Genomic DNA, 123,029 nt, shown 5'->3' on the forward strand with positions numbered 1-123,029 from the left:
TCCTGAGACCATTCATGTGTGGGGTTGCTTGTCAGCCAAGGGAGTGGGCTCACTCACAATTTTGCCTAAGAACACATCCATGAATAAAGAATGGTACCAACACTTCTCCCAACCATCCAGGAACAGTTTGGTGACGAACAATGTCTTTTCCAGCATGATGGAACACCTTGCCATAAGGCAAAAGTGATAACTAAGTGGAAAAGACATCGGGGAACAAAACATCGATATTTTGGGTCCATGGCCAGAAAACTCCCCAGACCTTAATCCCATTGAGAACTTGTGGTCAATCCTCAAGAGGCGAATGAACAAACAAAAACCCACAAATTCTGACAAACCCCAAGCATTGATTATGCAAGAATGGGTTGCCAAACTTCAGGATGTAGCCCAGAAGTTAATTGACAGCATGCCAGGGCGGATTGTAGAGGTCTTGAAAACGAAGGGTCAACACTGCAAATATTGACTCTTGTATCAACTTCATGTAATTGTCAATAAAAGCCTTTGACACTTATGACATGCTTGTAATTATACTTCAATTATACTGTATTGTGGGAGAAAAATTATATATTTGCCTTATTTGTTAGATATGTAACAATTTTTTACTTAACAAACAGTAAGATATTTCTGTCCTGCTAATGCTGAGTTTTATGGTCTCCACTCTAGCATCCTGCAACTAGTCTGGGTGTTGAGGACATGGGTTCTACTAGAGATAGTTTAAAGCTGATAATTGATTGATGTCTCGGTGATAAGAAACAAAACAGCCACATTCCATTCTATGATTAGTGGTGCATGTGAGACATATGTCTTTGGTCTGATTGAGCCATAGACAAGATATGGTGTATGTTTAGCTGGGATAGAGAGCAGTAGAACAAAGGCTTCAATGATCCTTAGACATCCTGGCATCTGGGAAATTAGGCCGGGGTCGGGGGTTAAGATAACGCCAGGGGCAATTAAAGACAGGATGAGCCCAAAGTGGCTCATGGTGCCCCCCAAACTATCTGGGAAGGGTGGAGCCAGCCGTGGTTGAAGCATTTTTAGGTTTGGTATATAAAGACACTGTATTCTCTGCATGATTCAAGCACTCGGTCCGACATTCAAGACTGCTGGGCTGATGGCTTCATTATTGCAATAATGAATCTATATTAAATAAAGATGATTGTTTGAAGAAATGACCAAGTCTCTCTAAGTACTGAATTTCCATGACAATATGTAAGTATGAGTGTGTGAGGGTGTGTATGTATGTAAGTATGAGTGTGTGAGTGAGGGTGTGTCTGAGTGAGTGTATGTATGTAAGTATGAGTGTGTGAGTGAGGGTGTGTCTGAATGAGTGTATGTATGTATGTAAGTATGAATGTGTGGTGTGAGGGTGTGTATGTAAGTATGAGTGTGTGAGTGAGGGTGTGTCTGAGTTAGTGTATGTATGTATGTAAGTATGAATGTGTGGTGTGAGGGTGTGTATGTAAGTATGAGTGTCTGAGTGAGTGTATGTATGTAAGTATGAGTGTGTGGTGAAGGTGTGTCTGAGTGAGTGTATGTATGTAAGTATGAGTGTGTGGTGTGAGGAAGAGCTACAGTGAAGATGTTTGTGTCTGAGTGGATAGTCTGTGGGAGAGGGAGAGCAGTAGTTCTTTACCATTTAAAGAGCGACTGACCCTAATATCCAACGAATCACTTTGAAAACGGTCTATGTGGCATCGATATGAGTGTCAAAATTGACTAGAAAGTGTAAATACGATAATTTTGGTCATAAAGTCAGTCTTATCTAAAACGGAGTTTGGAAGCTCAGTGGGTCACAACACGTTCAAAGGTCACAGCCATTTGAGACTGAAAAGCTCAATATGGATTGATCAACTATGGTTAGCATGCCCTGCCAAATGACTCTATCATGATGAATAGATGGCTGGAGTTCGTTGGTCCCCAGTGGTGGTGAGTATACCGGTAGCTAGACCATAGACTGAGGGTTATGTATATTTTGTTAATTATTATGACTATCATTGCTAGCAAAGCTGACGTCAGGTAGCTAGCTAATGTTAGCCTACCTCAATACAACTCGGATTTGGCTTGGAAATATGATAACGTTTAAAAAAGACGAATAATAAAAAGGCAAATAAAACCTTTTGTCATGATTGTGATGTCGCTAGATTGACTTTAGATGCAGTATATCCTTAGCCAGCTAACTAAGATCGAGGGGCCAGACCACCATATTTTAGCTAGCTAACATTAGCATTGCTAGCTATTTTAGACAAACTTTGCCATCTCTCTAAAGTAAATTTTAAGACATAATATGGCAAAGTTGTTTCCTATTAATTATTTGCCTACTTTAGCATCTATTTCCATGCCACTCTAAGTTAGTGTAATTTAGACAAAACAGTCACACATTAGCCTCTGAGGCGTAACCCATTTCTTGGGAACAAATAAATATTGGATTTTATACTGTTTTGTTAATTTAACCTTCATTTAACGAAGCAAGTCAGTTAAGAACAAATTCTTATTCCCAATGACGGCCTACCAGAGTGACAGATTTTTTTACCTTGTCAGCTCGGGGATTCGATCCAGCAACCTTTCGGTTACTGGCCCAATGCTCTTAACCACTAGGCTACCTGCCGCCCCAAAATGCAGCTATGGTGGTACTAGCTAACTCATGTCTGACTACAACAGTGTACTAACTAGCAGCAACAAACTCAAACCAACCCAGGGCCATAGCAATACATGTCACAGTTGGTTGCATAGTGTAAAGGCATCACCAGCCTGAATCTAATCCAATCTGGAGCCAGTCAGTCTACATCTGTAAAGCATAGAATTACCTTCCAAACAGGATTAGGTTATTTCTCGAGCTGTGTTTATAATTGAGGGATGATGACAAATGTTGACCCTGTTTTTCTCTTAGACAAAGTGCCCAGTTGGGTGCCAGACTTATCCCCTGGTCAGGAACAGATGCCAGGGCTTACCTCCTCCCAGCTGCCCATTGCACTGAGGCTAGGTAACACTGTCACCACCGATAAATCCATGATAATTGAGAATTTCAATAAGCATTTTTCTACGGCTGGCCATGGTTTCCTCCTGGCCACCCCTGCAGCTACTTGCCCTGCAGCTACATGCCCAAGCCTCCACAGCTTCTCCTTCACCCAAATCCAGATAGCAGATGTTCTGAAAGAGCCACTGTTGAAACCCCTATTACCAGTCTGTTCAACCTCTCTTTCATATCGCCCAGATTCCCCTCTTCAAAGGGGGTGACACTCTAGACCCAAACTGTTACAGACCTATATCCATCTTGCCCTGCCTTTCTAAAGTCTTTGAAAGCCAAGTTAACAAACAGATCACTGACCATTTAGAATATCACCGTACCTTCTCCTCAGTGCAATCCAGCTTCCGAGCTGGTCATGGGTGCACCTCAGCCACGCTCTAAGGTCCTAAACGATTTCATAACCGCCATCGATAAGAGACATTACTGTGCAGCCGTATTCATCGACCTGGCTAAGGCTTTCGACTCTGTCAATCACAACATTCTTATTGGCAGACTCAACAGCCTTGGTTTCTTAGATGATTGCCTCGCTTGGTTCACCAACTACTTCTCCGATAGAGTTCAGTATGTCAAATCGGAGGGCCTGTTGTCCGGACCTCTGGCAGTCTCCATGGGAGTGCCACAGGGTTCAATTCTCAGGCCGACTCTCTTCTCTGTATACATCAATGATGTCGTTCTCGCTGCTGGTGATTCTTTGATCCACCTTTACGCAGACGACACCCTTCTGTATACCTCTGGCCCTTTGTTGGACACTGTGTTAACAAACCTCCAGATGAGCTTCAATGCCATACAACTCTCCTTCCTTGGCCTCCAAATGCTCTTAAATGCAAGTAAAACTAAATGCATGCTCTTCAACCGATCGCTGCCCGCACCTGCCCGCCTGTCCAGCATCACCACTCTGGACAGTTCTGACTTAGATTATGTGGACAACTGCAAATACCTAGGTGTCTGGTTAGACTGTAAACTCTCCTTCCAGACTCACATTAAACATCTCCAATCCTAAAATTAAATCTAGAATCGGCTTCCCATTTCACAAGAAAGCATCCTTCACTCATGCTGCCAAACATGCCCTCGTAAAACTGACCATCCTACCGATCCTCGACTTCGGTGATGTCATTTACAAAATAGCCTCCAACACTCTACTCAACAAATTGGATGCAGTCTATCACAGTGCCATCCATTTTGTCACCAAAGCACCATATACTGTACTACCCACCACTGTGACCTCTCATTTGCTGGCCCTCGCTTCATACTCTTCGCCAAACCCACTGGCTCCAGGTCATCTACAAGTCTCTGAAAGGTAAAGCCCCGCCTTATCTCAGCTCACTGGTCACCATAGTAGCACCCACCCGTAGCACGCGCTCCAGCAGGTATATCTCACTGGTCACCCCCAAAGCCAATTCTTCCTTTGGCCGCCTCTCCTTCCAGTTCTCTGCTGCCAATGACTGGAACGAACTGCAAAAATCTCTGGAGCTGGAGACTCTTACCTCCCTCACTAGCTTTAAGCACCAGCTGTCAGAGCAGCTCACAGATCACTGCACCTGTACGTAGCTCATCTGTAAATAGCCCATCCAATCTACCTCATCCCCATACTATATTTATTTATTTATCTTGTTCCTTTGCACCCCCGTATCTCAACTTGCACATTCATCCTTCGCACATCATACCATTCCAGTGTTTAATTGCTATATTGTAATTACTTTGCTACCATGGCCACAGTTGTGGGTAAACAGAGTACAGGAGGGGGCTAATCACACACCCCTGAGGGGCCCCTGTGTTGAGGGTCAGCATGGCGGAGGTGTTGTCTACTCTCACCACCTACAGTGCCTTGCGAAAGTATTCGGCCCCCTTGAACTTTGCGACCTTTTGCCACATTTCAGGCTTCAAACATAAAGATATAAAACTGTATTTTTCTGTGAAGAATCAACAACAAGTGGGACACAATCATGAAGTGGAACGACATTTATTGGATATTTCAAACTTTTTTAACAAATCAAAAACTGAAAAATTGGGCGTGCAAAATTATTCAGCCCCTTTACTTTCAGTGCAGCAAACTCTCTCCAGAAGTTCAGTGTGGATCTCTGAATGATCCAATGTTGACCTAAATGACTAATGATGATAAATACAATCCACCTGTGTGTAATCAAGTCTCCGTATAAATGCACCTGCACTGTGATAGTCTCAGAGGTCCGTTAAAAGCGCAGAGAGCATCATGAAGAACAAGGAACACACCAGGCAGGTCCGAGATACTGTTGTGAAGAAGTTTAAAGCCGGATTTGGATACAAAAAGATTTCCCAAGCTTTAAACATCCCAAGGAGCACTGTGCAAGCGATAATATTGAAATGGAAGGAGTATCAGACCACTGCAAATCTACCAAGACCTGGCCGTCCCTCTAAACTTTCAGCTCATACAAGGAGAAGACTGATCAGAGATGCAGCCAAGAGGCCCATGATCACTCTGGATGAACTGCAGAGATCTACAGCTGAGGGGGGAGACTCTGTCCATAGGACAACAATCAGTCGTATATTGCACAAATCTGGCCTTTATGGAAGAGTGGCAAGAAGAAAGCCATTTCTTAAAGATATCCATAAAAAGTGTTGTTTAAAGTTTGCCACAAGCCACCTGGGAGACACACCAAACATGTGGAAGAAGGTGCTCTGGTCAGATGAAACCAAAATTGAACTTTTTGGCAACAATGCAAAACGTTATGTTTGGCGTAAAAGCAACACAGCTCATCACCCTGAACACACCATCCCCACTGTCAAACATGGTGGTGGCAGCATCATGGTTTGGGCCTGCTTTTCTTCAGCAGGGACAGGGAAGATGGTTAAAATTGATGGGAAGATGGATGGAGCCAAATACAGGACCATTCTGGAAGAAAACCTGATGGAGTCTGCAAAAGACCTGAGACTGGGACGGAGATTTGTCTTCCAACAAGACAATGATCCAAAACATAAAGCAAAATCTACAATGGAATGGTTCAAAAATAAACATATCCAGGTGTTAGAATGGCCAAGTCAAAGTCCAGACCTGAATCCAATCGAGAATCTGTGGAAAGAACTGAAAACTGCTGTTCACAAATGCTCTCCATCCAACCTCACTGAGCTTGAGCTGTTTTACAAGGAGGAATGGGAAAAAATGTCAGTCTCTCGATGTGCAAAACTGATGGAGACATACCCCAAGCGACTTACAGCTGTAATCGCAGCAAAAGATGGCGCTACAAAGTATTAACTTAAAGGGGCTGAATAATTTTGCACGCCCAATTTTTCCGTTTTTGATTTGTTAAAAAAGTTTGAAATATCCAATAAATGTCGTTCCACTTCATGATTGTGTCCCACTTATTGTTGATTCTCCACAAAAAAATACAGTTTTATATCTTTATGTTTGAAGCCTGAAATGTGGCAAAAGGTCGCAAAGTTCAAGGGGGCCGAATACTTTCGCAAGGCACTGTAGGTTTGGCCCATTAGGAGGTCCAGGATCCATTTGCAGAGGGAGGTGTTCAGTCCCAGGGTCCCAAGCTTGGTGATGAGCTTGGAAGGGACTATGGTGAGCTGTAAGTCAATGAATAGCATTCTCACATAGGTGTTCCTTTTGTCCAGGTGGGAATGGGAAGTGTTTCCGGGATGATGGTGTTGATGTGAGTCATGACCAGCCTTTCAAAGCACTTCATGGCTTATGTATTATTATTATTAAATAATGTCGTAAGGAGAAAAATGTATTTAGTCCATTTTAGAATAAAACTGTAAAGTAACAAAAGGCACTGCCTTCGGAAAGTATTCAGATCCTTTGACTTTTTCCACATTTTGTTAAATTCAGCCTTATTCGAAAATGGATTAAATAAAAAAATGTCCTCAGCAATCTACACACAACATCCCATGACGACAAAACATGTTTTTTTGAATTTTTTGCAAATGTATTAAAAATAAAAAACGGTAATAGCTAATTTATATAAGTATTCAGACCCTTTGCTATGAGACTTGAAATTGAGCTCAGGTGCATCCTGTTTCCATTGATTGGAGTCCACCTGTGGTAAATTCAATTGATTGGACATGATTTGGAAAGGCACACACCTGTCTATATACGGTCCCACATTTGACCACATTTGCATGTCAGAGCAAAAACCAAGCCATGAGGTTGAAGGAATTGTCCATAGATCGCCGAGACAGGATTGTATCAAGGCACAGATCTGGGGAAGGGTACCAAAACATTCCTGCAGCATTGAAGGTCCCCAAGAACACAGTGGCTAACATATTTCTTAAATAGAAGAAGTTTGGAAACCCCAAGACTCTTCCTAGAGCTGGCCACCCAGCCAAACTGAGCAATCAGGGGAAAAGGGCCTTGGTCAGGCAGGTGACCAAGAACCCAGTGGTCACTCTGACAGAGCTTGAGAGTTCCTCTGTGGAGATGGGATAACCTTGCAGAAGGACAAGCATCTCTGCAGCACTCCACCAATCAGGCCTTTATGGTACAGTGGCCAGATGGAAGCCACTCCTCAGGAAAAGGCACACGACAGCCCGCTTGGAGTTTGCCAAATGGTACTTAAAGGACTTTCAGACCATGAGAAATAAGTTTCTGACAAGAAGCACATGGCTAAGCTCTTTAATCACCACTTTATTAAATCAGGATTCCTATATGACTCAGCCATGCCTCCTTGTCCGTCCAACATTTCCTCATCCTCCACCCATCCTTCTCCCTCTTTTTCCCCTGCCCCGAAACAAATGTTATCCCTGCAGGCAGTCACTGAGTCGAAGGGGCTAAAGGAGCTCCTTAAAGTTGACCCCAAAAAAACATCTTGGGTCAGATGGTTTAGACACTTTCTTCTTTAAGGTTGCTGCCCCTACCATCGCCAAGTCTATCTCAAACCTTTTAACCTGTCTTTCCTTTGTAGGTTCCCATTGCTTGGAAGGCAGCTACGGTTCATCCTTTATTTAAAGGGGGAGAGCAAGCTGATCCTAACTGTTATAGGCCTATTTCTATTTTGTCCTGTTTATCAAACGTTTTGGAAAAACTAAATTGACTGGTTTTCTTGATGTCTATAGTATTCTCTCGGGTATGCAATCTGGTTTCCGCTCAGGTTATGGATGTGTCACTGCAACCGTAAAGGTCCTGAATGATGTCACCATTGCCCTTGATTCTAAGCAATATTGAGCTGTTATTTTTATTGACTTGGCCAAAGCTTTTGATACAGTAGACCATTCCATTCTTGTGGGCCGGCTAAAGAGTATTGGTGTATCTAAGGGGTCTTTGGGCTGCTTTGCTAACTACCTATCAAAGAGTGCAGTGTATAAAGTCAGAAAATCTGCTGTCTCAGCCACTGCCTGTCACCAAGGGAGTACCCCAAGGCTTGATCCTAGGCCCCACACTCTTCTCAATTTACATCAACAACATAGCTCAGACAGTAGGAAGCTCTCTCATCTATTTATATGCAGATGACACAGTCTTACACTCAGCTGGCCCCTCCCCGGAGTTGATGTGTGTTGATGCTAATATTATGTACAATATATAATTATGTTTCCATATGATAACAATAGCCTAATATATTCCATATGCTGTAAACTATTGTCTTTTAACAGTTTCACTCAATTCATTCTAATCAACCTAATAATTATGACACACCCCTCACTACTGTCATTGGTTGCACTAATTGCACTGTTTGTCTACAAAACCTGGTTCAAGCATTCATGGCATTAGTGTTTTACCGAGTAGATTACTGGGACTGTATTAGTATGGACTGTGCAACTGTTTGTTTTTATAGCTTACAGTTCATTCGCTGTTGGTCAGCACCTCTACACTAAATAATTGTCGTTGTGTGTACACCAGCTAATGCTTTTCATTAGTCATGACAATGCAACAGAGATACAGGTAAATCATTTAATTGTAATAATTTAATCAAAGAGGAAAGTCATTCCATAAACCCTGGTAGAAGGATGTGATTCAAAAACATCAGGCTACGCTTCCTACTTAATTTTTAAAGACCTTACAGTATCTTCATTATTTAAAAGTACAGTTGATTCCTGATAAGTGCGCATTGTATGCAAAGTGCAAAAAACCTCATTAGTGCATTGTAGCTCAATCGTCCCATTTCAAATACAGCCTGGATAGATACAGGTTATGTGCATGTTCCGGTTAGCTCTCACATATGACTGTCCAAAGACATTGGATTTATCAGGAGTTCACTGTACTTCACGTTACTCCATCTTTTGTACATGTTTCTCATTCCTCCCCTTTAGCACCCATCTATACATGTACTATTCTCAAACAGGAAGTAGAGGACTGAAAGAACAAGCAGAAAACAGTACAGCAAGGGGCTGACAACACTGCCTCCTTGTGGACTATATGGAGCAGTACAGGCAGGGCAAGGGGCAGCTTTATGCTTCAGTAGGCTACATACTGGTTATATCTGGTAACATGGAGCAGTGCAGGCAGGGCGAGGGGCAGCCTCCTTTTTCAAGTGTTAATGTCATGTCCACAAGTACAGTAAAATGCCTTTATTGCTAGCCTCAAACCTAACAATGCAGTAATCAATATGTGTCACTAAAAAACGGTTCATGCTTCTGTTGGCTACATATGGGTTGGTCAAACTTCTAACACATGGAAATATCAGTGGTTAACACAGGGTTGACTGAAAATAAGCTGTATTCTCTACTTACAAAACTAATTCTGAACTTTACTAAAGGCTTCTAATAAACCCTGATGCACCCTCAGAGAGCCTCCCATGCTGTTTACAACCCCACCATGTGCAGGTATGTTTCCTTCATTCAACCATGTTTTCTGGTGATGACCTCAGTCATCATTGGGCTTTGAGTTTCCTGTGGTTGTGGTGGCATGATCCATACTCACGACATCTGGTCTTGTTTGTAGAGTAAAGCCTACAGGGGGTGGGGGGCAGATAGAGAAGTAAATGAATGAGATCACATGTTTTGTTAACTGTCAGAAACCAAACCCCTGCTCATCCAGGTCAATAGATCACAGAAGGGCTCAGAATGATGAAAAGTTAAATAATCTAATAACGAGTGACTATAGGGCTATATCCCAAATGGTGCCCTATTCTCTAAAGTGCACTACTTTGGACCAGAGCCATATGGGAATAGGGTGCCATTTGGGACGTAGTCTAGAGTATTTCAGGGTCACTGACGATAGCTGAACTGTGTCCCACCCACCTCCTCTGGTAAAGGTAGAGGATAAACAAAATCTCATCCCTGAAGCAGCCCAGCTGGTGGGATGGGTGTGTGCTGAAGACACAGGCAAAGGCATCGTTGACGAATGTATTGACTGCCTAAAGAGAAGGCACAAGAAGGCTTAATTCTCACTCTGAATGCACCCCCAATGAAACCCTATTCCCTATAGTGCACTACTTTTGACCAGGGCCCATAGGATGCACTATGGAATAGAGGGCCATTTGGGATGCATGCACAGTGTCAATGTGAAGAAGAACAGACAACTTGATGACACTTTAGACGGACTTTAGGTAAGCAGCTGCTTATCGCTCCAACAACAACAATGAATTATACTATAAAACAGTTACTACTCACTTTATACATCAATACGTTCCATTGCAAATGGCCCACGGACTTCAACTGAAGAAGAACAAGAGGAAGAAAAGAAAGTGAAGTGAAGATTTGTGTCAAAATAGAACATTTTACTCAGGGCTCATTATGCTCTAAATTAGGACAAAGTAAGACAAACCTTGAAGTTAATGAACAGCTGAGGAGCCATAGAGAGGAATCCAAAAGCATAAATCCCTGCAGGGGGAAGCCCAGTTTCAGTTGGAATTATTGATATTACCCACTAATACAAGATGTAGGATCTTAATTTGACCTTTATTGTCAAAGCAAAATAATGCTGCAGCAACATGAGTTGAATGTTTAGTCCATGTTGCTTGATTGGTGGTTAAGCTATTAGCTGGCCAAAAGTAGGCTATATGTAATGTGCAATAACGTTGCACATATCGGCGTGTGTTAGTGTGGGTATTCAGCGAATTTATGTCAATGGGAACCTTGTGAACCAGCCTGATCTCTCGGTAGGGCACATTCTGTTTCACTTCACAGTACAACAAATAGTGAGTGCATCGTTCAGTCTGCTTGACCAGGCTAGTGTTAAAGATCTATATCAAATATTGTATTTGTGTGATCAATTGATATTAAATTCAAAATATAACCTCCAAGGAGGGTTGATAGAGTATGTGTAAACTTACCACTGACAAGGCTGTTGATTAACCATGAATAGTAGCTGTCAAAATAAAATGTGAATATTAGATACGTTGATGATCAATGTCCTCATCAAACCTATTTAGTTATATTTTAAATGTAATTAAAATCCAGACTTGTCTTACTTTTTATACCTCAGGTATACCAGAGAGAAGATGGCTCCACTAATAGACAGAGGGTACACTAAATAAGACAGGCATTTCATTGCCTAGAAAATGGAGAACTGCATTAGAAAATACTTGTCTGCTTGATTTATGGTATTAGTGTTAAGAGGAACCAAACACACCACTAATTCAGCACTTACCTGTGTGTCATGTTGTATAGTCTTTCTCTCTGACTCATCAAATTTACCAACCTGAAGACAACCAGTTTCAAGGAATAATCCTGAATTTATACTACTGTTTGTTTTTAAACACTAAAAGATACATTTATTTCCAATAACAGATTCTTAATTAAATCAACATATACTCATTGGCCCTCCATGCACACAACGTGAATAAACTATTTCTATATTTGTTTGTAATACGTACATGAACTATAGACCTAGAGGTTCTCCACTGTAGCTGTATTTTGGAAACCTTTTTGACCTTCCACACCTATAGGTAGAGGGAGAAGAAGGAATTCATGAGACCTGGTATGGTCACACAGAACCTTCTGCCATCCACAGCTATGGTTGGCAAAAAGCATTGATTATTTCTATTGATGTTCTAAATCCTTTCCAAACTGCTGATTCATGGCAGATACCTCAATTGTGGTTCCTATTCCAACAGGAATGAGACCTAGCAAGCTGCTTTGTTCCTCCAGCATTTTCAGGAGAATCACTATGGTGCTAAAGCATCTCCACAGCACTGGAACAGAACAGCATAGAGAAACAGATAGAGCTTGGTTAGTTACTGTATTATTGACTGTATGTTTGTTTTACTCCATGTGTAATTCTGTGTTGTTGTATGTGTCGAACTGCTTTGCTTTATCTTGGCCAGGTCGCAGTTGTAAATGAGAACTTGTTCTCAACTTGCCAACCTGGTTAAATAAAGGTGAAATAAAATAAAATAAAATAAAAAAAGTTCTGAGGTAGATGGGAGTAGATCAGTAGATTCGTGTGCTGCTGGAGGTAGTGTTTGTGGGCGGATGGTGGGTTTATCCAGAGGCCTGCCATGGATAACTATCTGTAGTACTGATACCCAAATCTACACAAACTGTCCCAAATGGTACCCTATTCCCTATGTAGTGCACTACCATGGTCAAAAGTAGTGTACTATAGAGGGAATAGGGTGCAATTTGGAACGTATTTCAAGCCTGACACCTCATCTTCCCTAACTCAATTAGGAAATTGGCATGAAACCTTGGATGCATAAATAAGAACATGAAATGCATTATAATACAGATGTATTTTACTCCTCCCTCACTCTCACCTGTTTTACGAGACATGCCCACCATGTTTTTCTTCTTCCTCCAAAAGCTTATGTCATTTTTAAAGGCCAGGAATTCAAATATGAACTGAAAAATTAGACATAGAAAACTGTAGATGGCTGACATGATTTGAAATGATCTTTGTGATAGAAGTCATGAACTCTCATAGGAAAATCACTTACATGGAATGCGGTCACCAAGGTAGTCAATGCTAACAGGTACAAGTTGTTGTCCACAAGAACACCTTTGATTTCATCTATATTCACCTCAGTGAACCCTGTAATAAATGAAGCAAAAAAAAGTCATTTTACAGGAAGTTGACAAACGTATGTTGTTATCTCAGTAGTTTAAAAGGAGGGCTAAAGTAATAAACTAACCAAAACGTTTCAGTGAAAACATTACATCCTGCATGTGGATCCAGAGACGGAATTGCCTCAGCGATAGGCCTTCGTAGGATATTGTAAGAGGTAGTTTGGTTGTGGAGCCGTTAATCTCCTACAAACACATGCTGTAAAAACAAGTATCCTCCAAGCCCTCTTTGTGAGGCATGTTTTAATGTTCTTGAAAGTAGTATTTATAACTGTAATATAATTTACAAGAAGAGTAACATCTCACCATCATGTCCTTTACCCTGACGCTGAGTTCATCAATATGTAAAAGTGGGAGATATACCATCCTGTTCTCATCCTGAAATCTAAAACACGAGACAAAATATCTGAAATACAAAACATGCATATTTCTCACCATCTCTGTAGCTAGCTCTGCATAATGTGAGTGATGCTGTGCTATATAAGTGTACTGTAGGCCTTATAGTGCACACCCACTCCCCAAATAAACACACTCACACAATACAAACATTTTATATGAGACTTACACTCTCATGTAGCGCCGGACATCACTTGGCAAGGTCCATCTGTTGAAGGTGAAGTCCTCTGACATCATGTTTAGGGTTAGACGGGACCTCCAGTGAGAGATGGGTCTGTCTACTACTCGAGGAGCAGTGGCAGCATGTTTCTGAGAAAAGGCAAGACCAGGAGAAGCCATGAAGGCGATGATCAAATGGGTCAACCAAACAGAGCCGTTACAGCTGATCTTTTGCCAGTCCAGACTGAAACATAGAGGAATCGTTTTGTTGTCTTACTTTGAGGACCTCTTTAGCAGAGCTGACATTTTTTCGGGACATCATGTAGGTGCTGAGCTGGGCAACATGATGGACCTGCCGGTTATCCTGCAAGGGAGACACTCCAAACTTGTGTACATAAACCAATGTGTGCAGAGTCCCGTTGTTACGTGTTGCCAACGGCAGGGATACATTCACCACCCTTTAAATCAAGAAAAGCAATGGTGACAGGTGAGAGATATAGGCTTCTGTCCCAAATGACACCATAGTGTCTATATAGTGCACTACTTTAGACCAGGGACCATAGGGAATACAGTGTCATTAGGGATGCAGCCCATAACCTTATCTTTATACTCCACTAAAAGTGACATGCTATTTTTACGCCACATGACTGCAGATTTAAATGGGACTTCGGCCTACCTTTCAAATTTAGAATGTATGTCAAAGTCATCTATCTTGATGATGAGGTTGAGTTCACTGTGGTCAGGCCTCAAACTGGAGAAAATGCTGAGCTGTTAAAATAAATCAGACTTCGCATTGATTCAATTCAATGTATCTTTATGGGCTCTGAAAGACACTTCTTGTGCACCATGGTCACTAATTAAATTGTGATGCATGAATTCTCTGACCAAATACAATAGCTAAAAATTATTAATTGCACTAAAAACCTACCCTAAATCTAGGGTTTCACTGCAGTATGTGTAAGATCAAGGCCACTATTTACCTGGAGACGAGGTCTTTCTGCAAGATAGGAAGAAATGCAGTCTCCTTTACCTCTCTCACAAGGCTTGGTGTACACAAAGCCATAAATCACCCAGCAGGTGTGTGACATATACACGACGAACACTCCTAGTAATATCTTTGTCATATAAGTCCTTTTGAATAGGTCCTTTGAACTCGTCGGCTTTGAATAGCACGAAGGGAACATACTGGTATGAAATGTAAAAATAAAAAACGACCAAAACGAATGGTGGACATTGACAGCTAAAGCTAGGAGTATAGGACCACAAAAGTGCGTCAATGATATCAGAAAATATACAATTTATCAAATCAGGCGCATCATGCCGCTCCGCATCTTCTAACCCAGAACTGTATCCAGGCAGCACGCGGAGACGCCTATTCGGTGATGGTGGTGATGCTGCGTCTCCTCGGTCTACGTCACGTCAAATACTGGGTGACGAATGGGTGCCCACAGTGGTACCCACAATGTGAAAACACAGCCCTCAATGTGATGTATATTTTCAGCATAGGGAAATTACATTTCGTGGATAAATTGGAAAATGTGTAGGGTGTTTTGTTTCTTCCCGAACATTTACGGAAATCTCAAGTAAGGTTTTCTTTCGTTGAACAACTTCATTGGTTGAAATTGATTCATCCTCTCGAGTTCAGGGTCATGCACGAGCACGTGTTACTGTAACACCAAAACACCCCATTGCCTGCTGGTTGTAGTTGCTCTGAGCCAGCTGTCCCTGTGTTTAGGAGGAATAACGTATCTTGGATTTAGCAATACCAGATGCAAGCCTATTGTTATTTTACTCACATATGGCACTTTTTTGCGACAGGTTGAGAAGTTCGTTCGGGAAGCACGAGCTAGTCTCCTGCTAGCGGCATAGAAGTTTGTTCGCTAACGTTAGCAGTTAGCTAACTTACTAGCTAGCGCCTTGTTTGCGTGCTAACTAGCTAAATAAAGGGGATACCTAGTTAGTTTTACAACTGCATGCATTCAACTGAAATGTGTCTTCTGAATTTAACCCAACCCCTCTGAATCAAAGAGGGGCTGCCTTAATCGACATCTACGTCTTCGGCGCCCGGGAAACAGTGGGTTAACTGCCTTGCTCAGGGTCAGAACGACAGCTTTTTGTCAGCTCGGGGATTTGATCCAGCATTTTACCCGACTTTGGACTGAAACGGTTGTATGATTTTGCAGAACAGTGCTGATAAGTTTACTAGCTACCTAGCCTACGTTAGTGATTCTGTTCCGGATGCAAGTGGAATAACCAGTAATGCAACTGATCAGCTGGCTAGACCAACAAAGTTGCTAAATAACTAAGGACACTTTGCTAAAATGCAGTGGTGCTGAACAAAGCAATGGAAGCTTGTTTCAAGTCGTTCACCATGGGTGGTCTTCGGAGATCTCTGGACATTAAATTCAGGGTCCTCGCCGGCTTTTTGACCTGCAGAACAGTGAGTTGTTCCAGATCACCTATAAAATGCCAACTCTCCAAGCATCAGCCGGTGACGAGGGGGAAAGCAACACTGTTGCGATCATGTCCGTCTGGTAGGCGATGTAACATTTTTACTGTTATGGCTAGACCTAGCTGCACAAGGCTACTCCCGCCTCCAGTAGTTGATTTAGGGGTGTTGGGGAGACTACATACATGTATTTGTTTAAGAGACATCTGGATACTGTGTATCAGGATTGTGTGGTCATTTACACAGGTGGTTCAAAAGATCCAAGGACAGGATGTACTGGGTCAGCATTTGTAGTGCAGGGATGTGGGGTGGAAGTCAGGAAACGTATTACAGATCATCTGGCTGTGGAGCTGATGGCCATACTGTTGGCCTTCCAGTGGCTGGAGGAAGTCAAGCCAGACATAGTAGTTATTTGCTCTGATTCATGTGCAGTGTTAATGAGTCTCCAGTCCTTTAGCTCATGTAGCAGACAATACCTGCTTTCCAAAGTGCTACAAACCCATGGCAGGAATAGACAGATTAGTATACAGATAAGATTGACTTGGGTCCCAGCCCATGTAGGGGTGGAGGGGAACGAGGCAGTTGATGTACTGGTGAAACCAGCACTTAGTAGTGTTGATGTTGTCGTTTCAATGAGCCATGCAGTGGCAAAAAGCCTGATGTGGACAGTGAAGGTGCAGAGATGGCAGGAGCAGTGGAATAGAGATACTATGGGCCGGCATTTATTTCAAGTACAGAGGAAAGTTGGGGAGGGCGCCAGGAAAGAACAGAAGAGAGGAGGCTATTCTTACAAGATTAAGAGTGGGACACAACCAGTTGAATATGTCCTTAAATGTGACAACAAAGCATCCAACATGAAAGTGTGGTTATTGCCAGGAAACAGAGACTGTGGAGCATGTATTGCTACACTGTGGGTAGTATCAGAGGGAAAGAGAGAGGCTGAGATCTAATATGAGGGAGAAGGGGAAACAGGAAGTTAGTTTAGAGTATATTAAGTAGAACGTCATTAGATATAGTCTCAAATATTTAATATTTTTTTAAGAGCAACGGGGCTGGCAGGTAGGATTTAGTTTCTCCCCGTCTCTGGCCCACACTCCAGTACAGTAGGTCATGCACCATAAGATTGGATGCCAACTGCTGATAAACCCCCCTGAAAAGGAAGATCTAGCTGCAACACAAATGTTGTTGTTGGCTAATGGATTATTAATGTTGTTTAATTGGCAGCATATTTCATTCGCCATAGAGGAACTGAGGCATCCCTCTCCAGTGTGGCTCCTGCTTTTGTTATGGTAAGTGGCAAGTTTTAGTTGTGTCAATCATATCCAATTTTAAATTGTTATTCTAGTCTCTCCTGAATGTTATGTCTGTCAGCAGTATATCGGACATGATCAAATGTTTATCAACATTGACAATGCCAACATTCTATTAAAAAAAAGGTTGCTTCTGCAAAATGCAAGAAGAGAGAGAACCAATGTGTCAGTTCTTTGTGACTACCTATATTGTTCACCTGAGGGAGTGTGTGGAATGTATCTAGAAGTTCTACAGAAATATACTGGCAGTAGCTACAACTGTGCTCTTCTGTCATAGATGAAATTTGACAAAGATGGAAATGTAACCACATTTGGTAAGTATTGGAACATCTATTGTCCTCATTAGCTTGCCCATTATTAGCTTTTCTTTAGTTTTCTGTTCTCACAAGGACTACATCGAAATGCAATTGTTTATTGTACTTTGTTACTGACAAGGTATTTGCCCTTCCTATACATTTTGAGTGTGACTTCTGACCCCTGGTCTGATTCCTATCGCAGAGAAGAAGAAGATGGAGCTGTATCATGAGCTGAGTCTGCAGGCCAGAGACCTCAGGTTCCAACACCTCACCAGCATCACCGCTAGGAACAACAACATCATCATTCGCATGGAGGTAGCTACATATTGTTTTTGTTTCGTGTTACAGAGTTATGCTGAAGGTACTGTTAGCTAAACTGCTGCATTTGTCACCTGTCGTGACAGCTAGCCTCAAATTATCCTCTAACTTTTAGAGAATCCTATGATTAAAAAAACAAGTAGAAAATCGCACACTAGAAAAGACAGGTGACCGAACTTGACTCGTTTTTGCACCTGAACCGAGTCTGTTCTTGTGTCTTCAGGCCTTGAAGGCAGTAGTGACCCCCAATAGCCTGTTGGTGTTGGATTTCCGAGGTCTGGGATTGGAGAGATGGCTGGTCCTGGAGTTGGCTCCACAGTTGAATGGGGATCATGGAGCTCTGGCCACTCATTCACTGCCATTTGAGTTCAGAGCCCTTGAAGCTATTCTGCAGCACAGGGTAAGACACACGCTACGCAATCACTCATTTACTATTCATTTATCACAACAATTGTTCACACTTTATTTGGATAGTCCCATATTGATGATCTACTCATGGTCATACTATCTGTTGATAAGGAACTGTTGCTAGGGTAAGGGTTGAGTTCAGAGTTCGGATCAATCAATTACATTTATTCACAAAGCTCTTTTTTACATCAGCAGATGTCACAAAGTGCTATACAGAAACCCAGCCTAAAACCACAAACAGCAAGCAATGCAGATGTAGAAACACTGTGGCTAGGAACAACTCCCTAGAAAGGCGGGAACCTAGGAAGAAACCTAGAGAGGAACCAGCCTCTGAGGGGTGGCCAGTCCTCTTCTGGCTGTGCCGGGTGGAGATTAAAAGAGTACGTGGCCATTAAGGCCAGATTGTTCTTCAAGATGTTCAAATGTTCATAGATGACCAGCAGGCTCAAATAATGATCAGTGGTTGAAGAGGGTGCAACAGGTCAGTACCTCAGGATAAGGGTTAGTGGATAGTTACTCGATATGTTGTTGACAGTTATTGAACATCTACAAACCATCTACTTGGGACTATCCAAATAAAGTGTCACCTGGTATTTGTTTACGCAAGTATGTGTCTGTTTGTTTTGTGTATAGGTAAACACCCTTCAGGCTCGACTGAATGAGGTTCACCCTGTCATCCTGGACATTCTAGAGTCACTTGTGGATCCTAAACTACTCTCTGCAGATCGCAGCAAACTGCATATACTTCTTCAGAACAGCAAGAAGTGAGTGGAAAAGCAATGCCAGTCACATCATGATAAGGAGCGTTGCTGCTTTTGCATGTAACGTTTGGTTCATCTTATCAAGGCAGATCCTCTATTATGGGCTTTGGGCCAGTAACTGAAAGGTTTCTGGTTCGAATCCGAGCCGACTATGTGAAATATCTGTCAATGTGCCCTTGAGCGAGGCACTTAACCCTAATTGCTCCTGTAAGTCACTCTGGATATGAGCATCAGCTAAATGACTTAAATGTATTGTAGGTGTAGAACAGATGAACACCTATGGTTATAGTTGGGCCAGGGCTATTGTATGGATCTAGAAATCCTGCACTAGAAGGCGTGGCTGGTTTAGCTCTGTGTCGTCAATCTCATTCCCTTTCTCCATCCTGATTCGGGAGACTTCCAACCGGGATTTTGGGGAAAGTTAACAGAATTTTTCAATCCTAACTGTTTTCTGCCCAGCCTGTCAGAGCTGGAGACAGACATCAAGGTCTTCAAGGACAGTCTGCTGAAGATCCTAGACGAAGAGGAGATGATCGAGGAGCTTTGTGTCACCAAATGGACGGATCCACGTGTGTTGTAAGTGAAATTTCAACATGCAGATTTTGTAGGCACATGGTACTTCATGAGATTATTTGTGTTCATTGTACACGTTTTTCATTATGGTGGGAGTGAGCGGACAACGGGAGGGTTGTTGGCGTCAATACGTCAGGGGTCACACTTGATATAAACCTCCTGAACTGCTCATTGGGCACGGCACTGTGGCTGCTCTGTGGTCCAGCCTTTTAAACCTAGTCTGTGAGTGTGTCTGAGGGGTTGGTACAGCAGGAGACACATTTCTCTCGTATAGATGAATGTCTTTTTTTTTCTTAAGAGTTGTTGGATGAAAGCTTTATTGGTCTCTCTTGTTGTTGTGTGTGTCTCTGGAGGCAGTGAGGAGAGCAGTCTGGGCATTGATCATGCTGAGGAGATGGAGCTTCTCCTGGAGAACTACTTCATGCAGGCAGAGGAGCTGGGCAACACGACCAGGGAGCTCAAGGGCCTGATAGACGACTCCGAGAGTGTTATCTTCATCAACCTGGACAGGTACTGACAACTAAACCCTGTCTGTGTCCTTGTTTCCTAATATAGTGCAGTACGTTTGACCAGGGCCCATAGGCCTCAAAAGTAGTCCACTATGTAGGGAATAGGGCAGGGGTTCTCCAACCTTTTGGGCCCGGGGACCCCTTTTGTGATAGAAAATTCATCAGGGACCCCCTCATCAGAACACAACTCGAGTGAGATAAAAACAAATAGCATACAAAAAGGTTTTCTATGACTTCAGCAGGTCATGGCCAGACGAACCAAGTCTGGGGCCCTGGGAAGGAACATTTTTAAAGGCCCGTCTCTTGACATCAGAGACAACATTTTGCAGTTTTCAAGCCAATAGTGTAATAGTCATGCTGCGTCGCCAGTTATGCATCTCTGGTATAGTGTAATAGTCATGCTGCGTCACCAGTTATCCATCTCTGGTATAGTGTAATAGTCATGCTGCGTCACCAGTTATCCATCTCTGGTATAGTGTAATAGTCATGCTACGTCACCAGTTATGCATCTCTGGTATAGTGTAATAGTCATGCTGCGTCACCAGTTATCCATCTCTGGTATAGTGTAATAGTCATGCTGCGTCACCAGTTATCCATCTCTGGTATAGTGTAATAGTCATGCTGCGTCACCAGTTATCCATCTCTGGTATAGTGTAATAGTCATGCTGCGTCACCAGTTATCCATCTCTGGTATAGTGTAATAGTCATGCTGCGTCACCAGTTATGCATCTCTGGTATAGTGTAATAGTCATGCTGCGTCACCAGTTATCCATCTCTGGTATAGTGTAATAGTCATGCTGCGTCACCAGTTATGCATCTCTGGTATAGTGTAATAGTCATGCTGCGTCACCAGTTATGCATCTCTGGTATAGTGTAATAGTCATGCTGCGTCGCCAGTTATGCATCTCTGGTATAGTGTAATAGTCATGCTGCGTCACCAGTTATGCATCTCTGGTATAGTGTAATAGTCATGCTGCTTCACCAGTTATGCATCTCTGGTATAGTGTAATAGTCATGCTGCGTCCATACAAAATATGCTGGCAGAATTATCTAGCTAGACAAAAATAAATCAGTTTTAAGTGTATTGCTGATTTAACTGGCTTTTGGTAGACTTCATTTGTCCTGATGTTGTTTTCTGTTCTAAGCTGCGTTTAATGCTATCAGGAGAACTAGCCTGTTTTTCCAACTGCTGAACATGGCATTTTCCTTTTCTCCTGTTGTTAATTGGCTTAACCAGCTCTCTGTTAGTCATGCATAGTTTGTCACCATCCCATTTCCGTCTGTCCCCATGGGCCATGGCCCACCCAGTCACCGGAACGTGATGATGCGTCTGAACCTGCAGCTCACCATGGGGACCTTCTCACTCTCCCTATTTGGCCTGATGGGCGTCGCCTTCGGGATGAACTTGGAATCCACGTTTGAGGAGGTTAATGATATGTGTTGATGATAAAGCTTTAATCTTAGAAATTACACGTGAGACACTTTAACAATGAGTTTGTTAACCTGGCAACACATGCTCATTGTAAACTAGCCAGCTGCAGCAATGTAATATTGCTAAATGGCAGATGAACCTGAGGTGAAGGATGACTGGCTCAGTGTGTGGTCCATAGAGATATAACGCTAGATCGAACAGAGTTTTATCTATGGTGTCGTGTTTGTTCCCCCAGGACCCCAAGGTGTTCTGGCTGGTGACAGGCTTCATGTTCCTGGGTAGTGGACTAATCTGGAGGAGACTGCTCTCGTTCCTGGGTCGACACCTTGAGCCTACCGTCCCCCCACAGGTAATTTAATAGTTAATTATTATTTATTTGGATATAAATGTGTATCATCTAATATGTAACGTGTATAACTCACTAATGGTCAATACCAGCCCCTGTCTGACATCTTGACCATGCTTAAACTCAGTGTTTCGTCTTGAGATCATTTCCATGACTTGTGTTGTTATAAAAAGCCTCTTTGTCCTCCCCAGATCCCAACAGTTTGGAAGAGAAACCAAATCAACTCAAAAGAAGGAGAGGTGAAGAGTGGACTGAGATGATACTTCCTTGTTGCACCACCTCTCTGCTGAGGAATCTGAACTGTTTGACTGTTTTCATACTACAGGGAGATTTTCCACTCGTTTATTGCAGAGGAATGTTTTTTTTCTCTTCATAATCTCAATATCAGTTTTTTTTGCAATTGGTTTAAGACTGTTGTAAGCAGTGTTAATGTATTTATTAACATCCTGGATATATTGTTATGATGAAGAACACTGTATACCTCCATCTGTATTCAAGGATACTGCACCAATTCTTACTGTCCAAAAACATGGTCCCACTGTTCACCAAAACCACTGTTCAAATAGTTTTGACTGACTATACAGCTAATAAATAAAGACATTGAGTACTGAGCAGTCTCAAACTTTGAAAGAACTAAAACCCAAGGACCTTTCCTGTTTCATGACAATGCAGCTATTCACAAAGCGAGGTCCATATAGAAATGGTTTGTCGACATCGGTGTGGAAGAACTTGACTGGCCTGCACAGAGCCCTGACCTCAACGCCCATCGAACATCTTTGGAATTAATTGGAACGCCGACTGCAAGCCAGGACTAATTGCCCAACATCAGTGCCCGGCCTCACTAATGGAAGCACGTCCCCGCAGCAATGTTCTAACATCTAAACTCAGCAGAAAAAGACACGTCCTCTCACTGTCAACTGAGTTTCTTTTCAGCAAATTTAACGTGTAAATATTTGTATAAACATGAAATTCCAAGTTCCACAGACATGTGACTAACAGAAATGGAATGTGTCCCTGAATAAGTGGGGGGTCAAAATCAAAAGTAAGTCAATATCTGGTGTGGCCACCAGCTGCATTAAGTACGGCAGGGCATCCCCATGGACTGCACCAGATTTGCCAGTTCTTGATGTGAGATGTTACCCCTCTCCTCTTTCACCAAGGCACCTACAAGTTCCTGGGCATTTCTGGGGGGAATGGCCCTAGCCCTCACCCTGCGATCCAACAGGTCCCAGATGTGCTCATTGGGATTGAGATCCGGGCTTTAGAACACTGACAGTCCTGTCTTGCAGGAAATCACGCACAGAATGAGCAGTATGGCTGGTGGCATTGTCATGCTAGAGGGTCATGTCAGGATGAGCCCGCAGGAAGGGTACCACATGAGGGAGGAGGATGTCTTCCCTGTAACGCCAATGACAACAAGCTTAGTCCGATGATGCTGTGACACACCGCCCCAGACCACGACGGACCCTCCACCTCCAAATCGATCTCGCTCCAGATTACAGGCCTTGGTGTAACGCTCATTCCTTTGATGATAAATGCAAATCTGACCATCATCCCTGGTGAGACAAAACAGCGACTCGTCAGTGAAGAGCACTTTTTCACAGTCCTGTCTGGTCCAGCGACGGGACAGACTGAGCACTGATGGAGGAATTTTGTGTTCCTGGTGTAATTCGGGCAGTTTTTTCTTTAGTTTAGTAGAAATCCTTCTCAGAAGAGTGGAGGTTGTTATAGATGCAAAGGAGTGCCAACTCCATATTAATATCCATGATTTTGGAATGAGATGTTTGAAGAGCTTTACTTTTGGTCATGTAGTGTAACTCAAGTTTTCATCCTCAGGTCCAACATAACTATTGTGCCATTCACATACAGTAATGTAGTATGTATTTATTAGTTGTATCATTCACAAAGTGGTCACTGCCATGCTGTTTGTCATTACAAATTAAATAAAAATATAGGACAAGACAATTCACTACAAGAGAGACCTAAGACGACAACATAGCATTGCAGCAACACATATAAATAAGGAACATCTCTCTAATGTGATATCATACCCCTTCATCATTAACAGTCGAATGGAGGGTAAAATAGCCAATATGTCCATATGTGAAATATTTAATAATTCATAAAATAAATTATTACATGTGGGATATTGGTAGGCCTTTTGTGTCTACACTAGAGGTGCGCGGGTCAGCTGTTTGTTCACCCGCAAGCAATTGCAAATAACCCATCTGCAACCGCAGGATTATATGTTATAAAGTGAGAATCTGGGGTCCACACCCAACCCGCATACAGTGCCTTGCGAAAGTATTCGGCCCCCTTGAACTTTGCGACCTTTTGCCACATTTCAGGCTTCAAACATAAAGATATAAAACTGTATTTTTTGTGAAGAATCAACAACTGGTGGGACACAATCATGAAGTGGAACGACATTTATTGGATATTTCAAACTTTTTTAACAAATCAAAAACTGAAAAATTGGGCGTGCAAAATTATTCAGCCCCCTTAAGTTAATACTTTGTAGCGCCACCTTTTGCTGCGATTACAGCTGTAAGTCGCTTGGGGTATGTCTCTATCAGTTTTGCACATCGAGAGACTGACATTTTTTCCCATTCCTCCTTGCAAAACAGCTTGAGCTCAGTGAGGTTGGATGGAGAGCATTTGTGAACAGCAGTTTTCAGTTCTTTCCACAGATTCTCGATTGGATTCAGGTCTGGACTTTGACTTGGCCATTCTAACACCTGGATATGTTTATTTTTGAACCATTCCATTGTAGATTTTGCTTTATGTTTTGGATCATTGTCTTGTTGGAAGACAAATCTCCGTCCCAGTCTCAGGTCTTTTGCAGACTCCATCAGGTTTTCTTCCAGAATGGTCCTGTATTTGGCTCCATCCATCTTCCCATCAATTTTAACCATCTTCCCTGTCCCTGCTGAAGAAAAGCAGGCCCAAACCATGATGCTGCCACCACCATGTGGGGATGGTGGTGGGGATGGTGTGTTCAGGGTGATGAGCTGTGTTGCTTTTACGCCAAACATAATGCAATGTCTTGCATTGTTGCCAAAAAGTTCAATTTTGGTTTCATCTGACCAGAGCACCTTCTTCCACATGTTTGGTGTGTCTCCCAGGTGGCTTGTGGCAAACTTTAAACAACACTTTTTATGGATATCTTTAAGAAATGGCTTTCTTCTTGCCACTCTTCCATAAAGGCCAGATTTGTGCAATATACGACTGATTGTTGTCCTATGGACAGAGTCTCCCACCTCAGCTGTAGATCTCTGCAGTTCATCCAGAGTGATCATGGGCCTCTTGGCTGCATCTCTGATCAGTCTTCTCCTTGTATGAGCTGAAAGTTTAGAGGGATGGCCAGGTCTTGGTAGATTTGCAGTTGTCTGATACTCCTTCCATTTCAATATTATCGCTTGCACAGTGCTCCTTGGGATGTTTAAAGCTTGGGAAATCTTTTTGTATCCAAATCCGGCTTTAAACTTCTTCACAACAGTATCTCGGACCTGCCTGGTGTGTTCCTTGTTCTTCATGATGCTCTCTGCGCTTTTGACGGACCTCTGAGACTATCACAGTGCAGGTGCATTTATACGGAGACTTGATTACACACAGGTGGATTGTATTTATCATTATTAGTCATTTAGGTCAACATTGGATCATTCAGAGATCCTCACTGAACTTCTGGAGAGAGTTTGTTGCACTGAAAGTAAAGGGGCTGAATAATTTTGCACCCCAATTTTTCAGTTTTTGATTTGTTAAAAAAGTTTGAAATATCCAATAAATGTCGTTCCACTTCATGATTGTGTCCCACTTGTTGTTGATTCTTCACAAAAAAAAATACAGTTTTATATCTTTATGTTTGAAGCCTGAAATGTGGCAAAAGGTCGCAAAGTTCAAGGGGGCCGAATACTTTCGCAAGGCACTGTATATAGAGAATGCGCTAGGCTACAGTCGGAGGCTGCAGAGCAATATTTTGACAGGGGGTGCAGGATTTGTTTTTGCCTGATTTCGGTATTTATGCTTATAATTTCCGACATTTTGGTTGGCTTCTGTCATTATATGTTGCTTTAGAAGACTAAATAAACCCTTGCTGAACAGAATGTAATTGATCGATAGAATGAATGCTTCAATCTAGTTGACATCGGTAAAGTTCTCTCATCTTTCGTGGAGCAAAGAAGTTAGGGGCTGGGGAGAAAATACAATGAAGCAACAAAAAAAAAACGGGAAAGTTTTTCTGTGCAAAATGTCCAAATGATTTTAGTTTGACCGGTTGTAAAGCCAAAAGTAAACTGTGAAAACGACCCAACATGTTTCTGATAAGATTTGAGTTCGGCTTCGAAGCATATTTTATGTGGTTTAAATTGAAATACTATCAGTTTTTATAATGAAGACAGCACCCAGATGTTATCTACAGTAACTGAGCATGGCATTCTCTCAAAATGCAGAACGAAATAAATATTTCTCCACTCCTGTACCCAAATCCACATTTTACCTACATTTGGTATATAATTTTACAGCAAGAAATGCTTACTTCTGCATGAGTTAGGCTATTATTAAGGATATAGCCGTATTCGCACGGGACTAGTATTAATAGAGAACGTTGGTTAAGAATTTATCACAGAAATGTCCGTTATTCCACAAGACAATTAGGACAGGATAGTTTTTTTTCCAAACTGCCCCCTGTAATTCTCTCTTTTTATCTATAAAATGACAGTTATGACGGAATCGTGGAGGTTTTTTTCTAGGCGTGAAGAAATTTTAAAAAATACCAGAACCTCAATGTAGCCTATAAAAATATCACAATAGTTAAACATTTCTGGATTTTTAAAAAAAGGTATTGTTTCTCTTTATTTAATCCGCCCGCCACCCACGTGCCCTTCAGCCACACGACATGTAATGACCCTAAACCCGTCCGCCCCGCAGATATAACCGCGGGACTGCCGGTTATGAGTCAACCCGCTAGTGGTTTTATGAATGTTGATAATGTGTTATGTAGATGTGTATAAATCGTGAAATGTTTGCCTTATCATAACGCGGTATACTTATCAACTACAGCACTTAACATAGTAATGTCCACATAATTGACATGAACCGGTGGTGATGACTACTTTGACTCAACAACATCAGCCCTCAGAAGAATCACGAAAATATCTCCTGTCAGATTACCTACTGAAAGTATTAGCTTGGCTGTATCTTAAATTGTCATTATGCAATTCCACACATCCTCTCTCCTAGCCTCGCTTCCTTCTCAGCCATATTGAAGGAGAAGGTCTGGAAGGGGGAACTTGTCCAAGTTCCCCCTCCCAGATCTTCTCCTTCAACCATATTGACAGATAAGGTCCAGGTTCCCCCTCCCAGACATTATCCTTCAACCATATTGAAAGATAATGTCCAAGTTCCCCCTCCCAGACCTTCTCCTTCAACCATATTGAAAGATAATGTCCAAGTTCCCCCTCCCAGACCTTGTCCTTCAACCATAGACAGATAATGTCCAAGTTCCCCCTCCCAGACCTTCTCCTTAAACCATATTGAAAGATAATGTCCAAGTTCCCCCTCCCAGACCTCGTCCTTCAACCATATTGAAAGATAATGTCCAAGATCCCCCCAGACCCTTTCCAATGCATTTTGAGATTAATCCAGAAAGAGCCCTAATCATGCAGATTCCTTCATTCTATAATTTACTACTCATCATTATAGCTTTGCATACATTATACAATTTACCTTCCATAGTACTAAACCAGGGTGTTGCCCTAGTACTACACAGCTGATTCAAATAACCAACTCATCATCCAGCTTTGATGATTTGAATCAGCTATGTAGTGCTAGGGCAAAAACAAAATGTGTACCCAATGGGGACCCCAGGACCCAGTTTGGGAAACCTCGGTCTAAACAGATCATGTTAGGACAGCAGTCATGTTATTCTGTGTCTTCAAACAACATTAACCTTTTTGATGCATCATAAAACATGCCTTTGAGCTGTTTTGAATTATTTAATAACATCTCAATTGCAAGGACTTTGATAATAACATTGTCATTCAGGCACATAACTTGAGTGTATGTACGAATCAACTTTCCCCAACAGGGGGAAGCAAAACTGAACTAATCAGACCAAATATTAGATTACATTTGCCACACTGTGAACAAGGTATAATCAAATTATTATTTACATGATAAGCTTTATTTTGTTCTATGATCCCGTCACATTATTACATTTGTATTCATATATTGATGTTTTATTTAAGTAAAGTCAATATCCAAGTCTATAGACAACAGCACATCTAAACCACTTGTCTAACTCATTCCATGGAGGGCCGAGTATCTGCGGGTTTTCGCTCCTCCAATGTACTTGATTGATTGATGAATTAAGGTCACTAATTAGTAAATAACTCCACTCACCTGGGTGTCTAGGTCTAAATTGAAAGGAAAACCCCAAAACTCCGCAGACACTAGGCCCTCCATGGAATGAGTTTGACACCCCTGATCTAAACATTTGAGTGGCGCCCTCTCATCTCCACTGATGTGAAAACGATAGGTTTAACCAGGGCTCCTTTCCAACCTTGTTCCCGGAGAGCTACCCTCCTGTACGTTTTTATTTCAACCCCAGTTGTGACTAACCTGATTCATTTTACCAACCAGCTCGTTATTAGAATCAGTTGAGCTAGATTAGGGTTGGAGCGAAAACCTACAGGACGATAGCTCTCCAGGAACAGTGTTGGAGAGTCCTGGTTTAGACCTTTCAATGTATTGTGAGGTGTTATGCTACCCCGGAATCCTGCACTGGTGTCAAAAGTGAGATGGGGCTATCATATCCGGATAGTTCATTACCTGTGTCGGCATACTCTACTAGCCTATCATAACTCATTCACTTGTGGCTATGTCAAATGGTCAATTTAAATTATCACTGCACACTCAAGTGAATGACGCTTCTTTATGTTCCAAGTATCTATCAACCAATTATAGAAGACTCTTTCCTAACTACCTTGTTTCCGCAATGAATGTTGCGTTCCAAGCTGGCGCATCCGTACATGTAATAGCGCGTGCTTCCGCTTTTCCCTTTCAGTAGAAAAGTACTAGGAAAACGGGAAATAAACTATTTTATTCGGAGAGAAACATCGAGTGGGGAGGATCTAGTTTTGCTCGTTTTGGAATAATTCGATTGGGAGAGAGAGTGGTGTCTACAACTGTGAAGATAATTACATATGTTTTGTATGAGCGCTAGCCAATAGATCTATTTTTCGCCACGGTTTGTTCTTTCCAAAGGAATAATGACGAACACTTGGATACTATTGACTCTCGCGGTGGCGACCTGTTTTATGAGTGAAACGGTGAGTAAAGTTGTCAGGACAAAGAAAGTCATATAAAATGTGTTTTGTTATACCTCGCGCGGTAAGGCGGTGCTGAAATGTTTTTTTTAACGGGCTTTGGTTTGGATGTACGCTATTTTGCATGCTTGTCTCACTCGCGGTCTTCATAACCTCAGCGAGTAATTTATCTGGCTACTTTTACAAGTAAAGAAGTCAATAACTATTCCCTTATTTATGTCCTTCTTCCCCTTGTGCACTTCCGAAGACTGAAGTCTTATCACATTGTGGCCTAAATTATAAAGATACCGTTTTACAGTTGCCAGAAAAGCACGTGTCTGATTAATATTTGTGTGAAACCAAATAGTTTATTTACCGTTTGATTCCACAGTGGTCAAATATGATTTTCAAGAGGCGGTGTGGAACTACAGTCGTCTCTGTTCCTTGGTCAAAACAGATTGAAATGGTTCCATTTAACCAGGCTGAGAACACAGGGCATCTCAGTGTTGCCTTTTAACACGTGTCCAATAACCTCTTATTGAAAGACACGTTAAACAACTACTGAATTGTCCATCAGTGGAGTTAATGACACATTTTATAGGTTTGTATACTTTTCCTCTCCGTCTGCCACTACAGTAGACATGGCTCTATTATTGGCACGGTGATGCCGTTCCCTAACTAACATGGCCATTGCTATGAAACAGCAGTTTTGCAATTGGCTGCAAGGAGCATATGTGTTAATTGGCCCCAGCCTTCCAACCTGGATTATTTTAGAAACAAAAAATAAACAAAGGCAAGGGCCCTCATCTCTGATTTAAAGTTAATGGGGGTGCAGGGTTCTATAGTTGTGATGGTATCAACCTATGGACATTCTACTAAAGTGAAGGTGGGTGAATGAATGAAGTTATTTTAGGCTGATGTGTGTTTGACTGTGGTGAAGGCTGCATGCCTCACGCTCCCCTCTAACATTAGGTCAGATTCCTCATTTGGAGCATTTGACTGTATTTGGTCCATTCAGGATTTCAGAAACCACCATCGCTCACCCCCCTTCCATTTTTCAGCAGAAAACATAAACACCAGCTCTGAGAGGCAGCCATTTTCTCTAATTCATCACATATTGGACAGGACTCTTCCCTCCATCACTATCCATCTTTTTGTTAATGCGGAAACAGAGAAACTATTGCTCTAGTTATATCTCAATATTAAACAGATGTAACACGTCATCATTGACGATTTGTCACTGAAAGTACTTCATGTACTATATCACTGTCACCATGACATCTGACTTGATTGGTATTAAAGTCAACAGTGAAGAAACATCTGCTGTTTAGATGGAACTGAAATGACTTGTCATATCATCACCAACGTTGTGTAATTGAAAGTGCTTCATACAGATGGCCCACATCAACTACTAAGGCATGGTTGGGAATAACTTCAACAGTATAGAAACATCTAGAGTTGGATGTACTTAAGTCTGAGATCAAAGCTCTAGAAATATGCATGGAAATCCTGAATGAGAAAAGTAATGAAATTACTAGCCTGACAAATAGGATTTCTTGAGAGGATGGAAAATGGTCACATGCCGCAGCTTCAGTACTGACTGCTACTCTCATTCCTCCCCTGCCTCAATTAGCTTACCAAATATAAAGTTCTCAGTGAAAACCTGGGGGTGGCTAGGCAGCAAGGCACTAGACTGCTGTGTTGTGAGATGGGAAAACCTTGTGATGTACACACCGTCTGCTCTGTATCTATGAAGCCCTGAACTTGTCAACTGGATAATGAAACTGTGTAGGTTGTTTGGTTCAGATGTGAAGGTCAATAATAAGAGATGTTAGTTTTGAACCGTTCTTGACAAATGTAGCCTATGCCTGAAGATTTAGTAAATGTTTGGACTTCTCTTTTTTTGCTACTCTGATCATACATCCTAGAGTGAAAGTTAACCTTAATGTAACATTCTTCTAGAATAGCGTGGACCGTGGTCAAATGCAAGATGTTCCATGACGGTGTATGCTGACAGCTTGCTGTGGTGTTATGCCAGCCAACTTTGTTTACCCGGTTGAAAAGCATCCTGAGAGAATACCCCTGTCTGCTCTTTGCTAATAGATGTGACTGGTACTAAATGTTCTTTGCCTTGCGTTACTTCCATATATGGCCATACCGGTTTCCTGAAAACAAAAACACCCACTCCAGATGTTTTTGTACTGTATGTAACTGGCAGACGTTCTCTCAATAGACATTAGTGTTGTTTTTAGAGACCACCGAAGCTGTATGTGAGTCAGAGGTGACGGTCTGGATGTGAAAGACGGTGTGGTGTGATCTGGACTCTGAATCCACAGAAGGACAGACTGACAAGCTGTGATAACGATATCAATGCAAAACAGGAACTAATCGGTTTTATTTCCTTTGGAACTACAATCTCGCACAAGATCCTAAGTGGTGGTATTTTCTGCCTGACCTTAATTTGAGAATATTTTAAAGACTTCTTTTTAAATGTTTCCTGTCATCAGGAGGGAGGCCCTCCCCAGTGTTTGTCATGCATGCAGTACACAGGGTAGAGTATGTACTGTCAAACCTATCAGTGCTGACTGGATAGGGCTGGTCTGGGAGTCATGCAGCTTCACATGTAAGTGGATCTGCGCTCCATTGGTATTTCTACTCATTTTCCCCAGCTCTCTTTCTGTCTCCTTCTCTCTCAACAGCTCTGTAAGAGGCTTGCCTTTTATCTGTCCACCAAAGCTTGTCAGGAATTTTAAACATTTTCTGGGTTGAGCTTGTTGCTGGGTCAAATACACAAGCATTTCAGTACACCTGCGATACACATTTTTAGCAGACGTTATTTATGTGATAAATCAGAACTGATTTGAATACTTGTGGGGTTGAGTTTGTTGCTGGGTCAAACTTGTAGGGTTGTGGTTTGACAGCTTTGTTGTCTTATTTGAAAGGTCTGAGATTCTCCACTTAAGTCACTACCTTCCATCTGAAGAATCTGAGTTCCGTCACTTGGGTTAAATCAATTATTTATATTTAGCAATGATTTTAAGGGAGGGAAGTTTCTCACAGAGCCTGTGTTGATCTTTCAACGCTGGGGATTTTCTTTCTCTGCTGAGGATTTTCTGTGTTTTTGTAGAACACTGCTAAGCATGTCACAGATTTTCAAAGAATTTCACCAGTACATTTGGGATCCTTTTCTAGATCCAGAGGGAGCCTGACTTGGCCCACAGCTTTCAGAACTGAATAGAAAACACAAGTAGAGATTGATATTTTAGTCATTTAGCAGACACTTTTACCCAGAGTGACTTACAGGAACAATTATAGTTAAGGGCCTTGCTCAAGGGCACACCAACACATTTTTCACTTAGTCTGCTCAGGGATTTAAACCAACAACCTTTCGGTTAATGGCCCAATGCTCTTAAACGCTAGGCTAGCTGTCGTCCTGAACCGCTGAGTGTATTTTGTCTAGCCCATTCAACCTCTGAATGGCACACATACACAATCCATTTCTCAAGGCTTAAAAATCATTTTTTAACCTGTATCCTCCCCTTCATCTACACTGATTGAAGTGGATTTAACATGCGGCATCAATAAGGGATCATAGATTTCACCTGGTCAGTCTGTCATGGAAAGAGCAGGTGTTCTTACTGTTTTGTCCACTCAGTGTGTCTGCTGTTTTATAGTCATCTGTGATGTCTGCTCTCATTTGGTACTGATGCCAGTTGTTCATGATCTAGTTGCTGATTGTTCTGACCCAGGTGTGGCGCATGGGCCAGCGGTCTGTCTCATGCTTCAGGACTAATTCTTCTGGCTCTGGAGTGACTGTAGTTGTAGATCTTCTTGGCATCATCAAGGCCTGAAGAACCTTTGCATAAAGAAGCATGTCATTAGTGTTGAACAGGATCATGAAGGCTATCAGATGTGTACTGTAACAACTGTAGTTTATACTTGGGACATAGGCCCCATCCTCCTACTGGGATGCCAGAGCACTTTTATGTGAGGCATGTCATTACTTCTATTCACATTGGTATGATTTTCACACGTAATATTACAAGTCATATAGATTTACAGAATTTTACCTGGATAAGGTCACATCACGTTGACCTTCAGCGGGAATATGGGCTCAGTGTTTGGGTCATCGGCAAGGACCCTGGCCTTGGTGTCGGCATCTCCCTCCCGACCAAATTCGACCATGGTGAAGTGGTACTTTGCATTGCGGCCTGTCATCCGGACTATTGTGAAACATCCCTTGTAGTTGTAGTACTCGTTACCAGAGTTTGCTGGAGCTCGGATCTGAATGTGTGTCCCGTCGACTGCTCCTACACAACTGATAATTCCAACGATCCCAAAACTCTCAGGTGATTTCGGCCCATTTTGCTACTGAGGGATAAGCAACTAAATCTGCCTTCGAGACATGCCAGGTATCCTGCCAAGCTTCGCTGACGATGGCAAAAACGGTTGTTTCCTAGCTTCTAACTAGCATCAATGCTTTTGCTGTGTGCCTGTAATTGCCAAAAACAAGTACTGAACATGTCTTCCCCTGTCAATGCTTTGCATAGGTCAGACTAGAGACATTCTCAATTGTCCCCTCTTGTAGTGATCAGTGGACCAACATGCCATTTTCTCCCTCGTGAGAAATAAAAACAAACGACTAGTAAGAGCAGTTCAATCTCTTCTAATTTGGAGGCAGACATGTTTGCTTTTGTAGCTAGTTAAATTCTGAAAGTAAATTTGTATCTGGAGTGTTAAGATATATATTTTAAACTAATTATATTTTTAGTCCTTAAAGTAGAGTTAGAAGCATAACACCAGACATGTAGCTAGCTAGTATTTGTAAACGGGCAAATACATGGGATCCAGACGTTTTTAAATGTCGTTGCTAGAGTGAGTGTCTGGGCCCCTCATGACTCCAACTATGAACATGCACGTGATCTACGCACGTAAACAGTGTAGAGGCCTTAAAGCTGTGTGTGTGGTGGCATCACGTCAACGAATACCACAAACTGAGACCGATCCATAGCTTCTGTCTGACCAAGCCTGGGGTGTAGTTTAAGAACTTGTGAAAAGCTATAATTGAGCCTGAATGTAGACACTAATTGCTTAGTAATCCTGTCTTTTGAAGTGATTTCATGTGCAGACTCATTTGCTGTCAGCTGTTTTACTCTGGCATTAACACAAAGATATTGAGAAGTTCATTGCATATCTGCTTTACATTAGCTAGATTTTGCACAACTGAACTTTGATTTTCCTTGGCTACTCCTGAAACTCCCACTCATGTCCCCTGTTCATGTCTTGGCTCTGGTAATCCCTGGAATATGACAGTCTCACACCATGATTACCTGGATGGAAAACGGAGTTAGAAAATAATGGATTTTGTTATAAATGATTGTTAGATTTTCTGTTCCCAACACTTTCATGAACTCTTACCTCCGAAAGCTTCCTAGAATTATAAGATATATTTTTAATATCTGCTGGACATAGTGGTCATTCTAGAGAGCTACTGCCGAAAATCTGCAATGCAGCTTTGATTGAATGTAGTCCTTAACATTAAGGTAATAGTTGGAGTGTGGATCAGCCAGCCCTCACACAGGGTCCCACATCACAGTAAACTACTTCATACTCACACTACTGTAGTGTTCAGTTATCCAAGGACCAAAGTTAATGTTTTTATTTAATCTTCATTTATATAGGTAAGTATAACTTAACACATTTCCTGTTTACAATGATGACCTGGCCCAAGGCATAGACAGCAGTGAGAAAGGCTTGGAGTATAAGAAGCTCTGACGAGTAGTGGCAACGTCTCTCTCTCTTTGAAATCATATTTTGTCCTTTCTGAAACTAGCACATGTAATCTCACCATAATTCGGTTGTCACTCTCTGATATAATTTCACAACATACACTACATCTAGTTCTGTCATTCAGGTACAGTCAATGAAACAAATATCCACAGAATGTCTGACTCAGTATTCTGCTCTCCGCCCCCTCCAAGAAGACGTAGAATATCCCAGCCTCATGGCCCTAGTACAACACCTGTGTTTATTGAATCATATGAAGAACACCAGACATGCCTCTGGTCTGAATGGGCTGTATTCATCCTGTTAGTCTCTGCAGCAGTTCTGGTGGAGCGCTGGCACCGTCTAGTAGTTAGTTAATGCTCTTCCTGTGTACTCCTGAGGGGCTGCGAATGTCAGCAGCTGGTTGGACAGCTACTACATCGGCAAGGTCTCTATCCCAAATGGCACCCTGTTCCCTATTTAGTGCACTACTTTTGACTAGGGCCCATCATAAGTAGTGCACTAAATGGGGAATAGAGAGCCATTTGGGACGTAGCCTAGAGCTGCTGTGCCCTGCATGACGCTGAGCCCTCGGCAGATGTGGGTTAATATTGTAACCCACACCTGTAACATCTGTGCTGCTTCCCAGCACTGTGGAAGGAAGCTGGTTACTAGAGAGCTCCTGTACTGTTGGTCCACATGCTGGTTAATGTCTTGGTAGACCTGTTTGGTTGCATTCGTGGTGTTGCTGTCATTGGGTGATGCTGACGGACGGAATATATTTATGGGCAGTGTTGCCGGTAGCGTTGAATGTTATTTAATGTGTGAAGGTAAGCAGCTCAGAACATCCTGTTTTCCTCTGGCTGTCCGACAGGGGTATGCTGAGAAACAACACAACCAGGCCTTCAGGGCATGGAGGAGGACTTTCAAAGGAAATCCAATGTTCTTCATGTTGAGATTACATTCATATCAGGTAGTCGTCCTAGATCTGCCTGGAATGCATTTTAAAAAGCCCCATAAGTCCAGTGTTAGCCATATCTTGGCAGGTTCTCTCTTCCCATCATTACAGCTGACAACTATACCTGTGGAGGAGGAGGGTGACATGATTAGCTGACATGTCCCCAGCATTTGTTGCTGTGCTAGCCGCTAACAACAATACCTTAATGATTCAACCATTTAGTAGGGTCTGGCTGACTGGGCTGTTTGGAAGGAGCTAGCTAGTGAGCAGAGGGAGAGAAGAGGGAGTATTTCCTTTTCAGTTGTAGACTTGGCACAGCCTGAAAGCCCAGTCCTGAGCTCTTCAGCTCCCTGCACAATACCTCACTTGTGCTGCTACTTTGGCCCAGGAATGTGAGGCTCACCTTCATATGTCTGACAGCAGTTTGTTTTGGAATGAGAGATATTATTCACCACCACATCGTACTGCTGCAAACATGGTTCTCTCATCGCCTCTTCGCTCTACCTCCCTCTGAAGAGTTGAGGCAGCCCCATATGATGCTGTTGAAACCCCCATAAACCACTGCTTTAGATAGTCTATTCATAAGATGTGAAAGTAATTGATCCTCACATCTTGAACAGTGTATTTTGTCAAGGCATGTATGCTACGTGTGGGCTAGGTGCAAAAACGTTGTTCAGAGTCTAATCATATAGCATACTTTTGTGTGTTCACATCGGCCTCTGGAAAACAGAGCCTGACACAATCTTAGCCTGTTAGATAAAGCCTAACCTAACACTACTATCTAATAAGAAAATGGAATGCCGGCAGCAGGAAAATAGGACCTTTCAGTAGCCAGTTGTACTCTGTACTGTACCGGGGCCTGATCTGAGTCCTTGACTAATCCTGATCAACAAAGGACATTGGAGGAAATGATTAGGGCTGTTTAACGTCAGTCTGTATTGATGTTGTACTTCATGATTCAGTGGCTGGGCATTCACACTGACTAGACTACTACTGTATGGGCACCGGCTGACCCTGAGAGTCTCCATCGTTCTCACAATGTTATCTCTATTGGATGTTTGGGGTCAACTTGACATTTGTCATAACACTTGACTGCTTCAGAGGCTAAATCAGCTGAGTAGACCTGGGTCAAATACTTTTAAATACTGGGAAGTGTTTTCAGGGCTGGCAAACGGAAGTAGTGTACAGTAGGTATCAGTCATTCATGACTCCATTCCTACTCTTCATAGTGTACATGTGGTCTTCTAGGCTAAGATTGTGTCAGGCTCTGTTTTCCAGAGGCCGATGTGAACACACAAGTATGCTATATGATTAGACTCTGAACAACATTTTTGCACCTAGCCCACATGTAGCATACATGCCTTGAGCGTTGACACATCACAATAGAACGTACAGTGTCAGAGGGGTCCGTTAACTTTTCTCAAATACTATTGGTCCATTACCATGTCAATCAACGCTTGAATAGAAACGTAGTTTACACTCTGGATTTTGATGCCAATGCAGTCGCTTACAGTCCCATTCGTTTTCATTGCAGCCTCGTTTGAATACCACGGTTATGTATGTATAATGTGTACTAACACCGTTAAATAGCACGGTGGTCTTCTAGCATTAGTTGACTTGGGAGCACTTTTATACATTGTTTTCCTGGATTACTTTGATCATCACTTCCTCTCATGTTCTGCCTGCTGCGTTCTCTATAGTATGTTGCATAGCAAACAAAAGATGATTCACTGTGTGTGACAGTTTGAAAGACAACTGGAGCACAACACAATGGCATACCAAAGATGTGTTTTTGTACACATGACAATTATTTTAAAAAGAAAATGTCATCCCAGAGGCCAAAAGGGAAGGTCTTTATCTAGCTGGGTATTCCCTCTTTTCAGCCAGAGCCATTGTTGTGCTCTTTGAAGCATCTCTCCTTCAGTGAGTCTGAAATGACTTGTCCTCTTATTGTGTACTAGGCTCTGCTTCCTTTGAAGCAAGAGTCCTTCCTTTTTCTTACATCATCCTTGTATGTCACTTTTTCCACCTCTCCTTCACGAACAAAGACCTGAAAATTGAACCAGGCTCCTTAGTGTCAACATTCATCAGAGGAGCAAAAAGGCAGACCTTGACGTGTGTGTGTGTGTGTGTGTGTGTGCGTGCGTGCACGCACACACAGAGGGGTGTATCCTTAGTACCTTTGTCAGACGTATTGCTTTTGTGGGGATTTTGGGAAGCACAATTGTGTGGAAACATCACACGTCTTGGTGAGCATCAGTGGCTGTGAATGGTGATTTCCATGAGCCCTGATAGGCTAGTTGAAGAGGTGGCCACCAGGCTACTGTGGTGCGCCAGAGATCTAAAGGAATGCAGGGGGTTGGGAGGGATGACCTAGAAGGATCCAGGGTTCAGAGAGTCAGACTACATGGTTCCATCTGCTCTGAGAGCAGCCTCCTGCCCTAAAAAAATAGTTTGTCTGTTTATTCATTCTTCTGTTCACAATAACACTTTGCCTTTGGATTGGATGAGCCAGTCAGACAATGACACCTTCCTGTTTTAACCTGCTCTCCACATGCAGAGGAATTACAGGAAGACTTATACATTGTCTTTGGTTTCTGCTTCAGAAAATGGGAAGATTTGATCCAGGCCTTCATAGCTTCTAAGTGGTATTTCAGGTAATGGGGAGGCTCATGAGACGTCTGCTTCTGTTCATTTGCTTGTTTCCCAGGGAACTGTGAGATTTAAAAAATGGATAAAAATTCTCCCAAAATATTTTGTCTTGATTTTCTTAGCATGGTTCTTTCAAATGTGTTTTGCTCTTGCGCTTCTAATGCCTGTATAAAATAAACAGCATGGATATCCTCCACAGTGAAAAGTGTTTGTATAATCTTAAGGGCATGAAATCTACACTGGGAGTAGTTTGTCATGTGATCAGTTATTGAGTATTATTATGGGTCCTGGATGCTGATCAAGGGAAGGGGGATACCTAGTCAGATGTACAACTGAAATGTGTCTTCCACATTTAACCCAACCCCTCTGAATCAGAGGTAAGCTGTGGTATATCAGACAATATACCATGGGTATGATGCAAATGCTCTTGTTCTATTTATGTGGAAGTATTTTATAATAGCAATAAGGCATCTTGGGGGTTTGGTATATGGCCAACATGCTAAGGGCTGTATCCAGGCTGTACTCTGCATTGCAGCGTTCATAGCCGTGGTATATTGGACATATACCACACCCCTCAGGCCTTATTGCCTAAATAGCATGTAGAATTCAATTTATATGGTGGAGACACTTTTTCGTTCATCTCTTGTTCTCCATTCACAGATATTGATTTCGGCCCAGTCGGATTACCTGTACCTGGATGACCAATCAGGAGACTCCGTAGACGACGACGGTTACAACTCTGGCTCCGGGTCCGGTGATATGAGTAAGCAATGGTTACCTTCTTCTCAAATATTTCACCCTTGTATCCTAATGTCATTTACATAGCAACCTGAATGCCATGTTAAGGGTTATAGCTGTATGTAAATCTATAATTGTACTGGCTCTACGAAGGTCCTAGACTGTGCACAGAAACCTTTTTGACTTTGGTTAACCTGCTAGGGCACACTGGTACTGCAGGATCACAATGGACCTAAGGAGGCGGTGAATGCACAGATGTTTCACATGCAGTCAACCAAGACTATGTTAATTACCCAGCATATGTCATGTAGAGAGACGTTCAATAATGAATGAGTCATTATTTCATATACCCTAACCTGAAGTGATACTGAACCATAGACTGTAATGTACTGTACAAGAACACCCAAACAGATCTGGCTTGCAGTCTATTTCTGAGTCAGTATGACAGGGGTTGTGACGTTATTGGTCGACTCATTATGAAAAGTGAATTCATTAGCATTGTTGTGATTTGTTGTTTATCATGTTAGCCCTGCCTGCAAACCACATTTCTCTTTGGGGTCAATACATTTGAGATTCTTTTCCTCCTCAGTTATCGGTGAGGCCACTGAGCCAGTCAAAGTGAAAAGGGTGTTCGTCGCTCCTGAAGCAGAGCCAACCCAGGACTCTCTACCAGCCCTTTCAACCACAATGGAGATGTTGACATTCACTGACCTGAGCACAGAAATAGCTGAGATGGAACCGGAGACCAAAACAGAGGTATGCCTCTCTTTTTAACTGACTTTAGTGTGGGCCTTTGAGCCAGTAGTGTGGTTGTTTCATTTCGCCTCGCACTGTTGGCATGGCAAGGACTTAATAGTATCCCTGTGGTTTTATAGTTGCTGTGAAAATCTAAATGTATCTTTCTCCCTCTGTCTGTGTGTGTCAGACCCAGGTCCCTGAGCAGTCTCTGGACGTGACAGAGGAGACTGTTATCAGTAGTGAAGCTCCTCCCAGCACCACTGGTGCTTCCGGGTTGCTGTACGAGGCAGACGCACCCTACGATGTACACTCTGAAAACCTATTCCAGAGGACGGAGGTGCTAGCAGGTATGTTCTGGTTTTTGTTTATTTATTCAGGAGATCGTATTGACATTAACGTCTCTTTTTCCAATGAGACCTGAGCATAATGAAAGCAATAAAATATCATGAGACAACATATGTTAAACATCACACAAAAAAGCGATACACAATACGATAATGATTCATCAAAACAGTCATCTGAAATCTATCAGTTCCAATTGAAGAGATCATTTTTCAATACAGCCCAGAATCAGAGATTGGATCTGAAACATGGCCTCTCTTAAATTGGGTAACTCTAGACTTTGCTTTCAGAATCAATAAAAACAGACTCTTTGTCTTGTCGTTTGATAGCAGAGGGAAGGAGACTGAGTCAAGCAACCAACAACACTTGGGGATTGTTGTACAATGAAAGCATGTTATGAATGAAGAGTGTAATTGTGACTCCTCCTGAGTCGGCTCCGTCTCATATTTGATTAGTCCATTGATCTTAACTTTGATGCACTGGACTGCAGCTATCAGGGTGCTTTTCCCCATTCATTTCTCAATGTGAGTTGTTGCCAAACATTTGATACAAAACAATCATAGTTGCCTCTTAATTGTTCATCCACGTTAAGAGAAGGTAATGCGGTTACATTTACTTTGCATTTTAGTCATTTAGCAGACGATCTTATCCAGCGACTTACAATTAGTGCATTCGTCTTAATATAGCTAGGTGAGACAACACATTGTATAATTAATCGGGTTGGGGTAATTACCTTGCCCCACACACAATCTGGTAGAGGTCTGTCATATCTGATTGGACTGTTAACACTTTATCTTCTAGCAAGGTTCCACTGTTGTGTTGTCAACACCAATCACTTGTATTGAATTATTGATCAATACGCATCTTCTGACGTTGTTCTTCTCTCCCCCCCAGCGGTGATAGCTGGCGGGGTTATAGGTTTGCTATTCGCCATCTTCCTCATCCTCCTCCTGGTCTACAGGATGAGGAAGAAGGATGAGGGGAGCTACGTCCTCGGAGAACGCAAGGCCCCTAGCTCAGCCTATCAGAAAGCCCCCACCAAGGAGTTCTACGCCTGAAACACAACCATCGTCACTATGAGGAGAAACCTCTGGAGCAACATAAAGACGAAGGCTGTGTCCCAAATGGCACCCTATGCCCTCTATAGTGTACTTACTACTTTTAACCAGTATCTGTGCACCATATAGGGTGTCATTTGGGATGCATACAAAACATCTCATACAGCAGGGTCCTCCTCGCATGCTGTTGGTTGAAATGGTATTGAATGAGGAAGTGTTTCAAGGAGCTTTTTCATATAGCAAATATATACTTTTCCTTAATGAGGCCAAACAGGGCTATTGTAAATGTTTCATATTGTGGATCATTAGAACGGTTGGAGAATTTCCTTGTCATGTGAGAACGTGAAACATATTCATAGATGGTCATGGACTACTTTCTAACTGTAGAGGTACATATTTGTAAGGAAGGAAAAACAACTTTTTTTTAAAAAGGTCACTGAAATAAAAATGACAGAATATAATTGTCCTATAGCTATTCTATTTTTGATTTTTTTCATAGCATGTCCAAAGCTGTTTTTCATTAACTTATGTTTTTCATGTCGAGGTGATGTAATGTTTCTAGTCTCAAAGCAATCTGGTCTCCAATTTAACTTGGATGAAAACATTTTGTTTTGCTTTGTTATTATGGTATTTTTCTTGTCATTGTGTGAAATGAATTACAGGATTCCATAACTACCCAGTGTCATCTCACCAAAGCAAAGGACATTCCCTTCTAGTAAAACATTACTGATATAAAGCAGTGTTTACCAACTCCAGTCCCCAACAGTACCCATTTTTTGTTGTAGTCCCTGACAAACTCACCTGATTCAATTTTAGGGCCTGAGTAGTTGACAAATTGAATCAGGTGAGTTTGTTTGGGGCTACAACAACGTGTACTGTTGGAGGTACTCGAGGCCTGGAGTTAAGAAACACTGATTTAAATGGTACTCTTAATGGCAGGGGTGTAAAACTCATTTCACGGCGGGCCTAGTGTCTGGGTTTTTGTTTTTTCTTCTTAAGACCTAGACAACCTGGTGAGGTGTTTACTAATTAGGGACCTTAATCAATCAAGTACAAGGAAGGAGTGAACCCTCAGACACTCAGCCCTCCGTGGAATGAGTTTGACACGTGCTTTGAGGAATGCACAGGAGGTTGGTGGCACCTTAATTAAGGAGACCGGCTCATGGTAATGTATCAAACACATGGTTTCCAGGTGTTTGATGCCATTCCATTTACTCCGTTCTGGCCATTCTTATGAGCCGTTCTCCCTCAGCAGCCTCCACTGCTATATGTACTCTGTGTTCCAGTTTCTGTTACCCAAAATATAGAGTAACCTTTTCAGTAGGTTTCACTATTAGGTCCATGAATTTTCTCCTCTGATCACAATGGTATTTTAAGACTTGGGTGTTTTTATAAACAAACCTGCAAAACTTTTCTGACTGATTTATGATATAAAAGCTGATTTTCATTTATCTGCAGCTTTTAATTGATGACTTGCAAGATATGGGGAACTAATGCTAATGAACAGTCCTATGCGCTCAACTCTGTTCAGTTGACTTTGTGTTGACTTTAGTACAGTGATTTACTCTAGCCACAGATGGGACACCGGACGTCTCTGTAATATCCGTTTCAACTTTGACTGAAAATCTGTCATTCGAAAGTCCAGGGCACTATCCCAAATGGCACCCTAGAGCCATATGAACACTGGTCAAAAGCAGTGCACTAAATAGGGACTAGGGTGCTATTTGTGATGTAGTCCCAGTGAACAGGACATGGTGTACCTTTTACTTATCTGTTCCCCCTCTAGCATCTGTAAAGAATTATGAATGTCTACAATAGAACAGACGGTTCCTCTTCCCTAAAAAATAATAACTTCTATGATCACTGGGCTGATGTTTTTCTCGTGGTACGTAATTATTGAATAAAGGTACTTACAGTAAGACTTTCCTTGGACTTGGAACAGTGTTTTTGCCATTTATCACATGTAACACAATGTCCCCATTTATTTAGTTGCCTTTTAGTCCTGACTATTCTAAAGGTATAGTCAGCGAAATGATGTAGATGCATAAAGTAAAACTGCATAATGGGTCAATTTCCACAACTAAGAGCGTTAGAGCGCGAGGCTAAACTTCTCCGCTGTTTTGGTCCAGTGGCTGCCATATTGTAAGAGCGGGCTGTGACGGAAACCCGTGTGCAAATACTGTATGTGTGACAGAGTGAAATCTTGCTCATTGAAATATCTGCAGCGCTGCTTGTGCAACACAATTTCGCTGACTACCTTTAGGTCAGTGGTGCATCTGTATAATGTCTGTACTATAATTTATATATTAATTTATATTACATATTTGAAATATGTTAGTTCAAGTATATTCACAAATGTTTTAAGCCTTTGAAGTGCCTACCATTCTGAAAGTCTAATTTCTTTTTTTTACTGTTTGGGACAAAAGATGTCTTCTCAGTGGCATGAAGTAGTAGTCACGAATATAAGCACAGGATACTGATGGCAACTTAGTGTTACAAAAGCAGTGTTGTATGTTATGATGGGAGACACTATTGAATAAACAATGTGGCTTAATATTACATAGTCATCCAATGTGGTTTCTTCTCTCTTGAGTTGGTTGTATTTCTGATAAGGCTCCAACATATGTCTGTGTTCTTTTGAATTTTGACACTGTTACAAAGTAAATGTAAGAATATAACTTGCAGCACAAATACTATATGTGGTATCTCAGATTTTATGTGCAAGCTGAACTAAAATGTAAAAAATATAAATAGCTTTTGTTTGCGATCTCTGATCAAAACACTAAACATACAGGCTGCTGTGAGCTAAATGTTTGCTCATGCCAAGTCATGCAGAAAGAAAAGCAAAATGTCCATAGTAAACATCAAGGGTAGTAATTAGAGCAGACTTTTTTTATCACAATTTGGTAAAGAAACAAAAACAAAGCAAAATGGAATTGTCAACGAACGTGAAAACGCATGGCTGTCCCTACTGCTTTGCCGTAGTCATTCATCACGGAAGTTATTTTTAAATTGATAAGAAATAGCTAGTTGGCTAGAAGGAATAACATTTATTGTGAATTATTCCATCTGTCAAGACGGTCAGCAATTTACCAACTAACTGTAGAATAAGGTTTGTTCTTTTTTTGTGTCCTAATTTAAAAGTCATTTCAAAAGTTTCGCTAGTTAGGAATCACAACGACTGACAACGTTAGCTATACGGATCTTTGTGGCTTGCTTCCTTGTTTTGCTATGCATTTCACTGCGTCAATTAGCCGACTAAGCTCTATGACTGGTATGGACCGACGTCACATTTGTTTTAATAAAAAAAAAAGTGATTTGCGCACCCAAAGAATAGCCTGCAATTACACGGAACAATGTCTCTGAAATCTGTAGTTATTAAAAAATGAGTTACGTCGGAGCTCCAGTCCGCCCATACTAGTTGCCGCTGTACCTCAATACGTTTCTGTTCCCAGTAATGAAGTAAACACTGGCACGTGTAGCGTGCTGTCATATTTTAAGCAAATTAGGGAAATGTAGTGTGGTCGGTGCATTAGCGCAAATAGACTGTTGTCACGAGGAAAGTATTTGTAAATAACCTTCATATGTTCATGTCTGCCTCCAGATGCAGGGCCGGCAGATAAAACAATGTGGCCTTTCCTCACTGACTCTTTTGGCCACATTTCTCCATTGTAACTGTTTGCCACACAGTACTGGTGGAAAGCCATTTCCAGAGACCGCTAAAGAAATTGCCAGCTATGCAAAGGTAGCCAAGAGCATCATAGACTTGGCTGTGTATGGCAAAGCCCAGAACCGCTCCTATGAGAGACTGGCAGACTTCACAGATACAATAGGGAACCGTGTCAGTGGCTCTAAGAACCTGGACCTGGCTATCAAGTACATGTTCAGTGCCCTGAGGAAGGATGGGCTGGAGAACGTACATCTAGAACCAGTGAAGATCCCACACTGGGTCAGGGGAGTGGAGAGTGCCGTGATGCTACAGCCCCGGAACCACACCATGGCCATCCTTGGACTGGGCAGCAGTGTGGCTACACCCCAAGGAGGTATGTCTATGGGCAATTCCACGGAAATTAAATTACGCTCAATATTTTTCACTTAAAAACGTATACCAAACAAAAACCATTGATTTCAACGTTTAACAAACCATAGAACTCTATACACAAGGACTACAATTTCCACTGAACATTTTACAAAAATAAATGTATAGGAAGAACTGTGCAGGTGCAAAGTTTGGTAACAGAATCAAACTGAGGGAGATTTTTACTGTAATTCAGTTACCAAACTTTGCATCTGTTTTCCAGTAAGTGTTATTTTTTAGTTTTTTTTTACTGTGTGAATTATTCATTGTAGTCAATGTGCATAGAGTTAGTTGTATGGTTTGTTAAATGTTTAAATCAATGGTTTTGGAGTCTCAGCGTAATTCTGTTATTGTGGAACTGTCCCTGTGTTCTATAGCGATGAGTTCTATCACTCAAGCCTAGACAATGCTGATGGTGTTGCCACTATTTGCTAGGCCCCAACTCAAGCCAAGGTGTAGATATTTAGATGAATCTTCGACTGGTGCACTGATGTATTTTTATATAACCATTATTTGACCAGGCAAGTCAGTTAAGAACAAATTCTTATTTACAATGACGGCCTACCCCGGCCAAACCCGAATGACGCTGGCCCAATTGTGCGCTGCCCTATGGGACTCCCAATCATGGCCGGTTGTGATACAGCCTGGATTCGAACCAGGGTGTCTGTAGTGACGCCTCAAGCACTGAAATGCAGTACCGTAGACCGTTGCTCCAAGCATGTCACTTTTTTTGTGGCTTTCGGTCTCCTCTCGGTTCAGGCATTGAAGCAGAGGTGCTGGTGGTGGAGTCTTTTGAGGAGCTGAAAAAAAGGCAGAAGGAAGCCATTGGGAAGATTGTGGTGTATAACCAGCCCTTTGTCAGCTATGGGGAGACTGTGCAGTACAGGGAGTTTGGGGCATCCAAGGCAGCTGAAGTAGGAGCTGTGGCTACTCTCATCCGGTCCATCACACCCTTCTCCATCAACAGGTACTGGATGGGTCACAATGATCCAATGTATCCCTTCCCTTATAATGCCAATTAGTTGAATGCTTGACTAAGGCTGGGACTGCATGTTGCCATCGCTCTTCCTGTCTAGTCTGACTGCATGTAATTTTTGTCCCACATTTGTAGCTATTTGTGTATTCCATATACTTGTATTCCTCTAGTACACCTTTTATATTGTTTTAACTTGACTTTTTGAAAGTGTGTTATCATAAGTAATTTATGGGAATCCAAAAGTAGTGCAGTGCCCTATTTCTGCTGATCATTTCTAACATGGGTCTCTCTGTGTTGCAGTCCTCACACAGGCTGGCAGGACTACCAGGAGGGAGTGCAGAAGATCCCTACCGCCTGTATCACAGTGGAAGACGCCATGATGATGGCCAGGATGGCTAAGCGAGGCCAGAGGATTGTGGTCCGACTCACCATGAACGCCCAGACCTTCCCTGATGCTGACTCCTTCAACACTGTGGCTGAGATCATCGGCAGCGAGCACCCAGAACAGGTAAGCTACGAGAAATGTCCCATTGTGTCTAAACCATTTGTATGAATTGCTACCCCCTTCCTAGGCTACCTGGGGCAGCAGGTAGCCTAGTGGTTAGAGTGTTGGACTAGTCACCGAAAGGTAGGTAAAAGAATCTGCCGTTCTGCCCCTGAACAAGGCAGTTAACCCACTGTTCCTAGGCCGTCCCGTAACTGATTTGCCTAGTCAAATAAAATAAATAAAAATTATACAAATGTTTATTTGAAACGTTAAAGGGGATCCCATATAGATGATTTGTTGAATAGGGATACTATTCCTTTCTCCTCCCCAAAAATAAATCATAATAATATGCACTTCCTACTAGCACTGAATTTGCTAGTAAGCTTTCTGAAGATGAATTAGAGCTGGGCGATGAGGACAGAAATCCATAATGCGTTAAATTGCCTGAATTGATGCAATAAGGATAAATATAATGATATAAGTTGATACCATTAATGTGCACCACAGTTTTATTCTTTTAAACTTCTACTACTACTTTGGCGGTTGTCCCCATCAATTGTCCCATTACTACTAGTTTGATGGTTGTACCCATCAATTGTCCCATTACTACTAGTTTGATGGTTGTACCCATCAATTGTCCCATTACTACTAGTTTGATGGTTGTACCCATCAATTGTCCCATTACTACTAGTTTGATGGTTGTACCCATCAATTGTCCCATTACTACTAGTTTGATGGTTGTACCCATCAATTGTCCCATTACTACTAGTTTGATGGTTGTACCCATCACTTGTCCCATTACTACTAGTTTGATGGTTGTACCCATCAATTGTCCCATTACTACTAGTTTGATGGTTGTACCCATCAATTGTCCCATTACTACTAGTTTGATGGTTGTACCCATCAATTGTCCCATTACTACTAGTTTGATGGTTGTACCCATCACTTGTCCCATTACTACTAGTTTGATGGTTGTACCCATCAATTGTCCCATTACTACTAGTTTGATGGTTGTACCCATCAATTGTCCCATTACTACTAGTTTGATGGTTGTACCCATCAATTGTCCCATTACTACTAGTTTGATGGTTGTACCCATCAATTGTCCCATTACTACTAGTTTGATGGTTGTACCCATCAATTGTCCCATTACTACTAGTTTGATGGTTGTACCCATCAATTGTCCCATTACTACTAGTTTGATGGTTGTACCCATCAATTGTCCCATTTCTACTAGTTTGATGGTTGTACCCATCACTTGTCCCATTACTACTAGTTTGATGGTTGTACCCATCACTTGTCCCATTACTACTAGTTTGATGGTTGTACCCATCACTTGTCCCATTACTACTAGTTTGATGGTTGTACCCATCAATTGTCCCATTTCTACTAGTTTGATGGTTGTAGCCATCAATTGTCCCATTTCTACTAGTTTGATGGTTGTACCCATCAATTGTCCCATTACTACTAGTTTGATGGTTGTACCCATCAATTGTCCCATTACTACTAGTTTGATGGTTGTACCCATCAATTGTCCCATTACTACTAGTTTGATGGTTGTACCCATCACTTGTCCCATTACTACTAGTTTGATGGTTGTAGCCATCAATTGTCCCATTACTACTAGTTTGATGGTTGTACCCATCACTTGTCCCATTACTACTAGTTTGATGGTTGTACCCATCACTTGTTCCATTACTACTAGTTTGATGGTTGTACCCATCAATTGTCCCATTACTACTAGTTTGATGGTTGTACCCATCAATTGTCCCATTACTACTAGTTTGATGGTTGTACCCATCAATTGTCCCATTACTACTAGTTTGATGGTTGTACCCATCACTTGTCCCATTACTACTAGTTTGATGGTTGTACCCATCAATTGTCCCATTAAGAATCACCCATATTAGCAATCTTATTTAATTTAGAATATTTTAAAATGTACTAAAAGGGCCTCCTGAATGGTGAGTGGTCTAAGGTGCTGCAGTGCTTGAGGCGTCACTACAGACCCGGGCTCGATCCCAGGTTGTGTCACAACTGTCCGTGACCGGGAGGCCCATAGAACGGCGCACAATTGGTCCAAAGTCATCTGGGTTAGGGGGAGGATTTGGCCCGGGGGGGCTTTACTTGGCCCATCGCGCTCTAGCAACTCTTTGTGGTGGGCTGGGCTCCTGCAGGCTGACCTCGGTTGTCAGTTGAACGGTGTTTCCTCCAACACATTGGTGCAGCTGGCTTCTGGGTTAAGAGGCATGGTCTGGCGGGTCATGTTTCAGAGAACACATGACTCGACCTTCATCTCTCCTGAGCCCGTTGGGGATTTGACGCGATGAGACAAGATCGAAAAAATGAGTATTATATTATTATTATTAAAACATGTACTAACAGCATGGGGCTGCTTTTTGCACTATGTGAAGCATTCCAATCCTCTCCCATTTTGTAATTTGTCACATCTGTTTCCCTTGTACATCCAGTCCAACAAATCCATAGACTAGGCATCACTTTCCCCCAACAGATGCACTGAGGTATGACCAGGACTAGGGTATTCTGTCAGAGGTAGGGAGGGAGTGGGTGACTAATTTCACATAGGTTTGACACATGCTCTGTGTGTGCTGTAAGGGCAGCGTGAAGGCCTGAATCTCCTCTCCCCTGGGAGCCAATTAGAAGGCAGGGACGGCAATGGGATGTCAGTCAGAGGAGGATCATTCTGTAAGGTTCTGTCCAGTTCCACAGCATTTGTCCGAGCACACTGTGAGCCGTGTCCATGGAGTTTCTCATTAGTCTTGACCGGACACTGCTTGTGTCGCTAATGTCACCTTATTCCCTATATAGTACACTACTGTTGACCAGGGTCCCTAGGGCTCTGATCAAAAGAGGTGCACTATGTAGGGAATGGGTTGCCATTTGGGATGAGACTACTGCCTGGATGAGGGCTCTTTGTGGAGATTTGCCATTTCATCCTGTCTCTGCTATAGCTAACGCTCTTCTGTCTATCTAAGCTTCTGATCTGTTCGTAAGAGGGCTATGAATTTGTTCCAGTAAGATGTTTCTTTGTTTGATTTGACAAGGAGATTTGTCACATTCTGACAGTTTTGTCAGCGTTAATCTATTCTGAAATGAGTACTCAACCTGAGGGGATCCCTCATTGTATCTCATGTTTCCATTATTCAATCCCTTCAGATCTACAGGAGTGACTAGGGAGTAGGGTATGTACTAGATATTGATTGAGGAGTTTAGCACTAGCATCCCTCAACACTTCTATAGCAGATCCAGTCCTCTGAGACTATTCTGTAGTCACTAGCATCCCTCAACACTTCTATAGCAGATCCAGTCCTCTGAGACTATTCTGTAGTCACTAGCATCCCTCAACACTTCTATAGCAGATCCAGTCCTCTGAGACTATTCTGTAGTCACTAGCATCCCTCAACACTTCTATAGCAGATCCAGTCCTCTGAGACTATTCTGTAGTCACTAGCATCCCTCAACACTTCTATAGCAGATCCAGTCCTCTGAGACTATTCTGTTCTGAGACCTTCGGTAGTGCCATGCCCTGTCAGTAATGCTTCTCTTTGGTGCTCTCTCTGATTTAAAGGGGTTGGGTTTAATGCCGAAGACACATTTCAGTTGAAGGCATTCAGTTGTACAACTGACTAGGTTTCCCCCTTTCCTCTGTTTTAACTGGGTCCCAGATTTCGTAAGGAGGAAGGAACGTGGCTGTAGCTCTCTCTGCTGACGTAAGAGACTCCTACTTGTCTTTAGTCTGCCTTTTCTGGGTTGTCATCTCTACAGAGGAAAAACACAACTGGGATCCCTAGGAAACACTGACACTATGGAACGTCATTCTGTGTCATAAACCTCACTTCCTATTATTCTGAACTTTGACTAGGCCAAAAGAACACTTGGCTACATGGGGGAAACGGTATTGTCTCTGTTCTCCTCTCTATTACAGGGCTTGTGCTGATGAGTCATTCAGTTCTGAAGAAGATATCACCTCGGTATGGAAGGTGACTCATTTAGTGACCGCAAAAACAGCTTTTATTTTTCTCTGGAAAGTCCCTATGCCAAGCATTCCAGTACCAGGTTAATTGATTGAAACATTGTGACATTAATCTTAGTATGAGTCACAGTGGCAGTACACTGAGTGTGAGTGTTTTTTTACTGTCTTTAGCTGCTGTGTGTCAGATGTCAATGATGCGTTAGCACAGCAGTGTGAGTGACTGGCTGTGTCCTGTCCTGACTCCGAGTCATCCAGTCATGAGGCAGGGAGGAGCACTCCAATCATGTGCTACTTGGTAATTGATGTCATCAAAAAGAGATTCTAAAGAAGAGACCGTTCTGTTCTCTTAAAACAATTCAGAGTTCTGACCTACATTGCCTAATAAGTAAGTAGCCTTGCATGAGCCTTGGCTTTTGAGTAACGGCTCATAGGAGCAGGAGCCTATCTCCTGTTTCTGTAGTGAGGCAGCTTTATGTACCAGTACACTTCCTGGACAGGACACTAGTCTATCTCCTGTTTCTGTAGTGAGGCAGCTTGATGTACCAGAACACTTCCTGGACAGGACACTAGTCTAGCTCCTGTTTCTGTAGTGAGGCAGCTTGATGTACCAGTACACTTCCTGGACAGGACACTAGTCTATCTCCTGTTTCTGTAGTGAGGCAGCTTGATGTACCAGAACACTTCCTGGACAGGACACTAGTCTAGCTCCTGTTTCTGTAGTGAGGCAGCTTGATGTACCAGTACACTTCCTGGACAGGACACTTGTCTAGTGCAGGGCCGGACCACCAATCTATCTCCTTAATGCTGAGTGCCAAGCAGAGATGCATTGGGTCCCAGTCTTTGATATGACTCGGTGGGGGATGGAACTCCCAATCTTCTAATCTCAGGGTGGACACTCTAACCACTGAGTGGGTAAAAAGAGGTCTTAACATTGACTTCTCAAGTCATCTTATGTACAGTGCCTTGCGAAAGTATTCGGCCCCCTTGAACTTTGCGACCTTTTGCCACATTTCAGGCTTCAAACATAAAGATATAAAACTGTATTTTTTTGTGAAGAATCAGCTAATTTTGCACGCCCAATTTTTCAGTTTTTGATTTGTTAAAAAAGTTTGAAATATCCAATAAATGTCGTTCCACTTCATGATTGTGTCCCACTTGTTGTTGATTCTTCACAAAAAAATACAGTTTTACATCTTTATGTTTGAAGCCTGAAATGTGGCAAAAGGTCGCAAAGTTCAAGGGGGCCGAATACTTTCGCAAGGCACTGTAGTTTACATGGAAGCTTAGATGAGTGTTGTCGAGGTGGAGCCCTCAAAAGGTCTTATGTAGTTTACATGGAAGCTTAGATGAGTGTTGTCGAGGTGGAGCCCTCAAAAGGTCTTATGTAGTTTACATGGAAGCTTAGATGAGCGTTGTCGAGGTGGAGCCCTCAAAAGGTCTTATGTAGTTTACATGGAAGCTTAGATGAGTGTTGTCGAGGTGGAGCCCTCAAAAGGTCTTATGTAGCGTCTCCTCTCCCGATGAAGAGGAATATAAACTGTCTATGGTAGGGAGGGAGAGACACTGTCCTCCAACATATATTTGCTTTGGTTTGGGAGAACGTTCCCATTCTGTCCTGTAGTGTAAGTTGCATAACCTGTGTGAACTTAGCTGTTGACTGTGATTTGGTCTGTTCCATCATCAACAGTCTGTTTGATAGTTCCCTATATGGATATAACCTAGAATATGCAGGAAGGGCTAGTACAGATCTTGGGCTCCAATGATATTGCAGTGGAGGACTTTATTATGGAGACATATGTAAGGGAATTGTAGGCTTTGACTTTATTCCAGGAAAATCTGAGGCCTGTATAACATAACTTTTACCCATGCCTAATGCATGTGCAGACCCTCACGCACTTCAACCACACTTGTCTGGTCCACTTGACTTATTTGAGCCCACATGTCAGTAAAATGTGTTACTGAGGTAGCTAGTCTACATGGGTCTTTACAAGGTTAAAGAAGGATTCAGTCTGACTTTTCACTGTGTCACACAGCCAGGCCAGGTGCTGATAGTGATGGTGAGGACTGAGGATGTTCCTTCCCTCATTGTTCCACTACTCACGTCCCACAGACGTGTGATGTGACAGACGGACGCCTTCCTTCGTCTGCTGTAATTACAGAGGGCAGAAGGACGTTCTCCTCCTCCGCAGTCTCTACCGACTCCACTGCCATGTTTAATCTGGCAGAGTTATCAGCTCTAGCTAGCTAAACCCAGAGCAGAGCCAGAAGCCCTGTGGATATACCTTCCTTGGCTCGAGGGGAGAGCTAGGCAGTCGGCTGCAGGCACGACTCGTCTACAAGTGTCAGGCTATCACAGATAAGTTTCAGGTATACCCTGAGGAGATGGCTACTGAATCCCCATACTCGCCATTCATCTCCTTCTGCCAGAAGCACTTTGCAGAAGGACAAGTAAAGGCCAATGACAGTTTAAAGCAATCAAATTGTAACTCATAAGATACGTTCACCTTACTGAGTCTTATCAGTAATAGAAGTACGTGACTTAACTTTTGTTCCTTCAGTTTGACTTTTCTCAGACAGGCTGTTGTTTTTGTTTTTTGAGCTAGTTATCTGTTGTCCATTTTCTCTGGAGTCTTTGAAGCAAGGGTTTCTGGGTCAGAGGAGTGGCTGTGCTGTAATGATGCCCATTACAATGCCACACACAGACTACACTAAAGCCTCTCCCTCCTCCCTCCTTTTTCCTGCTTCCAGGCTCTCCCTTCCAGACCCAGACCCCCCCCCCCCCCCCCGGTTCCTCAAATCTGTTCAGGTAGTAACTCCCTATTCCATACAAATGTCTCCCCGCTGAACACTGCTCTGATCGCAGCCCTGCTCTCTCTCTCAACCCTACACACCAAGAACCCTGTATTCTCTTTAGTGGTTGATGCTAAATGGGACTGAGCTTAACTCCCCTCCTATAGACACTCAAGGGCAGTCAGATTCTGCGTTATATCCAATGCTTTAGAGATGCTTTTAAATTTCTAACAAATAAAGCAAATGTGGCCGTGTCAGCGGGATTTCACAGAGAGAAAGTTTAAAAGCAGAGGGAAAAGCCAGAGCTAAAACAATAACTAAATGGAGAGATTCTGTCAGACTGCAAAGCTCCATTCTGTTTAAAAATAAAAACAATGTATGTGTTTTTTTAAGGCTGTCTTATAAAATCATTTTTTCCCCCGTTTTGGTTATTGTGGTCAATTTAGTTGAGGTTACGTCTAAGCATAATAGGTCACAGAATGAGCTTGGTCCTTTGTTCTGAAGACCTGCCACGTCTGTGCTTAGGTTCAGTGACCACTCCTGCACTTGGTCTGCTCCTAGTTGGCTCCTCGCCCCACAGACACACGCCATCCATAATGTGAATAGCTCCCCTTTGCTAAAATGTTTTATGCAGTGTTGCTAACTGTAGGCTATAAACATGCCTCATTCATATGTCCTGATGTGGAGGCTACAGTGCTGTATGCAGGGTATGGCTGGGACTAGAAGTTGTTGTCCTCTCTATTCCCACTTTATGTAACCTTTTTGGATTCAGGAAGTAAACTTGAATAACAATTAAATATGTGAAAAACTGCATTTATTTTCAATGACTTCTCAATAAACTGAGGAGTAGAAGCTATTTCCATTTTTTTTCTCAATTTTTGAATTTTAAATTAAAATCACTTTCTGAATTTTCAATTGATCCCAGCCCTGCTATTCACTTGCTTAGTCATTTGTCTTCTGACAAAATGGCCTTCAGAATGGTCTGTGTTGTGATGTCATCTGTCACTCAGGCGTTTCACAGACTCTTTTGTCCCAGTAGAACAAATCGATCCTCGACTGCTCTCTCCTCAGAGGCAGCAGTAGTTTGACTGGCACCACATTCAGACTACAGTACAATTACCAGGATATGTCAAGGCAATTATCTTCTCACTGACAGCTAAATTAAAGCTTTACATTTAGACATTTAGCTGTTCTCTTTGCTGAGAATATATCATTATTCCATATACATGTTGGCCTAATGTAATTACGTAACAAGACATATCATGCATAGGCTATATTTTATTAAATCTAGATCCACTTTCCCTATATGGCCCAAAGTGCTACATTAACAGAATACCAGGTATTATTTGTCACGTAATGATTTTTTTTCTCTAAAAGAAGTAGTTGGCTGTGGCACACTGTATGGGACCTGTAGTAGAGATAATAGTAGGGAGGGTACCGCCGTTTGTTGGCTAGGCTACATAGAAATGGAATCACTAGAAAGGGAAGAGGTTCTATGTCCATTCTAATGATTCCATTTCTTTGGTAGGCTACTGTCCTCTGGGACTCGCCCTGTCATAACCTGTCATTAACTCCACTGTGTTGAACAGCCTCTGCCCTGTCATAACCCCTCATTAACTCCACTGTGTTGAACAGCCTCTGCCCTGTCATAAACCCTTGTTAACTCCACTGTGTTGAATAGCCTCTGCCCTGTCATAACCTGTCATTAAGTCCACTGTGTTGAACAGCTGCCATAACCCCTCGTTAACTCCACTGTTTTGAATAGCCTCTGTCCTGTCATAAACCCTCATTAACTCCACTGTGTTGAACAGCCTCTGTCCTGTCATAACCTGTCATTAACTCCACTGTGTTGAATAGCCTCTGCCCTGTCCATAACCCCTCATTAACTCCACTGTGTTGAACAGCTGTCATAACCACTCGTTAACTCCACTGTGTTGAACAGCTGTCATAACCACTCGTTAACTCCACTGTGTCGAACAGCCTCTGCCCTGTCATAACCCCTCGTTAACTCCACTGTGTTGAACAGCTGCCATAACCCCTCGTTAACTCCACTGTGTTGAACAGCCTCTGCCTATTAATAATAGCCTTGATAGCTTACTAGAAACGGCTAAATATTAGCACAACTAGTGATAATCGAGAGGCCACTTGTCTTTCAGAAAGGACAGACCATGCCTCCTTGGAGGGTGTTTATGGATTCTAGGGACTTGTCCCAAAAGGTCAAACCCTGCCCATCTGACACTATTCATTGCATGCTCCATCAAATCCTCAAAGTATTTGAAAAAGCACATTTTTCTATTTTGACCCTGGGGGTGCTTTCTACCTGCCTGTTGTATCCCTCCTCTCCTAGACATCCTAGTAACTGTAGATCTGTCCCTCGCTGCTGCCATCCGGGGTTTGTTCTGTTCTTGAGAGTGAGTCTCCCTCCTTAATGGCCTCATAATCCCTATGTAGTGCAATACATACAGAAATGGGGTGTAATTTGGGCCGGAGCCTGCGTGTCCCAGCCACACAGAGCAGAGGTACGCCACTCGCTCATCTTGATCAATGAGCCGCAGAGAGGGGTGTTTTCAATGAGCCGCAGAGAGGGGTGTTTTCAGTGAGCCGCAGAGAGGGGTGTTTTCAGTGAGCCGCAGAGAGGGGTGGTTTCAGTGAGCCGCAGAGAGGGGTGGTTTCAGTGAGCCGCAGAGAGGGGTGGTTTCAGTGAGCCGCAGAGAGGGGTGGTTTCAGTGAGCCGCAGAGAGGGGTGGTTTCAGTGAGCCGCAGAGAGGGGTGGTTTCCCACTGTGCATACTGCCATTTTATTTCTCCATCTTCATGGCTGCTGAGCCCAGACGCAGTAAAGCCCCTCAGCATCACCATCCTCTCTTGTCCTTCAAGCCTATTTAGGTGCATCATGTGTTGGACGACTGGGTCTTGAACCGAGGCCCGGTTCTCTGGTTTTAAACATTGATGTCTTTCTTACAGTAGAAAGTGGTTGTAAACCCCATGGGTGGGTTTAGCTGAGGTTGTAAACCCCATGGGTGGGTTTAGCTGAGGTTGTAAACCCCATGGGTGGGTTTAGCTGAGGTTGTAAACCCAATGGGTGGGTTTAGCTGAGGGTGTAAACCCAATGGGTGGGTTTAGCTGAGGGTGTAAACCCCATGGGTGGGTTTAGCTGAGGGTGTAAACCCCATGGGTGGGTTTAGCTGAGGTTGTAAACCCAATGGGTGGGTTTATCTGAGGGTGTAAACCCCATGGGTGGGTTTAGCTGAGGGTGTAAACCCCATGGGTGGGTTTAGCTGAGGGTGTAAACCCCATGGGTGGGTTTAGCTGAGGGTGTAAACCCCATGGGTGGGTTTAGCTGAGGTTGTTGCTGGCTGCTGATTTATGAGTCAGAGCCAGCTGGGGGAAACCATAGTTTATACTCTTCTCTCTCTGCATATCATCAGTCACGTGATGGTTAAATTCCTGCATGAACCTATACAACTAGCAGTTCAGAGGAGGAATGGACTTAGATGGATGTAGAATGTGTATAAGTGTCTATAGGGTATGCCAAAACATTCAAGAGTTGCTCAAAGTTGACCTATATTGCAGACCCCACCATACCATGAGACCTCTGTGTCTTCATCATTGGTAAAGATAAACGGTTGAGATTTAAAAGCTTTACAAACAAGGTTGTCAAACTATTTTGTCCACGTTGGTTTGAGTGAGAAAGACACTGAGGAGAACCAATCAGTAGAAAAGCACACCCCCTTCATTTGTCAACGCATCGTGCCGACAACATCAACATAGCCTTTCCAGACTGAAGACAGGAGGACCTGGAGTTTGGTGTCAGCCGCACTAAGAATGACCCTCTGGATTTGCCTGGAAACGTTGGTGTTGGCCAAGTTATATACCAGCTAGCTATGTGCTTTAGCTGACATGGGTCTCTCTCCTGAGATAAGCAAATATTCACTGTGTCGGCCTAGTCAGGTCCATGGAATGTGTTTTGCGTAACTCCAGGGAACATATTTTTTTATGAGCAAACATAACCTTGGGGCTGGGTCTGTGTCACAAATGGCACCCTATTCCCTTTTCTAGTGCACTACTTTTGTCCAGGACCAATGGGGATCTGGTCAAAAGTAGTGCACTATTTGGTGTATAGAGTGCTATTTGGGATTCAGCCTGGCAATTTCCTGAATGGGGTCAAGAAGAGCCTCTTCAATTATCAGTCAGCCTATTGGCTACCATTCTCTGTAGACAATGACACAGTGGTCACATCTATCAACTGTTGCTGTAAAAAAGTGATAAAAGCAAGTGCTGCCTGTTTCCTTGTGGTATGATGAATTGGTGTATAAATTCCTTGTCAAGGCATTTGGAGGTTCATAATAAATAGTAATATGTGCTAGACTCTTGGACTGAGCTGTGATTTAGATTCCTCTAGTATCGGACCGAATGCCTTTTTCAGAGCCAGTCGGTTTTCACTTAGTAATGGCACTGAATCATCCAGAAAACCATACAAGGGTGATGTACAGCACCTACATAACTTTAGAAACATGGTTCTGGGCAGAAAAGACATGTACTGTAGATTAAGTATGAGATATGCGCCTTGTATGCAAATGAGTATCTTTAGATTTTTATTTTTATTTTTTATGTCTTGCCTAATGTTTCCTCAGCTCCAACACTGAAGACCGGTGTGTTAAATTCACACCCCAAAACATCGACCTACAAAGAGTAGCAGCTGTGATGTGTTGAGTAGCCCACTACAGAAAGCCTAGCTCAGCATCCTCGACTCTGCTTTAAAATGGCACGTTTTATTATGACATCTCAATATTGTGAATTAAAGCAGTGCAATCACAAGGTTATACAGGACCAGAGCCATACACATTACTGTGAAAACAACTGCTGCACTTATCTGTGGAGAAGTCACTCAGCATATTCACAGGAAATGAAACTGGTGGGATTGTTGACCTCATTTCCTGAATCATTTTGTCTCGAGGTCCAGGATCTGGTTTCAGACACAGATGACTAACATCAAAATGTCTCTTTATGGTTCCCTTCAGCTCAATTTCTTCTTGTGCCAATAATGCAGTCAGAGCTTGAATAAATAGGCCTCTGACCACTTAGTTGAGGAGCCACGAGTCATGACACATCAAGGCTGTAATAGAACTTCTACATGATCATGGATTGCATGTAGAGCTTCTCTTTAGTCCCAGTGCTTTACATTGTAGTGTGCAATTTCCATCCAACACTGCTGTAAAGTTGGGTACCACGTGGTATGAATGTGGGGAAATGGAAAAGCATTTGTTGTAGAATAAAAATGGAGCCCATGATGTGTGTCTCCATGATGTCTCTCCATTGTCTCCATGATGTGTCTCTCCATGATGTCTCTCCATTGTCTCCATGATGTGTCTCTCCATTGTCTCCATGATGTGTCTCTCCATTGTCTCCATGATGTGTCTCTCCATGATGTCTCTCCATTGTCTCCATGATGTGTCTCTCCATTGTCTCCATGATGTGCCCTGCCTGTGTGTGTTGGGCTGTCACCCATCAGCAGGCTGCAGATGCCCAACGTCAAACCGACACACTGTGCAGCTGCATCACTACTGTGGGGGGGAAATCGTATTCACTGGCTGTCAGTTCCTGGGGGCCACAACAAATAAAATGCTTACCAAACATAATGTAAATCACATTGCTACAAATAGATAAGGATGGAGATGGAAACCTAGATCTAACCTCAGTATTTTATTTCAGAGCCTAAAGCTAATATTGGAAAGAGAATGCATCTGTAATGAATTGTAGTAATTTGTTCAAGGTCTGTCAACTTTTAGTCTCCGTGTTTTCTTATTAAAAAATTGTATTATCAGAGGGCAAGAGAAGGAGACTGTGAAATCTCCTGTTTTACTGTGTAGATACTATCTATTTTAACCTATTTATTTAACCTGAAACATTCTTATCTAGCTCTGTTTGTAGTTGTTTATTTAACCTTAAACATTATTCTCTGTTTGTAGTTGTCACACACTCTCCACATGCGCTACTGTTTCTTATCTATCCCGATTGCCTAGTCACTTTTACCCCTGCCTACATGTACATATTACCTGTACTACGTGGTACCCCTGCACATTGACTCAGTACTGGTACTATTTGTATACAGCCTCCTTATAGTTATTTATTGCATTACTGTTTTCTATTTTTATTCGCACATCTTTTTACCTCTGCATTTTGGGGAAAAGCTTGTAAGTAAGCATTTGATGGCGGATCTACACCTGTTGTATCCGGAGCATGTCACAAATACACATGTATTTGATTTGGCCAGAAGGGCAGGGTGTGATGTGATTTATTGATTTTTGGAAGCGTGGAATGTTGTACAGTGCTGTAGTTCCATGTGGTGTACAATACATACTGCTAGTTTATAATTGGCGAAACTCCTGCTCTGTTCCAGGAAATGACAGGGCTTATCATAAGTGAGCCTGTGTCTCTGTCTGGGGGAGTATTTATGTACCCTTCCAGTCACATGACATGCCAACGTCTTGTCAATAGACCAGTATAGTTGCAAACAATATTAGAAAGCAATCGTTCTCTAGAGTTACCAACATTAAAGAGGCCTCTATGGAACTTTTTCCTTTTATCTTATTGGACAAAGGGAAACTCCTGTCAACATCATGACCTAAAAGCATAGCGTTTGCAACTGGAAACTACATTTCCATAGTGCCTCTTTAACCAAGCTGTGTTCAACTTTGAAATAGTTTTGGTTGCAGCAGCAGTCCTCAAGCACTGTAATGACTTGGCTTGCAGGTCTGTTTTACACTAAACAACTAATAGAAGCTAATTTATGGCTCAACTGAGATGATCAGGCCATGTTGTTGTGCTGAACAAGAGGTGGGCTGTCTGTCCAAATCATTTGAATCTATTAGGAATAGTTAGGCTAATAGCCCTCACTGCTCGTACTACCTGAACCATGCACCATCTGGAGTACTGGATGTTGAACCATGGCAGAGACGTTCTAGTAGTGATTAAAACCCCTGCCTTCTTCTCATTAGTGCTATTGAAGTATTAAACTGGAAGTGAAGTACTAGTGTGACCCCATAATGTACTTCACAGGCTCAACTCCCACTCACGTATTCCTTGTGAACCTCTGGTTTGTTCTCATCAAAGCATTGCGAAATGTGTTACAGAAAGTCAGAGTCCTTTAGGTGCCTTTTGGCAAACTCCAAGCGGGCTGTCGTACCTTTTACTGGAGTGGCTTCCGTCTGACCACTCTACCATAAAGGCCTGATTGGTGAAGTGCTGTAGAGATTGTTCCAGAAGGACAACCATCTCCACAGAGGAACTCTAGAGCTCTGTCAGAGGGACCATTGGGTTCTTGGTCACCTCACTGACCAAGGCCATTCTCCCCCTTATTGCTCAGTTTTGGCCGGGTGGCCAGCCCTAGCAAGAGTCTTGGTGGTTCCAAACTTCTTCCATTTAATAATGATGGAGGCCACTGTGTTCTTGGGGACCATCAATGCTGCAGAAATGTTTTGGTACCCTTCCCCAGATCTGTGCCTCGACACAATCCTGTCTCGACGCTCTAGGGACAATTCCTTCGACCTCATAGCTTGGTTTTTGCTCTGACATGCACTGTCAACTGTAGAACCGTATATAGACAGGTTTGTGTGTTTTTTCCAAATAATGTCCAATCAATTGAATTTACCACAGGTGGACAAGTTGTGGAAACATATCAAGGATGATCAATGGAAACAGGATGCACACATTTCAAAAACAATTTTTTTGCGTTATCATTATGGGGTGTTGTGTGTAAATTAATGAAGACATTTTTTTATTTAATCCACTTTAGAATAAGGCTGTAATGTAACGAAATGTGGAAAAAGTTTTGGGGTTTGAATACTTTCCGAATGCACTGTAGCTATGAAGCGTAACATACCTAAAGTAGATTGTGTGAGAAAGGTCCTGTGAAGGGCGAGAACAATTTAACAAGGTGTATGTGAATCCCATTATTTTCACTGCTAACCCCATCAGACACCTCTACTCTGACTGCAACTGTTGGCGGGCTCTGCCTGCCAAAAAATACCCTAAAATACCCTAAAGGACCACACACACAACGCACCGAATGATGATCTGTCATTCATCTGCTGTTCGGCGCGGTGTGTTTTAGGGACCTCCCGCTGGATGTCTGCTGTTCAGCGCGGTGTGTTTTAGGGACCACCCGCTGGATGTCTGCTGTTCGGCGCGGTGTGTTTTAGGGACCACCCGCTGCTGTCTGTCTGCTGTTCGGCGCGGTGTGTTTTAGGGACCACCCGCTGGATGTCTGTCTGCTGTTCGGTGTGGTGTGTTTTAGGGACCACCTGCTGGATGTCTGCTGTTCGGCGCGGTGTGTTTTAGGGACCACCCGCTGGATGTCTGTCTGCTGTTCGGTGTGGTGTGTTTTAGGGACCACCCGCTGGATGTCTGCTGTTCGGCGCGGTGTGTTTTAGGGACCACCCGCTGCTGTCTGTCTGCTGTTCGGCGCGGTGTGTTTTAGGGACCACCCGCTGGATGTCTGTCTGCTGTTCGGCGCGGTGTGTTTTAGGGACCACCCGCTGGATGTCTGTCTGCTGTTCGGTGTGGTGTGGTTTAGGGACCACCCGCTGCTGTCTGTCTGCTGTTCGGCGCGGTGTGTTTTAGGGACCACCTGCTGGATGTCTGCTGTTCGGCGCAGTGTGTTTTAGGGACCACCCGCTGCTGTCTGTCTGCTGTTCGGCGCGGTGTGTTTTAGGGACCACCCGCTGGATGTCTGTCTGCTGTTCGGCGCGGTGTGTTTTAGGGACCACCCGCTGGATGTCTGCTGTTCGGCGCAGTGTGTTTTAGGGACCACCCGCTGCTGGATGTCTGCTGTTCGGCGCGGTGTGTTTTAGGGACCACCCGCTGGATGTCTGCTGTTCGGCGCGGTGTGTTTTAGGGACCACCCGCTGCTGGATGTCTGCTTTTCGGCGCAGTGTGTTTTAGGGACCACCCGCTGGATGTCTGTCTGCTGTTCGGTGTGGTGTGTTTTAGGGACCACCCGCTGCTGTCTGCTGTTTGGTGCGGTGTGTTTTAGGGACCACCTGCTGGATGTCTGCTGTTCGGCGCGGTGTGTTTTAGGGACCACCTGCTGGATGTCTGCTGTTCGGCGCGGGGTGTTTTAGGGACCACCTGCTGGATGTCTGCTGTTCGGCGCGGTGTGTTTTAGGGACCACCCGCTGGATGTCTGCTGTTTGGTGCAGTGTGTTTTAGGGACCACCCCTGCTGGATGTCTGCTGTTCGGCGCGGTGTGTTTTAGGGACCACCCGCTGGATGTCTGCTGTTTGGCGCGGTGTGTTTTAGGGACCACCTGCTGGATGTCTGCTGTTCGGCGCGGTGTGTTTTAGGGACCACCTGCTGTCTGTCTGCTGTTCGGCGCGGTGTGTTTTAGGGACCACCTGCTGGATGTCTGCTGTCTGGCACTGTGTGTTTTAGGGACCACCTGCTGCTGTCTGTCTGCTGTTCGGCGTGGTGTGTTTTAGGGACCACCCCTGCTGGATGTCTGCTGTTCGGCGCAGTGTGTTTTAGGGACCACCTGCTGCTGGATGTCTGCTGTTCGGCGCGGTGTGTTTTAGGGACCACCTGCTGGATGTCTGTCTGCTGTTCGGCGCAGTGTGTTTTAGGGACCACCCGCTGCTGGATGTCTGCTGTTCGGCGCGGTGTGTTTTAGGGACCACCCGCTGGATGTCTGCTGTTCGGCGCGGTGTGTTTTAGGGACCACCCGCTGCTGGATGTCTGCTTTTCGGCGCAGTGTGTTTTAGGGACCACCCGCTGCTGTCTGCTGTTTGGTGCGGTGTGTTTTAGGGACCACCTGCTGGATGTCTGCTGTTCGGCGCGGTGTGTTTTAGGGACCACCTGCTGGATGTCTGCTGTTCGGCGCGGTGTGTTTTAGGGACCACCTGCTGGATGTCTGCTGTTCGGCGCGGTGTGTTTTAGGGACCACCCGCTGGATGTCTGCTGTTTGGTGCAGTGTGTTTTAGGGACCACCCCTGCTGGATGTCTGCTGTTCGGCGCGGTGTGTTTTAGGGACCACCCGCTGGATGTCTGCTGTTTGGCGCGGTGTGTTTTAGGGACCTCCTGCTGGATGTCTGCTGTTCGGCGCGGTGTGTTTTAGGGACCACCTGCTGCTGTCTGTCTGCTGTTCGGCGTGGTGTGTTTTAGGGACCACCCCTGCTGGATGTCTGCTGTTCGGCGCGGTGTGTTTTAGGGACCACCTGCTGGATGTCTGTCTGCTGTTCGGTGCAGTGTGTTTTAGGGACCACCTGCTGCTGGATGTCTGCTGTTCGGCGTGGTGTGTTTTAGGGACCACCCCTGCTGGATGTCTGACTGCTGACATTTTCGTGCAATTCTACATGTAGTATTGGATTGCAAATTATGGCCAGCATTCTGTTCAGAGCTGCTAAGTACTCTGGGTTGGCAAATGTTAGCGGTTTATCCGAGCCTTAAGGTGATGCTCTTCTGCTACAAATGTCATATAGTCTACTGTTGTCTTGCTTACTCCTATATAGTTCATAAAGCCAGATTCCCAGACTCATTGTATAGATTAGATATCAAGTTACCTGATATTGGCAAATGAGTCTGTGATAAAAGTTGCCTGAAGAGTGACATCATGTTTAAGTTTAATTTTGCTTAGTTTCTCTGCTTGGTATCCTGAATATGTTTTCATCAAAATCATCTCTGCTCCAACAAACCTTAAAGAACATCGGAGTTCCCACAGTGCTCAGGATCAAGTAACCTTTGTTCTCTGTTGCCACAGCAACTATACCTTAGTCTGTTCCTGAATAATACAGAATAAACAGAAGAAGAAACTGGTCACAGGATTCTTATTTTCTTAGATGTAGTTAACCAAGGCTAATTCCCGGACATTGGAACATATGTTGCGCACAAGGAGGTGATTTACTCTGTCATTTATCAAAACCTTTTCTTTCTCCTCCCTCTTTTCTGGCACTCATTTATTTTCTCATCTGAAATGTAGAAATACTGATTGGGTGTTTTCAATGCCAGTAGTAGCAATAGCGGCAGTAGTAGCAATAGCGGCAGTAGTAGCAATAGCGGCAGTAGTAGCAATAGCGGCAGTAGTAGCAATAGCGGCAGTAGTAGCAGTAGTAGTAGTAGTAGCAATGGCAGTAGTAGTGGCAGTAGCAGCAGTATAGTAGTGGCAGTAGCAGCAGTATAGTAGTGGCAGTAGCAGCAGTATAGTAGTGGTAGTAGCACCTGTGTAGTAGTGGCAGTATAGTAGTGGTAGTAGCAGCAGTATAGTAGTGGTAGTAGCAGCAGTATAGTAATGGCAGTAGCGGTAGCAGAAGCAGTATAGTAGTGGCAGTAGCAGCAGTATAGTAGTGGTAGTAGCAGCAGTATAGTAGTGGTAGTAGCAGCAGTATAGTAGTGGTAGTAGCAGCAGTATAGTAGTGGTAGTAGCAGCAGTATAGTAGTGGCAGTAGCAGCAGTATAGTAGTGGTAGTAGCAGCAGTATAGTAGTGGTAGTAGCAGCAGTATAGTAGTGGTAGTAGCAGCAGTATAGTAGTGGTAGTAGCGGTAGTAGCAGTAGCAGCAGTATAGTAGTGGTAGTAGCAGCAGTATTGTAGTGGCAGTAGCTGCAGTATAGTAGTGGTAGTAGCAGCAGTATAGTAGTGGTAGTATCAGCAGTATAGTAGTGGTAGTAGCAGCAGTATAGTAGTGGTAGTATCAGCAGTATTGTAGTGGCAGTAGCAGCAGTATAGTAGTGGTAGTAGCAACAGTATAGTAGTGGCAGTAGCAGCAGTGTAGTAGTGGCAGTAGCAGCAGTATTGTAGTGGCAGTAGCTGCAGTATAGTAGTGGTAGTAGCAGCAGTATAGTAGTGGTAGTATCAGCAGTATTGTAGTGGCAGTAGCAGCAGTATAGTAGTGGTAGTAGCAACAGTATAGTAGTGGCAGTAGCAGCAGTGTAGTAGTGGCAGAAGCAGCAGTGTAGTAGTGGCAGTAGCAGCAGTATAGTAGTGGTAGTAGCAGCAGTATAGTAGTGGCAGTATCAGCAGTATAGTAGTGGTAGTAGCAGCAGTATAGTAGTGGTAGTAGCAGCAGTATAGTAGTGGTAGTAGCAGCAGTATAGTAGTGGTAGTAGCAGCAGTATAGTAGTGGCAGTATCAGCAGTATAGTAGTGGTAGTAGCAGCAGTATAGTAGTGGTAGTAGCAGCAGTATAGTAGTGGTAGTAGCAGCAGTATAGTAGTGGTAGTAGCAGCAGTATAGTAGTGGTAGTATCAGCAGTATAGTAGTGGTAGTAGCAGCAGTATAGTAGTGGCAGTAGCAACAGTATAGTAGTGGCAGTAGCAGCAGTGTAGTAGTGGCAGAAGCAGCAGTATAGTAGTGGCAGTATCAGCAGTGTGGTAGTAGCAGCAGTATAGTAGTGGTAGTAGCAGCAGTATAGTAGTGGCAGTAGCAGCAGTATAGTAGTGGTAGTAGCAACAGTATAGTAGTGGCAGTAGCAGCAGTGTAGTAGTGGCAGAAGCAGCAGTGTAGTAGTGGCAGTAGCAGCAGTATAGTAGTGGCAGTATCAGCAGTATAGTAGTGGCAGTAGCAGCAGTATAGTAGTGGCAGTATCAGCAGTATAGTAGTGGCAGTAGCAGCAGTATAGTAGTGGCAGTAGCAGCAGTATAGTAGTGGCAGTAGCAGCAGTGTAGTAGTGGCAGTATCAGCAGTATAGTAGTGGTAGTAGCAGCAGTATAGTAGTGGCAGTATCAGCAGTATAGTAGTGGTAGTAGCAGCAGTATAGTAGTGGCAGTAGCAGCAGTATAGTAGTGGTAGTAGCAGCTGTGTAGTAACAGCAGTGTAGTAGCAGCAGTATAGTAGTGGTAGTAGCAGCAGTATAGTAGTGGCAGTAGCGGTAGTAGCAGCAGTGTAGTAGCAGCAGTATAGTAGTGGTTGTAGAAGCAGTATAGTAGTGGTTGTAGCAGAAGTATAGTATATAGTAGTGGTAGCAGTATAGTAGTGGTAGTAGTAGTAGCAGCAGTATAGTAGTGGCAGTAGCGGCAGCAGAAGCAGTATAGTAGTGGTAGCAGCAGTGTAGTAGTGGTAGTAGCAGCAGTATAGTAGTGGCAGTAGTGGTAGCAGCAGCAGCAGCAGTATAGTAGTGGTAGCAGCAGTGTAGTAGTGGCAGTAGTAGCTGCAGTATAGTAGTGATAGTTGCAGCAGTATAGTAGTAGTAGTAGCAGCAGTATAGTAGTGGTAGTAGCAGCAGTATAGTAGTAGCAGCAGCAGCAGTGTAGTAGCGATAGTAGTGGTAGTAGCAGCAGTGTAGTTGTAGTAGTAGCAGCAGTGTGGTAGTAGCAGCAGTATAGTAGCGGTAGTAGTAGCAGCAGTATAGTAGTGGTAGCAGCAGTGTAGTAGTGGTAGTAGTAGCAGCAGTATAGTAGTGGCAGTAGCGGTGGTAGTAGCAGCAGTATAGTAGTGGTAGCAGCAGCAGTATAGTAGTGGTAGTAGCAGCAGTATAGTAGCGGCAGTACAGTAGTGGTAGTAGTAGCAGTGTAGTAGTGGTAGTAGCAGCAGTGTAGTAGTGGTAGTAGCAGCAGTGTAGTAGTGGTAGTAGCAGCAGTGTAGTAGTGGTAGTAGCAGCAGTATAGTAGCGATAGTAGTGGTAGTAGCAGCAGTGTGGTAGTAGCAGCAGTATAGTAGCGGCAGTATAGTAGTGGTAGTAGCAGCACTGTGGTAGTAGCAGCAGTATAGTAGCGGCAGTACAGTAGTGGTAGTAGCAGCAGTGTAGTAGTGGCAGTAGCAGCAGTGTAGTAGTGGTAGTAGCAGCAGTGTAGTAGTGGTAGTAGCAGCAGTATAGTAGCGGCAGTACAGTAGTGGTAGTAGTAGCAGCAGTATAGTAGTGGTAGTAGCAGCAGTGTAGTAGTGGCAGTAGCAGCAGTGTAGTAGTGGTAGTAGCAGCAGTGTAGTAGCGATAGTAGTGGTAGTAGCAGCAGTGTAGTTGTAGTAGTAGCAGCAGTGTGGTAGTAGCAGCAGTATAGTAGCGATAGTAGTGGTAGTAGCAGCAGTGTAGTTGTAGTAGTAGCAGCAGTGTTGTAGTAGTAATAGTAGTGGCAGTATAGTAGTGGTAGTAGAAGCAGTGTAGTAGCAGCAGTGTCGTAATAGTAGTGGCGGTAGTAGCAGCCGTATAGTAGCAGTAGTAGTGGTAGCAGCAGTGTTGTAGTAGTAAGAGAAGTGGCAGTAGTAGTAGCAGCAGTATAGTAGTGGTGGCAGCAGTAGTAGTAGTACTAGTAGCAGCAGTAATAGTAGCAGCAGGATGTGAGGGCAATAGTGTGTAGTTCATCATATCTCACAAATGGAGAAGACGATGGGGTAGATATGATTTATCGTAGATATATTTTAGGCAGTTCACTGGGGAAATTCATCAGCTTAGATTTCAAGGCTCTTCTCTTTTTCAATTTGTATGAAAACTATTTTCTAAGGAGAAAGTGTGTTCCATTTTGATTTAGCCTACACTTTAAACCTTGGTGTGTGAAGGTCCTGATACATCAGCTTCCATGATTGGTCTGAAGGGTTTTCTGACGGCATGCTTCCGTTGGCATGGTAACCAAGCCAACTTTGAGGTATTGGTAAAAACGAATAAATGTACTTCAGGGAAAAGATATTAGGCCTATGCATTTGATTTCAGGCTCTAGTTTTGGGAGTTAATTTTTGGGAAAAACCACCAGTGCAAAGTGGTAAAGGTTATTAATGTTGAAGAGGATCATATTTACTCATCATCATCGAGGGGTTTGGGACTCATTCTGCCAGTCCTAGTTTACTCATCATCATCGAGGGGTTTGGGACTCATTCTGCCAGTCCTAGTTTACTCATCATCATCGAGGGGTTTGGGGCTCATTCTGCCAGTCCTAGTTTACTCATCATCATCGAGGGGTTTGGGACTCATTCTGCCAGTCCTAGTTTACTCATCATCATCGAGGGGTTTGGGACTCATTCTGCCAGTCCTAGTTTACTCATCATCATCGAGGGGTTTGGGACTCATTCTGCCAGTCCTAGTTTACTCATCATCATCGAGGGGTTTGGGACTCACACTGTCAGGCAAGTTTCTTTTGATTGGTATTTAACTCATTCAACTATTTAGTGGCGTAACGATGGGAGCTGTTGAATCATGTCCTATTGGAGGTCAGTCTGGTTATTTTTTAGCCACGATCGGTGAGTCTACAGTATATTCCCACCAAAATCCATACCAATGACTTTGCATACTCCTGTATTGTCTCTTGGACAAGAGACTGGTTGAAGACTTGAAGTCCTCTTCATGGAAGAAGGGGATATTTTTAACACATGGCACACACTGAGTGATGGGGGGTAGTTCAGCATCTACACAAAGGCTCCTCACCCCCTTCGGCCCCCCTCCTCCCTCTCTGTATGGCACACTCCCATGTCTACCGACGACAGCCAACATCTGGAAAAGTTTGTTCTCAAACTTATTTTTCCTTCTGACCATTGTGAAGTGAATACATTTTTTTCATCAGACTTTTTTTGTTTCTTTCTGTTTATGTTGTGAACACCTTTGATGTTCTCCTTAGACATTTGACTACATTTCGCTACACCCGCAATAACGTCTGCTAAATGTATATGTGACCAATAACATTTGATTTGATATCCCATAAAGCTCTGGGGAAATGGAGTGCACTAGATACTGTAGGGAATAGGGTATCATTTGGGATGCAGACTGAGTAGGATGCTGACTGTTGACCCCTATGCAGCTACACTACATTGTAGTCCCAGGCAGCCACAGGTGACATATTTCATTCTTTAGCTTGGAATGTCCGGTTCACCATTCTTCCTTTGAAACCAAACCTGTGGCCTATAATGCCTGTACTGCTCTCCAGTATGTAAGGTATTACAGAGCCCAGGTCTGCTAGCCCTCATTCAGGTGGAGCTACGGTGTGTTTTGTTTTAACACCTTTGGCATCCTCCTGACGTTTTATCATTAGTAGGATCCTGCTGGTTGTTGACCCCTCGGTGGCTATTGGCTACAGACATTGTTGTCCAAGAGAACCAAGGGTGAAACCTGGACTTTCCGGTTCACTATTCTTGCTTTGAAACCAAACTTCTGTCTGACCTACGCTATAATGATTTGTAATGATCATCCATGTAACTTAGTAGTGATCTCAGGTAGGGCTGGGAATTGCCAGGGACCTCACGATACGATATTATCATCATACTTAGGTGCCAATACGATATATGTTGCGTATCTATATGTATTGCGATTCGATACTGTGATTTTATTGTGATTCGATGTTCCAGACATATTGCTCACCATACTGTATGTCTGCTGCAGAGAGACCAGAGAGAGCCATGAGAAAACAAGTTTTGATCAGTCATGAAAATAAAATATCTGAAAACAAATTGCCTCCCTAGTTTAAAAAGAAGATGGAGAACAAGCTATGAAGGAAAAATGAGCTTTTGGTGCAGTTACTGCCAATTAGAGCAAAAATAATATTGTCGATACGATATAGCATAAAAAATAATATGCCGATATGTAACTATCGATTTTGTATCCCCCCCCCCATCACTAATCCTAGGTATGCTGTCTGTCCCCCCCTTCAGGTGGTGCTGCTCAGTGGTCATCTGGACAGCTGGGATGTGGGCCAGGGGGCCATGGATGATGGTGGTGGAGCGCTCATCTCCTGGGAGGCCTTGTCTCTGCTTAAAGACCTGGGTAAGAACCTGGGAGGCCTTGTCTCTGCTTAAAGACCTGGGTAAGAACCTGGGAGTCCCTGTCTCTGCTTAAAGACCTGGGTCAGAACTAGAAACTGCGAGGCCCTTTCTCTGCTTAAAGACCTGGGTCAAAACCTGGGAGTCCCTGTCTCTGCTTAAAGACCTGGGTCAGAACTAGAAACTGGGAGACCCTGTCTCTGCTTAAAGACCTGGGTCAGAACCAGAACTTGGGAGGCCCTGTCTCTGCTTCAAGACCTGGGTCAGAACCAGAACTTGGGAGGCCCTGTCTCTGCTTAGGACTAGGTCAGAACCTGGGAGGCCCTGTCTCTGCTTCAAGACCTGGGTCAGAACCTGGGAGGCCCTGTCTCTGCTTAAAGACCTGGGTCAGAACCAGAACCTGGGAGGCCCTGTCTCTGCGTAAAGACCTGGGTCAGAACCTGGGAGTCCCTGTCTCTGCTTAAAGACCTGGATAAGAACCTGGGAGGCCCTGTCTGCTTAAAGACCTGGGTAAGAACCTGGGAGGCCCTGTCTCTGCTTAAAGACCTGGGTCAGAACCTGGGAGGACCTGTCTCTGCTTAAAGACCTGGGTCAGAACCTGGGAGGCCCTGTCTCTGCTTAAAGACCTGGGTCAGAACCTGGGAGGCCCTTTCTCTGCTTAAATACCTGGGTAAGAACCTGGGAGTCCCTGTCTCTGCTTAAAGACCTGGGTCAGAACATAGGAGGCTCTGTCTCTGCTTAAAGACCTGGGTCAGAACTTGGGAGGCCCTGTCTCTGCTTAGGACTAGGTCAGAACCTGGGAGTCCCTGTCTCTGTCTAAAGATCTGGGTCAGAACCTGGGAGTCTCTGCTTAAAGACCTGGGTAAGAACCAGAACCTGGGAGGTCCTACTGTTCCCTACTTATACTGAACTACGTTTGACCAGGGCCCCTAGTCAAAAGCAGTCCACTATTTTTATTTATTTCACCTTTATTTAACCAGGTATGCAAGTTGAGAACACATTTTCATTTACAATTGCGACCTGGCATTTGTATAGGAAACAGGGTGCCATTTAGGATCTAGACTATGTATCTGGAACATAATCCACTATCTCTGAAGCTCTTATTGACATGAGCCTCAAAAAAAGATTTGTGTTTTGTATCGAGTCTATTGGCATCTTTTGAAGCTGTTTTGTGATCAGGGGCCTTATATCAGGGGCCAAGCGTTTTAGAGTAGGAGTGCTGATTTACGATCAATCAGTTTAGCCTTTTACATCACTATGAATAAGATAACATGGACAGGAGAGACCTGGTCCTAGATCAGCACTCTTGGTGACGTACACGTCGCCAGACCCACTGGCTCCAGGTCATCTACAAGTCCATGCTAGGTAAAGCTCCGCCTTATCTCAGTTCACTGGTCACGATGGCAACACCCACCCGTAGCACGCGCTCCAGCAGGTGTATCTCACTGATCATCCCTAAAGCCACACCTAATTTGGCCGCCTTTCGTTCCAGTTCTCTGCTGCCTGTGACTGGAACGAATTGCAAAAATCGCTGAAGTTGGAGACTTTTATCTCCCTCACCAACTTCAAACATCTGCTATCTGAGCAGCTAACCGATCGCTGCAGCTGTACATAGTCTATCGGTAAATAGCCCACCCAATTTTACCTACCTCATCCCCATACTGTTTATATTTATTAACTTTTCTGCTCTTTTGCACACCAATATCTCTACCTGTACATGACCATCTGATCATTTATTTATCACTTCAGTGTTAATCTGCAAAATTGTAATTATTCGCCTACCTCCTCATGCCTTTTGCACACATTGTATATAGACTTTTTTTCCTACTGTGTTATTGACTTGTTAATTGTTTACTCCATGTTTAACTCTGTGTTGTCTGTTCACACTGCTATGCTTTATATTGGCCAGGTCGCAGTTGCAAATGAGAACTTGTTCTCAACTAGCCTACCTGGTGAAATGAAAAAAATGAAAAACTTAAATGCATTTAAACTGCTGTTTGCTGACTCATATAGCAATTAGCATGGCTTACTTCATTCTTTTTCTGGTCATTGTTCACTTAATAAAGTATGACTTTTTCCACATGAAGTGTAATTAGACACGTAAAGTAGACCACCGAGCTGTTTGTGCTCTCTGACTGAAAGCCTTAACGTTGACTTGAGAGAATCTTTCCTTTTCCCACTAATGTTGCAATGGAAAGAATGTCATTCCCATTGAATATGTGAAGCCATTTTAATGTCTGGACAATAATAACCAGTCGCTGCTTTATTGTTCATTCTTGCGGCTGGATGGATACATAGTAAAGTACTTGGCTGGAATATGCTCTGCTTTGCCCACTATTAAAGAAGAGGACCTATCATCAATGAAACTTTTAGTCAAGATGAAGCCACGGAACAATAATTGGTCCCTTGGGCTTTGTTCAGCTACGTCCCAAATGGCACCCTATTCCCTATATAGTGCAGTACTGTTCACCAGGGCCCAACAGTAGTGCACTACATAGAGAATAGGTTGCCATTTGGGACGCAACCCTAGACATGGCACTGATGTCAGATGAGGGTGTAGGCTACAGAGTTATATTAGAGAACCTCTATGGGAAGGGAGTGGCCTGCTGTCCTTTGTAGCCCACATAAAGTAGTAGCCTCGGGGGGGGGGGTCACTTCTAGAATAACACACAGGCTGAAACCCAAATCAGATAAGTTGTCTCTGGAAGTCCTCTCTATGAATGGGGCTCATCATTGCAGTGAATGTAGGAAATATTGACTAGGGTCTGGTGAATAGGAATGTTCTGCTGAATATGTGGAATATTAAACAGCCCAAGGGTTGGTGAGGAAAAGGGAATCCATTTGTCGTAAAGCTCTTTCTGTATTGCTGCTTTGTTGAAATGGTTGTGGCCCATGAATTGTGATTGCGTGTCCAGGTCTGCGTCCCAGAAGAACCCTCCGGACAGTGCTGTGGTCTGCAGAGGAGCAGGGAGGGGTTGGAGCGCAACAGTACTTCCAGCTTCACAAGGTGCCTTTCTACCCTGGTGCATCTTGTTGGCTTTTTACTGTCCATTTAACTTGTACACTCTCACCATTATCGTCCTGTCATACAGTACATCCTATAGCCCTCAAACTCAACTCTGGACCTGGAAGTCAGTTCCACTGCTTTGCTTCATTGTTCCCCTCTAATCAGGGACTGATTTAGACCTGGGACTCCAGGTGGGTGATTCCCTTCTAATCAGGGACTGATTTAGACCTGGGACTCCAGGTGGGTGATTCCCCTCTAATCAGGGACTGATTTAGACCTGGGACTCCAGGTGGGTGATTCCCCTCTAATCAGGGACTGATTTAGACCTGGGACTCCAGGTGGGTGATTCCCCTCTAATCAGGGACTGATTTAGACCTGCAAATGAGCAAGCTGCGGACCTCGTAGGGTCAGAGTTGACTAGAAATGTCCTATAAGCTCCTTTTTTGGCTAGATTTAAGACTTCTGTTCTCTCCGCTTTAGATTCTTACACACACACACATAGTGGTCCACTGGGTAGAGGATGTCATACAAACCATTGAAACAGCACAACTATTATGTGGTCGTTCTTACATTTTGAATCGTTGACCCCAGTCTCCTTCAGATTGTGTGCGTACCGGTAATAGTGTTTTATTATCAATAGCTGATGGCTTTTCATCTACATCAGCTTGTTCTTTGCCAGTCAACATGTGGTAGGAACTGGCTTCATTCGGAGCGGTACACAGAAATGTAAACTGTTGTCAGATCTACTGTAGGAGAGCCACTGCACAGATTGTTTAAGTCAGAATGGAGCCGAGACCACACTGTAACTGAATACCAGCATTCTGGGAGCGTGGTGGTTTTTGTGCATTCTAATGTGAACGGAATCAGAATGGCCAGAGGTTAGATGGGAACAGAGGGTTCACATCCTGACTCTGACCAGAGACCCACCTTCTCCCTGGCCTGCACGGGTTCCAACTACATACTATGGATTTCCTCAGATTTCTCCGAAAAGCTTCAGTATACAACACTAAATGTCCACTACACTACATCAGTGGTATTCAATCTTTTTCAGCAGGGACCCCATTTTTTTCCACCAGAATTTCTGGGGACCCCTTTTTTTCGCTCTAATTTCTCGTGACCCCACCCCAAAAATATGACCAAACTTAAAAAATTGGTACGTTTCGATTCTTACATCAACAAATTTAAATTCAATTCATTACACTTTCATCTCTTATCAAAATGAAAAGAAACCAATAAATACATTTACTCAATAACATTTTGTTTTCCTAATTATCTTTCTCCAAAATGTTTGTATATTGTCTCCTAAATGTTTGTTTCCGCGCCCACGACTTTGAATACCACTGTCTTAGATCCAGTCCAGCTACCCCTGCATTCAGACGTTTGCAGCAAACGTTCCCGTCATGTTTATCAAAGAGGAATCTGCATTGACCATCATGGAGTTGATGTTTCTATTCCACTTTGTGGGACATTCTATGCTCTCTCCCTTTCAGAAGCGTAGTTGTCCGCTAGTGTCTGAATGGGGGGTGATGGTCCAGTCTTTTCCCCCTACTTCTCTCACATCCTGGTAAAGCTTTTTAGCTCAAACGCTGGCCAACTATATCAACAGCCAGGAGAGATGAATGTACAAATTTATTTCTCTGTGTGGTGTGCGTTCTGGCACAAAATGGTTGTCATGCATCACCCAACAGTGCTACAGTGCTTTATGGTTGAAGAGGGGAGTTTCCCAACTTACTATATACACTGCTCAAAAAAATAAAGGGAACACTTAAACAACACAATGTAACTCCAAGTCAATCACACTTCTGTGAAATCAAACTGTCCACTTAGGAAGCAACACTGATTGACAATACATTTCACATGCTCTTGTGCAAATGGAATTGACAACAGGTGGAAATTATAGGCAATTAGCAAGACACAGACCACTTCTCAGTTCCTATGCTTCCTGGCTGATGTTTTGGTCACTTTTGAATGCTGGCGGTGCTTTCACTCTAGTGGTAGCATGAGACGGAGTCTACAACCCACACAAGTGGCTCAGGTAGTGCAGCTCATCCAGGATGGAACATCAATGCGAGCTGTGGCAAGAAGGTTTGCTGTGTCTGTCAGCGTAGTGTCTAGAGCATGGAGGCACTACCAGGAGACAGGCCAGTACATCAGGAGATGTGGAGGAGGCCGTAGGAGGCCAACAACCCAGCAGCTGGACCGCTACCTCCGCCTTTGTGCAAGGAGGAGCAGGAGGAGCACTGCCAGAGCCCTGCAAAATGACCTCCAGTAGGCCACAAATGTGCATGTGTCTGCTCAAACGGTCAGAACCATGAGGGTGGTATGAGGGCCCGACGTCCACAGGTGGGGGTTGTGCTTACAGCCCAACACCGTGCAGGACGTCTGGCATTTGCCAGGGAACACCAGATTGGCAAATTCGCCACTGGCGCCCTGTGCTCTTCACAGATGAAAGCAGGTTCACACTGAGCACATGTGACAGAGTCTGGAGACGCCGTGGAGAAAGTTCTGCTGCCTGCAACATCCTCCAGCATGACCGGTTTGGCGGTGGGTCAGTCGTGGTGTGGGGTGGCATTTCATTGGGGGGCCGCACAGCCCTCCATGTGCTCGCCAGATGTAGCCTGACTGCCATTAGGTACCGAGATGAGATCCTCAGACCCCTTGTGAGACCATATGCAGGTGCGGTTGGCCCTGGGTTCCTCCTACTGCAAGACAATGCTAGACCTCATGTGGCTGGAATGTGTCAGCAGTTCCTGCAAGAGGAAGGCATTGATGCTATGGACTGGCCCGCCCGTTCCCCAGACCTGAATCCAATTGAGCACATCTGGGACATCATGTCTCGCTCCATCCACCAACGCCACACCACAGACTGTCCAGGAGTTGGCGGATGCTTTAGTCCAGGTCTGGGAGGAGATCCCTCAGGAGACCATCCGCCACCTCATCAGGAGCATGCCCAGGCGTTGTAGGGAGGTCATACAGGCACAAGGAGGCCACACACACTACTGAGTCTCATTTTGACTTGTTTTAAGGACATTACATTACAAAGTTGGATCAGCCTGTAGTGTGGTTTTCCACTTTAATTTTGAGTGTGACTCCAAATCCAGACCTCCTTGGGTTGATACATTTGATTTCCATTGATCATTTTTGTGTGATTTTGTTGTCAGCACATTCAACTATGTAGAGAAAAAAGTATTTAATAAGAATATTTCATTCATTCAGATATAGGATGTGTTATTTTAGTGTTCCCTTTATTTTTTTGAGCAGTGTATTTGTATTTATTATGGATCCCTATTAGTTTCTACCAAGGCAACAGCTATTCTTCCTGGGGTTTATTATGGATCCCCATTAGTTCCTACCAAGGCAACAGCTATTCTTCCTGGGGTTTATTATGGATCCCCATTAGTTCCTACCAAGGCAACAGCTACTCTTCCTGGGGTTTATTATGGATCCCCATTAGTTCCTGCCAAGGCAACAGCTATTCTTCCTGGGGTTTATTATGGATCCCCATTAGTTCCTGCCAAGGCAACAGCTATTCTTCCTGGGGTTTATTATGGATCCCCATTAGTTCCTGCCAAGGCAACAGCTATTCTTCCTGGGGTTTATTATGGATCCCCATTAGTTCCTACCAAGGCAACAGCTATTCTTCCTGGGGTTTATTATGGATCCCCATTAGTTCCTACCAAGGCAACAGCTATTCTTCCTGGGGTTTATTATGGATCCCCATTAGTTCCTACCAAGGCAACAGCTATTCTTCCTGGGGTTTATTATGGATCCCCATTAGTTCCTACCAAGGCAACAGCTATTATTCCTGGGGTCCTGCAAAATTATAGAAGTTATACAATATAAAGCGCTTTCAGCACTGGAAAAGCACAATATAAATCCAATCAATGATTATTTACGATTCTATACCTATTCTGCTGTCCCCCAGGTGAACATCTCTAACTTTAACCTAGTGATGGAGTCTGACATGGGTACCTTCACCCCCCTGGGACTGCAGTTCACAGGCTCAGTCCAGGCCCGGGCTGTCATGGCTGAGGTGATGAAGCTACTGAAGCCCATCAACACCACCACCCTGGAGGAACACGGAGAGGGAATTGATATAGAGATGTGGATGGATGCCGGCGTGCCAGGTGTGTAGACTCTCTTCTGTTGTCTGTCTGTCTGAGTCAGTAGGAGCCAGGTGTGTAGACTACCTTCTATTGTCTGTCTGTCTGTCTGAGTCAGTAGGAGCCAGGTGTGTAGACTACCTTCTATTGTCTGTCTGTCTGAGTCGATAGGAGCCAGGTGTGTAGACTACCTTCTATTGTCTGTCTGGGAGATATGCTGGGGAGGCTTCCTCGTAGTCTATTTGACTCTTGTTCCACCTGTGTCTCTTTGACCTTTGTCAAATTAACAAGCCATGTTCCCCTTCTGCAGAAGTGCTTTTTACCTTTTTAAACAGGAAGTAGCACGTTATTTCTAGACCAATTGAAGATTCAGTTCCACATTGTCTCTGTGGTCATTTTTGTGGAATTGATCAGTTTCTCAAATAACATGTTTGTAGAAGTGAAATATGCCCTGTACTCCGATTTTAACAGAACTAGCGTTGCTACAGTATGTAGGCAACCAAATAATTTGGTCTGACAGGGAAGAGGAAGTGTATTATGAAACACATCCCCAGTAATGTATTTGTTGTGCTGATATTTGCTAAATTGAGAGAGAGACTCAGCCTACCAGCATGTGTTAACTCTAACCTACTTCATTAACATGGGTGTCATCCAACACAGTTGTTTTGGGATCCCTTAAAGCTGAGGTGGAGATAAACAATGAAGCTCATTAGGAACTGGGAGAGGATGTTTTAGAATTCATTAAGTGTTTCAGAGTAGGCTAGATGTGCTGCTCTAGGATCAGGTCCCTCCCCGTCCCATCCATATAATCGTATTCATTATGATCGAAAAGACAAAACTGATTCTAGATCAGCACTCATACCGTACGCTGAGATGCTTTATGACCACATGCCCAGACCTCTACAGTACTCTAATGTTGATGAGCCCACGTCTCCCTCCATCAGTCCAGCTAATAGACTAGTCTTTGACTGTCCTCAGCCATACCCAGACACAGTGTAACCACACCTGTAAAAATACTTGTTGTAACAGATCAACCTTCTACTGTAAAGGAACTGTTTCAGGAATGACATCACCTTATCTCAGTGGAAAAGTAACTATTCTGGGTGGATGAATGTTGTAACCAAGAGAGGGGCTGTTCACTGTGAGGGTTCAAAAAGCCACAATGTTAAACAAATGAATCACTGGACCAGCTGTCCAAACACCTCACTCTCATTTCACAAAATGGCAAAAAGTATATGTGTTTGTCCCACATGGCACCCTATTCCCCATATAGTGCACTACTTTTGAACAGGATCCATAGGACTCTGGTCAAAAGTAGTACACTATGTAGGGAATAGGGTGCCATTTGGGATTGAACCTAAATGTAATGCAGCTCCATCCAATGACCTTTCACTACACACATTCCTTCCTTTTTCCAGAGTGAAAATGTTGTTGCTTTTTCTCTCTGTTACAGTGGATTTGGGAACATGGTTGAGACTACAGTTGCTTCCCACATCAGTACCACCAGTCTCTCTCCTAGCATTATCTCCCTATTTCATTTCTGAATTGTCCTTACAAATCAACATAAAGGGGAAAGGACATTAGTCTCTCTGTCAGGTAGATTACAAGATAGAAGGCTAGATGTTTAACAGGACATTAGTCTCTCTCTGTCAGGTAGAATACAAGACAGAAGGCTAGATGTTTAACAGGACATTAGTCTCTCTCTGTCAGGTAGAATACAAGACAGAAGGCTAGATGTTTAACAGGACATTAGTATCTCTCTGTCAGGTAGAATACAAGACAGAAAGCTAGATGTTTAACAGGACATTAGTATCTCTCTGTCAGGTAGAATACAAGACAGAAAGCTAGATGTTTAACAGTCTCTGTCAGGTAGAATACAAGACAGAAAGCTAGATGTTTAACAGTCTCTGTCAGGTAGAATACAAGACACAAAGCTAGATGTTTAACAGGACATTAGTATCTCTCTGTCAGGTAGAATACAAGACAGAAAGCTAGATGTTTAACAGGACATTAGTTTATCTCTGTCAGGTAGAATACAAGACAGAAGGCTAGATGTTTAACAGGACATTAGTTTCTCTCTGTCAGGTAGAATACAAGACAGAAAGCTAGATGTTTAACAGGACATTAGTCTCTCTGTCAGGTAGAATACAAGACAGAAAGCTAGATGTTTAACAGGACATTAGTCTCTCTCTGTCAGGTAGAATACAAGACAGAAGGCTAGATGTTTAACAGTCTCTGTCAGGTAGAATACAAGACAGAAAGCTAGATGTTTAACAGGACATTAGTATCTCTCTGTCAGGTAGAATACAAGACAGAAAGCTAGATGTTTAACAGGACATTAGTTTCTCTCTGTCAGGTAGAATACAAGACAGAAAGCTAGATGTTTAACAGGACATTAGTCTCTCTCTGTCAGGTAGAATACAAGACAGAAAGCTAGATGTTTAACAGGACATTAGTTTCTCTCTGTCAGGTAGAATACAAGACAGAAAGCTAGATGTTTAACAGGACATTAGTCTCTCTCTGTCAGGTAGAATACAAGACAGAAAGCTAGATGTTTAACAGGACATTAGTCTCTCTCTGTCAGGTAGATTACAAGACAGAAAGCTAGATGTTTAACAGGACATTAGTTTCTCTCTGTCAGGTAGAATACAAGACAGAAAGCTAGATGTTTAACAGGACATTAGTCTCTCTCTGTCAGGTAGAATACAAGACAGAAGGCTAGATGTTTAACAGTCTCTCTGTCAGGTAGAATACAAGACAGAAGGCTAGATGTTTAACAGGACAGTAGTCTCTCTCTGTCAGGTAGAATACAAGACAGAAAGCTAGATGTTTAACAGGACATTAGTCTCTCTCTGTCAGGTAGATTACAAGACAGAAGGCTAGATGTTTAACAGGACAAACGGTTCTCTCTGTCAGGTAGAATACAAGACAGAAAGCTAGATGTTTAACAGGACAAACGGTTCTCTCTGTCAGGTAGAATACAAGACAGAAAGCTAGATGTTTAACAGGACATTAGTCTCTCTCTGTCAGGTAGAATACAAGACAGAAAGCTAGATGTTTAACAGGACATTAGTCTCTCTCTGTCAGGTGGAATACAAGACAGAAAGCTAGATGTTTAACAGGACATTAGTTTCTCTCTGTCAGGTAGAATACAAGACAGAAAGCTAGATGTTTAACAGGACATTAGTTTCTCTCTGTCAGGTAGAATACAAGACAGAAAGCTAGATGTTTAACAGGACATGCGTCTCTCTCTGTCAGGTAGAATACAAGACAGAAAGCTAGATGTTTAACAGGACATTAGTCTCTCTCTGTCAGGTAGAATACAAGACAGAAAGCTAGATGTTTAACAGTCTCTGTCAGGTAGAATACAAGACAGAAAGCTAGATGTTTAACAGGACATTAGTCTCTCTCTGTCAGGTAGAATACAAGACAGAAAGCTAGATGTTTAACAGGACATTAGTCTCTCTCTGGTAGAATACAAGACAGAAAGCTAGATGTTTAACAGGACATTAGTCTTTCTCTGTCAGGTAGAATACAAGACAGAAAGCTAGATGTTTAACAGGACATTAGTCTCTCTCTGTCAGGTAGAATACAAGACAGAAGGCTAGATGTTTAACAGTCTCTCTGTCAGGTAGAATACAAGACAGAAGGCTAGATGTTTAACAGGACATTAGTATCTCTCTGTCAGGTAGAATACAAGACAGAAAGCTAGATGTTTAACAGGACATCAGTCTCTCTCTGTCAGGTAGAATACAAGACAGAAAGCTAGATGTTTAACAGGACATTAGTCTCTCTCTGTCAGGTAGATTACAAGACAGAAAGCTAGATGTTTAACAGGACATTAGTCTCTCTCTGTCAGGTAGATTACAAGACAGAAGGCTAGATGTTTAACAGGACATTAGTCTCTCTCTGTCAGGTAGAATACAAGACAAAAGCTAGATGTTTAACAGTCTCTGTCAGGTAGAATACAAGACAGAAGGCTAGATGTTTAACAGGACATTAGTCTCTCTCTGTCAGGTAGAATACAAGACAGAAGGCTAGATGTTTAACAGGACAAACGGTTCTCTCTGTCAGGTAGAATACAAGACAGAAAGCTAGATGTTTAACAGTCTCTCTGTCAGGTAGAATACAAGACGCAAAGCTAGATGTTTAACAGGATATTAGTCTCTCTGTCAGGTAGATTACAAGACAGAAGGCTAGATGTTTAACAGGACATTAGTCTCTCTCTGTCAGGTAGAATACAAGACAAAAGCTAGATGTTTAACAGTCTCTCTGTCAGGTAGAATACAAGACGCAAAGCTAGATGTTTAACAGTCTCTGTCAGGTAGAATACAAGACAGAAAGCTAGATGTTTAACAGTCTCTCTGTCAGGTAGAATACAAGACAGAAGGCTAGATGTTTAACAGGACATTAGTCTCTCTCTGTCAGGTAGAATACAAGACAGAAGGCTAGATGTTTAACAGGACATTAGTCTCTCTCTGTCAGGTAGAATACAAGACAGAAAGCTAGATGTTTAACAGTCTCTCTGTCAGGTAGAATACAAGACGCAAAGCTAGATGTTTAACAGGACGTAAGATTTCTTCCTAGCAGTACCTTGGGAATGTTAGTGTCAGGAAGGGCCACTGCATCGTGCTGTTTCCAAATGGAAACTGTACAGGAACTTGATTGCCAAGCTAAACACTAACTGCTACCAGATGCACTTATACTGCTCTGGTTCCCCCTGCTCCTACTTACATTCACTTGCAAAAGAAATGGGAAAGCATAACATAATGGGTTTGTAATTAACTCTGGGTTTAGCTTTGTCAACAGTGATCATTTTGAGAATGTGAGTTGATTAGAATCTCATTGTCTCTTTAGAAGTTAGAATACAGTATGCACTGCACATTTAATCAGTCATAATGGTATGTTCAAGGACTCAGAGACACACAAACAAACCAACCAACCATAGTTAATACATTGATGTAAGTGACTCCTTACCAGTTTTGTTGTGTCTGTCCTCCAGGAGCCAGCCTGCACGTTGCAGACAGTAGATACTTCTGGTTCCACCACACCAACGGAGACACCATGTCTGTTCAGAGCCCCATAGAAATGAACCTGTGTTCGGCCCTGTGGGCGGTGGTGGCCTACGTAGTGGCTGACCTGGAGGAGATGCTGCCCAGGTAGTCCACTAGGACTGTCCTGCATCCTAAACGGCACCCTATCCCCTGTATAGTTTTGGGAGAAGAATATGGAGAATATGGTGCCATAAAAATGCTTTACTGTTGTTTGTCCTCCAGAAGGGCTTCCTGCAGTAACCTCTGTGAAATTATACCCCACTCTGGTTAAGTGGCTAAAGAAGAATTAATAGTGTGTATAAACCACACAATGTACAAAATGGAATTAAGTATTTTTGGCATATTATTTCCAGTCAATTTCTTTTATAATGATCACATATGTACTGCATGTTTCATGTTGACTGTCATTATGTCTAATCTGCCAATAAAGCTGGTCATTAATTAGACCAAGGTGCACGTGTATTTTGACTCTCATTCATAGATGGAAGAGACTAAGGGGGACTTTTCTGGCAAACAGCCCAATTAGACCAAATCTAAAACTTGACCTTTAACCTAACCTTAACCTAATTTTGACCAATTCTGAAATTCAACATGTGTGTCCTGGTCAGGCACTTAGTTTATTCCAGGCTTGGGAAGTTTAGACACAGGAAGTGATGGGGGTCTGGTGCCAGACTGGCCTGGCCTAACCGACAGGATAAACCTGGTTTACAAGGTGATATCTTTATGACAAGGTGATACCCTCTTCTCACCAGACCAGGCTATTCTATACTGAACAAAAAATATAAACATGTAAAGTCTTGGTCCCATGTTTCATGAGCTGAAATGAAAGATCCCTGAATTGTACTATACACACAAAAAGCTTCTCATATTTGTGCACAAATTTGTTTACAACCCTTTTCGTGAACATTTCTCCTTTGCCAAGAAAATCCATCCACCTGACAGGTATGGCATATCAAGAAACTGATTAAACTGCATGATAATTACACAGGTGCACCTTGTGCTGGGGACAATAAAAGGCCACTCTAAAATGTGCTGTTTTGTGTCACAACACAATGTCACAGATGTCTCAAGTTTTGAGGGATCGTGCAATTGGCATGCTGACTGCAGGAATGTCCACCAGAGCTGTTGCCAGAGAATGTCATCTTTATTTCTCTACCATAAGCTGCCTCTGTCGTCTTAGAGAATTTGGCAGAATGTCCAACCGGCCTCACAACCGCAGTCCACAGGTAACCACGTCAACCCAGGACCCTCCACACCCGGCTTCTTCACCTGCGGGATCGTCTGAGACCAGACACCCTGCTTCTTCACCTGCGGGATCGTCTGAGACCAGCCACCCGGCTTCTTCACCTGCGGGATCGTCTGAGACCAGCCACCCGGCTTCTTCACCTGCGGGATCGTCTGAGACCAGCCACCCGGACAGCTGATGAAACTGTGTGTTTGCACAAACAAAGAATTTCTGCAGAAACTGTCAGAAACCGTCTCAGGGAAGCTCATCTGCGTGCTCGTTCCCCCCCACGGTCTTGACCTGACTGCAGTTCAGAGTCGTTTTTATTTTGTTTATTTTTATTTCACCTTTATTTAACCAGGTAGGCAAGTTGAGAACAAGTTCTCATTTACAACTGTGACCTGGCCAAGATAAAGCAAAGCAGTTCAACACATACAACGACACAGAGTTACACATGGAGTAAAACAAACATACAGTCAATAATACAGTAGAAAAAGTCTATATACAGCATGTGCAAATGAGGTAAGATAAGAGAGGTAAGAAAATAAATAGTAACTGACTTCAGTGGGCAAATGCTCACCTTTGATGGCCACTGGCACGCTGGAGAAGTGTGCTCTTCACAGATGAATCCCGGTTTCAACTGTACCGGGAAGAGGGTGTATATGACGTCGTGTGAGCGAGCGGTTTGGGAACAGAGTGCCTATTGGTGGAGGTGGGGATATGGTATGGGCAGGCATAAGCTATGGACAACGAACTTAAATGCATTTTATCGATGGCAATTTGAATCCACAGAGATCCTGAGACGAGATCCTGAGGCCCATTGTCGTATAATTCATCCTCCGCCATCACGTTCCAGCATGATAATACACGGCCCCATCTCGCAAGGATCTGTGTACAATTCCTGGAAGCAGAAAATGTCCTAGTTCTTCCATAGCCTGCATACTCGCCAGACATGTCACCCATTGGACATATTTGTACAAGAGACAGCGTGATCCAGTATTCACCAACTCCACACAGACATTGAAGAGGAGTGGGACAACATTCCACAGGCCACAATCAACAGCCTGATCAACTCTATGTAAAGGAGATGTTGTGCTGCATGAGGTAAATGGTGGTCACACCAGATGCTGACTGGTTTTCTGATCCACTCTCATCAGACCAGACTATTATAGATGTCTCTCCTCTCACCAGACTATTATAGATGTCTCTCCTCTCATCAGACCAGACTATTATAGATGTCTCTCCTCTCACCAGACTATTATAGATGTCTCTTCTCTCATCAGACCAGACTAGTATAGATGTCTCTCACCAGACCAGACTATTATAGATGTCTCTTCTCTCATCAGACCAGACTATTATAGATGTCTCTCCTCTCACCAGACTATTATAGATGTCTCTCCTCTCATCAGACCAGACTATTATAGATGTCTCTCCTCTCACCAGACCAGACTATTATAGATGTCTCTCCTCTCACCAGACCAGACTATTATAGATGTCTCTCCTCTCATCAGACCAGACTATTATAGATGTCTCTCCTCTCACCAGACCAGACTATTATAGATGTCTCTCCTCTCATCAGACCAGACTATTATAGATGTCTCTCCTCTCACCAGACTATTATATATGTCTCTCCTCTCACCAGACCAGACTATTATAGATGTCTCTCCTCTCACCAGACTATTATAGATGTCTCTCCTCTCACCAGACCAGACTAGTATAGATGTCTCTCCTCTCACCAGACTATTATAGATGTCTCTCCTCTCACCAGACCAGACTATTATAGATGTCTCTCCTCTCACCAGACCAGACTATTATAGATGTCTCTCCTCTCACCAGACCAGACTAGTATAGATGTCTCTCCTCTCACCAGACTATTATAGATGTCTCTCCTCCCACCAGACCAGACTAGTATAGATGTCTCTCTCATCAGACCAGACTATTATAGATGTCTCTCTCATCAGACCAGACTATTATAGATGTCTCTCCTCTCACCAGACTATTATAGATGTCTCTCTCATCAGACCAGACTAGTATAGATGTCTCTCTCATCAGACCAGACTATTATAGATGTCTCTCCTCTCACCAGACCAGACTATTATAGATGTCTCTCCTCTCACCAGACCAGACTAGTATAGATGTCTCTCCTCTCACCAGACTATTGTAGATGTCTCTCCTCTCACCAGACCAGACTATTATAGATGTCTCTCCTCTCACCAGACCAGACTAGTATAGATGTCTCTCCTCTCACCAGACCAGACTATTATAGATGTCTCTCCTCTCACCAGACCAGACTATTATAGATGTCTCTCCTCTCACCAGACCAGACTAGTATAGATGTCTCTCCTCTCACCAGACCAGACTATTATAGATGTCTCTCCTCTCACCAGACCAGACTATTATAGATGTCTCTCCTCTCACCAGACCAGACTAGTATAGATGTCTCTCTCATCAGACCAGACTAGTATAGATGTCTCTCTCATCAGACCAGACTATTATAGATGTCTCTCTCATCAGACCAGACTATTATAGATGTCTCTCCTCTCACCAGACTATTATAGATGTCTCTCTCATCAGACCAGACTAGTATAGATGTCTCTCTCATCAGACCAGACTATTATAGATGTCTCTCCTCTCACCAGACCAGACTATTATAGATGTCTCTCCTCTCATCAGACAATACTATTATAGATGTCTCTCCTCTCATCAGACCAGACTATTATAGATGTCTCTCCTCTCATCAGACCATACTATTATAGATGTCTCTCCTCTCATCAGACTATTATAGATGTCTCTCCTCTCCTCTCATCAGACCAGACTAGTATAGATGTCTCTCCTCTCACCAGACTATTATAGATGTCTCTCCTCTCATCAGACTATTATAGATGTCTCTCTCATCAGACCAGACTATTATAGATGTCTCTCCTCTCACCAGACTATTATAGAGGTCTCTCTCATCAGACCAGACTAGTATAGATGTCTCTCTCATCAGACCAGACTATTATAGATGTCTCTCCTCTCACCAGACCAGACTATTATAGATGTCTCTCCTCTCATCGGACAATACTATTATAGATGTCTCTCCTCTCATCAGACCAGACTATTATAGATGTCTCTCCTCTCATCAGACCATACTATTATAGATGTCTCTCCTCTCATCAGACTATTATAGATGTCTCTCCTCTCCTCTCATCAGACCAGACTAGTATAGATGTCTCTCCTCTCACCAGACTATTATAGATGTCTCTCCTCTCATCAGACCAGACTAGTATAGATGTCTCTCCTCTCATCAGACCAGACTATTATAGATGTCTCTCCTCTCATCAGACCATATTATTATAGATGTCTCTCCTCTCATCAGACCAGACTATTATAGATGTCTCTCCTCTCATCAGACTATTATAGATGTCTCTCCTCTCCTCTCATCAGACCAGACTAGTATAGATGTCTCTCCTCTCACCAGACTATTATAGATGTCTCTCCTCTCATCAGACCAGACTATTATAGATGTCTCTCCTCTCACCAGACCAGACTATTATAGATGTCTCTCCTCTCATCAGACCAGACTATTATAGATGTCTCTCCTCTCACCAGACCAGACTAGTATAGATGTCTCTCCTCTCATCAGACTATTATAGATGTCTCTCCTCTCACCAGACTATTATAGATGTCTCTCCTCTCACCAGACTATTATAGATGTCTCTCCTCTCACCAGACTATTATAGATGTCTCTCCTCTCACCAGACCAGACTATTATAGATGTCTCTTCTCTCACCAGACCAGACTATTATAGATGTCTCTCCTCTCACCAGACTATTATAGATGTCTCTCCTCTCATCAGACCAGACTATTATAGATGTCTCTCCTCTCACCAGACCAGACTATTAATAGATGTCTCTCCTCTCACCAGACCAGACTATTATAGATGTCTCTCCTCTCACCAGACTATTATAGATGTCTCTCCTCTCACCAGACCAGACTATTATAGATGTCTCTCCTCTCACCAGACTATTATAGATGTCTCTCCTCTCACCAGACCAGACTATTATAGATGTCTCTCCTCTCACCAGACCAGACTAGTATAGATGTCTCTCCTCTCACCAGACCAGACTAGTATAGATGTCTCTCCTCTCACCAGACCAGACTATTATAGATGTCTCTCCTCTCACCAGACCAGACTAGTATAGATGTCTCTCCTCTCACCAGACTATTATAGATGTCTCTCCTCTCACCAGACCAGACTATTATAGATGTCTCTCCTCTCACCAGACCAGACTATTATAGATGTCTCTCCTCTCACCAGACCAGACTATTATAGATGTCTCTCCTCTCATCAGACCAGACTATTATAGATGTCTCTCCTCTCACCAGACCAGACTATTATAGATGTCTCTCCTCTCATCAGACCAGACTATTATAGATGTCTCTCCTCTCATCAGACTATTATAGATGTCTCTCCTCTCACCAGACTATTATAGATGTCTCTCCTCTCACCAGACTATTATAGATGTCTCTCCTCTCACCAGACCAGACTATTATAGATGTCTCTTCTCTCACCAGACCAGACTATTATAGATGTCTCTCCTCTCACCAGACTATTATAGATGTCTCTCCTCTCACCAGACCAGACTATTATAGATGTCTCTCCTCTCACCAGACCAGACTATTATAGATGTCTCTCCTCTCACCAGACCAGACTAGTATAGATGTCTCTCCTCTCACCAGACTATTATAGATGTCTCTCCTCCCACCAGACCAGACTAGTATAGATGTCTCTCTCATCAGACCAGACTATTATAGATGTCTCTCTCATCAGACCAGACTATTATAGATGTCTCTCCTCTCACCAGACTATTATAGATGTCTCTCTCATCAGACCAGACTAGTATAGATGTCTCTCTCATCAGACCAGACTATTATAGATGTCTCTCCTCTCACCAGACCAGACTATTATAGATGTCTCTCCTCTCACCAGACCAGACTAGTATAGATGTCTCTCCTCTCACCAGACTATTGTAGATGTCTCTCCTCTCACCAGACCAGACTATTATAGATGTCTCTCCTCTCACCAGACCAGACTAGTATAGATGTCTCTCCTCTCACCAGACCAGACTATTATAGATGTCTCTCCTCTCACCAGACCAGACTATTATAGATGTCTCTCCTCTCACCAGACCAGACTAGTATAGATATCTCTCCTCTCACCAGACCAGACTATTATAGATGTCTCTCCTCTCACCAGACCAGACTATTATAGATGTCTCTCCTCTCACCAGACCAGACTAGTATAGATGTCTCTCTCATCAGACCAGACTAGTATAGATGTCTCTCTCATCAGACCAGACTATTATAGATGTCTCTCTCATCAGACCAGACTATTATAGATGTCTCTCCTCTCACCAGACTATTATAGATGTCTCTCTCATCAGACCAGACTAGTATAGATGTCTCTCTCATCAGACCAGACTATTATAGATGTCTCTCCTCTCACCAGACCAGACTATTATAGATGTCTCTCCTCTCATCAGACAATACTATTATAGATGTCTCTCCTCTCATCAGACCAGACTATTATAGATGTCTCTCCTCTCATCAGACCATACTATTATAGATGTCTCTCCTCTCATCAGACTATTATAGATGTCTCTCCTCTCCTCTCATCAGACCAGACTAGTATAGATGTCTCTCCTCTCACCAGACTATTATAGATGTCTCTCCTCTCATCAGACTATTATAGATGTCTCTCTCATCAGACCAGACTATTATAGATGTCTCTCCTCTCACCAGACTATTATAGAGGTCTCTCTCATCAGACCAGACTAGTATAGATGTCTCTCTCATCAGACCAGACTATTATAGATGTCTCTCCTCTCACCAGACCAGACTATTATAGATGTCTCTCCTCTCATCGGACAATACTATTATAGATGTCTCTCCTCTCATCAGACCAGACTATTATAGATGTCTCTCCTCTCATCAGACCATACTATTATAGATGTCTCTCCTCTCATCAGACTATTATAGATGTCTCTCCTCTCCTCTCATCAGACCAGACTAGTATAGATGTCTCTCCTCTCACCAGACTATTATAGATGTCTCTCCTCTCATCAGACCAGACTAGTATAGATGTCTCTCCTCTCATCAGACCAGACTATTATAGATGTCTCTCCTCTCATCAGACCATATTATTATAGATGTCTCTCCTCTCATCAGACCAGACTATTATAGATGTCTCTCCTCTCATCAGACTATTATAGATGTCTCTCCTCTCCTCTCATCAGACCAGACTAGTATAGATGTCTCTCCTCTCACCAGACTATTATAGATGTCTCTCCTCTCATCAGACCAGACTATTATAGATGTCTCTCCTCTCACCAGACCAGACTATTATAGATGTCTCTCCTCTCATCAGACCAGACTATTATAGATGTCTCTCCTCTCACCAGACCAGACTAGTATAGATGTCTCTCCTCTCATCAGACTATTATAGATGTCTCTCCTCTCACCAGACTATTATAGATGTCTCTCCTCTCACCAGACTATTATAGATGTCTCTCCTCTCACCAGACTATTATAGATGTCTCTCCTCTCACCAGACCAGACTATTATAGATGTCTCTTCTCTCACCAGACCAGACTATTATAGATGTCTCTCCTCTCACCAGACTATTATAGATGTCTCTCCTCTCATCAGACCAGACTATTATAGATGTCTCTCCTCTCACCAGACCAGACTATTAATAGATGTCTCTCCTCTCACCAGACCAGACTATTATAGATGTCTCTCCTCTCACCAGACTATTATAGATGTCTCTCCTCTCACCAGACCAGACTATTATAGATGTCTCTCCTCTCACCAGACTATTATAGATGTCTCTCCTCTCACCAGACCAGACTATTATAGATGTCTCTCCTCTCACCAGACCAGACTAGTATAGATGTCTCTCCTCTCACCAGACCAGACTAGTATAGATGTCTCTCCTCTCACCAGACCAGACTATTATAGATGTCTCTCCTCTCACCAGACCAGACTAGTATAGATGTCTCTCCTCTCACCAGACTATTATAGATGTCTCTCCTCTCACCAGACCAGACTATTATAGATGTCTCTCCTCTCACCAGACCAGACTATTATAGATGTCTCTCCTCTCACCAGACCAGACTATTATAGATGTCTCTCCTCTCATCAGACCAGACTATTATAGATGTCTCTCCTCTCACCAGACCAGACTATTATAGATGTCTCTCCTCTCATCAGACCAGACTATTATAGATGTCTCTCCTCTCATCAGACCAGACTATTATAGATGTCTCTCCTCTCATCAGACCAGACTATTATAGATATCTCTCCTCTCATCAGACTATTATAGATGTCTCTACTCTCCTCTCATCAGACCAGACTAGTATAGATGTCTCTCCTCTCACCAGACTATTATAGATGTCTCTCCTCTCATCAGACCAGACTAGTATAGATGTCTCTCCTCTCATCAGACCAGACTATTATAGATGTCTCTCCTCTCATCAGACCATACTATTATAGATGTCTCTCCTCTCATCAGACCAGACTATTATAGATGTCTCTCCTCTCATCAGACTATTATAGATGTCTCTCCTCTCCTCTCATCAGACCAGACTAGTATAGATGTCTCTCCTCTCACTAGACTATTATAGATGTCTCTCCTCTCATCAGACTATTATAGATGTCTCTCCTCTCACCAGACCAGACTAGTATAGATGTCTCTCCTCTCATCAGACTATTATAGATGTCTCTCCTCTCATCAGACTATTATAGATGTCTCTCCTCTCACCAGACCAGACTAGTATAGATGTCTCTCCTCTCATCAGACTATTATAGATGTCTCTCCTCTCACCAGACTATTATAGATGTCTCTCCTCTCATCAGACCAGACTATTATAGATGTCTCTCCTCTCACCAGACCAGACTAGTATAGATGTCTCTCCTCTCATCAGACTATTATAGATGTCTCTCCTCTCACCAGACTATTATAGATGTCTCTCCTCTCACCAGACTATTATAGATGTCTCTCCTCTCACCAGACTATTATAGATGTCTCTCCTCTCACCAGACCAGACTATTATAGATGTCTCTCCTCTCACCAGACCAGACTATTATAGATGTCTCTCCTCTCACCAGACTATTATAGATGTCTCTCCTCTCATCAGACCAGACTATTATAGATGTCTCTCCTCTCATCAGACTATTATAGATGTCTCTCCTCTCATCAGACCAGACTATTATAGATGTCTCTCCTCTCACCAGACCAGACTATTATAGATGTCTCTCCTCTCATCAGACTATTATAGATGTCTCTCCTCTCATCAGACCAGACTATTATAGATGTCTCTCCTCTCACCAGACCAGACTAGTATAGATGTCTCTCCTCTCACCAGACTATTATAGATGTCTCTCCTCTCATCAGACTATTATAGATGTCTCTCCTCTCATCAGACCAGACTATTATAGATGTCTCTCCTCTCACCAGACTATTATAGATGTCTCTCCTCCCACCAGACCAGACTAGTATAGATGTCTCTCACCAGACCAGACTAGTATAGATGTCTCTCCTCTCACCAGACTATTATAGATGTCTCTCCTCTCACCAGACCAGACTGTTATAGATGTCTCTCTTCTCACCAGACCAGACTATTATAGATGTCTCTCCTCTCACCAGACCAGACTAGTATAGACGTCTCTCCTCTCACCAGACCAGACTAGTATAGATGTCTCTCCTCTCACCAGACCAGACTATTATAGATGTCTCTCTCACCAGACCAGACTAGTATAGATGTCTCTCCTCTCACCAGACCAGACTATTATAGATGTCTCTCCTCTCACCAGACCAGACTATTATAGATGTCTCTCCTCTCATCAGACCAGACTATTATAGATGTCTCTCCTCCCACCAGACCAGACTATTATAGATGTCTCTCCTCTCATCAGACCAGACTATTATAGATGTCTCTCCTCTCATCAGACCAGACTATTATAGATGTCTCTCCTCTCATCAGACCAGACTATTATAGATGTCTCTCCTCTCATCAGACCAGACTATTATAGATGTCTCTCCTCTCATCAGACTATTATAGATGTCTCTACTCTCCTCTCATCAGACCAGACTAGTATAGATGTCTCTCCTCTCACCAGACTATTATAGATGTCTCTCCTCTCATCAGACCAGACTAGTATAGATGTCTCTCCTCTCATCAGACCAGACTATTATAGATGTCTCTCCTCTCATCAGACCATACTATTATAGATGTCTCTCCTCTCATCAGACCAGACTATTATAGATGTCTCTCCTCTCATCAGACTATTATAGATGTCTCTCCTCTCCTCTCATCAGACCAGACTAGTATAGATGTCTCTCCTCTCACTAGACTATTATAGATGTCTCTCCTCTCATCAGACCATACTATTATAGATGTCTCTCCTCTCATCAGACCAGACTATTATAGATGTCTCTCCTCTCATCAGACTATTATAGATGTCTCTCCTCTCCTCTCATCAGACCAGACTAGTATAGATGTCTCTCCTCTCATCAGACTATTATAGATGTCTCTCCTCTCACCAGACCAGACTAGTATAGATGTCTCTCCTCTCATCAGACTATTATAGATGTCTCTCCTCTCACCAGACTATTATAGATGTCTCTCCTCCCACCAGACCAGACTAGTATAGATGTCTCTCACCAGACCAGACTAGTATAGATGTCTCTCCTCTCACCAGACTATTATAGATGTCTCTCCTCTCACCAGACCAGACTGTTATAGATGTCTCTCTTCTCACCAGACCAGACTATTATAGATGTCTCTCCTCTCACCAGACCAGACTAGTATAGACGTCTCTCCTCTCACCAGACCAGACTAGTATAGATGTCTCTCCTCTCACCAGACCAGACTATTATAGATGTCTCTCTCACCAGACCAGACTAGTATAGATGTCTCTCCTCTCACCAGACCAGACTATTATAGATGTCTCTCCTCTCACCAGACCAGACTATTATAGATGTCTCTCCTCTCATCAGACCAGACTATTATAGATGTCTCTCCTCCCACCAGACCAGACTATTATAGATGTCTCTCCTCTCATCAGACCAGACTATTATAGATGTCTCTCCTCTCATCAGACCAGACTATTATAGATGTCTCTCCTCTCATCAGACCAGACTATTATAGATGTCTCTCCTCTCATCAGACCATACTATTATAGATGTCTCTCCTCTCATCAGACCAGACTATTATAGATGTCTCTCCTCTCATCAGACTATTATAGATGTCTCTACTCTCCTCTCATCAGACCAGACTAGTATAGATGTCTCTCCTCTCACCAGACTATTATAGATGTCTCTCCTCTCATCAGACCAGACTAGTATAGATGTCTCTCCTCTCATCAGACCAGACTATTATAGATGTCTCTCCTCTCATCAGACCATACTATTATAGATGTCTCTCCTCTCATCAGACCAGACTATTATAGATGTCTCTCCTCTCATCAGACTATTATAGATGTCTCTCCTCTCCTCTCATCAGACCAGACTAGTATAGATGTCTCTCCTCTCACTAGACTATTATAGATGTCTCTCCTCTCATCAGACTATTATAGATGTCTCTCCTCTCACCAGACCAGACTAGTATAGATGTCTCTCCTCTCATCAGACTATTATAGATGTCTCTCCTCTCATCAGACTATTATAGATGTCTCTCCTCTCACCAGACCAGACTAGTATAGATGTCTCTCCTCTCATCAGACTATTATAGATGTCTCTCCTCTCACCAGACTATTATAGATGTCTCTCCTCTCATCAGACCAGACTATTATAGATGTCTCTCCTCTCACCAGACCAGACTAGTATAGATGTCTCTCCTCTCATCAGACTATTATAGATGTCTCTCCTCTCACCAGACTATTATAGATGTCTCTCCTCTCACCAGACTATTATAGATGTCTCTCCTCTCACCAGACTATTATAGATGTCTCTCCTCTCACCAGACCAGACTATTATAGATGTCTCTCCTCTCACCAGACCAGACTATTATAGATGTCTCTCCTCTCACCAGACTATTATAGATGTCTCTCCTCTCATCAGACCAGACTATTATAGATGTCTCTCCTCTCATCAGACTATTATAGATGTCTCTCCTCTCATCAGACCAGACTATTATAGATGTCTCTCCTCTCACCAGACCAGACTATTATAGATGTCTCTCCTCTCATCAGACTATTATAGATGTCTCTCCTCTCATCAGACCAGACTATTATAGATGTCTCTCCTCTCACCAGACCAGACTAGTATAGATGTCTCTCCTCTCACCAGACTATTATAGATGTCTCTCCTCTCATCAGACTATTATAGATGTCTCTCCTCTCATCAGACCAGACTATTATAGATGTCTCTCCTCTCACCAGACCAGACTAGTATAGATGTCTCTCCTCTCACCAGACTATTATAGATGTCTCTCCTCCCACCAGACCAGACTAGTATAGATGTCTCTCACCAGACCAGACTAGTATAGATGTCTCTCCTCTCACCAGACTATTATAGATGTCTCTCCTCTCACCAGACCAGACTGTTATAGATGTCTCTCTTCTCACCAGACCAGACTATTATAGATGTCTCTCCTCTCACCAGACCAGACTAGTATAGACGTCTCTCCTCTCACCAGACCAGACTAGTATAGATGTCTCTCCTCTCACCAGACCAGACTATTATAGATGTCTCTCTCACCAGACCAGACTAGTATAGATGTCTCTCCTCTCACCAGACCAGACTATTATAGATGTCTCTCCTCTCATCAGACTATTATAGATGTCTCTCCTCTCATCACACTATTATAGATGTCTCTCCTCTCATCAGACTATTATAGATGTCTCTCCTCTCATCAGACTATTATAGATGTCTCTCCTCTCACCAGACCAGACTATTATAGATGTCTCTCCTCTCACCAGACCAGACTAGTATAGATGTCTCTCCTCTCACCAGACCAGACTATTATAGATGTCTCTCTCACCAGACCAGACTAGTATAGATGTCTCTCCTCTCACCAGACCAGACTATTATAGATGTCTCTCCTCTCACCAGACCAGACTAGTATAGATGTCTCTCCTCTCACCAGACTATTATAGATGTCTCTCCTCCCACCAGACCAGACTAGTATAGATGTCTCTCTCCAGACCAGACTAGTATAGATGTCTCTCCTCTCATCAGACCAGACTATTATAGATGTCTCTCCTCTCACCAGACTATTATAGATGTCTCTCCTCTCACCAGACCAGACTGTTATAGATGTCTCTCCTCTCACCAGACCAGACTATTATAGATGTCTCTCCTCTCACCAGACCAGACTAGTATAGATGTCTCTCCTCTCACCAGACCAGACTAGTATAGATGTCTCTCCTCTCACCAGACCAGACTATTATAGATGTCTCTCTCACCAGACCAGACTAGTATAGATGTCTCTCCTCTCACCAGACCAGACTATTATAGATGTCTCTCCTCTCACCAGACCAGACTATTATAGATGTCTCTCCTCTCACCAGACCAGACTATTATAGATGTCTCTCCTCTCATCAGACTATTATAGATGTCTCTCCTCTCATCACACTATTATAGATGTCTCTCCTCTCATCAGACTATTATAGATGTCTCTCCTCTCATCAGACTATTATAGATGTCTCTCCTCTCACCAGACCAGACTATTATAGATGTCTCTCCTCTCACCAGACCAGACTAGTATAGATGTCTCTCCTCTCACCAGACCAGACTATTATAGATGTCTCTCTCACCAGACCAGACTAGTATAGATGTCTCTCCTCTCACCAGACCAGACTATTATAGATGTCTCTCCTCTCACCAGACCAGACTAGTATAGATGTCTCTCCTCTCACCAGACCAGACTATTATAGATGTCTCTCCTTTCACCAGACCAGACTATTATAGATGTCTCTCCTCTCATCAGACCAGACTAGTATAGATGTCTCTCTCACCAGACCAGACTAGTATAGATGTCTCTCCTCTCACCAGACCAGACTATTATAGATGTCTCTCTCACCAGACCAGACTAGTATAGATGTCTCTCCTCTCACCAGACCAGACTATTATAGATGTCTCTCCTCTCACCAGACCAGACTAGTATAGATGTCTCTCTCACCAGACCAGGCTAGTATAGATGTCTCACCAGACCAGACTATTATAGATGTCTCTCTCACCAGACCAGACTAGTATAGATGTCTCTCCTCTCACCAGACCAGACTATTATAGATGTCTCTCTCACCAGACCAGACTAGTATAGATGTCTCTCCTCTCACCAGACCAGACTATTATAGATGTCTCTCCTCTCACCAGACCAGACTAGTATAGATGTCTCTCCTCTCACCAGACCAGACTATTATAGATGTCTCTCCTTTCACCAGACCAGACTATTATAGATGTCTCTCCTCTCATCAGACCAGACTAGTATAGATGTCTCTCTCACCAGACCAGACTAGTATAGATGTCTCTCCTCTCACCAGACCAGACTATTATAGATGTCTCTCTCACCAGACCAGACTAGTATAGATGTCTCTCCTCTCACCAGACCAGACTATTATAGATGTCTCTCCTCTCACCAGACCAGACTAGTATAGATGTCTCTCTCACCAGACCAGACTAGTATAGATGTCTCTCCTCTCACCAGACCAGACTAGTATAGATGTCTCTCTCACCAGACCAGACTAGTATAGATGTCTCTCCTCTCACCAGACCAGACTAGTATAGATGTCTCTCTCACCAGACCAGACTATTATAGATGTCTCTCCTCTCACCAGACCAGACTAGTATAGATGTCTCTCTCACCAGACCAGACTAGTATAGATGTCTCTCTCACCAGACCAGACTAGTATAGATGTCTCACCAGACCAGACTATTATAGATGTCTCTCTCACCAGACCAGACTAGTATAGATGTCTCTCTCACCAGACCAGACTAGTATAGATGTCTCTCCTCTCACCAGACCAGACTATTATAGATGTCTCTCTCACCAGACCAGACTATTATAGATGTCTCGCTCACCAGACCAGACTATTATAGATGTCCTCTCACCAGACCAGACTATTATAGATGTCTCTCCTCTCACCAGACCAGACTATTATAGATGTCTCTCCTCTCACCAGACCAGACTATTATAGATGTCTCTCCTTTCACCAGACCAGACTATTATAGATGTCCTCTCACCAGACCATACTATTATAGATGTCTCTCTCACCAGACCAGACTAGTATAGATGTCTCTCCTCTCACCAGACCAGACTATTATAGATGTCTCTCCTTTCACCAGACCAGACTATTATAGATGTCTCTCCTCTCATCAGACCAGACTAGTATAGATGTCTCTCCTCTCACCAGACCAGACTAGTATAGATGTCTCTCTCACCAGACCAGACTAGTATAGATGTCAGGGGGATATTAATCCATGTAGGAGATGGGGACAGATGTATTTATTTGTTCAGTCTGTATACGGTATGTGTTATCATCTTTACTTTGTTCAGTGTCCCCAGCTGGGCCAACCCTGGTTAGCATTGGTACCAGACTTCTCTTTCTCTCTCCTCTTTTTCTCTTCAAGTCACATAACCGCCAGACATCAAATAGGACTTTTTAATGAGTCTGGGGAATGTTTGAGGCGTCGTGCTGGGAGAGCCCTACAGTGTGCTCCTAACGTCGAGCCCACTGATGGATCTGTTCTAGATAGGAGAGGATAGCCAGCTGTGATGGGACTCCCATTCCTCTATGGTACACCACTACCTGCATACAGACACCACAAACACCTTTACAAGATCACCATCTCATAGTGAAGACTATGACCCAGGGGAAGTTATATTGAACGCTGTGGCTTCAGTTTGACGTCTTAATACTAGGGAGGTCACTCAATATGTCTCTGTCTTATTTCTATGACAACTTCAAAACACGCATCAGTGGAATTTTCTCTAGCCATTACACATGCAATATATCAAGACGTCGTTGTTGTCTGGTGGCGTCTTGCTGTCTCTCTCCACTATAATGTTCCTCTCATGTGGAGAACATCCTGTGGGATCAGCCTCGTAGACCAGTGTTTGTTCCCTTCAGAGAGTAACATAACCTCCCATACAGCTCTTCCTCTAATCCTCTCCTCCTCTCTCCCTCTCCTCCCCTCCTCCTCTCTTCCTCTACTCTTCTCTTTTTCTTCCTCTCCTCCTCTAATCCTCTCCTCCTCTAATCCTCTCCTCCTCTCTTCCTCTAATCCTCCCCTCCTCTCTTCCTCTCCTCTTCTAATCCTCTCTTCCTCTCCTCCTCTCTTCCTCTCCTCCTCTAATCCTCTCCTCCTCTCTTCCTCTAATCCTCCCCTCCTCTCTTCCTCTCCTCTTCTAATCCTCTCTTCCTCTCCTCCTCTAATCCTCTCTTCCTCTCCTCCTCTAATCCTCTCTTCCTCTAATCCTCCCCTCCTCTCTTCCTCGCCTCTTCTAATCCTCTCTTCCTCTCCTCCTCTCTTCCTCTCCTCCTCTAATCCTCTCCTCCTATAATCCTCTCCTCTTCTAATCCTTTCTTCCTCCTCCTCTAATCCTCTCCTCCTCTAATCCTCTCCTCCTCCTCTTCTAATCCTCTCCTCCTCCTCTTCTAATCCTCTCCTCTAATCCTCTCCTCCTCTCATCCTCTCCTCCTCTAATCCTCTCCTCCTCCTCTTCTAATCCTCCTCTCCTCCTCTAATCCTCTTCTCCTCTCCCCTTCTAATCCTCTCCTCCTCTAATCCTGTCTTCCTCTCCTCCTCTAATCCTGCCTTCCTCTCCTCCTCTAATCATCTAATCCTCTCCTCTAATCCTCTCTTCCTCTCCTCCTCTAATCACCTCTTCCTCTCCTCCTCTCCTCTAATCCTCTCCTCATCTAATCCTCTAATCCTCTCCTCTCCTCCTCTAATCCTGTCCTCCTCTCCTCCTCTAACCCTCTCCTCCTCTCCTCCTCTAATCCTGTCCTCCTCTCCTCCTCTAACCCTCTCCTCCTCTCCTCCTCTTATCCTCTCCTCCTCTCCTCTTCTAATCCTCTAATCCTCTCCTCCTCTCCTCTTCTAATCCTCTAATCCTCTCCACTCCTCTTCTAATCCTCTAATCCTCTCCTCCTCTCCTCTTCTAATCCTCTAATCCTCTCCTCCTCTCCTCTTCTAATCCTCTAATCCTCTCCTCCTCTCCTCTTCTAATCCTCTAATCCTCTCCTCCTCTCCTCATCTAATCCTCTTATCCTCTCCTCCTCTCCTCATCTAATCCTCTAATCCTCTCCTCCTCTCCTCTTCTAATCCTCTCTTCCTCTCCTCCTCTCCTCATCTAATCCTCTAATCCTCTCCTCCTCTCCTCTTCTAATCCTCTCTTCCTCTCTTCCTCTCCTCCTCTAATCCTCTCCTCCTCTCCTCCTCTCCTCCTATAATCTTGTCCTCCTCTCCTCCTCTAATCCTCTCTTCCTCTCTTCCTCTCCTCCTCTAATCCTCTAATCCTCTCCTCCTCTCCTCCTCTAATCTTGTCCTCCTCTCCTCCTCTAATCCTCTCTTCCTCTCCTCCTCTCCTCATCTAATCCTCTAATCCTCTCCTTCTCTCCTCTTCTAATCCTCTCTTCCTCTCTTCCTTTCCTCCTCTAATCCTCTCCTCCTCTCCTCCTCTCCTCTAATCTTGTCCTCCTCTCCTCCTCTAATCCTCTCTTCCTCTCCTCCTCTCCTCATCTAATCCTCTAATCCTCTCCTCCTCTCCTCTTCTAATCCTCTCATCCTCTCTTCCTCTCTTCCTCTACTCTTCTCTTCCGGTTATTACTACATCTTGGCAGCTCCAGACCAGACCAGGACCCCATGAAAGCAGTCATGAAAGCACTAGCATTTATCTGGCTCATTCTACAAAGGAAACCAAAGACTTGGAAGAACTAATCTCCATGTTGACTGAAAATCAGCCAGACATTTCAGAACCGTTCTTATGTATATGATGTCGATCTATAGAGACGACTGTTTATGGTCAGTGTGAGTAATACACCTACCGCTAATTCAGTTAAACATTTTTACCAAACAGAGTGTCTGTCCAAAATAGCACCCTATTCCCTATGTAGTGCACTATATAGGAAATAGGGTGCCATTTGGGACGCAAAATAGATTGCGACAAAGTCGTAAACCAGGGGTGTCAAACATGCATTGGGTAAAAATAAAAACAATCTCAATATACTTTAAAATGACTAAAACCAAATGGAATGTTTATACATGATAATGGAGCTACACTGATAATCACTACATTCATATACAGCATCTTGACTGTGTCCAGCTCACTGATAATCACTACATTCATATACAGCATCTTGACTGTGTCCAGCTCACTGATAATCACTACATTCATACAGTATCTTGACTGTGTCCAGCTCACTGATAATCACTACATTCATATACAGCATCTTGACTGTGTCCAGCTCACTGATAATCACTACATTCATACAGTATCTTGACTGTGTCCAGCTCACTGATAATCACTACATTCATACACAGCATCTTGACTGTGTCCAGCTCACTGATAATCACTACATTCATATACAGCATCTTGACTGTGTCCAGCTCACTGATAATCACTACATTCACACAGCATCTTGACTGTGTCCAGCTCACTGATAATCACTACATTCATACAGTATCTTGACTGTGTCCAGCTCACTGATAATCACTACATTCATACAGCATCTTGACTGTGTCCAGCTCACTGATAATCACTACATTCATACAGTATCTTGACTGTGTCAAATCAAATCAAATAAAATCAAATCAAATTTTATTTGTCACATACACGTGGTTAGCAGATGTTAATGCGAGTGTAGCGAAATGCTTGTGCTTCTAGTTCCGACAATGCAGTAATAACCAAAGTAGTAATCTAACTAACAATTCCAAAACTACTGTCTTGTACACAGTGTGAGGGGGTAAAAAATATGTACATAAGGATATATGAATGAGTGATGGTACAGAGCAGCATAGGCAGATACAGTAGATGGTATCGAGTACAGTATATACATATGAGATGAGTATGTAAACAAAGTGGCATAGTTAAAGTGGCTAGTGATACATGTATTACATAAGGATACAGTCGATGATATAGAGTACAGTATATACGTATGCATATGAGATGAATAATGTAGGGTAAGTAACATTATTTAAGGTAGCATTGTTTAAAGTGGCTAGTGATATATTTACATCAATTCCCATCAATTCCCATTATTAAAGTGGCTGGAGTTGAGTCAGTGTCAGTGTGTTGGCAGCAGCCACTCAATGTTAGTGGTGGCTGTTTAACAGTCTGATAGCCTTGAGATAGAAGCTGTTTTTCAGTCTCTCGGTCCCAGCTTTGATGCACCTGTACTGACCTCGCCTTCTGGATGATAGCGGGGTGAACAGGCAGTGGCTCGGGTGGTTGATGTCCTTGATGATCTTTATGGCCTTCCTGTGACATCGGGTGGTGTAGGTGTCCTGGAGGGCAGGTAGTTTGCCCCCGGTGATGCGTTGTGCAGACCTCACTACCCTCTGGAGAGCCTTACGGTTGAGGGCGGAGCAGTTGCCGTACCAGGCGGTGATACAGCCCGCCAGGATGCTCTCGATTGTGCATCTGTAGAAGTTTGTGAGTGCTTTTGGTGACAAGCCGAATTTCTTCAGCCTCCTGAGGTTGAAGAGGCGCTGCTGCGCCTTCTTCACAATGCTGTCTGTGTGAGTGGACCAATTCAGTTTGTCTGTGATGTGTATGCCGAGGAACTTAAAACTTGCTACCCTCTCCACTACTGTTCCATCGATGTGGATAGGGGGGTGTTCCCTCTGCTGTTTCCTGAAGTCCACAATCATCTCCTTAGTTTTGTTGACGTTGAGTGTGAGGTTATTTTCCTGACACCACACTCCGAGGGCCCTCACCTCCTCCCTGTAGGCCGTCTCGTCGTTGTTGGTAATCAAGCCTACCACTGTTGTGTCGTCCGCAAACTTGATGATTGAGTTGGAGGCGTGCGTGGCCACGCAGTCGTGGGTGAACAGGGAGTACAGGAGAGGGCTCAGAACGCACCCTTGTGGGGCCCCAGTGTTGAGGATCAGCGGGGAGGAGATGTTGTTGCCTACCCTCACCACCTGGGGGCGGCCCGTCAGGAAGTCCAGTACCCAGTTGCACAGGGCGGGGTCGAGACCCAGGGTCTCGAGCTTGATGACGAGCTTGGAGGGTACTATGGTGTTAAATGCCGAGCTGTAGTCAATGAACAGCATTCTCACATAGGTATTCCTCTTGTCCAGATGGGTTAGGGCAGTGTGCAGTGTGGTTGAGATTGCATCGTCTGTGGACCTATTTGGGCGGTAAGCAAATTGGAGTGGGTCTAGGGTGTCAGGTAGGGTGGAGGTGATATGGTCCTTGACTAGTCTCTCAAAGCACTTCATGATGACGGAAGTGAGTGCTACGGGGCGGTAGTCGTTTAGCTCAGTTACCTTAGCTTTCTTGGGAACAGGAACAATGGTGGCCCTCTTGAAGCATGTGGGAACAGCAGACTGGTATAGGGATTGATTGAATATGTCCGTAAACACACCGGCCAGCTGGTCTGCGCATGCTCTGAGGGCGCGGCTGGGGATGCCGTCTGGGCCTGCAGCCTTGCGAGGGTTAACACGTTTAAATGTCTTACTCACCTCGGCTGCAGTGAAGGAGAGACCGCAAGTTTTCGTTGCAGGCCGTGTCAGTGGCACTGTATTGTCCTCAAAGCGGGCAAAAAAGTTATTTAGTCTGCCTGGGAGCAGGACATCCTGGTCCGTGACTGGGCTGGATTTCTTCCTGTAGTCCGTGATTGACTGTAGACCCTGCCACATGCCTCTTGTGTCTGACCCGTTGAATTGAGATTCTACTTTGTCTCTGTACTGACGCTTAGCTTGTTTGATAGCCTTGCGGAGGGAATAGCTGCACTGTTTGTATTCGGTCATGTTACCAGACACCTTGCCCTGATTAAAAGCAGTGGTTCGCGCTTTCAGTTTCACACGAATGCTGCCATCAATCCACAGTTTCTGGTTAGGAAATGTTTTAATCGTTGCTATGGGAACGACATCTTCAACGCACGTTCTAATGAACTCGCACACTGAATCAGCGTATTCGTCAATGTTGTTGTCTGACGCAATACGAAACATGTCCCAGTCCACGTGATGGAAGCAGTCTTGGAGTGTGGAGTCAGCTTGGTCGGACCAGCGTTGGACAGACCTCAGCGTGGGAGCCTCTTGTTTTAGTTTCTGTCTGTAGGCAGGGATCAACAAAATGGAGTCGTGGTCAGCTTTTCCGAAAGGGGGGCGGGGCAGGGCCTTATATGCGTCGCGGAAGTTAGAGTAACAATGATCCAAGGTCTTTCCACCCCTGGTTGCGCAATCAATATGCTGATAAAATTTGGGGAGTCTTGTTTTCAGATTAGCCTTGTTAAAATCCCCAGCTACAATGAATGCAGCCTCCGGATAAATGGTTTCCAGTTTGCAAAGAGTCAAATAAAGTTCATTCAGAGCCAACGATGTGTCTGCTTGGGGGGGGATATATACGGCTGTGATTATAATCGAAGAGAATTCTCTTGGTAGATAATGTGGTCTACATTTGATTGTGAGGAATTCTAAATCAGATGAACAGAAGGATTTGAGTTCCTGTATGTTTCTTTCATCACACCATGTCACGTTAGTCATAAGGCATACGCCCCCGCCCCGCTTTTTACCAGAAAGATGTTTTTTCCTGTCTGCGCGATGCGTGGAGAAACCTGTTGGCTGCACCGCTTCGGATAGCGTCTCTCCAGTAAGCCACGTTTCCGTGAAGCAAAGAACGTTACAGTCTCTGATGTCCCTCTGGAATGCTACCCTTGCTCGGATTTCATCAACCTTATTGTCAAGAGACTGGACATTGGCAAGAAGAATGCTAGGGAATGGTGCATGGTGTGCCCGTCTCCGGAGTCTGTCCAGCTCACTGATAATCTCTACATTCATACAGTATCTTGACTGTGTCCAGCTCACTGATAATCACTATATTCATACAGTATCTTGACTGTGTCCAGATCACTGATAATCACTACATTCATACAGCATCTTGACTGTGTCCAGCTCACTGATAATCACTGCAATCATACAGTATCTTGACTGTGTCCAGCTCACTGATAATCACTACATTCATACAGCATCTTGACTGTGTCCAGCTCACTGATAATCACTACATTCATATACAGCATCTTGACTGTGTCCAGCTCACTGATAATCTCTACATTCATACAGTATCTTGACTGTGTCCAGCTCACTGATAATCACTATATTCATACAGTATCTTGACTGTGTCCAGCTCACTGATAATCACTACATTCATACAGTATCTTGACTGTGTCCAGCTCACTGATAATCACTGCAATCATACAGTATCTTGACTGTGTCCAGCTCACTGATAATCACTACATTCATATACAGCATCTTGACTGTGTCCAGCTCACTGATAATCACTACATTCATATACAGCATCTTGACTGTGTCCAGCTCACTGATAATCACTGCATTCATACAGTATCTTGACTGTGTCCAGCTCACTGATAATCACTACATTCATACAGCATCTTGACTGTGTCCAGCTCACTGATAATCACTACATTCACATACAGCATCTTGACTGTGTCCAGCTCACTGATAATCACTACATTCATACAGTATCTTGACTGTGTCCAGCTCACTGATAATCCTCCAAATGGAAGCTAGACAGTTGGGGAGCATCGGAAATGTAAAAAAAAAAACGTTTTTGTGCAAATGTTGACTTTGAGGAAATATAACACATGTTCAGTGCGGCCCTCCAGACCTCGTTGAAGACCGAATTCGGCCCCCAGGGCAAAATGAGCTTGACACCCCTGCCGTAAACAATGAGCATGCTTCGGGCATGGGAGCTTATCTCCCTAGCTAGTCAGCGGAAAGGTATTTGGAGTCGACCTAACGAAAGGAGAGCAGCTGGAAGCTTATCTCCCTAGCTAGTCATGGGAAAGGTATTTGGAGTCGACCTAGCGAGAGGAGAGCAGCTGGAAGCTTATCTCCCTAGCTAGTCAGGGGAAAGGTATTTGGAGTCGACCTAGCGAGAGGAGAGCAGCTGGAAGCTTATCTCCCTAGCTAGTCAGGGGAAAGGTATTTGGAGTCGACCTAGCGAGAGGAGAGCAGCTGGAAGCGTTTACTCCAGTTAGAGCATGTCCGCACCAACTGTGATGTCAGGATTTGTCAGTCAACCAGAGGGAGTGATTGTGAAAACAAAGGCGACCCACTCACACTCTGACTCACAGACAGGTTGATTCCCAAATTGCATCCTATTCCCTATATAGCACAGTAGTGCACTATATAGGGAATAAGGTGCAATTTTGTACAGACACACTGTGTACTTCTGGGTAACACATTACATTTCCATGTTGTGTAATAGGGAAGCTAGGAGGTGAAGAAGCCTCCTGACGTACTAGTTAGTAGAGGGTTAGGTCTCCTGTTATACCCTAAGGCTTTCAGATCATCCTGTTGATTAATCACAGCAATAAAGCCATGTGGGGGAAAGCCCCTGATCAAGCGTGTTCTTTCACCAAGTATTGGAGGGAGATTTGTTAAAATGTTATGAGAACATTAATTATCATATTTAATTGATCTGTCCGGAAACAAAACAATGTACAATAAAATGTATTGTTGTCCAACTGTACGTAGCCTCTAGTCAAGTACATACTAGTGCTTAGCTTTCTTTATTCTCATCCAGGGTAGAGTTTTGTACTCCCTCTCTATTTAAACTTCAGCCTTTAGATATCGATACCTTACCTTTTGCACACCAGATTATGTGCCTCAGAGAGCTACGTAGGATAGAAGGTACCTGAAGAGAGCTACGTAGGATAGAAGGCACCTGAATAGAGCTACGTAGGATAGAAGGCACCCGAATAGAGCTACATAGGACAGAAGGCACCCGAATAGAGCTACGTAGGACAGAAGGCACCCGAATAGAGCTACGTAGGACAGAAGGCACCTGAATAGAGCTACGTAGGACAGAAGGCACCCGAATAGAGCTACGTTGGACAGAAGGCACCTGACGAGAATCAACAAGTAGTGAAAGCAGCCTCAGGGCTCTGCAGCATATGAGTTAAATGGAATACCAAATGTACATTTTAGTAGATGCTCTTATCCATAGCAACTTACAGTAATGAGTGCATACTTTTTCATACTGGTCCCACATGGGAATCGAACCCACAACCATGACATTGCAAGCACCATGCTCTACCAACTGAGCCACACGGGACCCTATTCCCAATTTTAAAAATGGTTCAATCTTACCCTCCATTAACTGGTATAACAGAATATGTAGAGGACTGGTTAAATATCACCCTCCATTAACTGGTATAACAGAATATGTAGAGGACTGGTTAAATCTCACCCTCCATTAACTGGTATAACAGAATATGTAGAGGACTGGTTAAATCTCACCCTCCATTAACTGGTAGAACAGAATATGTAGAGGACTGGTTAAATCTCACCCTCCATTAACTGGTAGAACAGAATATGTAGAGGACTGGTTAAATCTCACCCTCCATTAACTGGTATAACAGAATATGTAGAGGACTGGTTAAATCTCACCCTCCATTAACTGGTAGAACAGAATATGTAGAGGACTGGTTAAATCTCACCCTCCATTAACTGGTAGAACAGAATATGTAGAGGATTGGTTGAACTAAGAGCCTAAATGCATTGTTATGTAGATGGTTAGTCCTCTAGTGGATGGAATGGAGACCAGCTTGGGGAATGAGTGGAATTGTCTAGAGAGGATTATCATTGGGCAGACAGACAGTAAAACACCTCCAGTATGTTTAGGTCCGTGTCAGTGGAGATGTTAAGGATGGCAGTTAGATTAGTCATGTTTCCGCCTGCACCTCTCTCTCTCGAGCCCGTTGGGGAGTTGCAGTGAAGAGACAAGATTGAAATTAGGGAGAAAAGTAATAATTTTGATGTCATAAAAGCATTGTAAATGTAGAACCAGTCAGATTTAGTGAAATAGTTGGTCCCACATGAGTGAACTTACTGCACAACAATACAAGTATTGGAACAGTCAGTTTGAAGGTTGAACCTCACACAAACACTACTACAGAAGTCATCTGACAGATGATCTTTCCTCCCCCAGAGTGTTATGACTTGGGGGTTTTACAATAACGCTTTACAAAGGAGACGCCGGCCTGCAGATAATGTCTCTAAAGTGTTGCTGTTTGGACATGGTAGGAAGAGAGGAAAGGAAAACGAAAGAGGAAAGCACAAAGCAGTCAGACTGCAGAAATGAAGTGACTGATGGTGGTAAAGATCCTAAAGCTGCATCTAATTCTCCTGAGCACCGCCAGATATCAGAGAACGGACCCAGACTCCAGGCCCACAGACTCAGTGAAGAACAGAAAAAATAACCATCAACAGCAGGAAGTTAAATTAATGGCTGTGAATGGATGTAAAAGTTACTTGTGAAAAGGTTCTAGTTCTGTCCTCTTGATCACTACATTAGTCAATGTCAGACCCTCACTGGAAACACACAGGAACTCAGTGGAGAACTGCCACTTGGAGCCAGGGGTAAAGATTGTGTTTCTCTGATGCCCTGTTGAGCCCTGGCATGCATAGCCATGTGGTTTCACAAAGGTTGCATTTTCTTCCCCACAAGGAGAGAGTGAGAAAACAAACAATCTATCAGGGCTTCCCCTGTGCCCGTTGGAATGGTGTCAGAGCTGGGATCCATTCCATTCCTGTCAGTTAAATTGGACATAGGACTTCCGCTTCCTTTGAGTGCAACTCCATGTCTAAATTGCCTGGAATTTAGATGCAATTGACCCCAATTCATGTATTTTTCTGTCACGAGGGTCATTAAGCAGAAGACGAACATGTAAAAAGGATAAAGGAAACTCAATATATACAGTGGGGCAAAAAAGTATCTCCCACTTAAAAAGATGAGAGGCCTGTAATTTTCATCATAGGTACACTTCAACTGTGACAGACAAAATGAGAAAAAAAAAACATTTTTAATGAATTTATTTGCAAATTATGGTGGAAAATAAGTCTTTGGTCAATAACAAAAGTTTATCTCAATACTTTGTCATTGCCAACAAAGGGTATATAACAGAGGTCAAACGTTTTCTGTAAGTCTTCACAAGGTTTTCACACACTGTTGCTGGTATTTTGGCCCATTCCTCCATGCAGATCTCCTCTAGAGCAGTGATGTTTTGAGGCTATTGCTGGGCAACACGGACTTTCAACTCCCTCCAAAGATTTTCTATGGGTTTGAGACTGGCTAGGCCACTCCAGGACCTTGAAATGCTTCTTACGAAGCCACTCCTTCGTTGCCCGGGCGGTGTGTTTGGGATCATTGTCATGCTGAAAGACCCAGCCACGTTTCATCTTCAATGCCCTTGCTGATGGAAGGAGGTTTTCACTCAAAATCTCACGATACATGGCCCCATTCATTCTTTCCTTTACATGGATCAATCGTCCTGGTCCCTTTGCAGGAAAACAGCCCCAAAGCATGAAGTTTCCACTCTCATGCTTCACAGTAGGTATGGTGTTCTTTGGATGCAACTCAGCATTCTTTGTCCTCCAAACACGACGAGTTGAGTTTTTACCAAAAAGTTATATTTTGGTTTCATCTGACCATATGACATTCTCCCAATCTTCTTCTGGATCATCCAAATGCTCTCTAGCAAACTTCAGACGGGCCTGGACATGTACTGGCTTAAGCAGGGGAACACGTCTGGCACTGCAGGATTTGAGTCCCTGGCGGCGTAGTGTGTTACTGATGGTAGGCTTTGTTACTTTGGTCCCAGCTCTCTGCAGGTCATTCACTAGGTCCCCCCGTGTGGTTCTGGGATTTTTTCTCACCGTTCTTGTGATCATTTTGACCCCACGGGTGAGATCTTGCGTGGAGCCCCAGATCGAGGGAGATTATGAGTGGTCTTGTATGTGTCATGTACTGTCATGTTGTGTCTTGTCTCTGTCCTTTCCCTTCACCCTGTCTCCCTCTGCTGGTCGTTGTTAGGTTACCTTTTCTCCCCCGCTTTCCCCCAGCTGTTCCTTGTCTCCTCTAACTACCCATTCACCCCGTTTCCCACCTGTTCCCTTTTTCCCTCTGATTAGGTCCCTATATCTCTCTCTGTTTCTGTTCCTGTCCTTGTCGGATTCTTGTTTGTTGTGTTTCATGCCTGAGCCAGACTATCGTCATGTTTGCTGTAACCTTGTCCTGTCCTGTCGGAATCTGCCGGTCTATCTGAGCCTACCTATGTTTGGTTATTAAAGAAGCTCTGTTTAAGTTAGTTCGCTTTTGGGTCCTCATTCACTCACCATAACAGAAGAATCCGACCAAGAATGGACCCAGCGACTTCGGATCCTCTCCACTCAGCCGTCGGGATCCAGGGAGCGATGCTAGGCAGACACGAGCAGGAAGTGTCTGCTGCTCGACATGCCGTTGAGACCCTGGCCACCCAAGTCTCCAACCTCACAGAACAGGTTCACCATCTCCGCCTCGATCCACCGGCCACTTCCAGGGCTTTCGAATCTCCGGAGCCCAGAATCAATAACCCGCCGTGTTACTCTGGGGAGCCCACTGAATGCCGCTCGTTCCTCACCCAGTGTGATATTGTGTTTTCTCTCCAGCCCAACACTTACTCCAGGAGCACTGCTCGTGTCGCCTACGTCATATCTCTCCTTATTGGACGGGCTCGTGAGTGGGGCACGGCAATCTGGGAGGCAAGGGCTGAGTGTACTAACCAGTATCAAGACTTTAAGGAGGAGATGATACGGGTTTTTGATCGATCTGTTTTTGGGGAGGAGGCTTCCAGGGCCCTGTCTTCCCTATGTCAAGGCAATCGATCCATAACAGACTACTCTATTGAGTTTCGCACTCTTGCTGTCTCCAGTGGCTGGAACGAGCCGGCCTTGCTCGCTCGTCTTCTGGAGGGTTTCCGCGCAGAGGTAAAGGATGAGATTCTCTCCCGGGAGGTTCCTTCCAGCGTGGATTCCTTGATTGAACTCGCTATTCGCATTGAGCGACGGGTTGATCTTCGTCACCGAGCTCGTGGAAAGGAGCTCGCGCTCTCCGTCGCCTCCCTCTCCGCATCACTACCATCTTCCTCTGCCGGCTCGGGTGCTGAGCCCATGCAGCTGGGAGGTATCCGCATCTCGACTAAGGAGAGGGAACGGAGAATCACCAACCGCCTCTGTCTCTATTGCGGTTCCGCTGGTCATTTTGTCACTTCATGTCCAGTAAAAGGCCAGAGCTCGTCAGTAAGCGGAGGGCTACTGGTGAGCGCTACTACTCCTGTCTCTCCTTCAAGATCCTGCACTACCTTGTCGGTCCATCTACGCTGGACCGGTTCGTCAGCTTCCTGCAGTGCCTTAATAGACTCTGGGGCGGAGGGCTGTTTTATGGACGAGACCTGGGCTCGGGAACATGACATTCCTCTCAGACAGTTAAAGGAGCCCACGGCCTTGTTCGCCCTGGATGGTAGTCCTCTCCCCAGGATTCAGCGTGAGACGCTACCTTTAACCCTCACTGTTTCTGGTAATCATAGTGAAACCATTTCTTTTTTAATTTTTCGTTCACCTTTTACACCTGTTGTTTTGGGCCATCCCTGGCTAGTTTGTCATAATCCTTCCATTAATTGGTCTAGTAATTCTATCCTCTCCTGGAACGTCTCTTGTCATGTGAAATGTTTAATGTCTGCTATCCCTCCTGTTTCCTCTGTCTCTTCTTCACAGGAGGAGCCTGGTGATTTGACAGGGGTGCCGGAGGAATATCACGATCTGCGCACGGTGTTCAGTCGGTCCAGGGCCACCTCTCTTCCTCCACACCGGTCGTATGATTGTAGTATTGATCTCCTTCCGGGAACCACCCCCCCCCGGGGTAGACTATACTCTCTGTCGGCTCCCGAACGTAAGGCTCTCGAAGATTATTTGTCTGTAGCTCTTGACGCCGGTACCATAGTCCCCTCCTCCTCTCCCGCCGGAGCGGGGTTTTTTTTTGTCAAGAAGAAGGACGGGTCTCTGCGCCCCTGCATAGATTATCGAGGGCTGAATGACATAACAGTGAAGAATCGTTATCCGCTTCCTCTTATGTCTTCAGCCTTCGAGATCCTGCAGGGAGCCAGGTTTTTCACTAAGTTGGACCTTCGTAACGCTTACCATCTCGTGCGCATCAGGGAGGGGGACGAGTGGAAGACGGCGTTTAACACTCCGTTAGGGCACTTTGAATACCGGGTTCTTCCTTTCGGCCTCGCTAACGCTCCAGCTGTCTTTCAGGCATTAGTCAATGATGTCCTGAGAGACATGCTGAACATCTTTGTTTTCGTTTACCTTGACGATATCCTGATTTTTTCACCGTCACTCCAGATTCATGTTCAGCACGTTCGACGTGTCCTCCAGCGCCTTTTAGAGAATTGTCTTTTTGTGAAGGCTGAGAAGTGCACTTTTCATGCCTCCTCCGTCACATTTCTCGGTTCTGTTATTTCCGCTGAAGGCATTAAGATGGATCCCGCTAAGGTCCAAGCTGTCATTGATTGGCCCGTCCCTAAGTCACGCGTCGAGCTGCAGCGCTTTCTCGGCTTCGCGAACTTCTATCGTCGTTTCATCCGTAATTTCGGTCAGGTGGCAGCTCCTCTCACAGCCCTTACTTCTGTCAAGACGTGCTTTAAGTGGTCCGTTTCCGCCCAGGGAGCTTTTGATCTCCTCAAGAATCGTTTTACATCCGCTCCTATCCTTGTTACACCTGACGTCTCTAGACAGTTCGTTGTCGAGGTTGACGCGTCAGAGGTGGGCGTGGGAGCCATCCTTTCTCAGCGCTCCCTCTCTGACGACAAGGTCCACCCATGCGCGTATTTTTCTCATCGCCTGTCGCCGTCGGAACGTAACTATGATGTGGGTAACCGCGAACTGCTCGCCATCCGGTTAGCCCTAGGCGAATGGCGACAGTGGTTGGAGGGGGCGACCGTTCCTTTTGTCATTTGGACTGACCATAGGAACCTTGAGTACATCCGTTCTGCCAAACGACTTAATGCGCGTCAGGCGCGTTGGGCGCTGTTTTTCGCTCGTTTCGAGTTCGTGATTTCTTATCGTCCGGGCTCTAAGAACACCAAGCCTGATGCTTTGTCTCGTCTCTTCAGTTCTTCAGTAGCCTCCACTGACCCCGAGGGGATTCTCCCTGAGGGGCGTGTTGTCGGGTTGACTGTCTGGGGAATTGAGAGGCAGGTAAAACAAGCGCTCACTCACACTCCGTCGCTGCGCGCTTGTCCTAGGAACCTTCTTTTCGTTCCCGTTCCTACTCGTCTGGCCGTTCTTCAGTGGGCTCACTCTGCCAAGTTAGCCGGCCACCCTGGCGTTCGGGGTACGCTTGCTTCCATTCGCCAGCGTTTTTGGTGGCCCACCCGGGAGCATGACACGCGTCGTTTCGTGGCTGCTTGTTCGGTCTGCGCGCAGACTAAGTCCGGTAACTCTCCTGCTGCCGGCCGTCTCAGGCCGCTTCCTATTCCCTCTCGACCGTGGTCTCACATCGCCTTAGATTTTGTCACCGGACTGCCTTCGTCAGCGGGGAAGACTGTTATTCTTACGGTTGTCGATAGGTTCTCTAAGGCGGCTCATTTCATTCCCCTTGCTAAGCTTCCTTCTGCTAAAGAGACGGCACAAATCATCATCGAGAATGTTTTCAGAATTCATGGCCTTCCGTCAGACGTCGTTTCGGACAGAGGTCCGCAATTCACGTCTCAATTTTGGAGGGAGTTTTGCCGTTTGATTGGGGCTTCCGTCAGTCTCTCTTCCGGCTTTCACCCCCAGTCTAACGGTCAAGCAGAACGGGCCAATCAGACTATTGGTCGCATCTTACGCAGTCTTTCTTTTCGTAACCCTGCGTCTTGGTCAGAACAGCTCCCCTGGGCAGAATACGCCCACAACTCGCTTCCTTCGTCTGCGACCGGGCTATCTCCTTTTCAGAGTAGCCTCGGGTACCAGCCTCCGCTGTTCTCATCTCAGTTCGCCGAGTCCAGCGTCCCCTCCGCTCAGGCTTTTGTCCAACGTTGCGAGCGCACCTGGAAGAGGGTCAGGTCTGCACTTTGCCGTTATAGGACGCAGACTGTGAGGGCTGCTAATAAGCGTAGAACTAAGAGTCCTAGATATTGTCGCGGTCAGAGAGTTTGGCTCTCCACTCAGAACCTTCCCCTTAAGACGGCTTCTCGCAAGTTGACCCCGCGGTTCATTGGTCCGTTCCGTATTTCTCGGGTCATTAATCCTGTCGCAGTTCGACTTCTTCTTCCGCGATACCTTCGTCGCGTCCACCCGGTCTTCCATGTCTCCTGCATCAAGCCCGTCCTTCGCGCCCCCGCTCGTCTTCCCCCCCCCCCCCCCATCCTTGTCGAGGGCGCACCCATCTACAGGGTCCGTAGAATTTTGGACATGCGTCCTCGGGGCCGTGGTCACCAGTACCTCGTAGATTGGGAGGGGTACGGTCCTGAGGAGAGGAGTTGGGTTCCCTCTCGGGACGTGCTGGACCGTGCGCTGATCGAGGATTTCCTCCGTTGCCGCCAGGTTTCCTCCTCGAGTGCGCCAGGAGGCGCTCGGTGAGTGGGGGGGTACTGTCATGTACTGTCATGTTGTGTCTTGTCTCTGTCCTTTCCCTTCACCCTGTCTCCCTCTGCTGGTCGTTGTTAGGTTACCTTTTCTCCCCCGCTTTCCCCCAGCTGTTCCTTGTCTCCTCTAACTACCCATTCACCCCGTTTCCCACCTGTTCCCTTTTTCCCTCTGATTAGGTCCCTATATCTCTCTCTGTTTCTGTTCCTGTCCTTGTCGGATTCTTGTTTGTTGTGTTTCATGCCTGAGCCAGACTATCGTCATGTTTGCTGTAACCTTGTCCTGTCCTGTCGGAATCTGCCGGTCTATCTGAGCCTACCTATGTTTGGTTATTAAAGAAGCTCTGTTTAAGTTAGTTCGCTTTTGGGTCCTCATTCACTCACCATAACAGTATGTCTTCCATTTCCTAATAATTGCTCCCACAGTTGATTTCTTCAAACCAAGCTGCTTACCTTTTGCAGATTCAGTCTTCCCAGCCTGGTGCAGGTCTTTTATACTGATAACAAGTTCAAACGTGTGCCATTAATACAGGTAACGAGTGGAGGACAGAGGAGCCTCTTAAAGAAGAAGTTACAGGTCTGTGAGAGACAGAAATCTTGCTTGTTTGTAGGTGACCAAATACTTATTTTCCACCATAATTTGCAAATAAATTCATTAAAAAATCCTACAATGTGATTTTCTGGATTTTTTTTTCTCATTTTGTCTGTCATAGTTGAAGTGTACCTATGATGAAAATTACAGGCCTCTCTCAACTTTTTAAGTGGGAGAACTTGCACAATTGGTGGCTGACTAAATACTTTTTTGCCCCACTGTAATTGAACATAAATACAATTCTTTATCCACTGTCTTTTCAAGGCTCTGAATAATGATGAAATGAGGGCAACGTCTTTTTGCCTTGTGTTTACATGAAACAAACCAAGCGTTAGGATAACACGCTGGGGCTTGTTGATATGTCTGCAATGTAAACAGACCAGACAGACATGTCTAACAGTCACTTCCTTTTAATCATAGCACCGGTTCAGTCTGTGTATATGTTACGTACATCCCTTGGAAGAAACTGTCTGAAAGGGTTTGCATAATTCATAGAAAGAAAAATGATCTCTACGCTGATGCAACCCTGAACAAGACTGAAAGGATGATATTACTGTTTGTCTGATAATGTTTACTGATATGCCGCTGACCTCTTAAATAGATGTTGCTCTAATAGTGATGTTTAACTGGAGCTGACCTCTTAAATAGATGTTGCTCTAACAGTGATGTTTAACTGGAGCTGACCTCTTAAATAGATGTTGCTCTAATAGTGATGTTTAACTGGAGCTGACCTCTTAAATAGATGTTGCTCTAATAGTGATGTTTAACTGGAGCTGACCTCTTAAATAGATGTTGCTCTAACAGTGATGTTTAACTGGAGCTGACCTCTTAAATAGATGTTGCTCTAACAGTGATGTTTAACTGGAGCTGACCTTTTAAATAGATGTTGCTCTAACAGTGATGTTTAACTGGAGCTGACCTCTTAAATAGATGTTGCTCTAACAGTGATGTTTAACTGGAGCTGACCTCTTAAATAGATGTTGCTCTAACAGTGATGTTTAACTGGAGCTGACCTCTTAAATAGATGTTGCTCTAACAGTGATGTTTAACTGGAGCTGACCTCTTAAATAGATGTTGCTCTAACAGTGATGTTTAACTGGAGCTGTAGCAGGTATCTTAGCCAACACCTTTAGTACATAGAGATCACTTAAGAGTAAAAGTCATTGTTTGTTCAAAAAGCGGGGGGTTTCTTTTGAGGGGAGGTAGCGATGTATATGTTATTCGTCAAATATCAGATAATTGACGCTGAATTTTTCAGGACAATGTTGCCCTTTCAATTTGGGAAGTGGGTTATGCTATTTATCTTGATTGAGCTTCTGTGGTCATATTATCTGTGGTCACATTCTGGAATTCAATAGCATCATATAAATGGTAGAGGTTCTGTGTGTTTCCAACAGAGAGACTGAGGTTGAGATGGAATGTTCATAATGGAATTTTCATTTATTTACCCAAGATTCTAGTTCCAGCACGTAGCCCACAAGTACCCTCACAAGCCACAATGATGTGGGAGCTAGATGCAGGCTGGCCTCATTACTGTGCTGTTGGCCCAGAGATAATATACAGTATGTTTAGCAAAAACACTGCTTCTTCACTTCTCTGGGAAAACAAAGAAAACAAACACTACAGCAGCACTGAGACAAAGTAAGAGCAGAACTCCCGGGCAAAGATAAGACTGCTTTATAAACGACTGGTGTTAGCTGCTGTCAACAGTAGAAACACAATGGATCTGTCCCAAATGGCACCCTATGCCCTTTTATAGTGCATTACTTTATGGGCCCATCGAGCTCTGGTCACAAGTAGTGCACTATATAGGGAGTATGGTGCCATTTGGGACGCACTTAATTTGTATATTACTCTATTTAAACAATGTATGTATATATATATAAGTTCTCATTTCCAACTGCGACCTGGCCAAGATAAAGCAAAGCAGTGCGACACAAACAACAACACAGAGATTCACATGGAATAAACAAACGTACAGTCAATAACACAATAGAAAAAGTCTATATACAATGTGTGCTAATGGTGTGAGGAGGCAATAAATAGGCCATAGTAGCGAAGTAATTACAATTTAGCAAATTAACACTGGAGTGATAGATGTGCAAATGATGAATGATGATGTGCAAATAGAAATACTTGTGTGCAAAAGAGCAGGAAAGTAAATAAAAACAATATGGGGATGAGGTAGGTAGTTGGATGGGCTATTTACAGATGGGCTATTTACAGATGGGCTGTGTACAGTTGCAGCGATCGGTAAGCTGCTCAGATAGCTGGTGCTTAAAGTTAGTGAGGGAGATACAGTGCCTTGCGAAAGTATTCGGCCTCCTTGAACTTTGCGACCTTTTGCCACATTTCAGGCTTCAAACATAAAGATATAAAACTGTATTTTTTTGTGAAGAATCAACAACAAGTGGGACACAATCATGAAGTGGAACGACAGTTATTGGATATTTCTAACTTTTTTAACAAATCAAAAACTGAAAAATTGGGCGTGCAAAATTATTCAGCCCCTTTACTTTCAGTGCAGCAAACTCTCTCCAGAAGTTCAGTGAGGATCTCTGAATGATCCAATGTTGACCTAAATAACTAATGATGATAAATACAATCCACCTGTGTGTAATCAAGTCTCCGTATAAATGCACCTGCACTGTGATAGTCTCAGAGGTCCGTTAAAAGCACAGAGAGCATCATGAAGAACAAGGAACACACCAGGCAGGTCCGAGATACTGTTGTGATGAAGTTTAAAGCCGGATTTGGATACAAAAAGATTTCCCAAGCTTTAAACATCCCAAGGAGCACTGTGCAAGCGATAATATTGAAATGGAAGGAGTATCAGACCACTGCAAATCTACCAAGACCTGGCCGTCCCTCTAAACTTTCAGCTCATACAAGGAGAAGACTGATCAGAGATGCAGCCAAGAGGCCCATGATCACTCTGGATGAACTGCAGAGATCTACAGCTGAGGTGGGAGACTCTGTCCATAGGACAACAATCAGTCGTATATTGCACAAATCTGGCCTTTATGGAAGAGTGGCAAGAAGAAAGCCATTTCTTAAAGATATCCATAAAAAGTGTAATTTAAAGTTTGCCACAAGCCACCTGGGAGACACACCAAACATGTGGAAGAAGGTGCTCTGGTCAGATGAAACCAAAATTGAACTTTTTGGCAACAATGCAAAACGTTATGTTTGGCGTAAAAGCAACACAGCTGAACACACCATCCCCACTGTCAAACATGGTGGTGGCAGCATCATGGTTTGGGCCTGCTTTTCTTCAGCAGGGATTGGTTAAAATGGTTAAAATTGATGGGAAGATGGATGGAGCCAAATACAGGACCATTCTGGAAGAAAACCTGATGTAGTCTGCAAAAGACCTGAGACTGGGACGGAGATTTGTCTTCCAACAAGACAATGATCCAAAACATAAAGCAAAATCTACAATGGAATGGTTCAAAAATAAACATATCCAGGTGTTAGAATGGCCAAGTCAAAGTCCAGACCTGAATCCAATTGAGAATCTGTGGAAAGAACTGAAAACTGCTGTTCACAAATGCTCTCCATCCAACCTCACTGAGCTTGAGCTGTTTTGCAAGGAGGAATGGGAAAAAATGTCAGTCTCTCGATGTGCAAAACTGATAGAGACATACCCCAAGCGACTTACAGCTGTAATCGCAGCAAAAGGTGGCGCTACAAAGTATTAACTTAAGGGGGCTGAATAATTTTGCACGCCCAATTTTTCAGTTTTTGATTTGTTAAAAAAGTTTGAAATATCCAATAAATGTCGTTCCACTTCATGATTGTGTCCCACTTGTTGTTGATTCTTCACAAAAAAATACAGTTTTATATCTTTATGTTTGAAGCCTGAAATGTGGCAAAAGGTCGCAAAGTTCAAGGGGGCCGAATACTTTCGCAAGGCACTGTATAAGTCTCCAACTTCAGTGATTTTTGCAATTTGTTCCAGTCATTAGCAGCAGAGAACTGGAAGGAAAGGCGGCCAAAGGAAGTGTTGGCTTTGTGGATGACCAGTGAGATATACCTGCTGGAGCGCTTGCTATGGGTGGGTGCTGCTATGGTGACCAGTGAGCTGAGATAAGGCGGGGCTTTACCTAGCAAAGACTTATAGACGACCTGGAGCCAGTGGGTCTGGCGACAAATATGTAGCGTGGGCCAGCCGACGAGAGCATACAGGTTGCAGTGGTGGGTGGTGTATGGGGCTTTGTTGACAAAACGGATGGCACTGTGATAGACTGCATCCAGTTTGCTGAGTAGAGTGTTGGAGGCTATTTTGTAAATGACATCGCCGAAGTCGAGAATTGGTAGGATAGTTAGTTTAACGAGGGTAAGTTTGGCAGCATGAGTGAAGGAGGCTTTGTTGCGAAATAGGAAGCCGATTCTAGATTTAATTTAGGATTGGAGATGTTTAATATGAGTCTGGAAGAAGAGTTTACAGTCTAGCCAGACACCTATGTATTTGTAGTTGTCCACATATTCTAAGTCAGAACCGTCCAGAGTAGTGATGCTAGTCAGGCGGGCGGGTGCGGGCAGCGATCGGTTGAAAAGCATGCATTTAGTTTTGGCTACTCTCCAGTCATCTACACTTTTACAAACCACATGGTTTGTTGTTTGTGTCTGTACTGCAACCCATCTGTTGTGTGGCTGTGATGCAGTGCCCTACAAACAAGCCTCCATCTAGTCCTGAGCAATATCTGTGTTATTGTGTACACATTGTCCCATTGGTTTTAGTTCCTGTGTTGTCATTGTAGAGGTAAGGTATGGGCTCAGTTTCAAATGGCACCCTATTCACTATGTAGTGCACTACTTTTGACAAGGGCCCAGTCCACTTTGAAGAACCGTTTTTTAAATATATTTTTATTTTACATATGACTTTTTCCCCCTAAGAGAGTATCTAGAAAATGAAGTGGTTCGTTGGCTGTCCCCAAAAGAGAACCCTTTGAAGAACCCTTTTTGGTTCCAGGTAAAACCCTTTCCACATAGGGTTCTACATGGAACCCAAAAGGGTTCTACCTGGAACCTACAAGGGTTCTATTTTAGGGAGCGCTAAATAGCCCTTTTAGGTTCTAGATAGCACTTTTCTTTCTAAGAGTGTAGTGGCACCATTATGAACCAATAGGATGCCATTTGGGACACTGGCACAGAAACATGGTTAGAGACATAAACCTGTGGTCAGGAAGGCCAGGCAGGTAGCTGAATGAGATGTGACAGTGTTGTTGGCTGGATTGAGAGTAGGCTGTTGCTCTCTATCAGGACTCCTGAGCTGATGGATTGGAAAGCCATCAATAGAGACTCACTTATTGCCCAGGAGCTGTGCTAGGCACAGGACCAGCAAGCTCAGCTAAAACGACCAATATCCCATTTACCGGAAGGAAAAGGAGAAATAGAGGGAGAGTTTAAGGAGAGAGAAAGTCTATAGCTAACCATGAAATATGGTAACATTACTGTGCAGTTCAGCTTTTCTGCATTTTCCCGTTTGTAGCAGAGCCATACACCGTGTAGAGATACAGTGGGGCAACAAAGTATTTAGTCAGCCACCAATTGTGCAAGTTCTCCCACTTAAAAAGATGAGAGAGGCCTGTAATTTTCATCATCGGTACACTTCAACTATGACAGACAAAATGAGAAAAAAAATCCAGAAAATCACATTGTAGGATTTTTTATGAATTTATTTGCAAATTATGGTGGAAAATAAGTATTTGGTCACCTACAAACAAGCAAGATTTCTGGCTCTCACAGACCTGTAACTTCTTCTTTAAGAGGCTCCTCTGTCCTCCACTCGTTACCTGTATTAATGGCACCTGTTTGAACTTGTTATCAGTATAAAAGACACCTGTCCACAACCTCAAACAGTAACACTCCAAACTCCACTATGGCCAAGACCAAAGAGCTGTCAAAGGACACCAGAAACAAAATTATAGACCTGCACCAGGCTGGGAAGACTGAATCTGCAATAGGTAAGCAGCTTGGTTTGAAGAAATCAAATGTGGGAGCAATTATTAGGAAATGGAAGACATACAAGACCACTCATAATCTCCCTCGATCTGGGTCTCCACGCAAGATCTCACACCGTGGGGTCAAAATGATCACAAGAACGGTGAGCAAAAATCCCAGAACCACACGGGGGGACCTAGTGAATGACCTGCAGAGAGCTGGGACCAAAGTAACAAAGCCTACCATCAGTAACACACTACGCCGCCAGGGACTCAAATCCTGCAGTGCCAGACGTGTCCCCCTGCTTAAGCCATTACATGTCCAGGCCCGTCTGAAGTTTGCTAGAGAGCATTTGGATGATCCAGAAGAAGATTGGGAGAATGTCATATGGTCAGATGAAACCAAAATATAACTTTTTGGTAAAAAAATCAACTCGTCGTGTTTGGAGGACAAAGAATGCTGAGTTGCATCCAAAGAACACCATACCTACTGTGATGCATGGGGGTGGAAACATCATGCTTTGGGGCTGTTTTTCTGCAAAGGGACCAGGACGACTGATCCGTGTAAAGGAAAGAATGAATGGGGCCATGTATCATGAGATTTTGAGTGAAAACCTCCTTCCATCAGCAAGGGCATTGAAGATGAAACGTGGCTGGGTCTTTCAGCATGACAATGATCCCAAACACACCTCCCCGGGCAACGAAGGAGTGGCTTCGTAAGAAGCATTTCAAGGTCCTGGAGTGGCCCAGCCAGTCTCCAGATCTCAACCCCATAGAAAATCTTTGGAGGGAGTTGAAAGTCCGTGTTGCCGAGCAACAGCCCCAAAACATCACTGCTCTAGAGGAGATCTGCATGGAGGAATGTGCCAAAATACCAGCAACAGTGTGTGAAAACCTTGTGAAGACTTACAGAAAACATTTGACCTCTGTCATTGCCAACAAAGGGTATATAACAAAGTATTGAGATAAACTTTTGTTATTGACCAAATACTTATTTTCCACCATAATTTGCAAATAAATAAATAAAAAATCCTACAATGTGATTTTCTGGATTTTTTCTTCTAATTTTGTCTGTCATAGTTGAAGTGTACCTATGATAACAATTACAGGCCTCTCTTATCTTTTTAAGTGGGAGAACTTGCACCATTGGTGGCTGACTAAATACTTTTTTGCCCCACTGTATACAGGTAACTGCCAACATAAAGAGACAATGAGGGATACAACGTATATTGAAAGCAGGTGCTTCCACACAGGTGTGGTTCCTGAGTTAATTAAGAAATTAACATCCCATCATGCTTAGGGTCATGTATAAAAATGCCCAGTTGCCAATTACGTTGGGGTTAGTGCTACCCGGAATCCTTGGAACGTCTCTACTCTAAACCCTAACCTGAACCCCTGCCCTTACCATAACCCTTACCTAACCCTAACCCCTACCCTAAACCCTAACCTTAACCCCTACTCTTACCATAACCCTTATCTAACCCTAACTCCGACCCTAAACCCTAAACTTAACCCCTACCCTTACCATAACCATAACCCTTACTTAACCCCAACCCCATCTCCTACCCTGAACCCTAAACTTAACCACTACCCTTACCCTAACTCCTACCCTAAACCCTCACCTTGACCCCTACCCTTACCATAACCCTTACCTAACCCTAACCCCTACCCTACCCTTATCATAACATAACCCTAACCCCTACCCTAAACCCTAAACTTAACCCCTACCATAACCATAACCCTTACTTAACCCTAACCCTAACTCCTACCCTAAACCCTAAACTTAACCCCTACCCTTACCATAACCATAACCCTTACCTAACCCCTACCCTAAACATAACCCTTACCATAACCATAACCCTTACCTAACTCCTTGTCATGCCCTGACCTTAGATATCTCTGTTTTTCTATATATTTTAGTTAGGTCAGGGTGTGACTAGGGTGGGTACTCTAGTTTTTGTATGTCTAGGGGTTTTTGTATGTCTATGTTGGCCTGATATGGTTCCCAATCAGAGACAGCTGTTTATCGTTGT

The 123,029-nt window shown here is 43.7% G+C and overlaps 4 protein-coding genes and 1 non-coding gene across 10 annotated transcripts; 3 read left to right on the top strand and 2 right to left on the bottom strand.

Moving 5' to 3' along the window:
- Positions 1 to 8,886: 8,886 nt before the first annotated feature.
- On the bottom strand, positions 8,887 to 14,961 carry LOC110493960 (cleft lip and palate transmembrane protein 1-like protein). 4 transcript variants are annotated; one of them, XM_021568588.2, is made up of 17 exons: positions 14,482 to 14,961; positions 14,178 to 14,269; positions 13,779 to 13,959; positions 13,512 to 13,651; positions 13,253 to 13,331; positions 13,015 to 13,132; positions 12,820 to 12,914; positions 12,640 to 12,724; positions 11,972 to 12,075; positions 11,758 to 11,823; positions 11,532 to 11,582; positions 11,353 to 11,435; positions 11,215 to 11,249; positions 10,707 to 10,762; positions 10,553 to 10,597; positions 10,181 to 10,296; positions 8,887 to 9,889 (listed from the first exon to the last, which is right to left on the bottom strand). In XM_021568588.2, exons 1-17 carry the CDS (start codon positions 14,683 to 14,685, stop codon positions 9,811 to 9,813), a joined length of 1,629 nt encoding a protein of 542 aa, XP_021424263.2. In that variant the 5' UTR covers positions 14,686 to 14,961; the 3' UTR covers positions 8,887 to 9,810. The 4 variants fall into 4 exon arrangements, with proteins under 4 accessions (XP_021424263.2, XP_021424262.2, XP_021424265.2 ...); XM_021568587.2 differs by having other exon boundaries at positions 13,253 to 13,352; XM_021568590.2 differs by lacking the exon at positions 14,178 to 14,269 and having other exon boundaries at positions 13,253 to 13,352.
- A 247-nt stretch (positions 14,962 to 15,208) lies between these two features.
- LOC110493963 (magnesium transporter MRS2 homolog, mitochondrial) lies at positions 15,209 to 22,514 on the top strand. Of its 2 annotated transcripts, XM_036937482.1 has the most exons (11): positions 15,214 to 16,035; positions 17,175 to 17,239; positions 17,538 to 17,574; positions 17,759 to 17,871; positions 18,098 to 18,274; positions 18,916 to 19,046; positions 19,503 to 19,619; positions 19,974 to 20,126; positions 21,434 to 21,551; positions 21,793 to 21,906; positions 22,095 to 22,514. In XM_036937482.1, exons 1-11 carry the CDS (start codon positions 15,846 to 15,848, stop codon positions 22,161 to 22,163), a joined length of 1,284 nt encoding a protein of 427 aa, XP_036793377.1. In that variant the 5' UTR covers positions 15,214 to 15,845; the 3' UTR covers positions 22,164 to 22,514. The 2 variants fall into 2 exon arrangements, 1 of the variants encoding a protein (XP_036793377.1); XR_005034956.1 differs by lacking the exon at positions 21,434 to 21,551 and having other exon boundaries at positions 15,209 to 16,035.
- Positions 22,515 to 28,736: 6,222 nt separating this feature from the next.
- On the top strand, positions 28,737 to 44,018 carry LOC110507380 (syndecan-2). Of its 2 annotated transcripts, none has more exons than XM_036937498.1 (5): positions 28,737 to 29,231; positions 39,244 to 39,346; positions 39,911 to 40,077; positions 40,253 to 40,406; positions 41,296 to 44,018. In XM_036937498.1, exons 1-5 carry the CDS (start codon positions 29,172 to 29,174, stop codon positions 41,457 to 41,459), a joined length of 648 nt encoding a protein of 215 aa, XP_036793393.1. In that variant the 5' UTR covers positions 28,737 to 29,171; the 3' UTR covers positions 41,460 to 44,018. The 2 variants fall into 2 exon arrangements, with proteins under 2 accessions (XP_036793393.1, XP_036793385.1); XM_036937490.1 differs by having other exon boundaries at positions 28,748 to 29,231; positions 40,247 to 40,406.
- A 396-nt stretch (positions 44,019 to 44,414) lies between these two features.
- On the top strand, positions 44,415 to 83,072 carry LOC110520763 (carboxypeptidase Q-like). The gene is made up of 8 exons (XM_036937502.1): positions 44,415 to 44,571; positions 45,064 to 45,502; positions 46,297 to 46,504; positions 46,814 to 47,021; positions 70,339 to 70,450; positions 73,362 to 73,453; positions 77,379 to 77,580; positions 82,559 to 83,072. The coding sequence occupies exons 2-8, from the start codon at positions 45,064 to 45,066 to the stop codon at positions 82,717 to 82,719; spliced, it is 1,422 nt and encodes a 473-aa protein (XP_036793397.1). The 5' UTR covers positions 44,415 to 44,571; the 3' UTR covers positions 82,720 to 83,072.
- A 23,980-nt stretch (positions 83,073 to 107,052) lies between these two features.
- Positions 107,053 to 107,128, bottom strand: trnaa-ugc. Its single transcript has one exon. It is a non-coding gene; the product is annotated as a tRNA-Ala (tRNA).
- Positions 107,129 to 123,029: the final 15,901 nt, after the last annotated feature.

The sequence above is a fragment of the Oncorhynchus mykiss genome, chromosome 2 (assembly GCF_013265735.2).
Source record: "Oncorhynchus mykiss isolate Arlee chromosome 2, USDA_OmykA_1.1, whole genome shotgun sequence".
Classification (NCBI taxonomy): Eukaryota; Metazoa; Chordata; class Actinopteri; order Salmoniformes; family Salmonidae; genus Oncorhynchus; species Oncorhynchus mykiss.

Bases quoted from the DNA above. Each gene is read 5' to 3' on its own strand.
- LOC110507380 (XM_036937490.1), top strand. From the start codon at position 29,172: ATGACGAACACTTGGATACTATTGACTCTCGCGGTGGCGACCTGTTTT. The intron at 39,347-39,910 runs GTAAGCAATGGT...TTTCCTCCTCAG, and splicing joins CTCCGGGTCCGGTGATATGA to TTATCGGTGAGGCCACTGAG. The intron at 40,407-41,295 runs GTATGTTCTGGT...TCTCCCCCCCAG, and splicing joins GAGGACGGAGGTGCTAGCAG to CGGTGATAGCTGGCGGGGTT.
- LOC110520763 (XM_036937502.1), top strand. From the start codon at position 45,064: ATGCAGGGCCGGCAGATAAAACAATGTGGCCTTTCCTCACTGACTCTT. The intron at 45,503-46,296 runs GTATGTCTATGG...CTCTCGGTTCAG, and splicing joins TGTGGCTACACCCCAAGGAG to GCATTGAAGCAGAGGTGCTG. The intron at 46,505-46,813 runs GTACTGGATGGG...TCTGTGTTGCAG, and splicing joins ACACCCTTCTCCATCAACAG to TCCTCACACAGGCTGGCAGG.
- LOC110493960 (XM_021568587.2), bottom strand. From the start codon at position 14,685: ATGTTCCCTTCGTGCTATTCAAAGCCGACGAGTTCAAAGGACCTATTC. The intron at 11,583-11,757 runs GTACGTATTACA...GGTTGTCTTCAG, and splicing joins CCTCTAGGTCTATAGTTCAT to GTTGGTAAATTTGATGAGTC. The intron at 10,297-10,552 runs GTGAGTAGTAAC...CCTTCTCTTTAG, and splicing joins GGAACGTATTGATGTATAAA to GCAGTCAATACATTCGTCAA.
- LOC110493963 (XM_036937482.1), top strand. From the start codon at position 15,846: ATGGAAGCTTGTTTCAAGTCGTTCACCATGGGTGGTCTTCGGAGATCT. The intron at 18,275-18,915 runs GTAAGACACACG...TTTTGTGTATAG, and splicing joins AAGCTATTCTGCAGCACAGG to GTAAACACCCTTCAGGCTCG. The intron at 19,047-19,502 runs GTGAGTGGAAAA...TTTTCTGCCCAG, and splicing joins CTTCTTCAGAACAGCAAGAA to CCTGTCAGAGCTGGAGACAG.